We start from the raw sequence: 114,865 nt of genomic DNA, 5'->3' as shown, positions 1-114,865 counted from the left end.
TTGACCCTCAGCTGAAGTCTGTTGAAGACCCTATCCTTTGTGGATCTCCTGATAGTTGGGGAAGAAGCCAACCATCAGAGAGAAAAGTGGGTGCATTGAGGCAGGTTCCTGATACTCCCACAGCAAGTCCTTGTCCTTAACTTCTATAGGTCAGAAGCCAGTTAAAGCCCCAATCTTTCTATTGAACTTTAAACCCAAGGTTCACAGTGTTCCCCACATTTCCCTAAGGGAACAGCTCCTTTGAAGTGCCTGTGTGTTCCTATTTAGGGAGATAGGGGAAGAAGGATTGAGAAAATAATTAAGATTACCAGTAAACCAAGGTTAGTTATTTCAACTCCTTGTTTGCATCATTAAAAGAAAATTCCCTTAACACTACAAAGGTTCATGTTTGATTTCAGGTCCTGAACAATTCAAAAGCCCAAGCTACCACTTCTGCCATTTTGAGTAAATGCCTGGCTAGGTATTGTGGGGATGGAGGTAGGGTCTTGATCTATAGACATAAAGCAATTCACTTAGGGAATGTGACAAAGTTTGAAAACGTAAGTTCACGTGTTAGGTTAATTATTCAAAAATACAGAGAATTGTATTTGTCATTAACAATGATTGGGAGTTGAACTGTATTTTTCCCAAGGGGGGGGGAACACAATATAACACATCCACTTCACATCTGCTCTTTAGTTGTAAAATTCTTGAAAGTCTATTAGAAAATGTTAGCATGGAATGATAATGTATCCATAAATCAGTAATTCAGATATAAAACACGGTAAACAGATACACAGATTACTGATAAGCAAGCCAGTCCATATTTTCTGATACATTTTTCAAATTACTAACTTAAAATAGTGTTGTTTGACCAAATAAAATGAAAAACCCATGACCATACACACCTTTAGCCTAACAGTCAAGCAGTGAAAAAGAAAACTATTCAAAGGGATACTTCAGGTGTTTTTTTTTTAAGTATTATTAAACTCTAATGCCTTTTTAAATGTCAGGCTACTTTATCTGACACATGAAACTATACAATTAATTGACATGAAATATTATCTGACCAACTTGCAAAAATGTTTCCATGAAATGTTTTCTTGGAAGCTTTGGGCTCCTATGAAAAGCTAATCATAGTGTCTAACTTCAAAAATCATTTTTCACTCAATTCCTCCTTCCCTTTCGCAAAGAAGACTGAGACCACACCAGTATAAAGCCAGTTTTTAAATTTTCTGTTCCTCTACAGATCTCCTTTGCTACACACACATTTTCTGAAAGTTTTAAAGCTTGGCTAACTTCAATATATATGTATTGTTCCCAGCTTTTGGCTGGATTTTAAAAGTTAAAGCATAATTAATATATGCTACATAAGTATTAACATACACAACTCAAAAACTGCCATTACAGTGAACCAAGGCAAACACATATTAAACACCAATGTATACCAAGCACTTTTTAATTGAGATTATGCCTCACTCTCTGACAGGAAACCTACTAAGAGACGGATGTTAATTCATTCTTCTAGTTAATCGACAGCCTGTATTAATTCAGTCAATAAGTATATACAGTGTTAAGGACTGGAATTGCTTAAGGAGCTCTAAGTAGTTAGGGGAAAAACGGGGGGGGGGGACTTAGGGCAAAGTAGGTGAAGCAGCGAGATTATCTAAAACATTTAGGTAATGAAAGGTTTGTTTGTTGTAAAAATTAGCTGAGTTCCATCTAGACAATAAATGTCCTACTCTGAAAGAATTGAAATGTCAGCACTCTAAAGGCGTTCAATTAGCAACTGCATGTAGTCCTCCAAGTTTTGAAGATTTTGCTAAGACAAAAATCTAAAATTACCCTAATGAGTCTGTATTCACATACTTCTATTATAAAGATCTTACCTGTTGCCTAGACAAGTTAGTTGCCCTGAATGTTCTTGTGCTTAATAAGGACGGCGTAAACAGGACTATCTCGAATATGGCACTTTAGAATAAAGTCCCTTTATTCTGGGAAATAGCATCCCTTTGTCTGAGAACATCCCGCTGTGCCACCGAGCTAGTCAGCCGCGCAAGAGGGACTTGGACTTCCCCGTCAGGACGGAGGTGAGCACTTCAATCCGTCCTTTGGGTCTTATTTCCTGTCCTTGGCTTTTCAACCCTAATTCTGAAGTCAACTCTAGAAAGTTTTTGTTTCTTTTGAGCATTACGGTGAACAGTGACAGGGCAATGACTTAGCTGGCCCTCAAAGTGCAAAATACATAGCTTCCTTTCCAGGAATTTACTGATGCAGAAATCCAACTCATCTTTTCCACTCACAAAGAAAGCAGGGACTGGGGGTATTCCGGCAATGAATGTTTTTGCTGTCCTCTCCCCCCACAAAGGATGCCCTCATAGAACAGGCTTTGCTCCCCCCAGACGACACTACTTAGCACAAAATGACTGGTACTAAAATTTGATGCCTTTAATAAAGAAATCCAAAACACAGCATAACATTTTAAAGACAATAATATAATTTTTAAAGATATATATATATATACACACACACACATATATATATATATGACTTGCGTTGTTTTTTCTAAGTAATTAAAACCTGTGCTTCAGCCTCCCGCCCTCCCAACCCTCTCGGATATCCGCGTTTTTGCACTTGGTCAGAGCGGGCTACCACATCTTCCTCCACCTTTTTATTATCCCACGACGCAAGAGACACAGGTGGGACGTGCCTACATAGGAAACAACCCCTCGAGCTCATGCAGTCCGCGCTGGACGCCGCACACACATCCCTCTAGCGCGAGTTTCCAGGGACTGCGCCCAAAGGCGTGGGCACGGGGTCCCGGCTCGACGTCGCTGGCAAAGGCAGGCAGCTGCGTGCCGCGTGGACCGAGCGTCGGGTACCCTCTGACTTCCCCGACTTCTCCCCCTCGTCCAAAGTCTTGACAAGTCCCACGCGCTGAATGTGGGCTCGGCTGGAGTTTCTAGGCGTGGGGTGTAGGGGGGCGCGTCACGAGCCTCCTGTGGCGGCGCAAGGGCCCCGCTCAGAGTGGCCTCGCGGCCGGGCGAGAGCCGAGAGGCGGCGCGGGAGGAAGGGGCGGCGCGCGCGGCCCGAGCGCCCTGGGCGGAAGCGCGGCACCGGCTCGGCCGGGCCACCTCCCCCGCGGGGCCTCGCCGGGGCCCAGGAGGCGCCCCGCCGCGCGGCCAGAGCCAGCAGAGGCTCCGGCTTCCGCGAGCTGGCGGCCGGGGAGCTGGAAGGAAGGCGCGGCGAGGCGGCCCCAGCATAGAGGAGGCCTCTATCCTTTCGCTTTAGTTCTCGGGCCGGGCCTCGCGCTCAAATGGCACTGTGGCGCGCAGCCGCGGACTGAGGTCCCGGCCCAAGTTCCCGGCAGCGGGACCGACCCACGGGGCAGCGGAAAGCGAGGGCAACTTTCCCGTGCCAACTCGGTGCGGACGGGGTCCAAAAGGCCGTCCGCGGCCGCAGGGTCGGCCTGGTCGCCCTGAAGGTCCCTCCCTAGAGTTCAGAGTCCTTGGGCCGTGGGCCGGGTGAGGAGACGGTGCAGGCTCTTTGCCAGGTGTAGGGAGGGAGCCCTGCGCCACCTAACGTAGCCAGCTCCCTAAGACCCCGCGGCGCGGGCTGGCACCCGGGGGCGGGGAGAAGAACCCAAGGATTATTGCGGGGGAGGTCGGTGGATGGGGCAATAGGGGGGTGGGGAGGCCACTGCGGCTTATTGCGCATGTGCGAGCCTAAAAAAATTATTACTTTTTTTTTTTTTTTAGTTATTTCGCTATATTAAATCCCAAATCAAAACGTTTGTGCGCTGGTCATTCTGAAGAATAATTGAGTATGCGATGACTCCTGGAAATGACTGTCAAAGTACAGAGAAGGTTGTGAAGATTTTGGGAACCTTTAAACCAAATTCAGTGCCTCCCGTTTATCCACTGTATCTTCCCATTTCGCCCCAGATGAGCTCCGAGATGATCGGAGCTCAGAGTGAGCTCTGCTAAAACGCAGACTAACTCCGAGGACGCAGTGGCACCGCGTTTCGTTCTTTCACAGGAGACCCTTGCACTCCCACTTACAGTTTCGTGGGGTTATTTTTCTATTTTATATTTCAGAGGGAACATTAGAATATTTATACAGTTATCTCTCACTCCAGTGTTGCTCCATATTTTTTTAGAGTGAAGAATAAAGGTTTTCATATGAACAATATAAGGGTTTTTCTATATTAAGAAAATACTTTCTCATTAATAAGGAAATCAGGTAGAAAGGAAATCAGTTAATAAGGAAATCAGTTGGAAACGAATGTTTTTTAGTCTAAGAATATCTTCCCCCCCCCCCCCGGTGAGATAATATGGAAGCGTTCTTCACTTATAAGTGAAGGATAAGGATCTTGGAAGTTTTACAAATAAAGTTGGAAATGTACAAATAGTTTAACTAGGCTTGTGGTCATGTCCCAATGACAGTTTACCAATAAACTGGCTTACAGTATCTTAAATACTAAGGATATATAGCAGGTAAACTGGGTGTAAGACTTGTAGCCCAGGTGGATAGAAAAACACAGAGGGTTTTTTTTGTTTTTTTTGTTTTTTTTAACGTGAAGCTTTAGGTGTATGGCAAAAGTTTAAGAGGGATACCAAGTAACTGCTACCAGTTACCTTTCTGGGAAGGGATATCTGCAGGACCCTCTCCAGTTCATGATACTAGGATAGACTTGCCATTGCACCAGAGTTCCCCTAAAGTTTGGAGAAGCTATAGAAATTGAGTGTAGTAAAGTTTGTGAAATTCCATCTGTCTAAGTTTGTTATAAAGGTTACTTATGTTATTCAATGTAAGCTGACTTAACTCTCATAAATTTCCTAAAAAGTGACAAGCATTTTAATAAGTGAATTGTTTGAGCAGAAGCATCACTTAGTGAGTCCCATCCCACTGAGTCTGGTAACTTCTTTTTCTTCAGAAAATTATGGGTCAATTTGAAGAAAACCCAAGTGAAAATATTTTAAGAAAATGGTCATGAGGCATATTTTGGAAGAAACAGCTGGTAAGCACATTTTCCTAGCTCAATAACTGGGTGCATCAGTTACTATAGGAAACAAACTAATGAATCAGGTTCAAAGAAAAAAAAAAAAACTCCCGAACTAATTACTGATAACGCTAATTTGAGTCATGAAAAAGCTAAAAGTTTTCTCCGCATCACTGATTCTCATTATAGTTAAGAATGTATTTTGAAAGTATACTTTGGTGTTTTACTGAAAAGGCTGAAAAGGAGCCAAAAATTGAAGGGTAAGATGCTACAGAAATGTAATCGATTCTGATTAAAAGTCCTCTGCACGGAAGTACCTGATGGAAATGAAGTGGTTGTCAGACCTAATTATTTGGTTTTTGAGCCCTCACAGAAGAAATTCCATAAAAACTGTGGCATTCCAGGTTTCAGTTTAAATAAAACAATGAAATCCATCATTATTCAAGTCAACAGCGATAATTCACATGAATATGAATGCACTTTGATCTTATCCTCCAGTTCACTGAAAGACACAGCTGTAATGAAAAAGGGAGATAATCTCTTTAAGTTGGTCCAAAGCAAGTTGGAGCTTTTCTTTCTTGAAAGACCACAGAAAGGAACTTTTCACTAAAGCCTTGCTTTCCTATTTTTAAGGTGCTGTGAAGGTGGAGGGGGTGGGGATCGGGATTGGGCAAAATACAGGTTGTTGTATTGCCTCTAGGAACCAAACAATGTTAACTTTCTTCTTACAGTAAACTTTTTCATTTAATGAACCTGACGTTTTGGGAAGCTAAAAGGTGAGTCCCTTTTATAACATTTTAGGAGGCATTATTAGCTTGGATTTCTCATCATTTGTGATGAACATATAGTAACTATTTCCAATGGTCTTCAAAGTGAATTTGAATGAAATAGTTCAAGATAGATTGTCTCAGGAGTTCTGTATTATCCAATATTACCCTTTAGGCATTTCTGTAGAATGTAGACAGTTAATATATATCTGTGCTATGGGAAAGTACTAAAGGTCTTCTCACTCAGTTGTTGAACTCAATCTAACCAATTTCTTTTGGTGAGGAACTAGCAAAATTACAAGCTGTTGTGTATAATTTGTCATTCTTCTTAGAAGCCTAGCAATTTATCAACTTTTCAAAAAGGCAGTCTACCATATTTGGGATATAATTAGGTCAAATATGCACACATGGGGATATCTGATTAATATTGCTACCTTGGAAAATATTTGACTTTTCACTGAGTTAATTAGAGATATCCAAGCTTAGTGTTAGTTATTAATAAGAGGTTTGTGTATGTGTGTGTGGTTGTATCCCTGAGAAAGATTATTGAGACTGCTAGAGTCCTCTGGAAATCTGACAAGCATTTGCTGAGCTGAAGTGAAAAGGACTCTGGAGCATACAAAGATACATAAAGCAGGTGCCTGTCCTCAAGGAGCTGCCATTTAGAAACGTCAGCACATCTGTGATACATCGGAAATTTCAATCCATGGAGAACACACAGCTAACTGAATGACTAATTAAAGCTGGGACGTTTATTATAAGTGAAAGAAATGAATTATCAATGCACATACTCGTATCGCCTGCATTATTCTAGGAGCTAAAATAAGGATTAGCTGAATACTTACACAATTTTTTCTTCAATAAAGCCTTATAAAATATTAAGAAGTAGACTTTTTAAAGTTAAAATTAGTGTCCTAGAGCTACCAAAAAGGCAGAAAGATCCCTGAGGGTTAATGCCATTCATTTTCTTTCTTCATCAGACCACATTGCCAAGGGCTGATGCGGCTTATCAATTGAAACGTGGCGGGTAGGGGGGTGGGGGAATGTGTCCCACACACTCGTGAATGACAAGTGTCTGGGTAGAAGGATTGAGCCAACGCCAGTGGCCACGTTATGGATTTCACGCAAAATATTTATGGCAGACAAAGAAGAGGGAAGCTTGTAGGGTTTGCGTATGCGTTTGGCTCCAACGCTAAAGAAAGCCACCGGTACTAAGAGCAGCGCAACGTGAAGCTCTTTGTGTGGGTGTAATAGGAAAGGAGTGGGCGTCGTCTTTCTTTAGGCACCCTTCCTATTTCTGATGTCAAGAAAAGCTTCCTGGTTGACTACTTAAAACTAATTTTCCTGCAAGTCAGACAAAGGCACCTGGGGCTGGGACTGGGCAAAGCGATCCTATTTTGGAGGCTCAGGTGCCTGCTCTGCACGCGCTGGCCACACAGTGTGGGTTCCCAGCCGCCCCTATTGTCTGCCGTGGGGGCAGGGCCAAGCCAGGGCGCTGACTTCTCAGCTACGCAGAGGGTACCGAAGGATGCGGAGCATGGGTTGGGGAGCGAGATGTCACCCAAGGCAACCCCAGGGTTCCAAACGCTCGCCTCCGAGGAGTACCCGGAGGCAGCACTACCAGCGGCAGTGGCGGCGGCCGCCCTGGCTGCAAATCGCCGTCGTGTGGTTGCTACTGGCAACCGAGCCTCTGCCGAGCGCGCAGTCCCGCAGCCACTGGAACGAAGGTGGTGAGGGGAAGCGGCTACAGCGCCCGAACCGCGCTGCCTCGGCCGCCCGCAGAGCCCCGGCTCCCGCCCGCTCCTGGCTGCAGAGCCGTGGGGTTCTGACAGCCGCTTTGCTGCACCCAGGGGCCCAAGGCTCTCGGGTTCGAGGGGTTGTGGGGGTCGTCGCCGTCTCGGAAGCGTCAAATTAGTGGCGCCCTCAGTGAACGCAACATGGCAGCTCGGCTCGAAGACTGGAATCTTGCAGTCCTCCCAGGCAGCTAGAGGCTGCGGACCGTGCCGAGCCCCAAGCCGGCGGGTTTCCAGGCCGCTGCTAGGGGGTCCCCAGCTTCCTCGCCTCCGGGCCCCGCGCAGCGCGGGGAGCGGCGAGCGGGCCCTCGCCCCCCCCCCCCTTTGTTCTGCGCTTGTGAGGCGCCTCACGCTTCACCTCGGGGCTTCTAATGGAAGTCCTTGAAACCTCGGCCACCTGAAGTGGCGACCCAGAGCTCTGCAAGGGACGGCCGGCCTTTCCTTGGTCCCTAACGGAGGCGTGTGCGTGGGGGGAACACGAGGGCGGACCCGCCCCCGGCATTCCCTGAGGAAACACCGTCGTGGGGTTGTCTGTCGTCAGGCCCAAGCTCACTTCCCGGCCTCACAGCCCACTGGTGTGGGGCGGCGGGAGACGAGGGAAGGGAGGCAGCAGGGCAGAAAGCCAATGCTCCTCGGAACCCCAAAGAAATTTAGATTGTCCGCCCTGAGGAGAGGAAAGCTGTGGGCTCAGTGTCGCCCCTGGCTCGGAAAAACGGGGCGGGAAAAGCCCCGGGAGGTGCGAGCCGGGCTCTGTCACGCTTCCCTCTGGCCCCCGGCCGCGGGACCAGTGAGGAAGGCTCTCCTGGCCGGGTCGAGGGGCCAGGGTTGCGGCGGCTGCTCCAGGGGCTGCCGAGCCCCGTACCCGGGGTGTAGGTGGAGGGCTTCCGTGCCCCAGAGGAGGAGGAGGGTTAGGGGGAAATTTGCATTTGGTAAAACCGCGGGTGAAGAAAAAAATGGCTATGCCACGTAGACAAGCCAGTTGTGACGTGCAGCACAACGTGGTACTGAAATACCGAAATCCGCCACCAAATGGCGGCTGCTGCAGCCTGCCGCTCTGATAAAGAGGACGCGCCGGCGGCGCCCATTTTAGGCTGCTTTCGCTTCTCCGCCGTTCACCCACCCACCCTCTCCCCAAGCCGCCCCTTCTTCTCTCACGGGGTTTTGGACACACTCGGGCCGCGAGGCTCAGAGAAGCGGGCCGGCTCCGGGCAGCTGGCAGTGGGCTCTGCAGGAAGCCGGCCGCGTCCCGGCAACCTCCGGAGACGACGCCGCCGCCAGCCCGGCTCAGGGTGCTGGACACCCCGGGTTCGCCCTGTCCCGGGATATTTAGGAGGTGTTTTTGGATCCCAAATTGTGATCCTTTGCCCAGAACTTGAGGTGTCTGCTGCTCAGCCACCCCACCCCATCTTCCCACGGGATGGGAGCGACTTCTCCCCCATTAACCAAGTTCAGCAGGAGTATTCATTCCCCGTCGACCTTTCAAGTCACGAAGTCCCTTTCAGAAACCTTGGGAATGGCGACTTTAAGTATGTAATAATTTTGGTTTAAAATTCTCCCAATTAAAAAATAACTCTGAGGGAAATCTCATTGCCAAAAGAGAGCCAGGGAGTTTGAAGCAGCAGCAGGACCATAAGACGATGACTGGGAACCCGCGAAGTCGCCCCTCGCCCGGTGGGGTCGGTTTCCTGCCAGAGCCGAACCCAGGGCCTCGCGCGGCCCATCGCCGCTGCTCCACACGGCACCCAGCCGAGGCAAGCGTCGTGGTCCCCTCGCGGCTTAAATCCTGTAGGGCCTGACACACTGACTTTCAAAATTGGCGGGAGCCGAGGACGCCGAGCCGAGGGCGGCGCGAGGCGAGAGGCGCACGCGCAAAATGGCCTCCCGGTGCCCGGTAACCTGGGCTGGAGCTCGGCAGGGCTGGCCACGGCGCGGAGCGGAGGTCGTGGCTGGGCCCCTTTCCACTCCTCCCGGAGATGCTAGTGAAAAATGCGAGGCCGCAGGACCATTTCCTTCTCAACAGGTCCTTACGGTCAAGGCCCCCTGACCAAGGAGGCAGCGCTGAAAAGAAAGGCGAAGGTTGCCTGCGGGCGGACTCCTGGAGTCCTTCCCACCCGGCGCTAGAACCTAAGGAGCCCCCTTTTTGGGTGTGTGGAAAGTGGTAGCACTTCCCGCCGCGATCGCGCACGCCCTGGCATTCCGGTCCATGCCGGGCAGTGCGCTCCTCCCTTTGCCTTTCTTGGGACGGCCCCCACTTAATGGGCATTGTGAGCTAACACTCTGCCGCCTACCCCGGCTTCTACTCCTGCAGTGACCTCTTTGTCCACCTCTACAGCGTCTTGCTTCTATTCCCAATTTTAGACGCATTTTTCCAGTGCCCCGGCCCGCCGCCTTCCTGGTCTCTTTTTCTCACTTCGCTTCCAGCTAAATTAGGGGAGCGAGCTGGACCCTTCAGGGTCGGCCACGACTTTGGGACAAAGTTCGCTGGAAAATGTGGGTTTTATGAAGACCCATCCGCGCCAGGAGGAATATTCCCGCTGCAATGCACTTTACGCCAAGGGAACAAGACCTGCTGTTATGGGAAGCTACTCCTGTCAGATTGACTAAATTAAATCATCGGAGTTCTTACTGAACGTTTAGTATTAGAGAAAGCTTCAGATGAGTTTTCCAGGTGAACTTCAGAAAACTAACAGGGATCCCTAAGGTAGCTTTAGCAGGGACAAATGACTTCTGATGTCATCGACCTCATGAAGACAGTTGAGGAACTTCTTCATGTGAGTCCTCTAGAAATTGCACACTAAGAAAAAGAAACTGGTGCAAATAAAGGAAATCCGTTTCAAGAACCAAAAGAAGAAAAAAAAGTTTTTCAAAAAAAAAGTTAACTGCGGAAACAGGAAGCACTTGACTGTGTAAACAATTTCAGAGGCTTTCACAATCAAAACTGAACGATCTTGAGATTTGCAGCGAGATCGGCTGTCTTAAGGTCTTTGTCGGGCTATTTCCCCGAGTCTGATTTACTGGGAGGCAGGAATGTGTGAATCCTGTTTCTCCCTTTAACCCACTAGACTCTGTGACCTCAGTTTAAAGATGTGGCCGGGGGCGGGGGGGGAGGGAGCAAGGGAAGGGACTTGAGAAATCGTCCCCTGCTGTTCATTTTATACTTGAGATATCCTCGGATGAAATGACGCATCTAACTTGAGAGCTTTATGTTAGAGAGCTGGGTTCTGTGATCTTCACACCACATTAGATGTCTAAAAGGCGAACGTGGTAACTGAGCAGTGGTTAATTAGTAAACTGTTAGAAGATGCACAATCCAAAATGACACAAGTTGGCATTTTAAACATAATTTGATGAAGACCTGGTTTTGGACAAAACACAAGAAGGTTGTATGGAGAAATCACCATCTGTTTTAAGAATACGATGGAGCCTCCATTTTTCATGTAGGTATTTAAATAATAAATCAGAACTTTTATCATTCCTAGTGCAATGAAGAGGAAATGAAGCATTTATCGAGCCTGTAAGATACAGATAAAAATTAACATTTCACTTAAGGACTCTGAGAAACTGAGTTCTAGGTGCAGGTTACTTCAAAACTCAAAATCCTGTGCCCTCCTCAGATTGTCATGAATTTAAAAGATGAAACATCTTCATCTCTTTCCCTTCTCGAGGGTCTTTAGATGCCCTTTGAAGTTTCATGAGCCTTTGAAAGGCCTGTACAAGGAGTGCAATGAAAAACTTCACAAGCAACCTCAACTGTTAGAGAAAGATGGAAGTTCCTAACCAGCTTACTCTGTCAGTTGCATTTTATCTCCAGAAATACCAACTTTTGCACAGATAGTGGGATATAGAAGTGAAGCAGCATGATTTGGTAGGTCAAGTCAACTGAAGGCAAGTTTTTTTTCCAACTCAGTGCAATTAACGGCCGTTAATTTGAAAAGCAAAAAGTATTTGTAAAGTGGTATGCATATGTAAAGCAAGATAGATCATTATTTGCACAACAGCAGTCAGCTTTGGTTTTCTTTTTGCATTTAAGCTAAGAATCTGTGAAATCAAGAATGTTCTGTGGAATATTTTATTGGCACTTTTATATGACAAGATCTTAAAATGTTTTCGAGTCAAAACTAAAACTGACTTTTCATATACCCTGGTTTGAATCTTCTTACAGAATTGAAAGCTTTGACATGGGTTTTCTGTAATGCTACAATGTTTAAAGTGGTAATTAAGCAAGGTTTTAAATCTTAATCATTAGAACTCTGAGGGTCCGGTTGGTTAAGAATATGAAAATCTTTTTGCTGTTTTAATAAGACATGAAATTTTCGATGAAATACCTTTGGTAAGATGAAAAAGTATGGTTTTCCACCATTCAAATATGGTAAAATAGTGCTAAGCCATTTGATACAATATCTGATATTTAAATAAGTAATTTCAAAACTAAAACTATCAGGGAGATGCCAAGTCTTTTTAGTTGTGTTGATCTTGCAAAGTTAGTTTTTGTGACAGTGTATCAATAGTAACATTTTTTAGCTTCTGAAAAAGGCTTTTTTAACATTCTTTATGTACATAGCAAGATTTTTTAAAATTACTTGAAAATTTTGCTACCTTTTCTTTATCCTTGATGACATCATTAAAAAACAGAAGAAAAGCCTAGATAAATAAGTTAAATTCACCCAAATTGGCAAACATTGGTAACTTTTACTTCAAAGATTGTAAATAAACAGATACATCTTTCAATGAGCTTTCAAGCAATATACAACAAAGCATGTACTTTTTAGCAACATCACTTCAAGACAGCAATGTAGTCTCTTTAGCTTTTCCTGTTGTAATCCACTACAGGGTTTCCAAAACTTCTGCACATTGTGCTTTTCATATCAAATTTTTATTAAAGATCTTAGCTATTTTCTAAATGAATATCCTTTTATTGGATTTTTTCCAATTACAAATGAAATTTCATTTTACATCTATAATTAGAAACAACACTTACAATGAACTGTACAAATTTAGAACAAAATAAAAATATATGTATTTTGTGGCTTCATAAAACATCATTACTGTATCTTTAAAGAAAGCAGAAGTAACAGCAATATATGTAAAAGTAATGATTTAATGACTATAAGCAAGACAAAGCAATAGAATTGTGCTTCTTTTGCAGACTGGGGACAATGAAATGTTTAGCTACAATTTTCCCATACAAACATGAAACAATATTCATACAGAATAAACACCCTCACAAGTAACTGATGAGTGATGAACATACCCCAAGTTCGACCAAAGCAAAACACAAACAAATTTGCTGTGGTTACCCATATTTTAAATTCAACATGCTTGCTCTGTTTAAAAAGGCCTGTTTAAAGAAGCTCCTAGTACATTGCTACTATTTCCAAACATTACAGAGAGGGTATATTCCACTGTTAACTATTAAAGCAACTTTTAAATGTGAAATTACTGCTGTGTCATTTATTAAAATATCTAGATAAAATGTCTCCCTTCAGTAATTTGCTGGTTTATTTAAAAATCTGCTTCGGAAAGTAGTCATAAGTATGCATTCTAAAACAGTTAAGCCCATCATAACCAATAGAAAATTAGGACACTACTTTGTATGCCTTAAGTTTTTTTCTTTAATGCAACAATTTTTAAAATAAGCATATATTACTGGAGAAGTTGATATTATGATTTGCAGTTGCTCCCAATGCAACAGAATTTAAACTTCAATATCCACATTAAAAAACATTCCATGTTGGGAAACCAGACTCGACATAGGGTATGGGTATCTGCAAAGGTCGAACCAGTTGGGAGAATTTTAACAACCACTTCTGAATGCATGAAACACAATGTTTTCTTTATAGTATTTATAAATATATCATACAATACTGTTTCCTGTTATGTCATATACCAATATGGCATTGTACAACGAGCATAATGCCATTTGATTCTTACAAAAGTGAATCATTTAAACAAGTCAGTAAAATAAACGGTAGTACCCGCTTTTAGGCATACAGAGTGTAAAACTGAAGTTGACTTTTCTTTGATCGGTTTTGCGTAGCAACAGAGAAGTAAAAATCAAACAGGAATCAAAATGGCTAAATATGCAAGAAATCGTTATTCACAGTGACATGGCTACATAGAATGCATTATTCTATGCATATTCTTTCCATTTGTTGAATTTCAAGGTAAAAAGCACTTGTTTCCTACAGGTTCACAAAACAGCATAATAACAAGAACAATCAAGGAGAATGTGATGTAGGCGTTAGTTGAGATTAACAAACTATGGCCCAATGCTTACATCCACTGCAGAGTATCTCCAAGTCCAAACATGGTTACCATTTCACATCTTTCCTAACACATAGAAAAAAAAACCTTGCCTGCTTTCCCAGAAACCAATTCTTCATAGTTACAGTTACAATCTTTCTTTTCAATTAACGTCCATACAAATATCACATCTAGTCCATCTTTTATAGCCAAATTTAATGATACTACAAAAGAAAACAACTTGGACGATATAGTCACATGTATTAGCATCTATAAAGCTGTAATGTCATGAAGAGATCTATATAAATCGGGGTTTAAAATGGTTTTCCTCAACAGTCTCAGGTATCAACCAGATGAAGTTGCTGACGACCCATTTACTGATGATTTTCGAGGTCTGTTGGCAAAGGAAGATTGGTGGTTGCCGCTGGGGCTGTTGCTGGTTCCATTCATAGTACTAGAAATGTGAGGAAACTGTGGATGAGGAGACTGCACTGGAGTAGTGGGGCTGGGCAAACAGGAAGAGGTGGAGGGAACACCTCCTGCTGGGCTGTTGGCCTTGTCACTCCCAGAGTCACTTTCCAGTTCTCCAGCATTTGTCAGCCCATCTCTCTGGTGACTGATCTTCATTCTCTTACAAGTAGGTCGAACTCTGTACTTCAAAGGAAGTGGACCATTCTACCAAGTGAAAAGGAAACAAGAAGTCACTCTCAGCTCTTCAGTGCAGTTTACCACCAAGACCTAAGAAAAGATGTGCTACTCACCCTTCTCCAGGTGTAAATGTAAGCAATATCCATGAGTGTGTAATAATCCTTTAAAGGCTCCTCTTCATACATGACATCGATCTACAGAAAAAACATTTCAACTATTAAAGTAACAAAAGCACAAAGGTAAATCTATATTTTTGTGCCATATATATTCAGCTACTTTAATTTTTTTTTCTCCAAACACATGGACAAAGAATTCCTTTTGAAACTTCAAATGAAGACAAACTACTTCTAGAAATGATTAATGGATTTGTCTTCATAGCACAAAAGAGAAGGTATATAAATTTTTTTTTTCTGTTGTGGTTTTGGATTCAGATTCCAAAAAGAAAAAAATTAAAAATAGACATAAAATGTATGGGGACCATAAAGTAGGTACCTGGAAAGTGTTAGGTATGTCCATTTTACTTCGAAGAAATTTTCTTAAATGCATCACAGTCATTGCTGCTGGGCATCGTAAATATCTTTTATCGTTCACCTGAGAGCACATTCATAAAAGTAAAGTTTTTCTTTCAATTCTTAACTGTCAGCTAAAGTTTTAATTTACTTGCTTGAATATGATAAAGGATCAACACCAGAACTGAATGTGACTTAACTCTCAACTATACTGAGTTAACTATTACTATAGGTAAAAAATTGTAGTAAATAAACTTTACATTGAAACATTAAACATAGACTAAATTATTTTCAAAGAATAGCAATGTTACACAAAATGAACTGAAAGGGCCACATATAACCCTCATCAAGACTAGAATTCAATGTTTCTTCTCCATGTTCTTGTAACATACAACATACCTCCTCCTTTGATTTCTCTTTGTCTTTGTTTACCTTCCGATCCAATCTAAGAAACAAAATTTATTAGTGAAAGAATGTATCTAATGTATATTAGCCTAAAATACATTTCCTAGAGAGTTTACCTGTTCTGGTCAAAAAATTCAATGGATAAGCTTATTATTTCATCATCAGTTATAATTCTCTTATCTTCATCTGCAACTTCTCCTCTGTCTTCATTAGAGCCGTTGGCAGCTATAAAGACATTTTAAGATTCAATTTAAAAAACACATACATTTGGGCCCGGTGGCATGGTCTAGCAGCTAAAGTCCTCGCCTTGAACGCGCCAGGATCCCATATGGGCACTGGTTCTAATCCCGGCTGCTCCACTTCCCATCCAGCTCCCAGCTTGTGGCCTGGGAAAGCAGTCAAGGACAGCCCAATGCTTTGGGACCCTGCACCCATGTGGAAGACCTGGAAGAAGTTCCTGGTTCCTGGCTCCGGATTGGCACAGCACCAGCCGTTGCGCTCACTTGGGGAGTGAATCATTGGACGGAAGATCTTCCTCTCTGTCTCTCCTCTTCTCTGTATATCTAACTTTGTAATAAAAATGAATAAATCTTTAAAAAAATAAATAAAAAGCACAAATATTTAGTGATACTTTACATATAGCAGAATCAAAGCAGATAAATAAATAAACTCAACTTTGCTATTTTAATTACTGCTAAGTTTCACCCCCTCCCCCCCAAAAAAGTTTACCATCAGCTGAAGGATGAGCTGCATAAAAATCCCTTCTTCTTTTCATTTCATCTGAAGGGGGAAGGGAACAAATGTAAGCATTTAGTACAGCAGGTAAAAACCAATGAATACTCCTGCTAATTGCATTCTTAAATCAAGTTACTCACTTTTGAAAAGCCCTGGAACTAATTTATATACGATATCCTGAAGAGTTTTGTCTGACCTGAAAAAGAACAAATTAAGAAAGAATTATAAAATATATTACCAGTTAGTATGAGAAAAACAAAAAATGACTGAAAGTTTCTATAACTTATTTGGTTGTTTTTGGCAGTATTACTATTAGTATTTTACTTGATTGTGATGTGGTCCATACACTGACAAAATAAATATTATGAAATTTTAATGTAGTAATATTCTTTTGGTCAGTAAAAAAAAACTACTTCATAAGTTAATAATTTTTTCACATTCACTCAATCAAGAGACTTGCTACCATTCAAGTTCCTAAATTAGCTCATATAAATATAGACCTAAGACAGCAGGGAATCTTTTTAAAAATATTCATATCTGTCAAAAAGTCAGTAAAAACAATGTAAAAATAGAAAACCACTTCAGTTTTAAAACAATTGAGGGAAAACATTTTAAAATCATTGGAATAATACTAAATTTTGTCTGGACTTGATCCCTACTAAGAGCAGGAAATTAAAGGACTACCTTCTATAAAATACATACACTCAAGAGTCGATTTTTTTGTGGTAAGAAAAAACAAGGCTGCCTTCAGTTAATTATGAAACTCCAAAAGCAATTACAAAGAAGGAATTTCAAAATTTTCCTACCTTATATTCAGTAGTGGTCTGGTTTTATGAACTTGGACATCACAGATAGGACAATACTTGCTGGTCTCCAGGTAACGCACAATGCATGTTTTACAGACTAGAGTAGGAACATGTAAAATTTTTATAAGTTTAGGAGTTAGAGGCCTAAGCATTAAAATCAGTATCAGAAACCAAGCACTGGTGGAAGATGGCAAATGCCGAAAGGCATTTCCAATTAAATAAAAGAAATTAGCTGATAATCCTGAGGATGTTCACACCCTTCACACTTGTAATAATATAGGTATTAACAAAAAGTCACTACACATAAGCTTAGAAAATGACTCCACCTCTTTGTACCACCACCCCAAGGGCTGAAGCTTGGTACTTACAGGAATGTAGGCATTCTATGATGGTGGTGGCATCGATGAAGTATCCTCCACAAAGCACACACATTAGGTGGGGATTTAGCTCCGTGATCTTGATTCTGGTTGTTCGATGCATTTCTGCTTGATGAAAGCTCCTGCAAGACACGGAAAACATGGCCGTCATTCATAGAAACAACGCCCACAGGATCTCCTACTCCCAGCCACTGAACACACAGTGGCCCAGAGTCCATCCAACTCAGTTAACACCATGGATTGTCCCAAGGCGTGCTACTAGGAAGAAGGTACTCCTCAGACCTGAAACGAGCCTGCTGAACGAGTGAAAAGAGCCAACTGATCTGACCTGTGGTCATTCCTGGACACATAAGGCAAGGTCTGGGGTGGGGTCTATTTCTTGCATCCGTCCTCACGGCCGCTGCACATGCCACACAATCCTCACAGAGATTTCCAACCACTAGGGCTTGTTTCACGTCTCCGGGTTTACAGTCAACTTCCTCACAATGCTCAAAAGAAGGTCCCAGGTTCTCCCTGTCTTGAGACGGCAGGAGCAATCTGAACCTGGCATGCTTTCACACGATACAAAGGGAAGACAAGTCCTGCTCTATCTGCATCCCTGGCATTTCCGGGGCTGGGTGCCGGGGCCCCGGGAGAAGCACCTCGGGCCGGCCTCGGGCTGGGGCCTGAGCGCAGCGCACGCCGGCGCTGGGATGCGAGGGGCGGATCCGGCGGCGCCGGGGGCTCCGTCTCGTTCCGGATTCGGAACTCGCCTCGGTAGGGGTTTCCATAGCAACTTACACTTACACTTGGCATCTGGCCACGGCTGCAACTCCGCGTGGAGCCCGGCCGAGCCCCGAGCCTCTGCGGGCGTGCGGGGCGGCCGGTGGCGGCGCGGGGGAGGGGCCGGGCGGGGGCGGGGCCGGGCGCGGGCGCTGCGGGCGGGGGCGGAGCGGGGTGGCCGGGAGGGCCGCAGCGGGGGACCCGGTCCCGGCCTCGGAACCGGAGTCTGGAGCGGCAACTGCTGCAGGAAGAGGCAAACCCAACTCCCAGCCATTTCGGACGCTCCTGGGGGCCTCTTCTCACATCGACTCTCAGTCTCTCCCGTTAGTACTCACTAGGTCAAAATTTTCACGAAGGGATCTTTTGAGAATCACCAACTGTATATACCCTTAGCACGAAACTGTCAGAGCTGAAACTGCAGAGACGTTTATTGCACTGAACCTCTTCAAAGCTTCCTTCTCTAATATGAAATTCTCCTGTAGATTGAATTGAGTGACACAAAGTTTTGCAAAGTCTGAAAAATGAACTGTTTTACAGGAGGGAGAGGAGGGAACAGACCACCTATGTTTTATTTGAACAAACTGTTGCAGCTAAGAAAATGTAAGTGGTAGAACTGTGACAGTATGTATAGGACCATATGATGAGCCCATTCTCCAAAGCTAAAGCAGCAGTTTGTCAGCCCGGGAAGGACAGCAGAGCAAAAACAAGCGTGACTTGCCGAGCCTCCCTTCCTTCCAAAGCCGCACAGGACGAATGCTACCCCCAAAGACCCCATCTATCACAGAAATGTCCTGGTGGGAACTGGCAGCCGTCAGGCACCAGAGGACAGCCAGGGAAGGCGATCACTTTGCACAGCGTTCTTGAAAAATGCATTTCTTAGCCCTCTCCTATCCCTGCTCCACTCACTCCAGAACATGAGAAGGCAGAGCTCTAGAAGCTAGAGTGAAACACAAAGTTGCCTTGAATAGAAACCCCCAAGTAGTGGGAAACTTGCAATAAGATGCATCCAAGGTTCTAATTCTTAGGAAATGTTAATACTGAAGAGAAAATGCCAAACAACACACCTCAATGGCTAAAATTTAAGAGTTGAGTGCTTCAAAAGTTGGCTTCACCAAGACAAGCAAGCCTCTGTATCAAAGTGAGTCCAGTGGCGACCACTTAACTCAACCAGACAACGTCACGTGTGCCATCTCAGGTGCCTTGGGAAGAACACTGTCGCCACGCCTTTCACAGCAGTCTAAGCAGGGTGGGAGGTAGAGCAATGTCCCTACAGAGCAGCAATCTTTAAATCCAATAGCAGTGGTGATTCAAGACCAGCCTTCTTGACACTTAAAGAAAAGTCTCCTTGTGAAACCACAGAATCTTTCCTAGAAAGACAACCAGGTGATACTTCTGTCTGCTTGTGAAAGCACACTACGACTAACATCACTGATTATCAAGTTTGTGAAGCGATGTCAGCCATAACAGCTGCCTTTATTTCTTCTCTGCCGTACAGACAACCACCACCACCACACCACCACCAGTGTTAACATGGAGAACAATCACATCTTGGTGGGAGATTATCTACCGGCTGGTTTTACACATATAAGTCATGAGTACTTGATCAAAACACTTTCAAATTCATCTTACATCTTATCACATAATTCGTCTACCTCAGCTCAGAAGGACTGGCCAAAATCCTACTATCATTTTCTATAGTGGTACTAAACATCACTGTTCACTTTTATCAAAATCAGGTTTTTTTTTTTTTTTTTAATTACTATTTGAATGTACTGGCAACCTAATGACTTCCAAAACTCTGACATGCTTGGGAAAGCATGAGAAACAATCTCTGGTGTTTTATATCTGAAAATCTCAAGTTTCTAACACAGAGATTGCTCTTCAGCAAGTAAAAATGCCTTAGATATGCAATGATAAAAGCTTGCCGTTGTAACATACTCACTGGAGACTATCAGTTTTTAGTGGGAGGCCTAACACAAGTAATGTCAAAATGAAGGAAAACAGAAGTAAGTTCTTATGTTAGCAATCATCTTGACTACCTGCAATCTAAGAAATGCAAATGAACTCCATAACCCCGGCAAGGCTCACAGCCCAGCAGGAGTCTGGATTAAGTTGGGGTCACCCTGGCTCGGGTGGAGAATCTGGCCTACTGGGACACTTAACATAGATCCAAGAACTTAGTGACAGAGTAGCACTGGGTTTATCAGATATAATAAACACAATAAAACCCTCAATTTTCTTACAAAGCGGATAAATGTGAATGTGTGTGCACACAAGCACACACTGCGACTTTTATATGGCTTTAAAGATATTGCTAATAGGCATATAATTTGCACTGGCAGGTTATCTCAAACATCTCTGGCTACACTTGGGGGGCAGATGTATGAAAATGAACTCAAGCATTAAAAAACACAATGTTGTTCATAAAGTCAACTTCTGAGACACTTCTCAGTCTTGTTAAAACTCAAATGTTAACATAGCCTCATAACTTGCTACCCACTATCAACAATTGTATATCCTTGAATCTTTAGCATGGTTTCTAATGTTTCCAGAACTTGGGGTTAAGACTCTTGCAAAATATAGGCTAAACTACTCATGATAATCCTGCATAACACCCAACTACACCTGCATACGGATAAATGTGCCTGGAATTTTACCTCCTCTTTAAGGGACGGGGCTAATACATGCTTCACTTTCAAATATTGAACCGTGACCACTAAGCCCACTAAATCCTTTTATTGCAATTGGAAATGATTAAAGTCTCTCCACTTGTTTACTTCCAATTATTAACTGTAAATCTCTGGGGGGAGAAGATCATGCTTTCCCCGCTGTCAAGCCCAAATGACTGCGTACCCAGAAGCAATCAACTTCTCAGCCCTTTCCCAAAGCAGTATCCCTTTCCCAAAGCATCCTTTTACCACATGACCTATGTTGACATTTAGCAAAGCCTGGAAAACGCAGGAGACTGGAGTCAGGATTCCGACAGCACCCCACCCAAGAGGGAAAGAGGAAAGCTGTGATCTTCGAGAGGGGAGAAGAGGAGAGGGGGTGCGAAAGAGAGAAAGGGAATGGAAGGGAGGGGGGAAACAACCAACAACAGCAGCGACCCTCCTGCAAGACTCAAGCTCAGCCACCGTCGTCACTCCAAAAACAGCTCCAAATGTGAAATGCCCACTTGCCAAGAAGCACGTCCCGAGCGATGCTTACAGCACTCGTCCAAGACTCCCAGCAAATACCACCTTGAAAACTTTACCCCTTTAAACACAAACGCAGGAGACCTTGGAAACTGGGAACCGCCATCTTACCAGCCATCCAGTTTCACACAAGTGTCCTTCCAAGTTAAGTTAATAACATTTCTGCCGGGGCTCCCTCTTGCCTAACACCCACCGCGGCGGGATCGCGGCCCCCCACGTAACCCGTCCCTATAAAATGGGGGCGTTCCCTGGCTGCTGAAACCCCTGAAAAGCCCTTTCTTCGGGAGAGGAGGGGAGCCACTTGACCCAGGCAGCTCCCGATTTCAGGAACCCGTCCCCGTTTCATCCAAATCTACCTCTCAACAAAGGGCGCCGTGGCCAGCCGAGCCGTAGGGACCGCAACTACAAGTGCTCTCCTCGGGGGCCATGTGCGTCTCGAGGGTGCCGGGGGGCGCTCGGCGGAGAAAGGAACTAAACCGTGGGGGCGCGCGGCGCGCGGCGCGGCCGGCCGAGCGGGCGGCGGCGGCGGCGGCTGGAGCGGCGCCGAGCCCGGCTGGCGGCGGCGGCGCGGGCTGCGGGTCGCTGGCGGCGCCGCAGGAGGCGCGGGAGGCGCGGGCGCGCGGGCGCGGGCGCGGGCCGGCGGGCGGCGCGGGGTCGGCGCCCACGCTGTCAGCGCCCTCGGCCCGGCGGCCGGGCGGGCGGGCGGCCGAGGACGGGGTGGGGTGGGGTGTGGGGGGGTGCTCCCCTGCCCCCCGCCGGCCCGGCCGAACCCCGCCGCGCGGGCCCCGCGCCCCCCGATCCCCGTCCCCGAGGCGCCTCGCCTCCTACGTACCCGGAAAAAGCAGCCGGCGAGAGGCGGTCGAAGCGGGCGGAAAAGACAATGAAAGTTAAAAGTCGTTCAGCAGAAAATGAATGCGAGCCAAGCGGCCATCTTGAAGCGAGCTGCAGACGCCGCTGTCAATGGGCAACGAGCGCGGCCCAGAGCAGCCGCGGCCGCCGTGCTCGGCTCATGCCGCCTCCCGGGCCCGGCCTCCTCCTCCTCCTCCTCCTGCTCGGCCTCCTCCTCCTCCTCGGCCTCCAACGCCTCCTCCTCCAGCGGGGCCTCCTCCTCCTCCTCCTCCTCCTCCTCCTCGGCCGCCGCCGCCTCCCGCTCGGCACTCGGGGGAGGGAGCGCGCGGAGGGGCGCGATGGGTTTTATTCTGCGGGGCCGGGAGGTGTTTCTAATCCGGATCGGGGCGCCCTCGCCAACATCCCCATTGTCTCACCCCGATCTCTGCCTTTAATACTACGATTATTATTTCATCATAGTTGCTGTGGGGTGAGGGGGGGAAGAGGAGGGCGGGCGGGGGGCGCCGTGTGTGTGCGTGCGGAGACGCGGGGGGGAGGGGAGGAAGGATGAGGAGGGGGAGGGGAGGGTGGAAAAAAAAATGCACCGCTGAAGGCAGAGTGGAAACTGACACCGGCTCCAAAATGGCTCTGCGGCCGCCCGCCCCCTCCCCCGGCCGCCCCCCCACCGGGTCACGTGCTCCCCTCATTCCTTAAGGGCGGCCTGGGAATTAGTGTCGGTGTAGTCGGGCCCGCGGCCGCCCCCTCCTCCCCGCGCCGCGCGCCCGCCCCCTCCCCCCGCGCTGCGCCGCGGCGGTGGCGGCCCGGCCGAGTCTGCACAGCGCCACTCGCGCCACCCTGCTCCGGGCGCGGGCATCGCGCCGGCCCCGCGCGCAGCCCCCGCCCCCCGTTCTCTTTCTTTCTGCCGCCCGCTGGCTCACACGTCAGCCGGGGGGCCCCTCGCCATCCCCCCGCTCGGGCCGTGCCGACCCGACGGGGCTGCGGCCCAGACGCCCGCGGCGCCGAGCGGGACCTGCGCCCGAGTTGGAGAAACAACGGCGGCCGCCCGGCCCCTTCCTCGCCCGCCCGCCGGCGGCCAAGGCGGGGCGCGCGCGGGCAGCGGTTCGCCCGGGGCCCGGTGGCCTCGGGGTCGGGCCGTGGGCGAGCCCTTTGGGCGCAGGTAACGGGCCCGGCTGGCTCCCGCACGGGCGACCGCGTACGCGCCGACTTCCCGGAATAAGCCGGGGTCTCCAATGAACCCCGCAGATAGCAACCCTCTCCCGCTATGCTTAACTTTAATCGGGGGAAAGGCGATCGTAAAAAAGTTAACGCTCATTGTTATCAAGCTCATCACCCAAACTAATAATTAACAAAGTCAAATCCCAACAAAATATCAGCACTCTTTGTAGAAACAACTTATTTATTCGGAGGGTCATGCTGTCTGCTTTCACAAGACTTGAAAAAGATCAAAAGAGGAGAAATGTACAGTTCCTACTGAAGATAACTGCAATGCGTAGGCAGATATTCCCTCTTAAGCCCCTTCCACACATGTGGAAAACGTGTCAGGACTGATGAGTGACAGGGGAAATGTCTCCGACTGAGCTCCAGGGAGGACGTCCAGCTCCCAGAGCCCGGGCTGGTTTTCCTCTAGATTGGGGCGGATCGTTAACTTCCCAAGTTATAACTGAGTCGCTCTTTCCAGACTTTTCGCAGCATCTTTAAGTTTCCCCACCAAATCCTACAAGAAGTATACAGTGTCAGGTTTTAGGGTGAAACACAGAGCCATAGTATCCAAGTTCGAGAAAAGCAATGAAAAAAGACATCGGGAGGCACTTCATAAACTTGTTTAAAACTTGGTAGGATTTTAACCTTTTGGGAAACCAGCAGCCATCAAAGGAAACGTTTCCTTTTAAGTAATCTCACCTCCAAATTGGCTATTTTGTCCCCAGCTGGAGACATACTCCCTGACTGAAACCTCAACAGGCAAAGGGTATCTAAACTAAATTTCTCAAGATATCAAAGAAAGGTTAGGCTAGAGATACATGTCCTGAAAATTTAAAGTCTAAAAGTTATGTCAACTTGCAGAGTATGCTTTTGAAAAATCCAGTTTCATCTAAATTGTCACAAACGATCTTCATTTTTCTAAGTGTAAGAAGTAAATCGTTGTTCCAGCTGATAATCGGTGGTTTTGAATTTTCCCACTCTTACATGGATAACAGAAGGAGTTTTAGAACTTGTGTTGTTCCTTCTTCATGAAAAGCCATTTCAGGTCAGTGTAAAAATCCAATTTTGAAAGTTTAACTCACTTTCTGAGAGCAAAGCCAGGCTCTTGATTCTGCTCCATCATATCCAACTCAAGCAGGGAAGCAACTGACACCACACTCTACCTCAGCATCTCAGAGGGATGAGCCAGTGTGCAGCAATTCTAAACAACTTCAACTCAAAAGTGAACCTAGGTTAAAATACTGCTTTTGAAAACCCCTTTCCTTTAAAGCTCCCAATCAATCTTCATTATCTGCTGATGCTCAACTTTTCTTTTGGAACGTTCCATAAGCACAATTCCCGAGTGAAGGTTTACAAAAAGAGAGCAGTATTCACAGATCCTAATACCGTACCTGCAGCTGCTCCATGCTGCAACTAAAGCTAAGCCCTGGGGAGGAACGGGGATCGGTGTTCTAGGGAAGAAAAAGGAGGCTGATTTAAATCAAGAAATGTCACATTTCACCACCCACTTCATTTTTAGATAGATTTTATCTAGAAATACCTCTATATTTAAGGTCACCAGATATGCAGGTCTGTACATCTTATGAAGCTGATTGGTCTAAAAAAAGAAAAAGAAAAAAAACCACCACACAACATGTACATACCAGCCTTTATTGAAATCTCTCTAAATCCTCTTAGAGAATATTCTGTTAAACTTACCTTTATCTGATATTCCAAGCGCCAAGAAACATCAGTTATGTGAGGGAGAGATCTACCTATACTGAAAGATATGATGGTAATTATGGACACAGTATCTACAGAACAACATTCAGTATTCATCTTGATTACAAAGATGTCCACCTTCCATTCCCTCCTCACTTTAATCCATTTTGAATTTACAATTCTTAATTATCAAGTTCTGAAGAGTAAAAGAGCACCTTAAAATTATCTCAATAAACTTCATCTTTAAAAGCATTACTTTAACTTCAATTGTGTCCCTTGCCCTTTGGCCTCTTTTCTTTGAGTCAGGATCTCAGGTTTTTGTCCTTGTTTTGTTTGACACTAGCTCTTTCCATTCCTACCTACAAGTGAAAAGTGCCTCAGCTTGATCCCTTACACAGTACCTACCTTCCCAGTAGGATCTCCAGGGAATTCTTATTATTCTGGGGAGGGAGAAAAAAAGAGAGAGAGAGAACATGTCTTTGAAAACAGAGAAGAAATACAGTAATTGTTCTTTTTAAAATATAAAATAGGTAACCTGATACTCCGTGCAAAACAGTTCTATTCGCTCCTGGTCAAATTTACAGTCTTCCAGAAAAGAGCTGTGTGGCAGAAGGGAAGCCAAAGTTTAGTCTCCAAGCAAAACTGAAATCAGAATCATAAAGGTAACTAATCTGAAAGTAAATGGCTATTTAAATAAGCTCTGTACCTCAGAGTTGACCTGTCAGCTTGGTGCTTTCCTGCCTCCAATAGGTAACTCGCAGCTGCTGCATGACAATGTTTTAGAACCACTGGGTCAATGTGTTTCAAGTCTGGGTGATCTGAAACAAATTGCCAGGGATGCCAGTGAAAAATTCAGTGCAGCCAGGGTCCTTAAAGGGGTATTTTTAATCTGGATTTTTAAAAAAGAAAAACTCATTCAGCAGGATAACAAGAAGAAATCAAACCAAGGGAGTGTCAATTAATGAGATGAGCCACAAGATCAAATGCAAAACAGTAAAGACATACCAATATCTCTGCTGTTACTAGGCTTCTGTTATTTTTGCCATAATACATTTACTATTTCTCCAAGACACTGAGACTGCCAAAGGGAAAAAATATAACACTGGACAGAATAAATGAAAAGGAAAAACAAAGAAACAGGTAGCTTACATAGTATAAGTTTTAGAAATGATACTGGAGTTCAGAATGCGAAATGCAAATTTTAAAATCCTATCAGTATTTTCAGGTCTCCACAGTCCTGTCCCCGCCCCCGCCCTTTGAGATGAACCCAGGTGGTGGTTACTATTTTAGTTAAAGAACTTCCACTTTCAAACTTTTTGTACAAATGTCTCGTTCACGAAGTTACAGAAAAAGACCCAAAAAATCGACTTGGGTTATGGATATTGCACAAGTCATCTGAAAGCTACGTGTCTTAAAAATGTTCTCATTCGATACTGGCGCTGCACTCGCGCAAGGGAGCAGATCGTTTCAGAGATCCGCACCCCCAGCAGGTAAGCAGCGCGCAACAAAGCATTCTGCGCCCTATTTCCAGGTTGCAGGCGCAAGAACCTGGGCAAAACCTATGAAGCTCCAGGGCTGGGGCGATCCGAGCAGCCTGGGGTATTCTGTAGGCTGGAGGCTGTCAACACTGTTGGACCCAGCCGTTACTTCCCAAACAGTTCCCTTTGAAACCTTTGCCGGCCTGGCCCAGGAAGCCGGAATTGCGGGGAGCTCCCCAGATGAAGTCCAAGTTTCACAACAGCCTCCAGTTCACACCAGGCTGGAAACCCTTTACGTTCAGGCCGCAGACAAGATCTGAATACGGGCTTTACAAAGGAACAAAGAGACTGGGTGGGGAAGCAGGCCCGGAACGGGTGGCTGGCTCTGTGCAGGTGCCAAGGGTGGCCAGAACAATGCTCCGAGTTCGCTCCGGGTCCCGGCAGAGCCTCGTCCCCACACTCCGTCCGGAGCGAAGGGCACAGCCCGGAGACTTCCTCTTCCCGGGGCTTTCCCCCTCTTGGAGCTCGGTCTAGCGCCTCTTCTTGGAGCGCCCCTCCACCCAGGCCGATCCAGCTCACAGCCGAGCGGCTTACCTAACACGGCCTCGTCCGCCTGGGCGTCCAGCAGGCTCTGGAACGCCGCCCGGAGGAGAAGCGTGAAGGCGTTAGAGTCGAAGGAGCCGGGATCCGCCAGCGTCTGGAACCCTTTCTGCACATACTCCGAGAGCTCCATTGTGAGCGCGCCGTGACCTTCGACACGCGCACCACGTGACGCGCGCCGCGCGCTCAGCTGATGCGGCCGCGCGCGCGCCGATCCGGGCGGCGGCGGGGGCTGCGGGGCCTCCCGGGTAACGTGCCCGGCGGCGAGGTGCCCGCCCGCGGCTCCGGCCCGGGGCCGCCCGCGCCCCGCGCCCGCCCGCCGCCGCTTCCCGGCAGTCCTCCTCGCGGCCGCCGCTCGGCGAGAGGGGCGGCCATGGGCGCTTTGTGAAGGCGCAGGGCACTTTCTCTTCCCCTCGGCGCTCGCCTAGGACGGTCGTCGGCTGCTTTTCCTGCAGAACCCCTCGGGGAAGTGGTGGGAGGTGTCGGGTCTGGCACCGGGTCCCCACCGACCCACAAACCCAGCCTCCCCGCTCCTCCCGCAGCTCGATATCCTGCGGGGAAACTCCAGTTCAAGCCAACTGGTGTGTGTGCTTTAATGAACTGGCTTAACCCCGCAGCACTGCCCTTAAAAGTGAGACTAGCAAGCTAGTCCTATAATTGCTCTTTATTTTTGACTTTGCCTCTTCTGGAATAAGGCACTAAAGTGCTCACTTCGTGGTGATGTGTGTGTGTGTGTGTGTGCACGCGCGCACAGACAGGCACAAGGTGTGTGCGAGAGTATTTTACTCCAGCCCTACAACTAGGAGATTAGTTATTCCTGCACGTGTCTGACAGGATGCTTAAAAACCGTCACTGCCGCTGCAGATAAGCACCTTGCCAAAGTAATCCCATCTAGATATACATACTGTACACCCCTTTTGTGGGTCCGGTGTTATAATTACTTCATACAGTCTTGGTAAAGCTGAGATGATTATCTCAGTGCACTTAGTGGCAGGATCTTCCTGTTTGCAATAGCCGTAACTTTAGAGATTCAAGAATGTAAAAACTCTAACGACCCTTCTTGGTTCTAGAACTTGGCTTGGGGAACAAGAAAGACTCTTAAAAGCGAAAAAGAAAGAACCCGCGAAGCAGAGCAGATGAGGCGTTTTCCATCAAAAGAACTTGAGAAGTTACAAGTCTGAATTGATGAGGGATGGAGTGGAGGATTACGAAGGAGAAAGTTGTTTTTACAGTCCAGCAGCGATTGTTGGCAACGTCAGCTCAAGGTGAAACTTCCCCGGCATACTTCACTCAGGCGTCTGGGGGTTGGGGAAGGGGGTTTTATGCAATCAGATTCTGTTTGGCACCAGGTCCCTGGGAACAGTGACTGGATCTGGAGCCTCGGGAGCAGGTGGAGTGACTTTCCTCCGTCTTTTGCAAGCTTTCAAAAGCTCGTGCCCAGCCGTCCCCGCGTGACAACCGAGCAGCACTGAAGGCTGAAAAGTCTCCCTGGGGTCTGTTTGAAACAAACCCCTAGTAATCACATTCATATTCTTTTTCTCATCTCTTCATTTTCATTCTGATTTCTTTGCTTCTTTTCAACGACCCGTTTGCTGAAAAATACTAAGATAATCTGATTTACCCAGGTACTATCTTTTTTTTTTTACAGGAAAAAGTTGTGCAAATGTTGAACAATATTAACACCCAAGCACCTTATGTTGATCACATGTATATCCTATGAGCTAGTCTAACACTGCTGACACTCTAATAACATCTGAGGTGACCGTTCTAATCCTACTGAGTTTTAGTGTCAAAACCAGAACGTATTAGTGCACGAACACAGATTTTTAAAGGGTTATTTTAAAACAGGAGAATTAACACAAGATTGTAGGCATAAAAGTTAGGAAATTCACAAGGATTGTTTCCATAAAAGTTGTCACGTTACTCTCTGGCCCATATGTAAGTACTTCTCTCGAAGGATGTTTGTCCTCTACTGCCTAAATATATTCATGTGTTAGGCCCAAGTTGAGGATACATTTCCAGCTCTCAGAAAAATTTTAACCACAATGTTTTCTGTTGCTAAAAAAAAAAAAAAAAACCCTAAAATTTCCTACTACAGGTACATTTATTTCAACTCCCTTTGAAGGAAGCACAGGATTAAATATTTGTTTAAATGTAGAACATGTGTGTTTTTGACAAGCTATTGAAATACATGGAAGTATAATCATTAAAAGGCATGACTACCCAGATGTAGGTTTCCTTGGTTTCATAAACAAAACTAATGCATTTTATATTGTTAGAAAAACTATGAACATATTCTGAAAAATGCTATTTAAAATTTTTTCTTTGATCAATGAAATAAGCATTGGAACTTTCATTAAACTTGTAATAATTCCACTGAAAGCCAATAGACTAGATTTGGCCTCAAAGAGATTTTAAAAGAATAATTGTGTGCAGCTGAAAATAATGAAATAAAGACCAAACATCTTCATGTTAATTATGTATTGTACTTCTAAACTATAAAATTTAGGCAGACCATTGATAAATTTGTTTTTCTCTTCAGGAATCTAGAATTTATTTGAAGAACTGGAAAGTATAATTTTTAGCAATGTTTTAGTTTTGAAACACATTGTATCCTTTCATCTGGTTGGTTAATTCCTTCTAGAAACCAATTTAATACTGGCCCCTGAAAATGTGATTTCCATTCAAATGGGTTGGGGCTTTTACAGGATCTATGTGGTCAACTTTTCCCAAAGGCCTCATTGCTACTTTTGTTAGTTTTATGAATTAAAATGTTTTCTTCTTTATGGTATATAAATACTTCTACTTTTGTGCAAAGAAAACCTAAGGAAAGTTTACCTTTAGATTGAAAAGTTCCTTGAATATGCATATGGAGGGAAAAAAATGAGGTAGCCACAAGTTTTGAATGGCATCAATACTATGCCAGCCTAAAATAAGGGATGTGTCCTATTCCAGCCCATGAAATTCCTGCTTAATTTTTAGAGAAAAGAAAGTTAAAAGAAATTTTAAAACCACCTATACCTTTCAAACCCATTCTGTCTACTCTCCTACCCCATACTGGTTAGTCATGAGTATTTTTGAGTAAAAATAGAACTTAATGCTTTTAAGTTTTTTAAACCATAGTTGGGCAGTGGAGAGAAATATGTAACTGGCTTAAACATGACCTTTGAGAATAAGGATTATTCCAGTGAGTTTATAAAACCTATATGCTCAAGCATTTATTCTATTGGCTAGCTTAACTTGGTAGGCATAAATTAGGACTCGTGATTTCAGCGGTCAAGTTCTTGCACATCCAAACCATACAGTTCATGGTCTCAAACTGTGCTTTGTATCAGACTCCAGATTCAAGGGGACAGCAAATTTTATTTTAATTTATTGAGTATCAAATCAAATACCAATCATTTTTAAATGGTCATTGTTTTGTTATGTCAGACAAATAACACCTCAACCTCTCGCCTCCCTCCCCACCAATAATGTAGACTAATTTGTGATGATTTAAAATAAACTTGAAATTCATTTCAAAGGAGTTGGTACCTTAGCATGTGAGAGAAAGTGAAATGCCACCTACGTTCAAGAAACTGAAACCACAGGATTGACAATCAGTGATACAGAGGCCAGCACTATAGCTCAATAAGCTAATCCACCTTCAAGTGCCAGCATCCCCTATCTTGCTAGCTCTGCTTCCAGTCCAGCTCCCTGTTTATGGCCTGGGAAGGCAGTAGAGGATGGATCAAGTCCTTGGGACCCTGCATCTGTGTGGGAGACCCAGAGAAGGCTCTTGACTCCTGGCTTCAGATCAGCTCAGCTCTGCCGTTGTGGCCATTTGTGCTGTGAAACAGCAGATGGAAGATCTTTCTGTCTCTCTAAATTTGCCTTTCTAATAAAAATAAAGTGAAATCTAAAAAAAAAATCAATAATACAGTGTTGCCTAAAACATTTAGAAAATTAGTGCATTTTTGTAACATTTTGGATTTTTTCCCCCTAAAAACTTTATCAAAACATTTAGGTTAAATAGTAAATAATACAGCTTCTATGTAAGTAACATTTTCATCATTTAGTACCATTCTTAAAAATCACATTTTTAATATTGTATCAAGGGGAAAACATCAAAATATATCAAAATATCAAAAATATGATAATTCGATGCTTTAAAGGGTCTAATTATGCTAAGAAATTGAGTTTCTCAGAAAGATAAATCTCAAAACATTGCCTTCAGTGAAGGTTATATCGTTAAACTTTTCAAATTAAGAAAGTCTCATTAACATAGTGACGAAGAATACTCTTGAATGAATGGGGTAAAATTCTGGAGCCATCATCAGTAATGCATGCTATAATTTTCTTATCTATTTGAGGCACAACATGATACCTATAAAACTAAAGGAATATGCCTAAGAATAAATTTATGATCTGTACTATCAAATGATCTGTAATACCAAATATCAGACTCTAGTTCTAGAAAGGTCTTTGTATATTTCAGAAAAGCCATGTCTTCCCTCTGGGCTTCACTGTAACGTACTGGAATCTTGTTTAGTCAGTTTGAACCTCTATTTTTAAGCAAAGCAATTAATGTTGATCGTACCTGAGTCATGCAGACTAAAACTGAGATGACTTCATTTAGAAATAAATGAAGAATTGTGAATAAATACAATTTTAAAAAGTGGAAGCAAATGTTCATTTAAAGCTGCAGGAATTAAGAAATAAGGAAAGCAGTCCACTGACTCATGTGATAATATTTAGATGTTATGTACTTAATATGGGAATTGTTAATATGGCACATATTAAAATCACTTTGAAACATGAAAAAAAAAAGAAAGCAGTCATATTCTATCTAACAGGTAATGAGAAAAGAACAGATTGAATTATGTGAATTAAAATTTCCCTACATGAACAAATAAATAACAATGTGTCTTTGAATTTGGTAAATGATTTAAAGGATTTCAATTTACATTTTTTTGTATAGATAGATTATGAAATTTATATTCACTTCACCAGAAAACGGGTGTGAAAATTAGGAGCTGACCAATCACTTCATAAATTCTGTCAAACAGTTTAGATAGTGAACACAATTAACTCCTTAACAGCAGGTTGATTTATTTGTTTTTTTTTTTTTCTATACTGAAATTAAAATTACAAAGCTCACCTTTTCAGTTTTCTACTTTACTAATGTGGCAACAGCCAGAATAACCCATGGCTTCAGCTATAAGAACTGAAAGTGAAGCATAGATTTGTTGAAACTATTTTCGTAAGTATCATGTATGTAATTCTTCCATATGCATACAGACTGTCCCGGTGTATGTTTCAGTTGAGAGATGGGCAAAGGAAGAGAAAGATAAGAGGCAAGAAAGAGAGGGAGAGGATGAGGGAAGAAGAAAGGTTGGCTGCTGCTATTCCTCATGAGAAGCCTGCCGCTTCTGTATAGCACACCTTCTGCGACACAATCCGTAAGAGCAAGGTTCTCTCAGCCACACTAAACAGCCGAGCCTCACAGTCATGCTGCAAACAGATGAGCTGTCCAGAACCGCATCAGCTTCAAGATGCCTTCCATTGAAAATCTAGCAGATTGTTTTTCTTTTTTGGTTCTGGATTTGAAATCTATTCTAAAAGATTTTCTCAAACCGTAGAAACTGCTGTTTTGGCTAGATCCATGGATACCAACAAAAAATATCCTAACAGTTGGACCTGTGCTGTAGAATAATATTTTCTACTTTCAGTAATTTTTACACTTTGAGGCTGGTGTGGTGGCACATCAAGTTAACTGCTGCCTGCAGCACCAGCAACCCATTAGGGTGCCAGTTCCTGTCCTGGTCGCTGCATTTCCAATCAAGCTCCTTGTTATTAATGCTCCTGGGAAAGCGCTAGAAGATGGCCTAAAAACTTAGGCCGCTGTACCCACTTGGGAGCCTGGATGAAGCTCCTGGCTCCTGGCTCCAGTGTGGGTCAGCTCCATCCACTGAAGCCATTTGAGGGATGATTCTGAAATGGAAGATCTCTTTCTCTGTCTTCCCCAAGTCACTCTATAACTCTGCTTTTCAAATAGAATAAAACTTAAAAAATACTTTGTTTTAAGAGCATTATTTTTCGCATATTAAAGTTTGAAATTTAAGAAATGTACAAATGTTTGTTTAAGGAATGTAATTTTAGAAAGTGGACACAAAGAAATGAATATTTTAAAGATTAAAATTCAGATAACAGAAATCTACTTGCTTATAAATCTATTTACTTATTAAGTAAAACATAAGAAAGATTATCTTAATTAGATACGTTATAAACACTTAAGAAGATTATACTGTGTATACTTTTAACTCCCTTAAAGTAAACACTTGGGAGTGGGCATTTAACCTAGTGGGTAAGATACGTTGCCTGTGTCTTACAATGGAGTTATCAGGACTGGATACCCAGCTCTGGCTCCTATCTACAGCTTAACAGCTGTTGTCGACCCTGAGAGGCAGTTGTGATGGATCAAGGAATTGGGTTCCTACCACCCGTACAGAAGACTGGCATTGTATTCCAAGTTTCTGGCTTGCGGGCATCTGGAATGAGAAAGGCAGATGGAAGCTGTCTCTGCCTCACATAAATATATAAAAGTGTTTCAAATTATGCATTGAACTAAAGTTAATATTTTAGGGGCTGCTGTTGTGGAGTAACAAGTTAATCTGCCATCTACAATGCAAGCATACCATAAGGGCGCTGGTTTATATTCTGGTTGCTCCATTTCTGATCAATTTCTCTGCTAATAACATGAGAAAGCCACAGAAGATGGCTCAAGTGCTTGGGTGCCTGCACCCATATAGGAGACCTGGAAGAAACTCCTGGCTCCTGGCTTCAGCCCAGAGTCAACCCCAACCCCATCCAGTGTGGCCATTTGCAGAACCAATAGCAGATGAAAGATATCTCTCTTTCTCAAGCTCTGTGGAAATCCTAAAAAATGTTTATTTGAAAATAATTTACCTACAAAAAAAAGGCCTAGACAAACATGTTTTAATATTTTGAAATATGTGTAATATTTAAGATAATTTTAAAGAATTTAATTATGGTTGTTATGAATGTGCTGCTTTAAATATTTTTTATGCTCTCCTATAGCGGGCATTCTAAGTGGCGTCCTAACCATTGAGCCAAACACCCATTCCTGAGTGTTATGTTCAATAGGATGTATATTTAGCTCACCTGTCAAAATAATATGTAGGCCTGAAACAACCGTATGGATAATTCAGTTTCACAGCATATTTTTAAAAAACCTTAGTAGAATTATTGTTTTCCACATTCTCACATTTCTTACATAGCTAGAACCATTCAGAAAATATTTCGAATAATTTATACAAGATTTTGATGCCATAGTAAATCTTCAAAAAGTAATTTAACAGTCTTTTAAGGAAGACAAGCATCTGAGACATAGATAAAACCTTTCCACTATTGTGGTTCCCAGGGATGCAGCTTTTCCTCTTCTAGATTTTGTCAGTTACAGTTAAAACATGATGATTGTTGTTTCTGACTTGTTCAAGTGCTGTTTTCAAACTGGATTCCATTGCGTAAGCCTTTAAATCTATTTTATGGAAAGAGATCAGGAGGTAAGTTTTACAAAATCTTTTTAATGTAATAAAACACCAAGAAAATAATGACTACCAGGATGAAAAGGAGAATTGTACTTATACAGTCAATGTGATACAAGTACTGTAATTAGAAAACTGGACCTGAGTTACTAGTATCTGGTTAATTATTCCACTTTCTTTTTTTAGTTTTTCAATACTAAAAGAAATAAATCTAGATCATTTAAAGCAGCAGAATTGTAAATCAAAATTAATCAGATAATTCGCAACTTGTGTATGCTCATATTGCACCATAAATTACAGATCAAGAAATGAGATATTTGACAAAAAATAATATAAATGAAAATGTGACTGCAAATGAAGCCTAGGAAAATTCTGAATTTCCAGAACATTTTCTTAAAATTAGAAAGACAAAAAATTGTTTTTTTTTTTTAATTTTATTTTTACCTGGGATTCCCCCCAAACTTCCACCTCCCGACAGGTTTTCCCGACGTTGCTACGATAGTATAGTACTTTATAGGGAGTCATACTTCCGTCAGTCTGTTATTTAAGTGTGCCCCGACATGCTGGTACAGACAGTGTCAGGCAGACCAGCATCTCATTGGAAAGACAAAATTTTAAATGAGGCCCAACTATGATCTGTAGCTGAGTCGTTGATAGTTGTAAAAAACTTCTTTTTTGTTAAAAGAGTAATGTAATGTTTGTGAAATGAAGAATAGTTTTATGAGACCAAGAATGTCTATAAAGACATATATTTTGTTTTATAAATGTCCATAAATACTATACATTCCTTTTTGCATTTTTGCACATTTTTCATTTGGAAAAAAAAGGCTCTCAAGTGCCGGTTCTCTTCTCCAATGCCAGCAGCGCCGAGGGCCGGGCCAGCCAGAGCTAGTAGCCAGGAATGCAGTCCTGGCCTCCCGTGTGGGTGACGAGGACTGAACTACTGAAGTCCTCACTTGCTACCTCCCAGGGACAGCACCAGCAGGAAGCCGGACTCAGGGGCAGAGGGAGCACCAAGCCTAGGTGCTCCTGTACAGAAGGTAACTTCCCCAAGCCAGGTCTTAACTACTAAACACTCACTCCACATGTTATAATCATAACAGAACAAAAAATGACTATATAGATGCTTTATGTGAATTTGAAGACTGCATTGACTTTTTAAAAGAAGGTAGATGTAAATAAAAGCAAAATACAGATTTTGTGAGCTATGCTAATCAATGATTAAGGTGGTTTTGGAAGCCTGAAAGAGCATTTTTAAATTACTTCTTTTAAATTTCCTTCTGCTTTTGTTTGGTTTATAAAAAAATTGCTCTGATCAATATTTGTAGAGACTATGACATTTCATTATGGCTAATGTTCAAGTGAGTCATAATGTTAGTCTGTTACATTAAAGTCAAGAGTGACTACAGGAAACTGTTGATGTTGCAGACATACTGCCTGCCATATAACATGCGAGCAGAATGTGTCACAAAGTGACATAGTTCAGTCTTTAGCTATTCCTTAGGTATTCACATAAGCTTTTTCTCCTAACCTCCCTCTCTCTCTCTGTTTGTTTTTAACCTGAAATAAACAACAGCAAGCTTAACACCTGCAGCAATGAGTATCTTTTTCATTTTTTAAAGCTTTATTTATTTTTATCGGAAAGACAGATTTACAGAGAGGAGGAGAGACAGAGGGAAAGACTTTCCATCTGTTGGTTCATTCCCCAGATGGCCACACGGCCAGAGCTGAGCTGATCTGAAGCCAGGAGCCAGGAGCTTCTTCTGAGTCTCTCCCACATGGGTGCAGGGTCTCAAGGCTTTTGGCCATCCTCTGCTGCCATCAGCAGGGAGCTGAATTGAAAGCAGAGCAGCCAGGACATGAACTGGTGTCCATATGTGTTCTAGGCTCTTGAAGGTGGAAGATTAGCCAATTAAGCCATCACATCAAGTCCTCTTCTTGCTTTCAAGTGGAATAGAATCTTTTCTAAAATTCTGTTTAATAATAATCATACTGAAATGATCATAATGAAATTTATTAAAACGAAATATGAAAAACAATCATTTTGTGTCAGGGGGTGGGGGCAAGGGAAGTAGCACTTAACCAGAGATCCATCCTATTTTTAAAGGGATATTTTCATAAATTTACTTGAAAGTTTATTTTTATCGTAATGACTAAGGACCATTACAGAGTCATATAAATAAGTCACTAAGCTTCTTAAACTATACTGGAATTTCTGGGATTTAAAACACAGCTTATTTAAAATGTAACATAATTTGTTACATTTTTTTTTACATCGCTGTTCTTATGAAGGGTTATTTAATAAAACAAGTGCCTGATATGTAAGAAATAATGGGGAGTACTCATTGAGTAAGTGAAGTTAGTTAGAGCAGGGAGTAGTGGCTCAAGCCTCCATCCCTCCTGCTCTCAATTCTGTGACCCTAAAGTGAAGGTTTACTTTTCTCTAAGCTTCATTTTTCTCACGTGTAGAGTAGAAATAAATATGGCTTTCAAAAATTTTTCAGAGCTAAAGCATGTTTTTCATGTATGCAGATAAAACCAAATACTGTAATTCTTCAGTAGTGATTTTTGCTTTTACTGGCAAGGTGGTTTTTTTCTCTTTTACGTTTATAGCTGCTGTGCCTGTGCTGTAAGCGTTTGAGGACCAGCCCCCCAAGCATGAAAGCACCTATTTTAAATATTACATAGAAATCTTCTGGGCTGACTGACACTTGTTTATTTTTAGAGAACATAGTGAATCTTAGCAAGCTCTCATAATCATAATCACATGGTCCTTTCAAAGACCTTGGTGACAATATTTTTGTTACTTCCCTTCACATCCCAGGAGTCCATTATGCTCAGCTCACCTGTAAATGCCTCCCTCTTAAGATAGCCTAGTGGGCTGTCCAGTCCCTCTTCCCACTGGCTCATACTCCAGATTTTCTTAAATTATTTGCTTTAGTTAGCAACTGTTTAGAAGGTCTTTAGAAACCTTCACATCAAGATGCCTTCATATTCTCTGGAACATTTTTTGCTTGGTTTTAATCCTTTTGACTGCTGAAAATGCCTTTTACAATAAGTCTGTGACTCCATAAAGCATTGAAATTGAGAATAACAATCACGTTTTATAAAATTTTGTTTTATTTTATTTGAAAGGAAGAAGTACTGAGAGAGAAGAGAGAAAGGGAGAGAGCTCTTCCATCTGCTGGTTGCATGAAACACAACAGCAGGAGCTGGACTGCTCCAAGGCTAAGAGGCGATTCTTCGGAATCGCTCACATGGGTGCTGGGCCCAAGTGTTTGGACTCACTTTCACTACCTTCCCAGGCCATTAGCAAGGAGCAGGATCAGAAGTGGAATAGCTGAGACACGAACAAGTGCCCAAATGGGAGAGGCAGGCAGAAGCTAACAAATTCAAAAAAAAAAATTAAAGATCTATTTTTGTTGGAAAGGCAGATCAGATTTTATGAAGAGAAGAATAGACAGAGAGAAAGATCTTCTACCCACCAGTTGACTTTCCAAAAGGCTGCAAAGGCCGGAGCTGAGCCAATCTGTAGCCAGGAGCCAGGAGCTTCTTCCAAGTTTCCCAGGCAGGCACAGGGTTCCAAGGCTTTGAGCCATCCTTCACTACTTTCCCAGGCAATAAGCAAGGTGCTGGAAGGGAAGTGAAGCATGTGGGACATGAAATGGCACCCTTATGGGATCCTGGCACTTGCAAGGTGAGGATTTAGCTATTGAGTCATAGCACCCGGACCCCAAATTTAAAATTAAAAATTTAAAAACCAGAGGACACCATACTTGTTGGAATGCAGAGAGTTAAACTCTATGACTCTATAAGACTGAACTTTTAATGAATTTTGGCAAATGTGTGTAGTTATGTGGTTATACTACACTCAAAATACTAGGCACTGCCATCCTCCTAACAAATCTCCCATTTATGCTTCCACTTATGGTGAGTATAATAATTCCACTGCTGATCCCAGGAAACCACTAATCTACTTTGTCTCACCATAGTTTTGTCCAACAGTGTTCTGGAACATCATGCAGATGCAGTCATGCAGCGTGTGGGCTTTTGTGTCTGGTTCCTTTTGTGTAGCACGACGCTGTTGAGACTGGCCCTGTTGGCCTATCAGCAGTTGGTTCCTAATTACTATGGACTAGTATTCCATTGCACTGAATTACCACCATTGGTTTTCCCTCTCATCAGTTGATGGACATATGCACAGTTTTCAGGGTGTTTTTAAACATTAATTATGAACAAAACATTTGTAGAGTTTTGTGTGCTGATTTTGTGTACACGTATTTTTTCCTTCTCTTGAATAACTCACCAGGTGTGCAGTTGCTAAGTTATGGGATTACGTATGCATTTAACTTTGCAACTAGCTACAAACTGTTTTCTGTGTTAGCTATTTCATATTGCATTTCCACCAGTATTGTATGAGTTTCTGTTGCTTCATATTCTCTTTGGCATGTTGTGTTATGCGTTATTATTTTAGACATTTTAGGTAGGGTCCCGTGGTTTTACTTGTATTTCTCTCGTGACTAATGATGTTGAGAATGTCATATGTACCTATTTGCTTTTTTTTAAAAGTTGTTTTTTGTCTACTTAAAGGCAATGACAGAGAGACACAGAGAATCTTCCGTCTGCAAAATCAGGCTGGGCCAGGCTGGTGCCACAAGCCTGGAACTCCATCCAGGACTCCAATGTGGGTCGCAGAGGCTCAGGCACTTCAGCGTCATCTACTGCCTGCCAGGATGCATTAGTAGTACAAAGCTTGAACAGAAGCAGTGTAACTTGGACTCAAAATCGTATTCTGATACAGGGTGTGGGCATGCCAAACAGCAGCTTAACCCACTGTCCCACAAGGCTTACCACATCCACACACATCTCATTAGTGAAGTTCCATTCAAATCTTATACTTCTTTGTGATAGGGTTGCTTGTTTTCTTATTACTGCCTGTTGGACATTCTTTATGGATTCTGAATACATACATTTTGCAACAACAAGTTTTTGCAAATGCTTTTGTGGATATTTCATGGAAAGTATGTTAGTATTTTTGTGTTTTGATCATATTTCAAAGAAGAGAAATTTCAGTTGTGGGTAAGCCAATATTCTTGTGAATCATGCTTTTGATATTGTGTCTAAAGAATCATTTTCTGATCAGGGTCACAAAGACTGTCTCTCATGTTTTATAAAAGTTTTAGTTTAGGTTATACATTTAAGTTTGTGAGCCATATTGAGTCAATTTTGGTATGTAAAATATGAAGATTTTTGTTTTTGTTTGAGTGCACATGCATATTCAATTATTTTACTCTATTTTTTAAAAACATTTTCTGATGTCCATTTCTTAGCTTTGTACGTTTACCCTTATCTGTATGGGTCTGTCTGGGTCTTCTGTCCTATTGATCCATGAGTCCTGCCTTTCACCAAGATCATGTGATTTTGAGTATTGGAGATTTGCAATAGTCTTAAAACCTGGTAGTGTGAGTCTCCCAATTTTGTTCTTTTTAAAAGTGTTTTGGTGAGCCCGGCACAGTAGCCTAGCAGCTAAAGCCCTTGCCTTGCATGTCCCAGGATCCCATGTAAGCACCAGTTTGTGTCCTGGAGGTCCCACTTTCCATCCAGCTTCCTGCTTGTGGCCTGGGAGAGCAGTGGAGTTTGGCCCAAAGCCTTGGGACCCTGCTCACACGTGGGAGACCTGGAGGAAGAGCTCCTGGCTCCTGGCTTTGGATCGGTTTAGCTTCGGTCAATGCAGCCACTAGGGGAGTGAATCATCGGATGGAAAATCTTCCTCTGTCTCTCCTCCTCTCTGTATATCTGATTTTCCAGTAAAAGTAAATAAATCTTTTTAAAAAAATGTTTTGGCAATTCCATTTTGCCTGAATTTTCCACATAAATTCTGGATTTCTAAAATTTTTGATTTTTAAGGACAATTACTAGGATTTTGATTAGAATCACAGATAATCTATTGATCAATTTAGAGAATAAGTATTAACAGTATTAAGTCTTCTAGTCACGAACATGATCTATCTCTGTTTTATTTATGTCTCCTTGGATTTCTTTCCATCACTTTTCTGTAGCTGAGTAGGCAAATCTTACACACATTTTGCTGGATTTACTCACCTACCTAAAGAGCTACTTGAAATGATATTTTAAAAGTTTTTAATTTTAAAATTCGTTGTAAGTATATAAAATACAACTGTTTTGTGTATTGGCCTTGTTTGTTTGATCTTACTAAAACTTATTAGTTCTAGTAGCTTTGTAAACAGGCTCTGGGATTTTATGGGCAATCATGTTTTTCATGAAGAGTCTGTTCTTTCTTCCCCCATTTCTTGAATTTCTTTTTCATGCCTCCTTGCACTGGCTAGGACCTCCAGTATGATGCTGGGCAAGAACTTTCTCTGCATTATTCCTTACCTGCATGGGAAGCATTTGATTACCATTAAGTATGATGTCATTGAGAGGTTTTACATGGATGGCTTTTCTTAGATTAAGCAATAAAGGAAATTTTCTGATATTCTTTTATTTACATTCCTAGTTTACTGAAAAAATGGTTTCTAAAAATCATGAATAGATGCTGAATTTTGTCAAAAGTCTTTGTTGCACTTATTGAGAAAATCCTGAGTTTTCCTTTTTAGTCTGTTGAACTGGTTGGTTTTTAAGTTTTGAAACAAACTTGCACATGCATGTTAAAACCAGTTTGGTCTTGATGATTTCATTTGCTGTGATTTTGGTGAGGCTTTGAGACATATTGGTCTGCAGTTGTCTCCTCATGTCTTTTTTGTTTTTCTGCTTTTGGAATCGAATAATCCTGACTTCTTTTATTTTCTTGAAGGTCGTGTAAAATTGGTATTTTAAAATTTCATTTATCTACTGAGAGAAACAGAGAGCACTCCGCTCACTGGTTCACTTTCCAAATGCGTGCAACAGCAGCAGAGAGGGAGGGAGGAGCCAGGAGCTAAGCTTGGTCCAGGTCCCGCTCTGAGAGGCAAGGACTCAGCCAGCTGAGCCCTCCCCGCTGCCTCCCAGGAGACTGCAGGCAAGAGCCAGGAGTGGCTGTTGACGGGTTCTGCCACAAAGAGATACAGGCTTCTTTTCTTCATTTTTTAACAGTCTTATTTTATTTATTTGGAAGGCAGTGTTGCGGGGAGGATGAGGGAGCAGAGAAGAGAGAGAGAGAGAATCTTCTATCTCCTTGTTCACTCACCAAATGCTAGTTAATAGCCAGGGCTGAGCAAGGCTGAAACCAGGAGCCAGGAGTTTCTTTGTGGGTGCAGGAATCTAAGTGCTGCTTTCCCAGGTGCATTGGCAGGGAACTGGATCACAAGTGCGGGCCCACATAGGATGCTGGCACTGCAGGGAGTAGCTTTACCCATGAGGTCACAGTATCACATTGTGAAATGCAGGCATCCTAACCAGTGTCTTAACTGTTAGGGCTAAACACCCTCCCCCCCCACCCCCCGCCGAAGAGAGTTTAACAGAGTACACCAGAAAAAGTCTGAGTTTGCATTTTATTTGTTATCAAGTTTTTATCTGTGAATCCATTTTTTTAAAGATTTATTATTTATTTTTATTACAAAGTCAGATATACAGAGAGGAGGAGAGACAGAGAGGAAGATCTTCCATCCGATGATTCACTCCCCAAGTGAGTGCAACGGCTGGTGCTGCGCCGATCTGAAGCCGGGACCAGGAACCTCTTCCGGGTTTCCCACACGGGTGCAGGGTCCCAGTATTTAGGGCCGTCCTCAACTGCTTTCCCAGGCCACAAGCAGGGAGCTGGATGAGAAGTGGAGCTGCCAGGATTAGAACCGGCGCCCATATGGGATCCCGGGGCTTTCAAGACGAGGACTTTAGCTGCTAGGCCACGCCGCCGGGCCCAGTGAATCCATTTTTAAAGTGGATATAGTCCAGTTCAGATTATCTATTGTTTCTTGAGCAAAAGCTTCTTTTCATCTCTTTAATGTCTTTCTAAAAACATGATATTTTAGAATCATACTAGTTATAAAGTTTGCTACAACAGAACTTGGCAAACAATTACATTTTTTCCTAAGATTTACTTATTTTTATTTGAAAGATTTACAGAGGAGAGACAGAAAGACCTTCTATCTGCTGGTTCACTCTCAAGATGGCTGCAACGGCTGGGACTGAACTGATCTGGAGCCAGGAGCCAGAAATCTCTTCTGGATCTCTCACATGGGTACAGGGTCCCAAGGCTTTGGGCCATCTTCCACTGCCTTCCCAAGCCATAAGCAGGGAGCTGGGTGGAAAGCAGAACAGTTGAGACATGAGCAGGTGCCCAAATGGGATGTGGGCACTGCCACAGGCAGAGGCTTTTCCTGCTACCCCTCAGTAGCATTTGTAGGCTCTTAAGCAGTACAGTACAGCAAAAATGGCTGGGGTAAAACCAGTACTATTACAATAAAAAAAGAACCTGGAGGTAAAGAGACATCTAGAAGATCGGAGCCGGGGCTTAGGAACATTGAGTATCAGGAAGTCCCTTTAATTACAGAATTTAGGGGGTTCTGCACAGTGGCTCAGTTGGCTATTCTTCTACTTGCAAGCACTGGTATGCAATATGGACAGTGGTTCATGTCCCAGCTGCTTCATTTCCTATCCAGCTCCCTGCTTGTGGCCTGGGAAAGCAGTCAAGGGGTGATCTAAATCCTTGGGACCCTGCACCCATGTGGGAAACCCAGAAGAAGCTCCTAGTTCCTGGCTTCAGATCAGCTCAGCTCTGGCTGTTGAGGCCATTTGGGGAGTGAACCAGTAGATGGAAGATCTTTCTATCTCTCATTCTTTGTAAATCTACCTTTCTAATAAAAAGAAATAAACCTTAAAAAAGGAGAAAAAAAAAATAATAAGAAACCCTTGGGAAGTAGATAAACATGGAGAAGGGCACCCAGAATGAGCCTAAGGAGGGAGGCACCTTGGCAGCACTGTAGACAGCCTCAGCGGCTTGCTGGAAGAGGTACCATCTGGGGGACTAAGGTCGTACTGGGTCTTCAGAAGTACTGAATGTAACGTGAGTTGCTATAGGAACTGTTAGCCAACAGTCTGCTCCTGACTTCAGATTGGCCCAGCTCCAGCCATTGTGGCCATTTGGGGAGTGAACCACTGGATAGAAGATTCCACTCTCTGTCTCTCCTTCTCTCCGAAAATCTGCCTTTCAAATAAAAATAAGTAAATATTTTTAAAAATTAATATTATAAAAGAATTGCAAAATTTATTTTGAAATTTGCAATACTAATTTGCTTCAAGACATGTATCAGTGTTTTTGTAACAACAATAGCAACATCAAAAACTGCTTTAGAGTTACACTGTTTCGAGGTGAGCATTTGACTATCTAGTGGCTAAACTGCTTCTTAGGGGACCTGTGTCCTGTATCGGAGTGCCTGGGTTTGTGTCTTGCTTTCAACTCAAACTCTGGTTCTTAAATAAAATAGAAATAAATTTACTTCTTCTATTATTTAATTTGGGGGACTTTCAGGATCCAGCTTGACTTGTTAGTATAAATGATAAAATATGACGGTTATCTTGCAGAAATCAGTAGGTTTCAATTATAAATAATATGATTTCTTTGCTGTTCTTTTGCTGGATTGGAAGGTTTTATGGTAGTTTAAACCTCTTTTATTGTTTCCTAAGATGGGCTAATTTGGATGTCAGTTTTTGGATCGATATTGTCCTCCATATTGAATGGTAACGTTCTTCAAGTCTGTGCCTCCTGCAAACACTGTGTTTATTCATTCCCCAACAGTTTCTGCCATAGTGTGCTGCAAACAGTAGGTGCTCAATAAATGTTGCTGCTTTAAATATGAGAAGCCCAATTCCTCAAAACTCTTAATTTTACGCAGTTGTATTTGGGGACAGTAGGCATATGTCATAAGATGCAGAAGAGAGGCTGCCATCAAGAGACACAGGATTAAAAAAGAGAGAAAAATTCTGAAAGGCAGTTTCAGCAAGAGAGAGGCAGACAGTGAAAAATCTTCCATTCCCTGGTTCATTCCCTAAGTGGCTGCAAAGCCAGCACTGGGCCATGCCAAAGCCAGGAGTTTCTTTCAGGTCCCCCACGCGGGTGGCAAGGGCCAAAGCATTAAGGTCATCTGCTTTTCCCAGGCCATTAGTTGACAGCTGGATTGAAGGATGCCTGTGTCACAGGTGGTAGCCCAACCGGCTACGACACAATGCTAGCCTCCGAAAGGGCAACAGTTTCAAGCAGGAGTTGGACTACTGTTCAAAGGGTTGGCATGTTCTTGTTACAAATTGAGGCTAAGCTTTAGAATGAAAGACAGAATCTTGTGTGACTTTGACCTAAGCCTTATTATAGAGATTTTTCTCACATTTACTGAAAAGATCCATGTCCCATTAGAGACAGAGTGGTGTATCCACCAGTTTTCTTAGACATTAAAAACATACTCTGGTTGATCTATTCAAAAAAAGATTTTTAAAAGGATAGCAGGTTGCTCTTAAAAACCCTGGGAAGATTAGAGGATGAGGCTTTCATACAGTGACATGAGTTTTCCAGGAAAATAAAAGTGTTTTTTAAATTTTTGTGCTACTTGCAAGTAATGGCTGTGGGCATAACATGCTTTAAAGTTTAATCTGCGTTGTTAACACATATCCCTCATATACATTGTAGACAACTGACAAAAGAATAAATAAAGCCCTATCTTTTTTGTTTGCCAGTTTCCATGTGTGAATATCCCCACCATGGCCTGCCTCAAGCTCCTAGTGTAATGCCATAGAACATAGAATTGGCAAGCAATATAAAGATAGAGATATAAGCAGTGCTATGTCCACAGTTAATGGTAAAATAATAAGGAATGGTAAGCTTTGGGTACCTAATGCATTTTAAAATAATTATAAACTTAGACAATTATAGTCTTATATTTAGCAAAAGCTCATCTACTTCCTGAAAGTTCAGCAATTAGCTTTTGCAAGCTAATACAGCCAGCTCCAACACACCATTGTGTTGGGGTTACCTAGACAGGAAACAGCATTCCAAATCAGCCATTGTTCTCCTGTAGGTAAAGCACCACACTAGAGCTTGGCATAGATTCCATCACTAGTAGCCACCCTGGGCACAGGAGGGCAGTATGAGAGCCAGCGCCCTTGCTGGTTCTGGAAATGTTCGCAGTTGGCAGCTGTCACCAGAGCACTAGGACCTGTGTGACTTGTTGCTGACCCCTGGGACTTTCAATGGGTACATGCAGCCGACTGTCAGTACTCTCCTTGGTACATGGAATCTGAAAAACACACACAATTTAACTTTTTAGTTTAGCGAGGAGCTTCTTCAAGTATTAAAAAAGAGATCAGATGCTGGATGGCAAAAAGAGTAAGTCTTAACCCAGATCTGTATTTCACACTCTGATCACCTCATGTCAGCATACAACCTACTTTCCATACATTTGCAGAAATGCAAGAAATGATAAAAAGAACAAAAAAGGGAAGGAGGAAGATTCGAAAAGGCACATAGAAAACTCCTGGAAGGAAAGACATTATCCTGATGGTGAAACTGCTGTGTACTGGAAAACTCACCTCCTTCCTCAGAGTTATGGCCCGCAAGGCCCACTATTGACTGCGGCCAGCTCCAGGCATGGGCTGAGCATCAGATGCAGGCCTCTTCCCATTTCACTCCCATCCCACCTCATAGTCTATCATCTAAGGACTAAGGTATAAAAGTAAACACTATGTGAAGTTAGCATCTATAGAAAATAATACAGAGAATGAAAATTAGTTAAACTTGGAAAGAAAGAAAATTTCCTCATTTATGTGCTGAATCACAAGACCAGGGTAGATGTTAGGATTTTCCTCCTCTAATACACACATCAGTTTCTTTGCCGTCATTGAAAATTTCAGCTGGTTGAGTGTGTTAGCCCAAAGGAATGATTCAAACCATCATTCCTGAAAGATGGTTGAGTTCAAGGTCCCGTATAAACAGATTTTCTACAGTTCTTACCATTGTCGAATTTCTAGTAGCAGTTGATGAACACATCGTTAAAAATTGCTACTTATTCTTTCTCTATACTTATATTGTTTGTTTTTATTTTGATTTATTTGAAAGGTGGAGAGTAACAGAGACAAAGATAACTCCTATCTGCTGGTTCCCCAAATGTCTGAAACAGCCAGGTCTGGTCCAGGCTAAATCCAGAAGCCATAACTCAATCCAGAGCCCCTACATGGACAACAGGTACCCAAAGATTGGAAGTATCACTTGCTCCTCTCTGGGTATGAATTAGCAAGAAGCTGGAATCAGGAGCTAAACACTACTCAAAATCAGACAGCAGCATTACTGCTGTGGCAAATGCCCATCGCCTACCATCTATTAAGTAGTAATCTCATTTTACCTTAGTAATCAGTGGAATTCATCACAGACAACAATATGGTAGCATGCTTTCTTTTTTCTTTCTTTCTTTCTTTCTTTCTTTCTTTCTTTCTTTCTTTCTTTCTTTCTTTCTTTCTTTCTTTCTTTCTTTCTTTCCTCCTTCCTTCCTTCCGTCCTTTCTCCCTCCCTCCCTCCCTCTCTTCCTTCCTTCTCTCTCTTCTTTCTTTCTTTTTAAGATCTATTTATCTTCATTGGAAAGGTAGATTTACAGAGGAAAGAGACAGAGAAAGATCTTCCCTCTGATGGTTAACTCCCCAAATTGGCACAACAGCCAGAGCTGAGCCGATCCTAAACCAGGAGCTAAGAAGCTTCTTTCAGGCCTCCACATGGATGCAGGGTTCTAAGACTTGGACCATCCTCCACTTCTTTCCCAGCCCACTAGATAGGAAATGGAGTAGCTGGAACATGAACCAGTGCCCATATTGGATGCTATTGCTTGGAAATGGAGAATTAGCCAGTTGAACCATTGTGTCATCTCTGGTAACTTTCTTGAACTGTTACCCATGGCAGGCATTGCCCATGTAACACTGTCAGCACAGAATTCAGTGAAATCAGTGGTATACCTCTAGTGACAACATTTCTCCCCGACTTCTAACCCCTGTGCCAGAGCCCAGCGTCTTGAATAGCAAGATAACTACTGCCCTGACATTTTGTTATTCCCACATTGAGTTCATCGGTGAATGCAGGTAGGAGCCCATTTCACTCAACATGTCCGTGGGGCTACAAAGAAGATCCAAGACAATTTTCTTTTATGTACGTTTCAGTGCTGGCATTCCCCTATCCAAGCAGTATCTCCTGGTGTTTCTAATGAACCTGTGAATGTTTAGTACACTCCAACATTCTTATCTCCCCACTATTTGAATATCTTCCCTTGAGATTGTATCAAGGAATTTCTGGGATCCTTACTTTATTCAGTTAGGTCTCTGTCAAATTATTGTGCAATCCCAGGTGTTAAATCAGTGTACCCATTAGAGTCAACCTAATCTAAAATTATGTACCAATTTCCTCAGTCTTTCTCAGAATCCATTTTCCAAAATTATCAATATAAATTAGCATAATTCTATAATTATCTTGATGTATGATTGATATCTCTTAACTGTTACTATAGCTTATCTCTCAATATGCTAGCATATTCATATATATTATATGTGTTTATATATTGTATAATATACATGGATAATATGTTTATTATATATAAAACCATGTATATAACTATATAGTATATATAAACTATGTACATACAAACAGCAGGTAGAGAGACACAATAAAGAGTGGAGGAGATAAATCAGAAACAAAATGATTTTCATCAAGCCAAATCTACATGGAGTCTTCAAGCAAGGCAAGGAGAGTTTTATAAGCTTCAGTTGGCCAAACAGACTCAGCAGGGGTGGGACTAGAGTTTCAGAATACTCTGGGTTACTGTAATCCTCCCTAATATCCATACTGTAATCCTCAGGGTCCTAAGCATGCTTTTCCACTCAGTGTCTTAACCCGAAGACAAAGAATCGGTAGGCTAGCATTCCCACTGATATTTCATTCAGAAACAGCACTACCTGTCACCCCTACTCTGCAATCAATAAGGTATTATTTAAGAATAATCATGAAATCCTTGGATTTTAGTCTTCAACATAAACTAATAATTTGGAATTTGACCCATCCATTTTCCTTAAGCCAACTAATGCCAACAGCAGCAAAGAGTCTATGCCTTACTCTTTGAATTCCTCATGCCTCTCATACTTTTTTTTGAGACTAGGCCATAGGTCTCTGAATTTGTGCCTACAGATGATAGCATAGTTAACAGTGCCGTAAAATACCAAAGTCCCATCTAGACTCCAGATACCTTCTCTGCACTACCTTCCATGGAGTGCAATAGTAACTAGTAACACCAACTAATTCACCTATGTTTCTTTTTTTATAAGACTCCATTCCTATCATATTACTTCTGTTATGACAATGGATGTGTGTACACATTGCAAGGAATTAAATCACAGAGATGAGTCATCTTATGTCATTTCTATTTTTGAAGTATAGTGATTAAGAGCATCAGTGTTGGAATTAGGAAGATTTGGGTTCAAATTTTAGATCCATACTTACCTTATGGTCTTGGGAAAATTACTCAACCTCTTTAAGATTCAATTTCCTCATCTATAAAAATGAGAATAATGTTTATTTCATTGTTGGGCGAAGTTATCACGAGAACTGTGTAACATTTGTGTGACCTATGGAGTGGCACACATCAGGAACTCAGGAAACGCTGAGTTTGTATTTCCTAAGTGAACCCTTATGAGGATTTGAAAAAACAATCTTAATTAAAAAAATTTATTTGTTTCAAAGGTGGAGAGAAAGAGAGACAAATCTCCCATCAGCTGGTTCACTCTCCAAATATCCACAGTAAATGTTGTTGGACCAGGTTAGTCTCCCATGGAGATGGGTGGCAGGGACCCAAGTATTTGTACTATCAGCTGCTCCCTCTGAAAGTGCTCATCAGCAGGAAGTAGACATCAGAAGGGCAGCCAGGACTGAAACCCAGATATTATGTCATGGAATGACGGTGTCTCAAGCAGTGCCTTAACCACCCCTAGCACCAAGTCTTACCAGGAAGACATCTACATATGATCATAAAGTGCCTCAGTAGGTGTCTGAGCCACTGTAAAGCCATAATAATTAAAATGCAGCACGTAGGCTGTGCAAGTTTGTGTTAAGTTCCTATTGTCTAATTCAGAGATTAGCTTGACTGCTCTTTGGGTCTTAGAGACAAATGCTTTGTCATTTACAGTTGTTATCTACACATGCTATTGTATGTCACTTAAATGGTGCTTTGAATTTTTACTTTTAAAAAAAAATTTATTTATATATTTGAAGGGCAGAGTTAGAGAGAGACAGGGAGAAATACAGAGAGGAACATGTTTTTTCCATGGTTCAGTCCCCACAGGGTCTTGGGCTGCCTTTGAGGGGGCACTAGGAAAACACAGTGCCCTCTGAGAGGTGGGTAGTGAATTGTTTCTTCATATGTTGCTCTTTTTGTGGGTGTATTCAGTTTATGAAAGTTTGTAATTATTGGCTTGTGTATTTTTCTGTTTATAATCCTCAGTGAAAATGTTTTCTAAAAAATCTATGGAGGAGCTGGCATTGTGGAACAGGGTTAAGCTGGTGCTTTCTATCCCAGCATCCCAAATTGGAGGAGTGCTATTTCAAGTTCTGGCTGTCCTTCTTTGGATCCAGCTCCCTGCTAATCAGAGAGACAGCAGGAGATGGCCCAAATGCTTGGTCCCTGCTGCCCATGTTGGTTGGAGTTCCAGACGCCTGGTTTTACCTTGGCCCAGCCCTAGCTTTTGCAGCTGTTTGGGGAGTGAATCAGTGTATGGAATATCTTTCTCTCCCCAAAACTCCCGCAGTCACTCTGCTTTTCAAATAAGTAAATAGATCCAGCTGGCATTGCAGATTCCTGGTTTTAGCCTGGCACAGCCCCCAACCATTGTAGCCATTTGGGAGTGAATCAGTGGATGGAAGAACTTTGCCTCTTTGAGTTTGTCTCTCCACCTCTCTCTGTTATTTTTTTTCTTAAGATTTTTTTATTTTTTTATTGCAAAGTCAGATATATAGAGAAAGGAGGAGAGACAGAGAAGAAGATCTTCCATCCAATGATTCACTCCCCCAGTGATCGCAATGGCCAAAGCTGAGTTGATCCAAAACCAGGAGAAAGGAGCTCTTCCAGGTCTCCCAAGCGGATGCAGTGTCCCAAGGCTTGGGGCTGTCCTCGACTGCTGGTGTGTTCAAGGCGAGGACTTTAGCTGCTAGGCCAATGCGCCAGGCCCTCTGCTACTCTTTTGAACAAGCAAAATAAATCTTTTTCAAAAAGGAAAAATTTAGTTGCCTCCTTAGCGCAGTAGGCAGCGCTTCAGTCTCATAATCTGAAGGTCCTGAATTCAAAAAGGAAAAATTCAAAGCACTAGTTAAGGTATTCTTACTGGATTATCTTTCCTAACTCAGGTATTTCAGAGATCTAACAATTTGTTTAATTAGGAAATGTATTTGATCTGTCAGGACAGATTTCCTTAAGGAGTATACATGACATTAAAATATTAGAGGTGACTGCATTTAAGGAGTCCCATAACAAATGAGAAATGAATAAGCTCATTCTGTGAGGGTCTGGTTCCATATTTCTTCAAAAGAGAGCTAATAATTATGAAAAATTTTAAATATGTATTAATTTTTATTGGAAAGGCAAACCAGATTCATGGAGAAAAGGAAAGACAGAGAGAAAGATTTTCCATCCACTGGTTCACTCTCCAAATGGCCACAACAGCCGGAGGTGAGCCAATCTTAAGCCAGAAGCCAGGAGCTTCTTTCAGGTCTCCCACATGGGTTCAGGGTCCCAAGACTTTGGGCTGTTCTCTACTGCTTTTTCCTAGGCCACAAACAGGAAGCTGGATGGGAAGTAGAAAAGGCAGGACATGAACCACTGCCTGTATGGGATCCCAGCACTTTCAAGGTAAGGAATTAGCTATTGAGTCATTACGCCAGTCCCAATGACTATGAAATTTTATGGAAAAGTTGAAATACATTTGGCTGAGAAAAACACTGCCAAACTATCTATTCCAAGTGTCGAAGTTATCTTTATGGTTTTATAAAAAATAAATTTAAAAACTGTCAAAATCTTTTCTCTTAAACTCCAGTCCATTTATACTAAACAAGACATGAATTGACAGACTTTTAACCATAAGCTTGAGACAGACAGTCGTTTTGATCTTCTCAGTTGGAATTGCTGTACTGAACACCTATACTTGATGACATACATAGTCGTTTGGCTGTCATCCCTATGCCCATCTGTTGGCATGGCTTATTGCCCATTCACCAACTTGGACTCCCGCCCTAGTATATGAATGCCAGGGAACAGCAGTTGACACTAACAGCCTGTACAACCATATCAATGTATTCTCTGCCCGGTATCAAGATTCAGGGGCCTCCAAAGTTGGGCTCTGTGTTCCTCGCTTTACCAGAAACAACAGTAGAGGCTGGGGAGAAGGCCAGGGAAGTGAGTTCCCTGGTTCTTCACATTCCAAACCTTCCAGGTTAATGTCACTGGCATAGTTAGCTTGGAAAGGCGAAGATCATGATAAAAAGCATCCAACGGAGGGGAGCATGCCCACTCTGTTTTGTGAGCTCAACCACAATGGATAATGAGCCTGAAGACTATACTTACTTCTTTAAATTATCCAAAGGGCCAAAGCAAGAGACTTCATTTCTTTTTCCTAGAAAGTTTTGTTTGTGATGCCACTTCTACCAACCTTTGCAAAACTGGAAAGTGTCTGGGTGTTTCTAGGTTACAAAGAAACTGCTACTTATTTGAGTGTGGTTGAAATAAAGAAGGTAAAAAAAATATGTTAGAAAGTACCTGCTATGTTCCCCTAAAGATGCTGTTTATGCTCAGATACAAGTAGAATGATTTCTATCTTTTAATTTTTTTAAGATTTGTTTATTTTTATTACAAAGCCAGGTATACAGAGAGGAGGAGAGACAGAGAGGAAGATCTTCCGTCTGATGATTCACTCCCCAAGTGAGCGCAACGGCTGGTGCTGTGCCAATCTGGAGCCAGGAGCCAGGAACTTCCTCCAGGTCTCCCACACGGGTGCAGGATCCCAAAGCATTGGGCTGTCCTTGACTGCTTTCCCAGACCACAAGCAGGGAGCTGGATGGGAAGCGGAGCTGCCGAGATTAGAACTGATGCCCATATGGGATCCCGGCGCATTCAAGGCAATCACTTGAGCTGCTAGACCACGCCGCCAGGCCCGATTTCTATCTTTTCAAAGATTCATTTTTATTTCTATGAAAGGCAGATTTGAGAGAGAGAGAGAGAGAGAGAGAGAGAGAGAGAGAGAGAGATATCATTGGCTAGTTCATCTCCCAAATGGGAGCATTGGCCAGGAATGGGCTAGGGGTTAGAAACTCTATCCAGGTCTCCTATGTGGCTGACAGAGACCCAAGTACTTGGGCCATCTTCTGCTGCTTTCCCAGAGAACTGGATCAAAAACAAGGCAGCCTGAACTCAACCCAGTGCTCTGATGGGGATGCCAGCATTGCAGGTGGTGGCTTTACCCATTGCACCACAATGTTTGTCTTCAAACAGGATTATTTTTAAATAAAGTCCTTGATTATGGATGGGCATCTGGGATAACTGTTAAGACATTATTTTGTGTGCATGCTTCCTTTATTAGTTTGCCTGGGTGTGAGTTCTAACCCCACTCCTGGTTCCAGCTTCTGACTAAAGCACACACTTTGAGGCAGCAGATGATAGCTCTGATGGTTGGATCCATGCCACTGATGTAGGAGACTAGATGAATTCTTATCTCCTGGCTTTGGTCTGGCTACCCTGGCTCTCTGGGAAGTGAATCAGCATTAGGGGCTCTCTCTGAGTCTCAAGAAATGTTCTTAGATATAAATATCATCCTATTTCACACCTAGAAAATAGTAAGCATATATAATTAAATATTTAAGTTAAGCCCCTATGTAAGAAAATTTAGTCATATCTCTCTTATCCTTCAAATACGGGAGGAGAGGGGTACAATCCTACATACAGAAGGAAACACAGATCTTTATAAGGTCTGCTGTTTGTCTTAGAAAAATCATTCAAGTCATGGAGCTCAGGTGCTGACCCTGCAGCACTCCTGGAGGATAGATGAGAAGGACAAACGATAAATAAGAGTCTTGATAGGAATTACAGGACCATCAGAGTAAACTTTGCACCTTAAAAATAGTATTGAAACAATTAGTGTTCTCGTTAGCAAGATTTCAGAGTTAGGTTATTCTACCAAGTCTGCTACACCACACACACACACACACACACACACACACACACACAAAGCTAAATGCATATTTTTTTTTACCTGAAACAATTAGCAAATACATATTAAATATACCTAGCAGGCATTAAGCGCTACAAGACATTTAGCAGATTTATTTCAGTATTTATCAATAGCGATTGTGGTACAAACATCCTGGGATTCTGTATCAGAAGAATCAGTGGGCATTCACCCCAGAGGATATCCACATTCCTTATCAGAGTTCTTGAGTTCACGTCTCTGCTCTGCTTCCAGTCCAGGTTCCTGCCGCAGGACATCCTGGGAGGCAACAGCTCAAGGACTGGGTCCCCTGCCACCTACGTGGGAGACCTGGACTGAGTGCGCACTCCTGGCTTCAGTCTGGGTCAGCTCTGGGGATTGTGGGCATTTAGAGTGAACCAGTGGATGGAAGATGGATTCTGTGTGTCTGTCCATCTGTTGACCTACCTATCTCTGCCTTTCAAATAAATGAAAATAAATAAATAAAAGATGCTTCTAAGGAACTAACTCCAGTTAAAACTCTATTATTTAAAAAAAGAAGAGTCAGATCTGCCCTTTGATATACCTATTGTTGAATCTCAAGTAATTTATTCTATTTTAATTTCCTTAACTATAAAATTAAGATAATGCTTCTCCTGGTTTAAAATGTAGTCACTGTTTTAAATATATCTGCTGTGCAAAAGCTCTTTGAAAAGCATGTAGTGCTACAGTAGTATTAAATACATATACATATATATGTAATATAAATACCATTATATATAGATAATATAAATAGCATATATATAATTATGTGATTATATAACAATAGGCATATATCTATAATAAATGGGCACATATAATAATATAATAATATTTGTATAGAAAAATTATTATTTGTATAGAAAAATCAATATTATTCATTTCTGGAGGAATTTCTCACTTTGTTATTTGTAACAGAATTTTGTTAACATTCCTGCTAAATGTTGAGTATACTCTCAAAGACGTTGGATACTAGATTGAAATTTTGGCTTTGTATCACTGAGGCAATAGTAGTTACTCAGATTTTCATCTGGGGAATGACATGTTGTAAATTCCATTTCTTTTTTTTTAATTTTTATTTTTTAATCTATGTTATACATGCATTTAATTCTTGAATTTTATCATACAATTCTGTGTAGTCTGGGATTCCTCTCTGCCCTATTTTCTGCCCCCCAACTGATTTTTCCCATAATGCCACATTCTTCATAAGAAGTTACAATTCCATCAGTCTGCTATTTAAGTGTGCCCTGACAACACCGGTACAGACAGTGTCAGACAGTCCATCATCCCATTGTCTAGATGTATCCAACACTTTTGTTGGGAGTCCATCTTTAGTTTGGAAGCAGAGATGCATGTTGCATTGTGTCTTCACTTCTGGATATAGTAGTCTTCATTACTCCACCACTATATATTCTAATTTGCATAATAGATTACTTAGAGACAACATATGGTATTTCTCTTTTTGTGATTGACTTCTTTCACTGAGCATGATGGTCTCTAGTTGGGACCATTTAGTTGCAAATTGTATAATTTCATTCTTTTTAATGGCTGAATAATATTCCATGGAATAGATGTACCACAGTTTCTTTAGCCACTACTCTTTGAATGGGCATCTGGGTTGTTTCCATGTCTGTGCTATTGTAGATTGTGCTGCTATAAATATAGGATTACAGATCCCCTTCTCATATGCAAGTTTCATTTCCTTTGGGTATATTCCTAGGAGCAGGATAGCTGTATCATATGGCAGGTTTATTTGCAATTCTCTAAGCACTCTCCATACTGATTTCCATATTGGTTGTACTAGCCTGCACTCCTACCAACAGTGAAGGAGGGTACCTTTTTCCCCACATCCACACCAGCAGGTGTTGTTAGTTGAGTTCTGAATATAGGTCAGTCTCACTGGAGTTAGGTGGTACCTCAATGTGGTTTCATTTGTATCTCCCTGACATCTAGGGAGCTTGAGCATCTTTTCATATGTCTGTTAGGCATTTGGATCTGTTCTTTTGAAAAACGTATGTTCATGTCCATTGCCTATTTTTTCACAGGGTTACTTTTTTTTTTTTTTTTTTTTTAACTTTCCTGGTTTTCTGAAGCTCTTTGTAAATTCTGGATATTAGTCCCCTGTCACTCCCATTCTGTTGGTTGCTTCTTCACTTTATTGTTTCCTTTGCTGTACAGAAGCTTTTTAGTTTGATGTAGTTCCAATTGTTCATTTTGGTTTTGACTGCATGTGCTTTGGGCATCTTTTCTAAGAAGTCTTTTCCCGTTCCTATTTCTTGGCGAGTGCTTCCTATGTTTTTCTTTAATAGTTTGATGGGTTTTGGGTGTAGATTTAGGTCCTTGATCCATTCAGAGCTGATTTTCTTATACAGTGACAGGTGTGGGTCTTGCTTCTTTATTCTGCAAGCTGCTATCCAGTTGTTCCAACAGCATTTGTTGAATAGACCAGGCTTTTTCCCTGGATTATTTTCAGTTTTCTTGTCAAAGATTAGTTGTCTATACATGTGTGGGCTCCCTTCTGGTGTTTCTATTCTGTTCCATTGATTTTTCTGTTTCTGTACCAGTACCAGACTGTTTTGATGACCACTGCTCTGTAGTATGTCTTGAGATATGGAACTGTGATTCCTCCAACTTGATTTTTATTTTTCAGGATAGCTTTTGCTATTCATGGTCTCTTGTGTTTCCAGACAAACTTTTGTATCATCTTTTCTATTTCTGAGAAGAATGTTGTTGGGATTTTGATTGGGATTGCATTGAACCTGTATATTACTTTTGGTAATATGGAAGTTTTCATGATGTTGATCCTGCCAATCCAGGAACATGGTAAGCTTCTCCATTTTCCAATATCTTCTTCTATTTTCTTTTAAAAATATTTTATAGTTTTCATCATAGAGGTCTTTTACATATTTAATTAGCTTAATTCCTAGGTATTTAAGATTCCTCTCCACTATTTTAGAAGAGATTACAATTTCATTCTCAGCCATGGAATTTTTTTTAAAATTATTTTTTAATAATCTTATTTAGTTGATTAGGGAACAAAGGGTCAAGGGCTACAGGGTGAAACTGGGTAATACCATTGTTTCCACACCAATATCATTTTTCCCTGTATCTGGGGTGAGGGAAAAAAACAAAGGGAAAAGCCTCACCCAACCTCCCACCCATCCCAGATCCCCAATGGGAGGCGCGCTCTGAGGGTCCTGCTCATACAGTTTTGATAGTTCATCAGTTCTGGATTGCTGCCAATCTCTCAGTTCCAATTGCAACAAACCCTATTCAGAATCCACTGGCTGACAGTCTCTTCATGGTTGGGGTTCTAAGATCAGCAGTTCAGTTGGAGGGATCGCCAAAGAAACTTCCTCCGAGATGATCCCAGGCTGATTCTTGCGTCCGTCACACCAATCAGCTTATGCACATGCTGGTTGTTGGGATTGCTGGGTTTGTTCTGTTTCCAGCCCTGTCTTCCTCATGAACCAGCGGGTGTTGTAGTCCAGTTCGATCCTGCCCGCTTCATACTCGGTCCTCATGCAAACCGTTGGAGCTGCAACCTAGTTGGAGTGACTCCCCATAACCCCCACCAGTTCTGCCCCCTACCCTGGTTCCCATGCTTGCCAGTATGCACTGCAGGCTTGTCAAGTCTGTCCCACATCCCGTTTAGCTCTCGCACATGTCGATGGGCATTGAAGCCCAGCTCAACCCAACCAACCTACTATCCAGCCCATACACCTACTGGCGGGTACCCTTCTGTACAGCCACCCCTGCCCCTGTCCTGGTGTTCGTGCTGTCCAATGAGAGGTCAGCTGTGAGTTTGATTGGGGTTCCTCTACAGGTCACTTGATTTTTCTCACGTGCACATTTAAGGATTTTTTTCCTTATATTCAACTGGGGAGAGCTTGATTATCATGTGTCTTGGTGAAGGTTGCCTTTTGTCAACTCTGTTGGGAGTCCCGTGCCACTCCTGAATATTGTTTCCCAATTCTTTCTCTAGATTAGGGAAGTTTTCATGTATCATTTCATTGAATACACCTTTAATCCCAGTTGTTCTTTTTGTGTCTTCTAGAACTCCATAATTCTTATGTTGGCCCTTTAATTGTATCTTTTAATTCCTAGATACTTTTTTAAGCTTGGCCTAGCTCTGCTTCTAGCTTTTTGTTTGTTTCCCCCTGGTGACAGGAAATATCTTCCAATTCTGATATTATTTCTTCTGCTTCATTCATCCTATTTTTTAGACTCTCCACTGTACTTTTATTTGCCCCATTGTATTCTGAACTTCTGAAATGTTAGCTTTCATTTGATTCATTTCTTGTGTAACAAATTCTTTAAATTCTTTGAACTTTTATATTATGTGCTTTTCATTGTTGGTCAGATGCTGTATGATAAGTTTTCTGAATTCTGTGTCCCCATTTTTTCAATGTCTTCCTCAGTTAACTCTGAGGGTGTTAGAGGCTTTTTTTTTCCTTTACTGGGGAGTCTTCAGTAACGTTCATTGTGTCTCTGTCTCTTCTTTTAATTTTTGACATTGCAATCCTGGCTGCTGCAAGGTGGCTGCTGCTTTTTCTGTTTGCTGTAACACTGCTATCACCTCTTCCCTATGTCCAGGGGGTCTTCAGGTATCTCCCTGTTGACTTCCTGACCCATATCTTTTTCTGTAATCTTCTCTCTGTTCTTTTCCCTGTCTAATGATTCTCTATCATCTCAAACATGTCTGCACCCTTTGCCACCATCTTGATTCTCCTCGAGATGTCTTAATACATCCACTTTCATTTCTGATTTCACTGGTGTAACTTTGGCATTTAAAGAGTTTAGATGAGGGCCCAGTGGGATAGTGTAGTGGTTAAAGTCCTCGCCTTGCATGCACCCGGGACCCCATATGGTCACCGGTTCTAATCATGGCGGCCCCGCTTCCCATCCAGCTCCCTGCTTGTGGCCTGGGAAAGCAGTTGAGGGCAGCCCAAAGCTTTGGGACCCTGTACCCACGTAGGAGACCTGGAAGAAGCTCCTGGCTCCTGGCTCCTGGCTTCGGATTGGCTCAGCCCCAGCTGCTGCAGCAGCTTGGGGAATAAACCATCAGACAGAAGATTTTTCTGTCTGTCTCTCCTTCTCTCTGTATATCTGCCTTTCCAGTACAAATAAATAAATTTTTTTTAAAGTTTAGATTTTTAAAAAGTGAATCAGAAAATTCTCAATGGGTAGCACCATGGAGTAGTGGGATAAGCCTCCAGCATCCATTATGGGCACCATTTCTTTTATTGACTGCTTTACTACTTATCTAGCTCTCTGCTTAAGGTCTGGAAAACAATCAGAGAATGGCTCAAGTCCTTGGACTCCTGCACCCATGTGTGGGAAGCCTGGAAGAATCCTGGTTTTAGATTGGTCCAGCTCCAGACTTTGCATCAGAGGATGGAGGAGCTCTCTTTGTGTCTCTCCTCTCTTGGTAACTCTTTTCAAATAAAAATTGTATGTATGTATGTATTTATTACTGGAAAGTCAGATATACAGAGAGAAGAAGAGACAGAGAAGAAAGGAAGATCTATCTTCCATCTGCTGATTCACTCCCCAAGCAGCTGCAACAGCTGGAGCTTATTCTGGGTCTTTGGACCATCTTCGACTGCTTTCCCAGGCCATAAGCAGGGAGCTGGATGGGAAGTGGGGCTACTGGGATTTTAAGGAAGTTTATTAAGAATTTGATAGAGCCTGTTTCATACCACCACCACCATTGTCTTAGGTGCTAGCTTCTGAGTAGCATTCTAGGTTTTAAATACATTTACTCATTTTATCCTCACAGCGATCCCATATATAATTACTATTATAATTATCATTTCTAATTAACAAAGACAGTAGACACAGAAAAGTTAAATATTTTTTTCTAAGATGCATATCTGATAAGCAGAGAAATTTATATTTGAATACAAGTTTCAGCTTATGCTTTCTAATACAAAATCAGTTAAATTCAATGAGAATTTATGACAGATATTGTGTTACTTGCAAGGTGTAAGAGAGGTATAAGCTGGTGTGGGCATTTAGCTTTAAGGAAGCAGAACCAGCATGGGAGCTTGGCTTAGTGGTTAGGATGCTGGTTGGGACACCTACACCTCATAACAGAATGTCTGGATGCAAGCACTGGTTCTCCCCCCACTGTCGAACGAACTGTGATGGCTCAAGTGAGTCCCTGCCTATGTACCTGAGAGACCTGGGTTGAATTCCTTGCTCCTGATGTGGGCTGCCTGCCCAGGACCCAAGCAGCATGCTCTCTCTGATCATTACTATTTCTAAAGATGCAGTTTGTTGTTTTTATATTTGAAAAGCAGAGTTACACAGAGTCTTCAATCTGTCAGTTCACCTCCCAAATGGCCACAATGATTGGAGACAGGCCAATCCAAAGCCAGGAACCAGGAGCTGCTTCCATGTTTCCCAAGTGGCTGCAGGGGCTCAAGGACCAGAGCCATTCTCTGCTGCCACCTAGGCCACATGAAGGTAGCTGGATCAGAAGTGGAGCACCTGGGGCATGAAATGACATTCAAAGTCCAGAGTGCTAACCATTACACTATGGGGCCATCCTATGAAATGACATTCATATGGCATGCTGGCACAACAGGTGGAGGCTATCATGCCATGGTGCCAGCCCTATAAATACTATTGTTAAAAGAGATAGAGAAAGGCCATGGTTGGTGTTCTTTGGAAGTCTACACTTCATGAAAACATCCTTGCTAATTATACTTCTTCCCTAGATGCCATAAATAATCTCTACTTACTTAGGCATCTGCCTCAAATCTATTGAATATTTATTCTATGCTATGTATAGTTCTAGATGAACAAAAGCAACAAATCCTATATCTACATGGAACTACTGAGGGATAATAAACAACTGAGTAAAATATACATCAGAAAGTGAGAAGTACTACAGAAAGTTTATAAGAGAACAGAGATTACAGCATGCTGGAATAAAGGTGGGAATGACAATTTTAAATAAATTGGCCAGGTAAGTACTTGCTGAGATGTTGACTTGTACTTCAAGACCTGAAGATATCCGTGAGGCTATCTGAAGGAAGAGGATTCTTGGGAGAGGACCAACAATGGCAAAGATCTTGAGGACAGCACATGCCTGGAGTGTTGCAGGAACAGTGAGGAAGCCAGTGTGGCTGGATTAGAGACAAGTTACAGTATAGAGTTGGTCAGGAAGGGCATTTGAGACAACTGTTCAAGATAATACATTGGCAGGCCTTGGGCAAAGGAAGTGATTTTAGAGGGATCATCCAGGCTGCTATACTCAAAGTAGATTTTAGATGTGGGGGTTGGAGAAGACTGAAGCAGGGAAACCAGTTGGGAGACTATTGCAAGAATCTGGAGGAAAGATAACGGCAGGAGACGCTGTGATGGAGGTGGTGAGAGGCGGCAAAGTCTGCATAGGTTATGAAGACAGAATTGATCATGCCCTGTGCAATTGCCCAGTGGCTAAATCCTTGTCTTGCATGTGCTGGGATCCCATTTGGATGCAAGTTTGTGTCCCAGCTGCTTCACTTCCCATCCAGCATCCAGCTTAAGGCCTGGGAAAACAGTATAGCATGGCCCAAACCTGGGACCCTGTACCTGCGTAGGAGACCTAGAAGAAGCTCCTGGCTTCCAGCTTTGGATTGGCTCAGGCTTGGCTGTTATAGCCACCTGGGGAGTGAATCAGTGGGCAGAAAATCTTTCTGTAAACCTCAAAATAAATCTTTAAAAAAAACCTAGAACCAATAAATATCCTCCTAAACTTAATGTGGGGTAGTGAGGAAAGAGCAGAGCCAAGGGCACCATCAACACTTTGATCTGGGCAATTTAGAAGAATGGAATTGCCACTTACTGACAGGAAAACAGAGGGAGTGGCAGTTTTCAGTAGTTCTCTTTGGCACACTGTATGGCTGAGATGTCTGTCAGCTACACAAACCATGCTGTGTTGACAGGTGGCTTATGACTGGAGTACAAGGGAGAGCCATGGACTGGAGGTACAATACAGTTGGGCGTTGTTAACACAGAGGGAGTTCAGACCACCTAGAGATTTCTTGAGAGCAACCAAGGATAGAGACAGATGCAGACTTAGCCATCAGCATTTGCAATTGAAGGAGGAAAGCAAGGAGCAACGGAGACAAAACACTGGGAAGAACAGTGGTTAAAAAAATTGCTGTCACATTTGGAAAAAGCACGGGAGAAGCTTGTCTCATTTGTAAGCTAAGTTGATCTGTCTCCCAAGACCAAATTATATATGTTTAGCAAAAACTTGACTGTGGCTAAGGAAGCAGCATTGATTCTTTTTCACAAACATATTAGAGTTTGCTTGTGTTTATTTGAAAGACAGACAACAGATGGAGATCTGCTGTTTGCTGCTTCACAACCCCAAATGTCCACAGCAGTGGGCTGACTCATGATGTCAGTCTCTGATCTCTCCCCCAGGTACCAGGTTCTCAGCTGCCTGTGCCATAAGCTTTAGGGGTATACATTAGCAGGAAGGTGGTGTAAGGAGTAGAGTCAGGACGTGAACCCTGGCACTCCAATGTGGGAGGCAGGTGTCCCAACAAGCATCTTAACCGAACACCTGTCCTCACAGCCGAAGTACTATTAAGGAGGCAATCAGTTGCACAATGAACTGACCTTTGAAGAATGCTTTGTAGCCTTTTTGGGAACATCAAGAGTTGTGCTTTTCAATAATAAAAACCTGTTGTCTGAGAATATATAAATTAACTCCTAATTCAATTAATTAGATGTTCATGTTTTGTTAGGTAAAAATACATAAGGGGAGATTGCTCAGTTATTGTGGTTATGTAAGCTCTTGAAACTATAAATAATGCGAGTCGGGGTAAATGACTGAATTATATAGTAAAGGTTGGCTGTTTGCACAGATTTTCGTGTCATCTGGGTTTAAAATATTTCTGCAATAAAAATAAAAGCATACTTTCTTAGCGATTCAGTTAACATATAAAATTAGCTTGGAATTATAAATTGAACACAACTGAATAACGCTTCATTTTATAATGTTTAGAAAAACCCAATGATCCATTTAAATCTTAAATATAGGCTCCAAATGGTAGGTTTTGCTCATATTGTATAATAATGCACCTTCAGATTTTCCGAAAAAAAAAATGCAGCCAGATAAACAGAGCCGCTAATGAGAAAGGCAGTAATGAGACTATAATGTAAGGAAGGGCAGGGCACTTTTGCTAAGCTAATGTCTGTCAGTGGAAAGTTGACATGCGTGGATAAGGGCAGCCATAATGCTGACTGACAAACACTCCTGGGTGAAATACTCTAAAGTTCTAGAAAGTTTACTAACTTGGTCTGAAAATATTCTTGTGTGGCATCTAATTTGTATTTCAGATACAATAAAAAATCCTTTTCATAGCATAGACAACTGTGAAAATATATTTGTATCACAATAAAAATAACAACCCATTCAGAATTCACAAGATATAAATTAACAGTGCTTAGGTAAATGACTGGGCCTAGATTTAGTTCCCAACTCCAGCCTCCGGCTAATACAGACCTGGGAGGCAATGATGATGACTCAAGTGATTCAAAGTTGACCTAAGAGCTCAAATCTGGGCCCCCCAAAGTAGCCTAGTGGCTAAAGTCCTCGCCTTGTCTGCCAGGATCCCATATGGGTGCCACTTCATTTCCCCCGGTAGCTCTGCTTCCCATCCAGCACCCTGCTTGTGATCTGGGAAAGCAGTCGAGGACAGCCTAGTGCCTTAGGTTCCTGCACCCAAGTGGGAGACCAAGAAGAGGCTCCTGGCTGCTGGCTTCGGATCGACTCAGTTCAGGCCATTGTGGCCACTTGGGGAGTGAACCAGTGCCATTGTGGCCACTTGGGGAGTGAATCGGTGGATGGAAGATTTTTCTGTCTGTCTCTCCTCCTCTCTGTAGATCTGACTTTCCAATAAAATACAATAACTCTTTAAGAAAAAAAAAAAGAGCTCAGATCTGGAAAGCCATCAACATGGCTTACTGTGTTCTAGGTAATGTACTAGGTTCTGCTGCTGCGAAAATCTATGTAATGCTTGTAAGTGTTATTAAGAATTCACAGATAGGGAGCTGGCATAGTGGGTTAAACTGCTACCTATGAAACCACTATTTCATATGGTGCTAGTTCAAGTACCCCAGGAACTCCACTTCCAATCTGTCTGCCTATTCCTGTGCCTGGGAGAGTGGCAGAGGATGGCCCACGTGGTTGTGCCTCTGTACCCATGTGAAAGACCTGAAAAGCCTCCTGACTCCTGGTTTTGGCTCAGTTCAGCACCAGGCTTTGCAATCACTTATGGAATAAACCAACAGACAGGAGCTCTCTCTGTATCTCCCTTTCTCTTGTAACTGAGCCTCTCAAATAAACTATCTTGAAAAAAAAATTCACAGAAAAAATTATGCTATTGTGTGATAAGTTTTCAGCACTAGGAAGAGAAAAGGAATTATTCTTTGCTTTTAGAGTTTATAAGTCAAACTTACATGTCACCAGCAATAAATTACTGATTAATTGGAAAGAATTTATGAGCATGTTTTATTTTTGCCTCATAGTCCCTCATAAGTCCAAATTTATAAGTAATGATAATCTCTCATAAACTGCACTTATGAGTAATAACCATGCTATTTCAAAACAGAATGTTAAGCTTTTGGTCATGGTCATTAACAAACATGCAGGACAAATATTGTTTATTAGGATAATGTCTTTGAAAAGCTATCAGCTTATTGCAGACATAGTTGTGGTGCCAAGCATGGAAATAGGTAACATCTCACATTAACTTAAAATTGGGAAAAATCACCATCTCATTTTTAAGGATTTATTTACTTATTTGAAAGGCAGAGTTACAGAGAGAGGGAGAGACAGAAAAAAGGTGATATTCCATCAGCTAGTTCATCCCCAAACGACTGCAACATTCAGAACTGAGCTGATCTGAAACCAGAAACCATGAGGTTTTCCAGGGTCTGCTATGTGAGCACAGGGATTCAAGCACTTAAAAGTATCCTTCCAAAGCATCCTTCCCCAGACATATCTGCAGGGAGCTGGACCAGAAGTGGAGCAGCAGGGACTCCAATCAGCACTGTGGGTAGCAGCCCTCTATATCAGGTAGCTGGTCCCTCATCAGCTCATTTTAACCACCAGATCTGAAGTATTTTCCTTGTATATTTAGAACATGTCACTTAAAAAAGATTAAATACTCCGTCATTGTCCATGCCAGCAATGATGGACTTACGACTGTTTATGAAGAACTATACTATAGTAATAATAGAGGGGAACTCAGTTGGCAGGGGTGGGATTTAAGGAGAACGTAATGGAAATCTCAGGGCCTATGGAACTGTATCATTAAAAATTTTTTTTAAAAAAGAAATAAAAGAAAAAAAAGTAAAAAAAAAAAAAAAAAGAAAGATTAATTTGAACTGGTGTGGTAGAGTGGCCACTGCTTGGGATCCGAGTATAGTGAGTGAAAGTCCGAACTTCTCCACTTCTGGTCCAGCTTCCTGCTAATGTGTATACTATGCTAATGTGCACTTACATGGGAGCCCCAGGTGGAGTTCCTGGCTGCTGGCTTCAACTTGGTCCAAGACTAGCTACTGCAGGCTTTTAGGGAGGGGAAGAGCTTTCTTTCCCTCCCCCCCCCACTCTCCTTTCCCTCTTTTTCTACGTCTCTAATACTGTGCCTTTCAAGTAATTGAAAAATAAACACTTCAAGATGCCTGGGTTAATACAAAAGGATCAATAGCTCTGCCTGAGACAGTAACATCTACTCTAATTGATCTTACATAGGTCTTGCTACGATTTTCCCATGGGAGGTTCAGCTGTGACTTCTGTTGCATTGATTTCAGAAATGAGCCAGTCACAGGCACTGGATACACACAATTATTTTCTTTCTTTCTTTTGGCATCTTTTTTTTTATTGTATTTTTGTTGACAATCTTTACATAGTTAACTACGGTAAAAAAAAAAAAAAAGGTTAAGGGGGTATAGGGAAGTGGGTAATAGTATTATGTCCATATTGTTTCCATCATGTATCTGAGGTAAAGGGGGATATTGACAGAGAAGTCCCACCCAGTTTCCCACCCACCCCAAGTCCCGGATGTGGGGCATGCTCTGAGATCCTTGCTCAAATGGTTTTAATAGTTCTCCAGTTATGAATCGCTGCCAGTTTCGCTCGATGAGGTCGTCCACTGATTGACACAGTCTTCATTTGCCCAGTATTTCGCTGCCAACATATAGCTGAGGTGGTTGATTGACTTGTTCTGTCCTGTCTTTTCTTGGCTAGGGTTCTGAGTCCAGCAGTTTGATTGGGGAGATCTCCAAAGAAACTTCGAGGTATTCCCAGACCAGATTCTTGTATGCTCTAGCAAGCACAGGACCCGGCACAATCCGTCACCCCGATCAGCTGGTGGTTTCAATTGCTGGGTTGGTTCTGTTTTCAGTCCTGATTTCCACTGGAACCAATGGGTGTTGCAGTCCAGCCTGGCTCTGCTCAGCACATACTCAGCCCTTGCATCAACCAGTGAGAGCTGCAGCCTAGTCGGGGCGACCCACAATAACCCCCACCAGGCCCGCCCCCTACCCTGATTTGCCAGTATGTATAGCAGACTAGTCCAGTCTGTCCCACATCCTATTTGGCTCTTGTACTTGTCAACGCACAATTATTTTCAAGAGTCAATACTCTATAATTTTTTTAAAGATTGATTTATTTTTATTACAAAGTCAGATATACAGAGAGGAGGAGACACAGAGAGGAAGATCTTCCATCCACTGATTCACTCCCCAAGTGACCGCAACGGCAGGTGCTGAGCCAATCCGATGCCAGGAATCAGGAACTTCCTCCAGGGCTCCCACGCGGGTACAGGGTCCCAAGGTTTTGGGCCATTCTCAACTGCCTTCCCAGGCCACAAGCAGTGAGCTGGATGGGAAGGGGAGCTGCCGGGATTAGAACTGGTGCCCATATGGGATCCTGGCGTGTTCAAGGTGAGGACTTTAGCTGCTAGGCCACAGTGCTGGGCCCTTATACTCTATAATTTTTTAAAATGTTATTTTTTTTTTTTTGCTTATTCCTGAAATCTTTTATTGAAACTTGATGTAGCTTAGATGTACCTTTAATTTATATTATGAGATAAAGTATTTACTAACATTTTGATGTAATTGGAATGAAAGAAACAATATTTTATGTTTTACTTCATCTTTCCAATCTTGTCCTTCTTAGTGGATTTTTTGATATGCTAAGATTTATCATCTTAGGTTCATTGTGTAATTATTTACTATTTGAATGAAGAAAGGAAACGGAAACTGAGACCTCAGGAATGAAATGAAGATGCTGTGTCTTCTTCAGGGATGCAGGGGATAAACCCCACTCCTGTGGTGTTTGCATTCCTACATAACCTCCTGACTGTGGACAGGCGTTTTGACTCAGTTCTAACAAAAAGAATCCAGCAGGAATGTGGTCTCTCTGAGACCAGCCCGGACCTTCTGGTTCACCTGACTATTGTCTTTGTGTTGGATTTCTCACTGAGAACAAAATCAGCTTCTGTGCTGTGGGCTATCGCGAGTCCTGCACAGCTGAGAACTGTGGGGAGCATCATCTGCAAGGAATGGATTGTGCCAGCACCCACTGCAGTGGGTTGGAAGGGGCCTGTTGAGCTCCATTCAACTCTCAAAATAACTGTGGCCTTGGCCAACAGTTTGACATCATTCTCACAAAACCCATTGATCCTCCACCACTTGGCTAAGCAAACCTCTGGGTTTCAGAGTGTCAGACCGAGATAATAAATGTTGTCTTAAGCTACTAAGTTTTGGAGTTAATTTGCTTTGTAGCCATACATAAACAGTATAGAACATAATTCTAGCACTCTTATAATTAAAACTCATTAGACAGATGTCCAGGAGGACTAGTGTTAGACCATATTCCACTCAACAACTAGTGATGTTTTTTTTTTTTAATGTATAGAGTGAGAGTTCACAAAAACTCAAATGCAGAATCTTGTATTTCTGATGGTACATCCCATTTTTCAGCAGCTGGGAAAGCCCTAAAGCTCTGGTGTTAGCCTAGGCTTTAAAATCCTATCAATTAAGTGTGTATACCTGGGGAAGTCTTGTCTAAATCTTGTCTTTTGATCCTTTATTTCCTAAATTTTTTTGGTAAAGATTTATTTATTTTTATTGGAAACTCAGACTTACAGAGAGAAGGAAAGACAGACATAAATAATCTTCTGTCCACTGGTTCACTTTCCAAGTGACCGCAATGGCCAGAGGTGAGCCGATCCAAAGCTAGGATCCAGGAGCTTCTTCTGGGTCTCCCACACAGGTGCAGGGTCCCAAGGTTTGGAGCCATTCTCTTCTGCTTTCCCAGGCCAAAGCTGGGAGCTGGATGGAAAGTGGAGCATCCAGCACAGGAACCAGCACCCATGTGGGATCCTAGTGCATACAAGGTGAGGACTTTAGCTACTAGGCTACCATGTCAGGCCCTCTAAATATTTTTCTTTAAGTTATTTGAATGGTAGAGTTATAGAGAGAGGAGGAGAGCAGAAAGAGAATTTTCTACCATCTGGTTCACTCCCCAAATGGCCTGCCCTGGCTAAAGCCAGGAGCCTGGAGCTTCTTCTGGGTCACTCACATGGTTGCTGTGCTCAAGCAGTTGGGCCATCCTCTTCTGCTTTCTCAAGTACATTAACATGGAGCTTGATTAGAAGTGGAACAGCCAGGGTTCAAACCAGTGCTCATATGGGGTGCCAGTATGGCAAGCACAGGCTTAGCCTGTTGTGTTACCAAATTGGCCTGCATCTTGGGATCCTTAGAAGGAGATAAAAATAATATTGTTGTGATAGTCCTGCAAGATAATTAATTTAAAGTGTCTGGAGCCTAGCATCCATTGACCAAATGTAAGTAAATGTTAATATCATCATCATCATTATCTTAATCAGGTCAGAGGAAAAATATTGTCAACTTTGATTTATTCTTGATATATGTTGTCATAGATTAAGAACCTTTTACTCTTGTTTATCATTAAATTTTTATTTATATAAGGTTAACAAATTTCATGCATTTCATATCAGATTTAAGAATATAATTATAGATCCCATCTTATCTGACCTTTTGCTCATGCTCCCTCTCCCTTTCTTCCTTTTTCTTTTCTTTCTTTCTTTTTTGCATTCACAAGCTTCACCCTCCACAAGAGCCCTTTACTCTTGTTACAATAAAAATATGACCAGGTTCCTCTTCTACAGGGAACTATGGCTCATGTTTATTTCACATCGTTATTTATTAGGCAGCCAAATGTAGGGAGTATTTTCTTTGTTTCCTTTTTCTTTCTTTTTTCTTTCTTCCTCCCCCCCTCTTTCTTTCTTTTTTTCTTTCTTTCGATTCATTTATTTCCACTGGAAAGTCAGATTTACAGAGAGAAGGAGAAGCAGAAAGATTTTCCGTCCACTGGTTCACGCCCCAAGTGGCTGTGAAGGCCAGAGCCAAGCTGATCCGAACTCAGGAGCCAGGAGCTTCCTCCAAGTCTCCCATTTGGGTGCAAGATCCCAAGGCTTTGGGCTGTCCCCGACTGCTCTCCCAGGCCACAAGCAGGGAGCTGGAAGGGAAGTAGAGCAGCCATGACACGAACTGGCGCCCATAAGGGATTCTGGCACATGCAAGGTGAGGACCCTAGGCACTAGGCTGCTGCACTGGGGCTGAATATATTTTTTTTTTAATGGATATTTAGACTCACATATTTCTTATTTAAATGTCAGTAAATTTTTCCCAAGTTAACATGCAGAAAACACAAGTGGTAGAATGACAACACTTTTGTACTCGTTAGGAAAGGAATGTCAAACAGACATAAATAGTGTCCATAAAATGAATAATTTTTTTCCAAAACAAATCAAACTATTCACATACTAGGGTACTTTATGAAGTCCACTAAAGGGGCTGGTGTTGTGGTACAATGAGCTAGGTTGCCTCCTACAGTGTAAGTATCTCATTCAGAACCCAAGTTCACGTCCCAGCTGTTCTGCTTCCAAGCCATCTCCCTGCTAATGTGTCTGGAAGGCAGCAGAGTATGGGTTAAGCGCTTGGGCCCCTGCCACCCATGTGGCAAATTAAGATGGAGTTCTTGGTTTCTAGCTTTGTCCTGGATGGGCAATAGTTATATGGCCATTTGAGGAGTGAACTACTAGATAGAAGATTCTCTCTCTCCCTATCTTTTCTACTGTTCAAATAAGTAAACAAATCTTATTTGAAAGCCTTTACAAAATGGATAAAATATTTTTAGTGTAAAATAAAAAATAGTATTTTGGTATAAAATCCTGTGCAACTTTATTGTAACACATTATATGACTCCTTAAAAGGGATTGTTTCTGTAGGACGATTATTTTCATTCAGCAAGTAAACACTGAGCATTTCCTGTATCCCAGGCTTCTCTCTAAATGCTGGGATGCAGAACAGACATGGCCCAGTGTGTGCCTTATAGGGACTCACTGTACGTGATAGACCAGGCCAGCAGCAACTTTGGGACAGTGTCAGAGTCTCAGTGGGGTAAGGGAGATGAAGATGACAGCGAGTCCCGAGAGCTGTGTCTGAGACACAGAAAAGCAGACAGGAAGGTGGGCTGCTGTGCCAGGCTTTGCAGACTCCTGTAGGCAAGAGCATGCCAGCGGTTTCCAAGGCAGCACAACCTTCAGTATGACCTGACCTTGCTGGGCAGTGCTGCAGAGGGTAGCAGTGCTGAAGCCATCAGGAACTGTTTAGGCCATTCAAGGGCTGGGGTACAGTACGAGGGCACTACCGAGCCAGGGAGGGGTGTTAAGGTAGGGAATGCTTTCCCAGAGTTGCTAAATTGCCCAGTGTGTTTCTTTACTTACAGCTGGGGAGAATGCCTCTTGGGTTGCCTGCTACTCACTCTTCGGAATAGGCCCTATGCTAATAAACCTGTTAGAGAATGGACTTGAATGGGAGGTGGGATGGGAAACAGCAGTTACCCACTCAGAGGAATTGTATTTAGTATGCCAAGTGGATGAAGCAGGTTGACTTCCATCTGAAGTTGAGATGTCATTGTTTAGGTCATGAGGCTGACATTTAGCATTCCACAAAACAGACATGTGTGTGTTTTTAAGTTTGGTAATTGGATGACCACTCCTAGTTTTCAAAGATTTATTTATTTTTATTACAAAGTCAGATATACAGAGAGAAGGAGAGACAGAGAGGAAAATCTTCTGTCCGATGATTCACTCCCTAAGTGAGCGCAATGGCCGGTGCTGTGCCAATCCGAAGCCGGAAACCAGGAACCTCTCCCGGGTCTCCCACGCAGGTGCAGGGTCCCAAGGCTTTGGGCCAGCCTCCACTGCTTTCCCAGGCCACAAGCAGGGAGCTGGATGGGAAGTGGAACTGCGGAATTAGAACCAGCACCCATATGGGATTCCAGTGCGTTCAAGGAGAGGACTTTAGCTGCTAGGCCACGCCGCCGGGCCCCACTCCTAGTTTTTAAAATGACTATATATTTATTTATTTGATGGGTAGAGTGACAAAAAAAAGAGAGTACTACAGAGACAGAGATAGAGCAAGGGAAATAGATAGTCTCTCTCTGGTTCACTCCACTCCCCAAAGCTGCTGCCACAGTCAAGACTGGGCCAGGTGAAAGCCAGGAACCAGGAACTCCATCTAGATCTCCTATGTGGGTGACAGGGACCGTGGTTTGGGCCATCTTCTGCTGCCTTCTGAGGCACATCAGCAGAGAGCTGGGTAGGAAGCAGAACAGATAAGACTAGAACAAACACTCTAATATGGGATGCAGGCATTGTAAAGAGCAGCTTAATACTCTGCACCACAACACGGGCCCCTCAGCTGCAGAATCACCCCTGTGCTCCCAAGGAAATCTCTTCTCCCAGCTTCCAGAACGCGGTGGCCCGTGAGGCATCCAGTTTGCGTGAGCACTCGGCCTTTCGTTCCCCACTGTGCTCAGATCCCTGCACAGCCCAGGTATGGCCCAAGTCTGGATGACACCCCATCATACCTGGGTGTGGGTTTGTCACCTGACAGTGCTGCCCGTTGGGATTTAAGACATCTTTCTACCTTTATCTTCTCTAAAGTGTTGGTGACAAATACATTCAGTTAAACTCTGACATGCACAGGGCGTGTTGCTGTTCTGAGATAATTTCAGGTCAATACTAAGCTCTGTCTTTATGTGCATCCTAGCCAAAGTGCATGGAGAGCAAATGAAGGAAAATCTGTATTCCTCAGGAATAAAATAGAGATTCATGCTGGAGACCAACTTGAAATACTCTGCTACAGCCATTTTTCAGCTTTAAAACATTTATCTTTGGTTTTCACTTTCTATCTAGCATATGGATAGTTTTTCTAATTTGAGAGAGCCAATATCCTAACAGTTGCTCTTCATTAGCCAACACAATCTTATCCTATTTCCAAAAAAGGGTCTTTACATGTAGAAAAAGAGAGGCAACAAATGAAACAACAACAGTAAACAAGAAAAATCAACTGAAAGAAAATATAGGATCAGACTGAGGTTACACATAAAATACGAGAGTACTTCAAAAATTTCATGGAAACTGAATTAAAAGATAAGTTTAGAGACCAGTGTTGAGTACAATGAATTAAGTAACTGCTTCTGATACCAGCATCTCATATCAGAGTGCCAATCCAAGTCCTGGCTGCCCCCTTCTGATACAGCTTGCTGCTAATGTGCCTGGGAAAGCAACTGCACATTGTCCAAGTACTTAGGCCCATACCATCCACATGGGAGACCCAGATGGATATCAGCTCTGACTATTGCAGTTGTTTGGGTAGTGAACTAGCAGATGCAAAAATCTTTCTGTCTCTCCCTGTCTCTGTCATTCTTTCCATTTTTTTCTTGAAAAAAAAAATATTTATTTATTTATTTATTTATTTAAAAAGCAGAATGAGAGCCAGGAAGAGTCAGAAAGAAAGAGAGGAGAGAGAATTCCATCTGCCGGCTCACTCCACAAATGCTAGGTGTGAACTAGGCCAAAGCCAGAAATCAGTGACTCCATTTGAGTCTCCCACATTAAGTGGCAGGAACCCAAGCACTTAGGCCATTTTCTACTGCTTTCCCAGGAACACTGGCAGGGAGCTGGGTTGAAAGCTAAGCAACAGGACTTGAATTGGCATTCTGATATGGGATGCTGGGATTACAGGTGTTGACTTAGCTCATAATGCCAACCTAAGGCATCTTTCTTTCTTTCTTTCTTTCTTTCTTTCTTTCTTTCTTTCTTTCTTTCTTTCTTTCTTTCTTTCTTTCTTTCTTTCTTTCTCTCCTTCCTTCCTTCCTTTTAAAATCCATTCATTTCTATTGGAAAGTCAGATCTACAGAGAGAAGAGACAAAGATCTTCCATCGGCTGGTTCACTCCCTAAGTGGCCACAAAGGTCAGAGCCAAGAGTTTTTGGGGTTCCCACGTGAATACAGGGCTCCAAGGTTTTTGACCATCCTCTACTATTTCTCTAGGCAACAAGCAAGGGGCTGGAAGGCAAGTGAAACAGCCAGGACACAAACCAGCACCCACATTGGATCCTGGTGCATGAAAGGTGTGGATTTAGCCACTAAGCTATCATGCTGGGCCCCTAATAAATGCTTTTTTAAAAAAAAAGTTTATTTTGACGAAAAACAGTTTTGGAATCTTGTGTGTAAGGTTTTTTTTTTTTTCATAAAATGCCCTTTGCATGAAATTTTCAAAAAACTCTCTTCTGTATAGATTACAAAATTTTTGCACCAAAATAAATATATCTTTTGACTGCATTTCCCATGAATTTTTTGAAGTATCTTCCTATATACAATGAAAACTATGGTTTCTGAAAGAAAGCCACCCTTTTCCCTTGAAGTTTTTTAATTGGTCACAATTCCTAGCATCTAGATGATTGCGTGAGTCACCCTCACAGTAGTAGCAGCAGCCTTGAAGAAGCTCAGCAATTTGTGGTTCTGCAACCAAAGACATTTATCTTGCTCTAAGCACATTCACCAACCAAATGTGCTGCAAAGTGCTTTACTGTGGATTACTTAATTTTGCAACAGTCTTTTTTGAAACAGCTGGAGACAAAAACAAAAAGTGACAAATTCAACACTGTGTTAATATCAGATTACCTCATTTTATTAAGGGCACTCAAGGAAGCCTCTTTTAATGACTCAAAAAGCCCCCTACCTCTGCTAATTAATACAAACAGAATGAACGGGGGTGGGGGGTGAGGGTGGGTTGCCTCTCTACTCCACTTCCTAGCTGCAAGGGAGTCTGGTAAATGCAGCATTTAGCTTTTCTGTCTTAGTTAAACAGGAAGACATAGAAAAAGATCAGGAGAGGTACTATGCAGACAGATCTACCAGATCCACATCTGTAATTTCAGTCCCTTAAATATTACTTTAAGGTATGTACTCTGCTCTGGTTGACAAGATGGGAGATTTTGTCTTTCGGCAGGTACTTCCCTTTCTAAATAAACAAGCAACACTTTTAAGGAAATCATTTCCTGCCTTTGCTTTTCCTGCTGTCCTGGACACAGACGCAAGGCCTGGCATGCAGCAGACATCTACAGACTGTGAAGTGACAAGCATGAGAAAGTGACAAGCATGAGAATAAAAGCTAGCACATTAAAGATGATAGAAAAGAAAGATAGGGCCCGAGTTCCTAGTGGCTTTGTTTAGCTAATGCACTAGATTTGTTTGGACTGCCTATCTTTGCAGTAGTTTTTTTTTTTTTAAGATTTATTTATTTTTATTACAATGTCAGATGTACAGAGAGGAGGAGAGACAGAGAGGAAGATCATCCATCCACTGATTCACTCCCCAAGTGGCCACAATGGCCAGAGCTGAGTCGAGCAAAGCCAGGAGCCAGGAACCTCTTCGAGGTCTCCCACATGGGTGCAGGAACCTAAGGCATTGGGCTGTCCTCGTCTGCTTTCCCAGGTCACAAGCAGGGAGCTGGATGGGAAGTGGAGCTGCTGGGATTAGAACCGGCACCCATATGGGATCCCGGGGCATGTTCAAGGCTAGGACTTTAACCACTAGGCCACTGCACCGGGTCCTGGAGTAGCTTTATGAGAACAGGATAAGGCTCAGTTTGCTAAAGCCACAATATTTCACTTTTGTTGGTAGATGCATGCCTAATATAGTATAACCATAGGGATGATGTGCAAGAAGATGCAGAAAAATGATTATTATAAACTTTGGAAGTATTTGAAGATGGGTTGACTATAAACGCAGAATATAAGAATGGAAGAAATCAAGGATGGCTTCTATGTTTTGGCTACATAAAACTGATGGAAATATAAAACTCTGTTTTCATTCAATATGTGGGGAAATTCTTACTGCCGCAGAAATTCCCCCCAAAGATAGAAGACATCTTTACTATTGCTCTCTTTATACCTGTTTTCCATTGAGCCTAAAGAAAAATTGGATTAAATTCATGTGAATTGATGCTGAAGAAGATGGGAATTACCTCACATTGATCGTGAATACTGAGGCTGCAGCATACAGAGCCTCTGGAAACCTTTCCAATTTCTAAAATTTTCTTTTTCATCAAAGTCCAGGTGTACAAAGCTAAACACTTACATCAGCCAATGTGTTCTGTTTTTTATTGCTTTCAGAAATAGACCATTTTAATACTATTTACTTCTAAAGAATACATTGACTTCTTGAATCAGTAAATAATGCCCCACAGCTGGATCAAATAAAATTCCAAACTGGAGTTTTAAAAAATTATGTATTTTTAAGAAATATCTGCCATAGTTACACACACGTGCACATACACACACGTAGGTACTATTTTTCATGAACAGAACAAGTTTTAAATAACTTTTATTTACAGGAGAGGCAGACACACACAAGAGAAAAAGAGAGAATCAGAGTGCATTCTCATTGCTGATTTACTTCCAGTACCCATACTGGCAGGGGTGGGATCAGTTGTCACCAGGAGCTGGGCGCTCAATTCAAAGCACCCTCATGGGAAGCAGGAACCCAATCACCTGAGTCATCACTGTTGCCTGCCAGGATCAGCTTTGACAGGAAGCCAGGCCAGCAATCAGAGCCAGGAATTGGGCCTCGGCAGGAGTCAACCACTAGACTAGACGCCCACTCCCTCCAGGAATTTCTTTGAAGTATATATACACAACCGTCACGTGAAAGAGAAAGACTTGCATGTCCTGGACTCATTACTTTCATTGCTGAGGTTTTCATTCTGTTGATGAGATTATACTAGGAATGTCAAATACAACACTTGCTACAACCATGACACGTGTTACGTCAGCCTTTTAATCACATGTTCCAGTACAGGAACTCATGGGCTGGCATGAGCAGGCTTGGAAGGGTGGAGATGAGCCATTCAGATTCTCCTTCTTTCAAGAATTTGCAGTGAAAGACTAAGTAAATGAGGCAGCTTTGGGCAGAAGGTGAAGCTTCTAAGTTAGGAAGTAAAAAGGTAGCATGAGAGTGACCAGAGAAGGCCTGAGAAGAAAGTGAAAAGACCGGCCTGTATGGTCTCTGCTGGTGGAGCAGACCTGCCATCACCCTTCCTTTGCGTCCAGTTTGGAGTTGCAGTCTGGGTTGCAGCAATGGCATAAGAAGGCTCAATAGCCAATGTTAGACAGAGCCAGAAAGTATCTGAGGTCTTCAGGATTACGGGGACCCACAGCCTCAGACATGCTCCGATCCATACTACAATTAGCTGAGCTCATGTGAGTCAGCCTATGTCTTTTGTAACAAAAGTCCACCCCAAACCCAGAATAGCAACAACCACTTATACAGTAAATCAATTATTTCACTTCTGTGTTCTTTCCAAGCGCTCATGGGAGCAGCATTTGGGGAGCATGGAATTTGTTGGTTGGAAATCCTGGACAGCATATTGTCCAAGGGGAAATCCAAACTCCACATGGGGCATTTCATAGGAAAATCTTAGTCAAATTGCAGCATTGTGTAAAACTAAGCAACCTTTTGCATAGCCTCCCTCCATAAGGGAGAGCAAAGGGGAGCTTGAACAATAGGTTTAAGACCATACGGGATGTTGTCATCCCCCTGCGATGGTGTCCTGGGTCTCCTACCTTTCCTCTCTTTCTCTCCAGGTCCCTTTATCCCAGATGTCTGCTTCAGTCGCATCAGGCAGACACCTGCAAATACAGTACAAACCTACTTCATCACAGCAGGAACAAATCGAGGGAATACGGTAACGTGAAATTCCAAATAATCCAAGTTCAAGTCACTCAAATTGAGACATCCACACTTAACATGGGTGACGAGTGTTTCATGTCACAGAGAACATATCTTATGCCAGGAATCTGCCACTTGGGTCCTGGGGGAAATGGCCAAACACACAGAAGTTTACCCTCGTACACTTTTCCACAGGCCAGGTACCCCTCTCCACTACAATATATGTAACTCTAGGTATTTAGAAACTGTTTTGCGAAATATTTGTATGTTACAAGACTGTAGCCTCTCCTTTCTCCAGCAGTGAATCTAAAACAGGTGGTATGTGAGGTGCCCAGACAAATCAGACCTTGCCTATTCTGCCATTTCTGACACTTTTTCCCTAATTCTTCCTGTTTCCTTGTTAACCAAATTCCACCAGTTCAAATAACCCCGTAAATTAAATGTGTACACAGCTGCTTAAGCAAACAAAGCCAAGAAAAAGAAAAGAAAACCCTTCTTATGCCTCTTTTGTTTGCCAAGTGCAAGAAATCCTGAACCATCCCTGGACACACAAGAGCCTTGTCCTGTGGCAGGGGAGGGCAGGCATGAATGAGAAACAGAAGTCATGGAAGGCTTCTCTGGGGAGATGTGTAAAGGGAGGAATCTGGGGAGAGAAGAAACCAGACATGCTGCTAGGAGCAGCTAACAGAGGAAACTGCAGAAGGAAAGGCCCCTCAGCGCATTCAAGGAATACAACCCAAACCAAGCAGCCTGGAGCAGCACATTACGCAAAGAGGAAATGCAGATCATGGGTTTAGGGAATGACACAGAGGCCAAACAGTGTTGGGACTTACAGCTCATGGTCGCAGGTTTTTAGTCTAAGTGTAAAAGAAAGCCTTTGAGTGCTTTAGGTAGTTGCAATTATCATTTGTTTTATGTTTCACAACTGTTGACAGAGGTTAAATAATGTTCTGAGATGGGCAAAACTAATTAAGGCCATGGAGGTCAGGATGGCTGTTACCCTGGGAGTTCCTGATGAGGAGGAAGATGGGGCCTGGCTGAGGCATTGACAGCCTTCCTGGCCTGCTCCTCCATCTCGGCACTGGTTTTGTGTTCAGGCTGTGACACACTATCAAGCTACACTTTGAAGCTGTGTGTGCCTCTCTGTGAAATATTTGCTAACCAGCCAAATCTTATAATGGCTGGACGGAGAGTCAGCTACAGGAACGAGGCAGAGAGGAGTCCCCTGAGGAAAAGCTGGTGGGGACCTGAACTCACACAGTAGCTGATGGGACAGAAGAAAGATGGGAAGTATTTTGGAGTAAAATGGCTAGAAATGGTAAAAGACTGAATATATGAGTTTTAAGGAAAAGATTGCCTTCCAGTGTTCTGACTGGAGTAACTAGGTGAAGGGGGATGCCACTTGCTGATTTGTAGGCAGAGGGTCAAAGACTCAGCTCTGGAAATACTCTGTGATTTTGAAAACAGGGTGTTGCCTCCCTCAGTGTAGTCTCCTCTTGACACCCCCAAAGCTTAAAAGCCTCTTTCCTCCCCCACCAAACTTGCTCACCCTGCCCTCTAATAATAGGTTCTAGCCATAAAAGATCACAAAATCACTGTTTTTAAGTTGTTTTTGCAGGTTGCACTATTGCACTACCAAGCTGGCCTAAATCAGTTGTGGCTAGTTTAAGACTAACTAGCAGGGCTGCACTTGCACACAAGAAGGAAAACTGTGGCCTAAAGGTGACATCCAGAACCAAAGTTGAGCAGCACCCGGGGCACTGAGAAAAGGGATAGCTTTCAGGTGACAGTGGTCTGGAGGTGACGACATCTGCCAGTCCTCCTCCCGTAGATGCCTTGAGAATCTGCAGAGGGCTCCACCCAGCAGAGATTGCCCTGTTGATGGGCCCATGTCCTGACTGCCCTTCCCTGATCCTGTGAAACTTTTCCCTGGCTGGGCAGTCATTTCTGAGCTTTGTTCCTGGATCCTTGCTTGGTCATCTCGAAACAATCTTTCTCTCTGCAAACGACTATAGGTTTGCTATTTGGCTTCTGATGCAAGCAATCAGAGTCATCTTGGTTTGTTAACTTTTTTTTTTTTTTTTTTTTAAAGAAGCAGAGAGCAAACAGTGGACAGCAAAAGAAGTCCCATCTACTGATTCACATTCCATGCCTGAAGAAACCAGGACTGGGCTAGAAAAAATTCAACCCTGGTCTCCCACATGAATGATAAGGACCCAATTACTTGAGCTGCCAAGAGCTGCCTCCCAGGGTCTGCATTAGTAGGAAGCCCGGGTCAGGAGCTGGAATTGGGTGGTGAATCCAGGTATTGGGATGTGGGAAGTAGGGGTCTTAATTTCTAGGCCCAGTGCCCCCATCTTTACTAACAATTTTAGGTAACCACAAACCATGCACATGGCAGCATCAAGTAGATTCCTGGTTAAATAAGTAGGTACTCAGAAAAGAGATCCATGATAGAAATCTAAGTATTGTCATTATAGGACTACCGATGATAAAAAAAGAAAAGAAAAAGACATGAGAATGTTAGAGCTCATCCAGGAAAAGAGGGAAGAGTGGAAAGAACCTATCAGCTGTGGTAGGACCTTCATCACTGTGAAGCAAGGAAAAGATAGAAAAGGCAGAAAAACATGACCAGAAAGGCTGAAAGAGCTATAATTGTGCCATCAGTCATAGAGGGTTGACTGGTGATGTGAAGTTAACAAAGGATGCATTGGATTTGCAATGTGGAGGCCACTAATGATATCCATAAAAATCTCAGTCATTGTGGTTACTATCTTACACCTCTCTTTCTAAGATGTCACAGTAACTCTACCTACCTTTCAGAGGTTTTGTTTGTAGTCAGTTAGCATCTTTTGTGAAACCTTGGCTAAATTTGAACTGTCCCATTAGCTGAAAACAAATGTTTCACTTCCATAAAGTAGGTTTCATAATAGTCTCCTCATAAATGTGTTATGGGGAATAAATGAAAGAAAATTACAATTTAGAAAAGTAAATTTAAAAACGACTTATAGCAGCTGGCATTGTGGCATGGTAGGTTAAGCTTCACTTTCAACACTAGCAACAGAAGATGGTTCAAGTGCTTGGGCCCCTGCACGTATGTGGGAGACCCAGAAGAAGCTCTGGGCTCCTGACTTTGTTACAGTCCAGTCCTGGCCACTGTGGCCATGTGGGGACAAAAACCCAATATATGGAATATCTCTTTCTCTGTTTCTCTCTCTCTCTGTTTCTCTCTCTGTCTCTCTATATCTGTAACTCTGCTTTTCAAGTAATTAAAAATTAAACCTTCAAAAATCAGACCAAAGCAATAACAACAATAAAAGCCACTCTAGGCAGGTCTTCACCGTGCCTCTACTGGAATTCATTATGAGTGAGTAGTTTTGGGAAGGGAAGGACCAAACCAGTCTTGAGGTGGTAGAATGCTCAGTATAGTTAGGTCTTGCTACCTGTTGATTTATGTGAAGATCCTTTGGAGAATCTGAGTATCAGTAAAAACTGAGAGATCTGTGTTGCACAAAAAGTGATAGATAAAATCAACACTGATTTCCTTTTCCATGTAAAACACAAGCTGCTGTTGCCTCCCACAGGTGTATTGTTAGTAGGGGTGCTTTCAGCATATGTTTGGGGTGGGGGAAGGCAAAGGGCTTTTGGTTTTGGTCCTGCAGTTAGTCACCAGTAGGGATCCCCATATCCCATATCAGGGGCCTGACCTTGAGGCTGAGCTCCACTCCCAATTCCAGCCTCTTGCTAACGTGACCCTGGGAGGCTTCCATTGACAGATCTAGTAGTTGGGTCCATTATCCACCTGGGAGACATGGAGTGAATGCCTGGCTCTTCGTTTCAGCCTTCCAGGCTCAGTTGTTGTGGGATTTGGAAAGTAAACCAGCAAAAAGGAACTCACTGGTGGTCTGTCTCTCAAGATAATAAAGAGGTGCAGGGATTCAGCAAACATTGCCACATGGCCAAACAAAAGCCCAGGGTTAAGGGGTGGGATACCAGTGGATAGGTTACAGTGCTCCTCAAGGCTCATAAGCATGAAGGCCAAGGAAAAGCTGAAATGCTAACGCCTTGCCCAAGGCCTTTCTGCTATAAATTATACTATCTGGAAGCCTGAGAGTCTACAACACAACCAGGGTGGACCCAGAAGCTAAACAACAGGGATCTGTGGGAGACAGTCCCTCTATTTCCCCTCAACTAACTGGCCAGGTGCTCAGCCAAACCTGGTGGGAAGTAGTCTTTGGTAGATGACAAACTGAAAAACTATTACTAATCTAGTTAATGCAGCTCTAGCACAACAGTGGGAAGTCACAAAGGGGGTATTTTTCTCTGCCTGTTCTGATGGAAACCCAGCTACTATTTCTAGACAGACACTATGGCATCCAGTCTGGCTGGGAGGGAATCCCAGTAAAACAGATGACAGGTACCTGCTCTTACTCAAGGCAGGAGGTCAAGCTGTGAAACAATAGATTGAAGGCTTGCCAAGTCACTGGGTTAGCCTTCCCTGGGATCAGCAGGCTGTGAGTAGAGACACAGATGATCTTTTCATAACCAGACAAATGCTACAAGGCAGAAGATCTGTTTGCTTAGCAAGGTTATAAAATACAGGAGGGGAAGCTCAGCCTGCAATCACCAGATAACAAACCAGAATCCAGGAGGGCTGGCGAGGAGAAGCTTGCAGGCTTCCTGATCATCAGCTAGCAGAGTCTGGAACTCTACAAGCCTCGGTGTATCTGAGAGCAAAACTCCCTTCACCAGAGCCCTGGGTATGGCTGAACAACTCCTTCATAAATCAGCACAGATTGCCTTCCCAAATCAGCAACACAGCTCCACACCTCTCCAATTAAGAAATGTTGCACTTTTGAGAAATGATTTCCAGTTGTTTGCACATAAAGAATTAATCTGTTGAAACACATCTTTGATCAACTGATGAGTTATTGAATTGCAAACAGGGATAATCAATTATGAGTGATAAACAAGTAGAATCATTTTAATTTTTAAATTTTGGCTGATTCAATTGATATTCAATTTTGGCTAATTAGTTGATACCTGCTTAATATCCAACAATAAAAGACACACATAAATTTCACATTTATGTAATTAGCATTTTGAGCAACAATTCCTTTTTCACTTTAATTTGTAACGCTAACCTTAAATACTGACGATCCATTCATCTTTGTCTGAAATTAGTTTGCTGTTAGGATAGACATTGCTTTTAAAATACCACTTTTAGTTAAAGCTTGAAAAAGTTGGAACCAACTCATTCAAGAATTCAGGAGAAAAAGCCCTGAGGCTTGTTTATGGATGAAATGACCAAATGATAGTTTGACTGTCTTAACAGTTGATTGTTGAGTTGACACACATTCAAATTTCCACAATGTTAAAAAAAATCTGTTATTAATATAATCAATAGGAAAAAACTTGAAATCTGCAAAATTATGTAAGAGATCACACTTAGCTGTGATCCTTAACATAGCTTACAGTGAAGTTAAAATTCAGCAATGATCTGGTTAGTTTGACTTGTGTGGGTAGACAGATTATCAAATTGTGAAACACATAAAAAATTAATATTTCTCCATTTTATAGACACTAAGATTCAAATGAAGTTTGCACCTTGCGTTTACAATTTACATGCTTAGTTCTAAGAAATGTTGAAAAATAATGTGGTTCCTAGAGCATCAGTTAGTGTTACATGGATTGCTACCTATTTGGTTAATTTTAATCAGGCAAAACATAGACAAAAATGTTTCTTTCTCAACCACTGCACCTTTTCTCTGACCTCTCTTTTCACTTATATTAATTATCCATGTCCTGAAATTTTCCTACTGCCAACATTCACTGTGACATTCATTCAGAGGAACTGATCATAGCTACAATATGAATTTTCTCAGTAGTCATTGCTTCAAACATGTAAACTGTAAAGATATTGAGAACATTAATAAATGGGTGACAGAAATATTGGCAGACAATACATTCCTAGAATTTGTCCTTGATATTATACCAAAAAGCCACCTGCTTTATCCACCTATGAGAAGGAGCCTAGATCAGATTCTATACTCCCTCTTCCATCTCTAAAACTTTCTTTTGCTTTACATAGCTAGATGTTTTACATATATTTGTTTCTATTTTCATGTCTTTTTATAAAGAATGGAATAGTAGAAGAAAAGTACAGTAGTGACTATTCAATATTCTACATTAAAATTTGAGATGTCATTTCAGATTATTTATTTTATTTTCTATCATTGATTAGGATAATCTGTTACATTGAGAGTTTTTTTCCCCCCACCAAGTTTCTTGGTGAAAAATAATTAGGTCATTACTAGTCCCTTAGAGTAAAATAAATTCTATAAGTAGATAAAATATCTTTAGGAAAACAATTGGATGGCTCCCCTCTAGTTTGTGCTTGGTGTAATCTACAATATGCAAATGTGTCATTCATTTGTTAATTTTAGAGGACAGCATTTCAGTGCAATAATTGAAAACATCTCTGAGCCTGTTTTGTGAAGAAACAAAACATTGTGTCGAGTAAGTTAAATTATGCTTTATAAACCTTCAAATGGAGCATATAGTAATCTATAAAATTATGTTATCATTGTGTTTAGATTCTTGCTAATAACCAAAATTTCTTTTTATTCCGAATGTACAAAACTAACTGGGTATTCCATATGTTTAAAAACAACTCAATTCAAAACATTTGTACTATAATAAAGAACTTAAAACAGCACTTTAAAAGGTTGAATAGAAAAGCATTATAAAAGATGATTGACTTTTGTCTGTAAGCTAGGTCTGCAGATTTTTTTGTTCATTTAAACATTTACGTGTTTTTTATCTGAAAGGCAGATTTACATAAAGAAGAGAGGACTGGCTTTTGTAGATTTATTGTAAATTAAAGGCAGATTTATTATAGCAGTACTTTCTCATTTGGTAATACGACTATGTAATTTTTGTAACACTTTGTTTTACAATTTTCCTTAACACCACTTAAGATCAATGGTTTATATATAAGCTTTTTGTGTGACACGTGAAATACGATGTTTTCGCTTTATGTTTTACTTTAAAGACTTCACAATTAACTAAGAAACTATCAAAGGCATTGGGCATATTTCCAAATGCTCAGTTGAAAATAAAAATTATTTTTCAAACCAAACTATAAATACAAAAGCGGTAAGGTCCCCTTCATGCCTCAAGCCTGGTACACAACTGCCTCCAGCAGCGTTTCCTGGGATACTGGGCATCACATACAGCTTCCCTGAGGCAAGAGATACAATCAGAACTCAACAATAGACACAGCACTAGCTCTACATTGTGAGTTAACACAGAGAGTGGTAGCTCTTGAATCTCTTAGACCTCTTCAACACACTCATTGTTCAGGAGAACTTGGACCTCAATGAATTCTACACATTTGATAAATGATGCCAGTGTTCATATTAAATTTAAAATTGTGAACATCTTCAAACTATATTGGTGCTTTAAATGGCTAAGAAATAGCATTAAACATTGCAAAGAGAAACAAGACATCTCAGTTCGTTAAGTGTTCAGTAAAGAATTGGTTTCAGGAAGATAGACGCAGGAATATTTAATAAAGTAATAGACTAGGAAGGTGTTGATAGAGAATGTAAATTGGGTTAATTTTTACATATTGGTATAAAAATAAGATCTTAATTGGAAATTAATGTTTTTCATTGAATGTTAATACATCAATAGAATTCTGATAAACTTAAGTTATTTTCTCTTCTGATTCTTATGACTACACACATCTTAAGCATTTACAATGGGGTTCTGTTAGAATGAAATACAGGAATATATTCCATATGCTAACAGGACAATAGCTGATGTTTAAGAAAATATACTTTAAAATGTCAAAACTGCAGATAGTTCTAATTTGAGATGTCATAATAGAAATAAAAATTATACTCTTAATATATTTCAGAGAATTAAGACAATTGTGACTTGTAATCTAGCAAAGCAGACAGTTCTAAATGTAGAAAAATGCCTTACAGATTACTAATACATTATCAAGTTAAGCTTTTGGATATCATATAGACCAATAAGTAATGTTGAAAACAAGAATAAAAGAGTTTGGTACAGACTGGACATTTTCTAAATTGACTGTCATTTACTAAACATTTGTGAAGTAATTTTTGCTCTCCTAAATCTTAGCCAAAAATTCACTCTAGGGGGTGATTTATATTACCTGTCTTCCTAAATGGATTTTGAATAAAACAGAAGAGCTCTTCTTAAAATTCTGCTTCTGCTAATCCAAAGAGAGTAATGACATGCCTTTTTCTGCCTGGTAAAATGATTTTCTTCTGCATTGCTTACAACCTAACCATATTCAACAAGTAAACTGCTGCAAGTGACAGCTATCAATGAATTAGTTCATCTGTGTTCTGTATTGGAAATTAATCAGTGCAAAGGAAATCCAGGCTTCCTTATTAAATGCTTTGAGATCATTAAAAATAAAAAGTAGGCCTTCATTTCTAGTTAAGTGCATTCGATGGCCAGATCCAAGGATGACTAGGATACTCACCCCAGTACCACTTCCAGCATTTACCTCAGAATAGAAGAATCCTTGAGAGATGACACAGCAACTTAAGCCTTGCTGCCAGAAAACCTTTTCTGAAGGACTTTCAGGTTTGTAACTTAAAATTTTTTTTATCATTAAACTAAAAGAAACCTACTAAGTGAACGCAAATTTTCCTCCAAAGGAAAGGAGCATAAAAGCCTATTGAGGGTATCAAAGAAACATAAACATGCTCCATTTGAAACTTCCTACATTGTCCATTGGTGAGTGTCTGTTCCAGCTATGAATACCTGAATTCAGAAATCCCTCACAGCCCCTCTTCTCTGTTTCAGAAACAGAAGCTGGAATGTTCCCTGTGTGTGCTCTAGGCCCTGCAGTTTGTCACTGTTTCTAGTTCTTAATTTTGTGGAATATGTTCAGGCTTTCACATGCCTCTCTCACTTTAAAATTTAGATTCTTAACATTTCTCTCTCTCTCTCTCTCTCTCTCTCTCTCTCTCTCTCTCTCACTCACTCTCTCTCTCTCACACACACACACCACAAACAGGAACAAAATATCACCTTAAACTAAAAATGTCCACACTAGCGTCTGAACATTGTCCTTGATTATTCTCTTCAGGAACAGTTTAATTCCCCAGGCTATCTGGAACCTGCTTTTCCACATACAACTTTCTTACTAGAATAGTAAAGGAAATTTGTTTTGGGTATGTTTTCCTGTTCGACAAAAGTATGTTTTCTTTGTGGAAAGCTGTAGTCTGAGAAAAGCAAATCTATAAAAAAGGAACTACTTAAAACAATCTAAAGGTTATTTCAAAAACCATGGGCCAGTAGTCATAAAACTGCTGGATGCTCTGGCATGCAGCGCCGGACCGCCGGTGGGCATGCGCCGTCCGGGCCACGCAGGTGGGGCACCTGGTCGCCGCGGCCCGCGGCGGGGCCAGCTTCAAGGCTGCCAGGTTTGGGTGGCGTTTTTGATGGATTCAAAGGACGGTAACGCTCCGAACACTGCGGGGGCCCGGCCACACAACCAGAGTTGTGTTGTTCGAGCAGATGACCGCAGAGAGGGGTCAGGGTGTGCAGGTGGAACGTACAAGGGTGAACCAGGCGCCTTTATTTAGAAGCCGAAGCCCGGAGCGCCGGCTGAGACGCTGTGGGACGCTGTGGGGTTCGGCCACCTCGGCGGTGCCCAGAGTTGCCATTTCGGCACGCTCCAGTGCCCTGACTGGAACGCAATCCCGCCGCCTGTGTGGAGCCAAGAAACGAAGGCCAAGGAGCAGAAGGAGCCGGCAGTGCCGGGGCCGCGTCCGCGAGTGAAACCCGACGGCACCAGCGCTTCCACTTCCGCGCCTCACTCGCCCCGGCCGGGGTCGCCTCGCCTCACCGCTCAGCTGGGCCCCGCGATGAAAGCCCGGAGCCCAGGGCTCCCCACTTTCCCGCCCCCCCCAAGGGTCACAGGTGAGCGAAGGATGATGTCAAGTGCATAGAGAAAAGGCGCCCGAGGAGGTTTGGGGTATGCTTGAGGCTCTCCAAGGCCAGAGAGGTCTGTACAGAAGGCAGCGATGGGGGAGAGATGTCGGGGTGAGAGACCATGCCCTTCTGGGTGGTTAAGCGCTTCCCCACAGGAGCTTCGAGACCCCCGGCCGCGCCTAAATCACCGGGGCCAGACTGGCTCTCGGCCGCCTCCGGGGTACCCTGCACTCGAGGGACTCGCGGCCGAACCCCGACCCGGGACGTTCTCCGCCTGGGCCGGGCGCTGCGTCGGGCGTTCCCACACGGCAGGCAGGGCGCGCGGGGAGCAGGTGGTGGCTGCCGGGTGGGCCCGGCTGCCCCCAGGAAGGCTCTGTCCTCGGGCGTCCCTGTCAGGCTTTCCCTCCCACTCCTCAGCGCGCGCCCTTTTCTCGTCCCCACGAACTGAGTTCGCTTTTCCCCCCACCCCGTCTCTTCGATGCTTCTCGGGTACCCACCAGCGTGGAACGCGCGCCCACCAACACCTTGAGCGCGATTCGAGGGGCTGTGCCGAGAAGGCTGCCGCGCGGGCCCGGGCAAGGCGCTCCCTCCAGGCGGCCCCGAGGGGCAGGCTGGCTGGCAGCCGGGGGGTAGCGCGCCGAGGGGCGGCGCGCACAAGGGGCCAGGCCGGGGAGGGGGGCCGCGAAGATCGTGCACAGGCGCCCACCCCCCACCCCGGCTGGAGCTCCTCTGGCCCTTCCCAGCTGTCGGACCCGCGCTGCTGAAGCTGCAGAAATGCGCTGGCGCTCGTCCACCGGCTGCAAACAAAACCGAACAAAAAAAAAGCGGCGAAAGGAAAGGCGAATATGGCGCTGTTGAAATGCAGGGCGTCTGGTTTTCCTCGTCTGTTTCGGACCCTATCCCCTTTCTCGGGCCGACCTCCTCCTTGGCTGGAGCCCCAGCCGCGCTCTACGCCGTGTCCCTGGACTGCTCCGACACCCTCGTTTTCCCCACGCTTCTTGCGTCCCCGTCCCCCCACCCCCCGGTTCCTCTTTCTCCATTTTGTGTCTCGGTTCCCTTTCTGGGCTTGGACTCGCGCTCCCGCGCCCGCTCCGCCTTGGTTTATTTCGAGCGTTGGAGTCGACGCGGAGGGCGAGGCTAGGGGAGAGGGTTGCTTAGGTAGGGAAAGGTGTTCGCGTGGCGCCGAGAAGCTCCTAGAAGCAACCAGCCGCGAGCTTGGCGGCCTGCCTCACCCGCCGCCGGGGCAGCTCCCGGGACAAGGGAGGCGCGGTCCGGCAGGCCCAAGAGGGGCTCGGATTTTGTGCCAAAGTCAAATGCCCGCCCCCCCGCTTTTTCCTTTTTTTTTTTTTTTTTTTTTTAAATTAAGCTCGGGGCCTTGCTTTCGCTGTGGTTCGTGAGCAAGGCATGATTTTGGACATTTTCCCCAGCACCTTTCGAATGATGACGTTAAGACCACAGCGGTCATCGTTTTTTCTTGCTTTCTTTTGAACCCGCAGACATTCAGAGTTGCGCTTCTTTAAAGCTAAACTTTCACAAAATGAACGTTTCTTCTACGGCTGAGGCTGACTGTGGCACATCCCCGCCCCCTTTCTTTTTCTTTCCTCCTCCTCCTTTTTTAAAGATAAACTCTTTCCAAAAAAGACTGATAGTTTCCGAATGCATAACACCCTTCCATTTGCGGTCCTGGGACAGTTAATCCCTCCAGATGCACTCGGAGCTGGAAGGGCTGTAAGCATCAGACCGTGAAACAGAGAGAAATAGGTTGCTGTATTTGATACACGGCAGAATTTCTTGATTGAGTTGAATCTGTGGTGGAAGCTCTCATCTTTGGCGGGCCAGGGTTTGCTTCGGTTCTTTTGTAGATATTCAGCTAACAGGTCTTTTAAGGAAAGGGTCATAACAACATCATCCTGTTACCTCTTCCAGTGTTAGTGAAAACTTGGTCTAAGTGAAGTGTTGGCCAAGAAAATAAGTTTTCTTCCCAAGGTGTTTTTCTCTTTAAACCAACTGTATGTCACTTTGTTGACCCCTGGCTATTGTCACAGCTTCTGGCTTGCTTTATTCCCCCCAACCATGGCCTGGGCAGGGGTGGGAAGATAAGTATTCATCCTTTATGTGACTCTCATGTCTCTGGAATGATCTGAAAAGACTAAAATTGTGTAAAGTGACTCTTTGTCTTTTCATAATGTATGCTGGAAGTATTCATGGGTAAAGAATTTTAGGAAGTTTCCTTTACAGATTAGTTTCCTTGGCTTTCCTTAATTGCTTTTGTTAAAATTAGGTTGTAAAGAAATCTTATCTTCAGACTATTTCTTTATGAAAGAAAGGACAAAGAACTAAACCAATGCAACTAGGCCTTACTCAATACCTAAATTGTCCCATCCAAAATAGGCTTGCCAAACTGAGTTCATACTTGACTCAATAGTTGATTTGTAAAAGTCCCCCCCAAAATTAATATGTATTTCTTATCCAAGTTACTGCTTCTTTGTTAAGTATTTCTTCTGTTAGATGAACAAATAAGATTTATCTGATTTAATGAATTGATACTTTTTTTTAGATGAGTTTTCTAAAAATGGGCAAAGTATGGAAGTTGTTAATATTTTTTATTTTAATTGGAGTGATTCAGTATTTACCCTGTTGAGGTATTAGTTCCTACTCAGAGGGAATAAATTACACAGAAGGTAGATTATTTCATATGGACAACTTTATACATATGCTAAACAATAGAGTAAGGGAAGGGGTAGGAAAAAAAAAGGATCATTTACCCAAAATATATACATTGAATTCCAGCACTATTCACAACGCATGGAGGCATTGTGTTCATAAAGTGGCTATACATCTTAATTAACTAATCAAAGAGCTAAAGGATTTAAAAAATGATTAATCCTTTTATATTTTCTCTTCCTGAAACGAACTACAATTAGATACCTGCTGTCCCCTCACAGGTTAAATTTAAGGTAGACTAAAAAGCTGAAGAAACACAGAATGTTTTAAATACTGGAGTAGGGAAGAATTTCCAAAGCAAAATGTTAAAATGCATAATCCGTAGAGAAAATGATGCATTGGATGATATTAAACATTTTAAAATACTTTTTATATGAGCCAGGACGTCATACAAAGTCAAGATACACTGAGAAGATATTTTGAAGGCGTGCACTCAACAAAGGATTGATAGTCAGAAGGTATAAATTACTTATGTGAGAGAATTTAATAATTTATGTATCAAGAATTTTATAAGTAAAAGATGTGCATAAGGACATATCCATATGAATTAAAAGTGTAGAACTGTTAACGGGAAAGATACATATGGGCTTCAAAAAAAGTGATTTCCTTTTGGAGAAGAGGGAAGAAGGAAGGAGGGAAATAGGAAGGGGTCCCCAGAGGGGGTCAATTCTTTATAAAAAGATCAGAGGCAACCATGGCAAGATGTTGACACTTTTGTTCTTTGTACTTTTTTTTTTTTACAAGCTTGTTGGAATTTATTTAAAAATCTCTAACATCAACTTCCAGTCCAAAAAACAAACAGATGACTCAGTTCTTTTTCTCAGTCAATAATAATCTTGTAAAATAGTGTTCGCATCTATGATGGTAAAGCAAACACCAGTCCCTCGTGTTTTTCCTGGGCGATGTTTGATGTCTTATGGTATTCACAGCAGAGGTTTCCCAAGTTTGATGTCTGTCTAGTGTAAACTTGTTTGTTTTTCCAGTCGATTTAATGAGAAAAACAGGAACTATGTGTATGTATGAGGGTGTGTAACAAAATGCATGGAAAGTAGAATTAAAACGTAATTTTGTTTTGCTGCATAACATTTTAAAGTGGATTCATACTGCATTTTCACAATATGCATTTTATGAACCTTTTGAAAGCCCCTGTGTATGTAAATTTCAAACTATCATAATAAATATTTTAAAAATGTTCTCTACTAACTTTGTGAAATACTTAAAAAAAGGATTTATTTATTTTTATTGGAAAAGCAGATTTACTGAGAGGCAAAGACCTTGCATCTGCTGGTTCACTCCCTGAATGGCTGTAATGGCTAGAGCTGAACTAATCCAAAGCCAGGAACTTTTTTCGGGTCTCCCACGTGGGTGTGGGGTTCCAGGGCTTTGTGCCAAAGCTCCTAGGTCAAAATGGGGAGCTAAATTGGAAGTGGTGCACCTGAAACACGAATTGGTGCCTACATGGGATACAGGTCCTTACTGATGGAGGTTTAGCCAATTGACCCACCATTCTTTCGTCTAAAATACTCTTATATAAGAAAATTTATTATGTAAGAAAATTTATTCTTATGTAGTGACACTATGATAAAATGTTCTTTTTTGAAGTGAGCAAGTAAGAACCCTCCACACCATTACAGACACACTGTTTAAAAAAGAAAAATCTCTTAACAATCTCTGGCCTGGCTTGCAAGATTTATTATTTAGGTATGTCTGCTTTTTGAACAATCTGTATATTAGGAAGAATATATTAGGACTCAGAACATTCAAAGAAAATGCGTACTATGAAAGAGATACAACTGGATTTCAAAATGTTTTTACAGGCCTATTATAATGGCCTAGTGACTAAATCCTTCCTTGCAACCACAGGGATACCATATGAACACCAGTTCATGTCCTGGTTGCTCCGTTTCCCATCTAGCTCCCTGCTTGTGACCTGGGAAAGCGATAGAGAATGGCTGAAAACTTTGGGACCCCGTACCTGCATGGCAGACTTGGAAGGAGCTCTTGGCTTTAGATAAGCTCAGTTTCGGCCGTTGCGGTCACTAGGGAAGTGAGCCAGCGTATGGAAGATCTTTCTCTCTGTATCTCCTCTCTTAAATCTGCCTTACCAATACAAATTAAGTAAATCTCTAAAAATACATATTTTTTACATCAAAATAGGTTTTTATTTCCATTATCCTTGAGCATTTTGAAATATCCTCTTATGAGACCCTTTTCAAAAAATTTATTTACTTTTTATTTATTTGAAAATTGAGCAAAAGAGAGAGATCTTGCAGCCCCTGGTTCACTCCTCAAATGTCTGCAACAGCCAGAGCTGGGCCTGGAGGTGGGTCAGGTGAGGAGCCTAGAACTCCATCAGGGGTCACCAGAGACCCATTGGGGAGCCTTCTTGGTTCACTTCTGCAGATTCCCAGGGAGTTGGAGGGAAGCAATAGCACCCATCCCAGAGACTCTGGAATGGGGAGCCAGCTTCATGAACTGGTAGCTTAAACAGCTGTGTCACTTTCTCCTTATATGGTGGGAATTCATACAATGTTGATTTCTTGAAGTTTTGTTTGCTTGTAACTTCTTTGGGATTATTCATTACATTGTATCACTGAAAAGATGTAACCTTTTATTTGCTTTGAGATCCTGTGGTTGTTTAGATCAGCAAGCATCTTTTTTTTTTTTTTTAAAGATTTTATTATTATTATTGGAAAGCCGGATATACAGAGAGGAGGAGAGACAGAGAGGAAGATCTTCCATCCGATGATTCACTCCCCAAGTGAGCCGCAACAGGCCGGTGCGCGCCGATCCGATGCCGGGAACCAGGAACCTCTTCCAGGTCTCCCACGTGGGTGCAGAGTCCCAAAGCTTTGGGCCGTCCTCAACTGCTTTCCCAGGCCACAAGCAGGGAGCTGGATGGGAAGTGGAGCTGCCGGGATTAGAACCGGCGCCCATATGGGATTCCGGGGCGTTCAAGGCGAGGACTTCAGCCGCTAGGCCACGCCGCCGGGCCCTAGATCAGCAAGCATCTTGAAGCAGAATGCTGGTTGTTTTGCCTACCCAACTGTGAGCAGTGAGGGATTTTTACAGCGTAAGAGTCATGTGGTAGCAGTGTCAATACCATTACGTGAAATAGACGTCATCAGTTTTTGGGAACATATAGATCAGGCTCATTTGTGCCAAAATAACCTTCTAAAAGTTCTAAAACATTGCTGCAAAACCTATGGCTCCCACTTACCAATAAAATTAAAGGCCAAGTCTTTCCATGGTATTAGAGGCTCTTGGAACCTTGTTGCATTTGCCAGTCTCACTTCCAGTACTACCAGACACTGTATTCTTAAGCCATCAAGCTGCTTGATTAGTCACATGTTCATTAAGGAGAGTGGTTTAGAGGCTGGTGCTGTGGTGTAGCAAGTAAAATCACCACTTGTGGTGCCAGCATACCACAAAGGTCCTGGTCTGAGTTGTGGCTGCTCCACTTCCAGTCCAGCTCCCTGCTGATGTGCCTGGGAAAGCAGCTGAGATTGGCCTAAGTGCTTTGGCCCCTGCACCCATGTGGGAGAGCCAGCTCCTGGATCCTGGCTTTGGACCAGCTCAGCTCTGGCCATTATGGCCATTTGGAGAGTGAACCAGGGGATAGAAGACCTCTCTCTCTCTCTCTCTTTGTCCCCCTACCCAACTCTGCCTTTCAAATAAATAAATCTTTAAAAAAAAATAGGGTGATTTATATTTGACTTTTTTTCTTTCTTCTTCTGTTAGTTAGAATGTAACTGGAAAGCAACCAAAAGACACTTGCTTTTCTTATGTGAAGCTGTGGATGAAGAGTTGCCATTATTTTTCTCAGGGATTTTTGGTATCAGAACTCTGCAACCCATTGCACTTCATTTCATGGATGCAAAACAGCTGCCCCATCAAGTCTTATGGACTCACCCTGGGCCCAAGGACGGGAAGGCCGGCATAGAGTTCATGCTTCAGGAGTCTTAACACTTGTAAGGGGGACAGAGTGTTTTCCAGAAGTGTCACACCTGAGGGTTTCTCCTTACAGCTCCCGGCTCAGAAGTGGGCATGTTTTCATATTTGATCGAGGGATTAAGCCTGCCTTTCCACTCCAGAGGCAGTCTGCTTAATGTTTAGATAAAACTGGAGTCCACAGTAACAAGGAACAAATGAAAGTGGGTGAGGGCATGGGACAGGCATTGAGCAGTCAGCTGCTTCTGCAGGTTTACTCCTTGGTACCTACGAGCCAGATTATGGAAGCATCTTTGACTTGTCATCAGTGACTTCGAGATTTTTCATTAAATAGAAAGTGTACATTTTCCAGTTTACTTGATCCTATGGTACTCAACCACATCCTCCTTGAAATGTATTCATTCATCAAATACCTACTTGACTTAATTTGTACTGGGCATGCTGCTGGGCAGAAAAAAAACACAAAAATGAATCATTTATAGTTCTGACTTGCCACAAATGTATAGTCTAGTGGGGAAGGCAAGCCAAGAAAAAACAAATGAATGCTACAAATGTGCTGAGGATTATGACTGAGGTAAAATGGGACACAAAAAAAAGGATTAGTCATCTCTAGAAGTCACATGCTGTGTCTGTTTTCAGAAAAGGAAAGGGATAGTCCAGTCATTCACAAAAGCAACCTCATGCTTACCTGGTTGATTGACTCTTGGCCTCCACCCTGGAAAATAGAGATCTCTGTAGAAAGTGAGAAGTAGAGGACCTGTGTTGAGGTGTACCAGATTAGGCTGCTGCCTGTTGATGCTGATATCTTGTATAAGTACCTGTCTGAGTTCTTGCTGCTCTGCTTCTGCTTCAGCTCCCTGATCATGTGTCTGGGAAAGTGGCAGAAGCTGCCCCAAGAGCCTGGGTGTCTGCCACTCGTGTGGGAGATCTGGGTGGAGAGCTTGGCTCCTGGTCTGTTCAGTCCCAGCCATTGCAGCCATTTGAGAAGTGAATCAGCAGATAGAAGATTCTCTCTCTTTCTCTGTCCCCTGTCATGCCATGTCTCTCTAACCCTGCCTTTCAAATAAATAAATATATCTCAAAAAAGAAGAAAGACTGAAATATAGGAAGACAGAATGAGGGAAAGAAAGAAGCAGGCTAGAGACCATGGAGCAGCCTCTTCCCTCCCTTGACCTCACAAATACACATGGAATTTCAAGGATTATTCACCAACTTCTTTTTATCTTCATCTAGTTCAACTCACACGATAGTCACTAGATGCACGTAATCTAGAAGAACATCTCTATTTTATTTACTTCATTCCTTATTCTTGGGTGACATCAGATCCTGCCCCTAACTCTGACTCCCTATGTCTGTTTTTCGTTGTCTGAGCCTAACCACTGAAAATGGCTGGATATACTTGGGGAGATGTAAAAAGATCATATGCCTGGCTGACTGTGGAGTAGGATTTGAGAATAGGGAAAGGCACAAAGAGAATCCAAATATGATCAGAGATGGATAAGGACTAGTTTTTGGCCTGATAAAGATCGTCCTTGACAAAGCATAGGTGCCCAGGCGTTCTTGGTTCACCATACCCATAGTGTCTCTTCAATCCTCTCAAGGTGAACTCAAGCAAAAGAAGTGACTTGAAGACCTGTTGGTTAAGTAATTGTGCTCAAATGATACACTCATGGCAGTTGGTGTGGTGTCTAATGTGGTTCCATTGCTTTAAAAAGCTACAGACATCTCAGATCAACTCTTGAGTTTGATCCCACTGGTGCCCCAGGATGACTCGGTAAACACGTGGGAAACCATGGTATAGATAGGAGTATTTCACTTGAAGAAATAAATTCTATATTTCAGAAAGAATGCTTTTTCAGTAGATTGGAGGGTTGGTCACAGTAAAAGCATGTTGGAAGGTAGAATGACCCTCAATAGATGGTAGTCATTTGGGAGAGAAGGGATATCTATAAAATGAGGCAGTCTAATGAGAATGCTATTGGATCTAAAATATGTAATGGATGTAGAATGGATAGAATTTCCTAACTGATTGGTATTTGAAGAGAGAAAAAGATTGGGCTATTTCCAGATTGTACATTTCGTTTAAAGGATACTTAATAATGGGGTTGGCATTGTGGCATAGGATGTTGAGCTGTTGCCTACAGTGCCAGCATCCTATATGGGTATTGTTTCAAGTTTGAGCTATTCTACTTCCTATCCAGCTCCTTGCTAATGTACCTGGGAAGAATGTGGAGCATGACCAAATTCCTTGGGTCGCTACACCCCTGTGGGAGACCCTGATGAAGCTCTTGGCTCCTGGTTTAGCTGACACATTGTGGCCATTTGGGGGAGTGAACCAGCAGATACAAGATTTCTTTTTGTATCTCTATCATTCTTTCTGTATCTCAGTTTTTCTAATAAATAAAATAAATCTTTTTTTAAAAATGGTCACTACAGTAAAATGTCACGTGCAATATAGTGATAAGGTAAGGAGTCAACAAAGTGTAGAGAATTTTTATAAATCGGATGGCCACCATGGCTTATCTAAAATACTTTTTTTTTCTTTTTGCAGTAGTAGGCAAAAATTTGAAGGAGTCAGGAAATAACAAAGGATACAGACTTAGTAGCAAATAATAGCTTGTAAGAACAAGATAGCAGGCTTAAGAGAAGGGGCAGTAACTCTCCTGCCTCTCTCACTCACCAGCCACTTAGTGTCTGTGCCTGTCACTGCAGGGAGGTTCCAGTCATTCTGACATGTTCGAGTTCCCAAGGTTCCATCCTAGCGCCTCTCCTCCTGCTTGTTCTGAGCAGTTCCATCCACTCAGGACAATTGTGCTGAGAGGCCAATGATTTTTCAATCTCTACTTCGAGTTCCCTAACTTGCTGGGCAGGAGTTCTACCTTTCCAATAATGCACGCAACACTGGTCACATTGGGGAGGGCAGTCATGTGAATTAATTTAAAGGTTGATCCTAATTAAACTAATGACTTGAGAATGCATGTATCCAGTAAACTGCAGCTTACATAGTGAGTAGGAAAGAAAACATTTTCCCCAAGATTTATCATAAAACTTCAATAAGTATCTAGATGACAGCTTCAGAATGAGATTTGAGTACCATACAGCTAATCACAGTGAAAAATAATGGATTAAAATTATTGAAAGTCAAGATGCAGGCTCTGCTGCTGATATTGGACAATTCAGCTAAATTAATATAATTTTGCTTCCCCGACAGTAAATAATTCAAAGGTATAGCTACACTTTTTAATTTTATTTGTTGTTGCTAAGATATAATTCACACCCCATAAATCTTTTAAAAGTTTTATTTTATTTTTGTTGAAAAGTCAAATATACAGAACGGAGGAGAGACAGAGAGAAAGATCTTCCGTCCATTGATTCACTCCCTAAGTCGCCTCAACAGCCGGAGCTGCACCAGTCTGAAGCCAGGAGCCCAGAGCCTATTCTGGGTCTCCCATAAGAGTGCAAGGTCCCAAGGCTTTGAGTCGTTCTCAACTGCTTTCCTAGGGCACAAACAGGGAGCTGGATGCAAAGCAGGGCCGCCAAGATCAGAACTGGCGCCCATATGGAATCTCGGTGCATGCAAGGTGAGGACTTAAGCCACTAGGTTACTATGCTGGGCCCTATATCCCATACATTTTACCCTTTAAGGTATACAATTAAGTGTATTTATATTGTTGTGCCGTCAACTCTAATTCCAGGACATTTTCTTCAACCCCTTAAAGGAAACCTCAGCCAATAGCAGTCCCAATTCATTCCCTCTGCTTATGGTATGGATAGAATATGTGTCTGAACACAGATGGTAAATTTCAACATGAAGAATTGACAAATCCAGTTATGACCCAATTATGCCATCTAGGAAGAGGGCTCAGTGGGAGGGCACAAGGTCATAGGGGGCAGATGTGTGTCCTGCGCAGGTAGTCCTCTCCAGAGGGTTGCTTATGTAAGCCTAAGTTAGGCCTTTATCTCTGTCTGCTTACCGACTCACCTTGCTATCATTCCTCCACATGCACTCCTCCATTACCAGAGTCCAGCCTCCTAAGGCTGGTCTTGCCTGACTTCACATATCAACCTTCAAAACCAAGAGCCAAAAAAAATCCTATTTCCTCTATAAGTAGGAAAAGTATTTGTCATAGGGACCAAAACTAACACCAGTTCCTGATTTCTGCTGTCTATATAGATTTGTCTGTTCTGGACATTTCACTTAAGTGGATTCGTACAATATGTGGTCTTTAGTTTCTGGCTACTGTCTCTCAGCACAAAGAAATAACGTTTTCAAGCGTTACCCATCCTGTAGCATATCTCAGTACTTCATTTCCTTTTTAAAAATTTTCATTAATTAGAATGGGTGGTAGGACAGGGAACACTCTGTCTGCTGATTCAATCCCCAAACGCCATAGTTAGGTGGGGCCAGGCTGGGGCTGGGGCCAGGAGCTGAGAACCTAAGCCAGGTAAGCAGGATCCCCATTACTGGAGACATCAGCACTGCCTTCCAGATCTGTAAATGCAGGAAGCTGGAATCAGTAGCTGAAGTTGGGAATCAGACCCAGGCAAACCAGCTGAAGCTCCACAACTGTAATTCCAGTATGATATAATGAATAACATAAAAGAAATTCTTATTCTGGCATTACTTGATTGATGCATGATCACATGATTCCAGAGACTTGTGGTTCTGGATGTTCTTTCATGCCCATCTAAAATAAATTCTGTGCACAAATCCAAACATAAATGCTCAACTACAGGACCCTGTTACGTAATTTTGCTTATGTCTGTTGAACTTTGGCCATCTCTTTCTCTGTGTGTCTATAAAAGTCTTACAAATTTCGAATCAATTATTGGAATGCTTAATGTGAACCTAATTTGGAAGGTAGTCTTCAAGCAAAAATCCTCCAAAAAATTAATTTTGCAGAAATATCTATTTTTCTGTGTAAATATTATAAAGGCTATGGCTACAAATGCCCCTATTTTAATTGCAAGGATTCTCAGAAGTCAAAAACCTTTGACTCTACAGCTATAGAGTCTAATGATTTAGTTTATACCCTATTGTTGTTATGGACACTCTTTAATAGAAAAAATCTTAAAAATAGTTCCTAGATAGACAGTGGGAAGGTGAAACTCTCATGAAGTGGGAGAATGATTCTCTTGAAACTGCCGCAAGCAAACAGTTTCCACCTTTTCTTTGATTCGGCAAAGTGATTCTGTTGTGATCACTTGCTGGTTTCTGAATCTTTTTTTTTTTTTTTAAAGATTTATTTTTATTACAAAGTCAGATATACTGAGAGGAGGAAAGATAGAGAGGAAGTGGAGCTGCCGGGATTAGAACCAGCAGCCATATGGGATCAAGGCAAGGACCTTAGCCACTAGGCCACACTGCCAAGCCCTGGTTCCTGAATCTTCATAGGCACTTTTTTTTCTTTGCAATGATTTAGACACTGCTAAATCTGTGAAAAAATGTCTGCTGCCTGTGTTTTCATAGTCATGCTTAGAAACTCTTTTGCAGGAGGCAAACCCAGACAAACACACTTGGCTACACCATGATATATCCCAGCAGCTCCACGTGTCTTGAGCAATTTCAAAAGTTCAAACTAATCTGCTCACTAAGAGGCCAACAGGTGTGCAGGACGTGAATCCTCATAAACAAGTGTCAACGGATTTGTCTTTTAAACCACAAAACTCAATGACCATTCATTGAGGGCTCCATCTAACCAAAGAATCAAAATCGGTTTAATGCTATAATTGTTCCTCTCTCTGATGAGTATTTCTCAGGAGATTAAATGTCAGATCAGAATGATTCAGAAGATGTCTAACTGGACAAAAAATAAGAGGGAAAAGGGAGAGGGTTTTAAATAAAGACTTTAATTTATGTTCAGATAGTTGGCATTATTCACACTGCATGATGTTGAAGACCCCTGGGAAGTTCTGCTTCTGCCAAGCTCATCATCATGGCATCACACATCTCTTAGTGCGTGTTCTGGCCTCCTGCCTCATTCTTCCATTTGTGTCAGGTGGATGTTGCAATACCTGGCCTAGTAAATGTACTAGATGGAGAGAGGAAAGCTTCTGGCCTAAATGTAGTCATAAGAAAACACCTGATGTTTAGGGGCATTCTGTAGAATCACTGCGCTGTCCTCCTGGGGAGAGAAGAGACATAAGCCAAACAGGCAGAGAATTGTTACAGATCAAAGATGTGACAATGATATGTAAATCATGATTGTTGATTTTCTTTTGCAATAAAGGCCCTCAATGGAACAATTGGTGAAATCTGAATAAAGTCTATAGATGAGGAGAAACTAATGTAGCAGTGTGGCATCACATCCTGTGATACTTATGCAGCTGTTATGTAAAACAATTCCTCAAGTTAGGAAATGAACTGAAGTATATATTGGATATCATGTAGTGGTTTACTCAAAAACACAGTCAGAGGAGTTGGAATGCAGTGCTGACATTCCATACAGGCATTGGTTGAAGGCCTGGCTACTCTGCTTCCAATTCAGCTCCTGCTTTTGGCCTGGAAATGCAATAGAGGATGGCTCAAGGCTTGGGCTCCTGCACCCACATGGAAACTCGAAAGAAGCTGCTAGATTTCAGCTTCAGAACATTGTCGCCGTTTGGGGAGTGAACCAGCAGATGGAAGACCTCTCTGTCCTTCCTTCCCTCTGTGATTCTTTCAAGTAAAATAAATAAATTTCAAAAAACCCCACACATATCAAAAAACAAATAAACTACTTATTGAGAGGAGGATAAGAGAGAAAAGATTAAAGGTAAGATTGTAAGGTGGTAAGATATGGTGAATTTGATGGAATTCTTTTTATTATTCTACATATTTAAAGCTTGTGACTATATAAAAATAAAAATAATTAATTTAGTAGAAGATTTTTTAAGTTTCCAAATTGTTAGAAAGAGATTTAGCCATACCGTACACAAGAATTATTGCTTAATAAAAAAATAGACACAGCAAAGTCCCACAGGTAAAGAGAGTAGTCTACAGAAATATGCCTGGGTCTGGTCCTGGGGAAGTTACTTAACTTCTTCCCTTACCTGTATAGCAGGATAGTAATGGAACTTATCCAATATACTAATTATGAAATTTAAATGAGTGGGTATTTGCAAAATCCTTGGAGCACCGCCTGACATAAAGTGTTGTAGAAAGTGCTTGTTTAGTGCTAAGTCTGGACAAGCAGATTAGTTTTAATGATGTCAGGAATAGCACTATGTTAACCCATAAAAACCTTTTCTAGAAACAACTGATTTGGGTTCTTATTGATCTCAGGCCAATTTGGGATTCCCTTGATAATCTCTTGTCCTAATATTTGGTCTGCATTGTCTTAGAAACCTGTAAACCTTACTTGTTTTATACAATAAATATTTAAGATTTTTAAAAAACTTCCATTATAATTTAAAATTATCCATACACTTATTTGATATGACTAAGTCATGTGCTATAGAAAGTGTAAAGATAGATAACATGTTTGAGTAATATACATGCAAATTAGAAGGAAGAAATAAGTATAAATGTGAGTCTTGGAGAAGTACAATGTTTTAGAGGGTGAGGGAGCAAAAAAAGTTTCATGGAGTGCAAGGCCAACGTAAAATTGAAGGGCAAGTAAGACTTCACGATGGAAGAGAGAACCCTCTATTCTACTCAGAAAGAAGGGTAAAAGCAAAGCACAGGAACAGAAGGTGGGACTATCATAGATTTAAAGTGTAGCCATTGAAAGCTTTAGTTTTCTTATTCATATAAGATGAGAGTAGCTAGATGAGAGATAAATGTACTGCAGGTGTTTTCTTCATTTTTATTTTATGTGAAAGACAAAAAGAGAGCATTTGCTTGTTCTCTCCCAAAAGCAACAGCCAGGGTTGGGCCAGACCAAAGCCAGAAGACTCAATCTATCTCTCTCACAAGGTTGGCAGGGATCCAATTTCTTGAGTCATCAATTGCTGTCTCCCAGAATAAATAGGGAAGCTAAGCCCTCTGAGATGGGATGTATGTGTCTCAAGTGGTAGTTTTTTTTTTTTTTTTTTAAGGCAGTCTGCAGAGAGAATCAAAGATCTTCTGCCCAATGGTTCACTCCCCAAGTGGCTGCAACGGCCAAAGCTGAGCTGATCCAAAGCCAGGAGCCAAGAGGTGCCTCTGATTCTACCACGCAGGAACACGGCCTCAAGGCTTTTGGCCCATTCTCTTCTGCTTTCTCAGGCCGCAAACAGGGAGCTGGATGGGAAGTGGAGCAGCCGGGACATGAACCAGTGCCCATATGGGGTCCCAGTGCGTTTAAGGCTAAGATTTAGCCACTAAGTCATCGCACTGAACCAAGAGGTGGCTTAACTGCTATGGGAATATGTGATCTAGCCACGTGTGTTTTTTAGCGCAGGATCTGCGAGTCAATGCTTGTTATGCGAGTATATACTGTATACTATGTACATAAAGTGTATGTAATACTATTCTGTAGTCATTGGAGTTAAGCCTGGCCTGTAGTGAGGGAAAAATTACATGGAATATATTGGATTAGTACTGTGTGGTGGGAGTAGGGGTAGAAAGGAGGGGTGAAGTGAAAGCTCAGAGCCATTCATTGCAAAGGCAGGATCTTTGTGACTGACTCAAGGCAAGACACACAAGAGGAACCTGAGAGGATGCCAGGGGTTTAGCTTGGGCTGTTGACACAGTGGCAGTGTCTTTCATTGCATATGGGAATAAGACATAAAGTTCTGTGGTGCCTCAAACTCGAGGCTTTAGGCAAATGGCTAATGCTTGTTATCTCATATTTTAAAATCATCCTTTTGATGGGATCATACTTTGAATGTCAAAGTGTACTTACTACTTAAGGTGTTTTATAATGAATCACCAAAAATTCTTCAAAGATGACTTTTTAAAAAAATGTGGATTATGTATCAAGCTTGCTGTCATCTGGGTGAGGTCATTTGGGTACCTGGTTAGGAGTCTGCTTGGGACACCTGCATCTCATTTCAGAAAACTTACATTAACGCCTTTGCTCCCCTCCTGAACCTGCGAATGCACATCCTGGGAGGTAACACGTGAAAGAATGAAAGGCAATTTTTTCCTCTCCCTCTCTTTCAAATAAAATAAGCTAGTATAAAAACAACCCTGTATCACACCTATAGTTCTGAATACCTAAAAGCATGTTAATATGCCGCCAAAAGCTCTAATGATGCCCTGGTCAACTGTTCATTGAATGAATGGTTCACTGAGTGCCAACGTTTTACTAGGCACAATTGTTATCATGATTTCATTGACTGTCATTCAAGGTATCTTATTTATTTTATGGGAAATGCCTGCCGAGAAGGAGCCACTCTTGGCGTATTGGTCTGGACTCCACACCTGAAATTTTTCTGACCTGTGCCAATGCAGTAAGTGCATTCATCCTTGTAATATGCCTTCTGAGCCCTCCCCTGGGCACTGCAAGTGGACGACAATGTCTAGGGTTTCCCTGGCTTCACCAACCGGCGGCTTAGCTTCTCTAAACCAGTCCAAATTGTGTTCTCTGAGAGACTCAAGTTCCTTTCCTTTCTTTTTAACAGAACCATCATACTTTAATAGTGTCACTGGCATGTTGTCTAAGGTCTTGGAAGTGAAAAGATTATTCGTGTGTGATTTTCCTATGGGTCTGTGAAGTGCGTGAGGTGAGTGTTACTGTACTCATGGAGAAGAAGAAGGAGCTCCTACATTCCAGGGAGCCAGCGGCTGAGCTGTTGAGTTTCCCTTTGGCATTTGCTTCCTTTATTCTTTTGAAGTAAATGACAAGTTGACATCTGCTCTGGTTTGCTAACGGTAATTTTTAGCAGGTGAATTCAGAAAGGGAGCAGGGCCATCAGTTCACCAGCACTCTGTGTAGAGTAGGCAGGGACTGTGGAAAGTACAAGGAGAGGCACCTCCCCTGATAGTGGTGTGGCTGAGAGATGGACCAACTGGTGGAATGCAGCAGGTCCTCTGAGATCACCTCAGGGCCTTCCAGGACAACTGGCACAGCCCACTGAGGGAGGTCTAGCTCCACTCTCACCACCAACACACATTTCTAGTTGGATCCAAGGTTCTATTCAACTGGACACAGACCCAATCTTTGTTGCTATTTGTACATAATACTTTTCTGGAGATGGATAGGCAGTGATTAAAATGTTGATTCTGTATAATTGGGTAAAACCATAGTATGATTTGAAAATATTTTCTTGCACAGAAGAGGCATTTTTGAAGAGAACTATTGATACCTTAAGTTTCTGTTGGAATTCACCATGCAGAATAGTAGTGTAATATATATATATATATATATATATATATATATATATATACACACACATATATTATGTATCTTCCTCTTTTAGAGTACATCTGTTCCATTAAAAACAGAATGGATATAATTATCTGAAACACTGAGCACATTTTCCAACTAAGTGACACTAAGTTTTAAAATGATGAAAAAAGATCTGCTGACCCTTTCCATGATGTCTTGATTTTCTGTATATTTTAAGAGTAGATGAAATGACACAGTGCACCACGGAGGCAGTGTTCTGTGGGAGCACTGTCTTTTGTGCTGTGACTCCTGCCTGCTCAATGCCACTAGCAGCTGAATATGGGAAACTTGGTATTCAGTGCAAGACTGAGACATGATTTAAGCTTGCAGTAAATCCAGTGATGACCTGGTTAAGAAATGTGACTAAGGTTGCTTTGCTAGTTGTGTTCTTCTCTGGCTCTGTGACATCTGCTTTAGTATTCTCTCTTGCTTGCTGGTACCACAACCTTCCAAGTATCAGGAGGATTTCTCTGATTCTCTTGAGTTTTGAACATTGTAGCTAATTGGGTTGATCAGTTTTAACAACCCAGTTCCCAGTTTTCTGAAATACAGAAAGTGGAAAGAATCAATGTCATGAACAACCCTGTTTGTGGAACTCCTGTGAGCTGCCCGTTTTGTTGATAGGAACTGTAATAGACTATGCTAATTGGAAACCAGAGATCAGTGTGATTCCTTGTGCCTTATTTGTTAAACAGGTGGTTCCCATTTGCACAGTTCTTCCCGTTCTGTTTTTGATAAGAAGGAAATTATATAAATAGGCGTGTTAACCTGTACATTTTCTTGGGAAAGGCAGATATGAAATTTCATTGTGTATGCTATCCACACACAAAAGGGGCAAAATACCTCATCTTTTCATCTTCAGTAATTATGAAGATCCAACTATAAGTGAGGCTCCAGGAACCATTTGTTTTGGGTTACCTTGATTTCTTGGGAAAGAAAGTGTGTTTCTTAAATTAATTCAGTAGACTTAATTTTGTTTTTTTAGACTGAATGTAAATATTAAGGCATGATATGAGATAATGACAAAGATTTAAATGACAACACGTAATCTTATTCCTGCATGTGAGCAGTCTGCAAAATAAAGTGATGATGAAGTTGAAAGTTCAAATTCCAGTCAATATTTTTAATATTGGGATCACACTGAAAGATGATGAGGGCACAGCTAATGAAGTGTGGATATAGCCATTTATTTTATTTAAAAATTTTTTCAAAGCCAAAGTTTAGAACAGATGGTAGTTGTCACTTAGACGAACTTTTAGCATAGAGTCACTGTTACTTTCTAAATGTTTTTCTTGCTGTTTCTCATTCTCTTAGAAGTTAAAATAATGACAAGTGAGGAAAAGAGATGAGAGCTAAAGATACTGACCAGAGTAGAAGCGTTCCTAACATTAGTTTAGGCTGGAGAGTAAACCTGGAGTGCCTCTGGGGCATCAGGTACCCCCCACCCCCCAGGCTGTTCTACACTTGATCTTAGCCAAAAGGCCGAGAAGCGATCCACAAGGCTGTTCTAACTAAATAGTCAGGAGCATCATAGTAACAGAGGGAAGGACTCGCATTTTGGTGTTGGGAGAAGAAAACTCAGTGCTGACAGTTTTAGTTTAGGGCAACAGGTGCACAATCTGCGAATATGAAGATGGCATAAAAACCGAGACCAAGCTCATTATAGGCTCTGCAATAGCGTTTATGAGGTTGGTTTTTTCAAATCCAGAATTTTCAAGTGCACTTCTCAAAGTTAGTTGAAAGTGGAATGGGACAGCTCGGTGCGAATTCACAGCTGTTGAACATCTCAGCGCTTTCAAGCAACTCAGCTGTTAATTGGTTCCAAAGCCTATTTAAGTTGTCACCACGCAGCGGGAGCTCAGAACCTTGATTGGATCGCGGCGTGGCGAGCACGACTTCCTCACTCAGGATCCGGATTCTTTCCAGAGGGATGCCGCACAGAGCGAGTCAGTGACTGTTAAAAATTTAATTCTCAGTTCCTCAAGTGGAAGCTGGCAATTGTTTGAGGACGGCAGAGGGGGAAAAAACCTTATTCGGAATACTGAAGTGTGAAAGGCAAAACGCAACACTGGCACCAAAGGGGGTAGGTTTTCTTGTACTTCTTGGGATGTAACAAGTTTGGTAGCACTGCCGAAATGTTTCAGGAGCTGGTCATAAATCATCCTTTTCCCTTCTGCAACGTCTATTTCATAAAACTGGGTTATAAATATTCTGCAAGACGTGTGTGTTTTAAGAGTCATGGCTTACTTAAATGTGGGTGAATAAACTCACTCCAGGGAGACTCGGGAGCAGTTTTAGCAATAAACCACGTTTGCAAAGTGCACAGGGACTAAGGAATGTTACCGTAGGGACCTTGGGTATTTTCAGCAACAGAACGTTAGTGTGAGGTCAGTACCGAACAAATAGGGATGTATTGTGTATAGGGATTTAATTACAGCCCAGTAAATAAAGTTAGAGAAGGCAGCCACCGTGGTTGCCGACTTTTAAATGCAGCACTGGGAAGATGAGCGAGCGAAGAAAGCATGGACAGAGCTTGAAACAAAAGGAGGGCTTTTGAAAGAATGCTTATTTCCTTATAAAAGGAAACGGGTCAAAAATATCCTCTCCAGATGGAGCGTTGAGAACGAAAATTGAGGGGGCGGAGCATCATTTAAACATACCTCGCAGTCTGCCCTTTTGCTCGGTCTTTCTGTGTAATATTCCAGTATACATAAAAGAAAAAGTAGCTTTTAGAAGGTTGAACTTAATAATGCTGGTTTTAATCATATGACTAATGAGATAGAATGTGCACACACAGCGTTTTTATTCTTCATAAAGGTTGTGGCTAAGGAGGCTACCAGCGTCAGAGTCTCTGTGGCGCAATCGGTTAGCGCGTTCGGCTGTTAACCGAAAGGTTGGTGGTTCGAGCCCACCCAGGGACGCGTTTATATTTTGCGAGCTTCTCGCGGATAGTCTGCTTCCATCTCAGAGTTCAGACCTCCCTGCTACGCTGGGGAGCTCTCCCGAGGAACCAGAGCAAACCCCGGACTCGTCCCGACCTGGTGGCCGACGGCTCCTCGGCTTCCGGGTGCACCGGGTGCCCTTCTCTTCTCCCCAGGAGCTTGGCCCTGGATCGCGGCGGGCAGCAGAGCCGGCTGAGTCTCGCGCCGAGGTCGGGCCGTTAGCGCGCCCCCCGCAAGTCCCCCCAGCCCGCCCCCGGTCTCGTTCTAAATCTGGGGGCTTGCAGAGTCCCAGGCCCCCTGAATGGCTGTATTTCGGCCAAGTTCAAGTGGCAAACAGACTCACAACTCTTCCCTTTTGCTGACGTGTGGCCCTCTTTGTTCCTCGTTGGCGTGTACATCCTAGTACGCTGCCACCAGGATGAATTGTTTGAACCAATTGGATTGTGGCCGGTGTTAGCACATTCAGAAGTGCCTTTTGTCACACTAAATCCCGTGTTGTGGACGCTCTGGGAAGAGTGTTTTCCTATTAAAATGCTAGCATTTTGTGGTGGATGGAATAAATCTAAAAATGCATGACTGTTGTAACTCTTCTTAAAAAAAAATGATACTCTCTAGATATGAACTGCCTTGACAAAGTAATCCGTTTCATCAAAACAGCTGTGCTGGGCATATCCTACAGAAACGCAGATGGCGGTTGGGAGGGGAAAGAGGAAGAACTATCCCATTTTATTCGTGGTAATGGGGGATTCTGTACTCAGCTCCAAGGGCTCCCGATTCACCAGTGGATCCTCGCCGTCCCCTCTCCGGTACTCATGCTGAGTACCGAAGGCTGGCTGATGTCCGCCGGGCTTGCAGCTGTGAAGCCTGGAAAGGTCAGTACTCAACAGCTGCATCTGCTGAGGCTCTGGCTGGTGGTCTCTGTCGAGTCGCAAGGCGGCCCCCACCATCCTCGGAGACCCTGCGCGAGCCCACTAGCTCTGGCTTGGCCTCCTCTCACTGAGCCAGGAATGGCGTGGTGGGGGGGCCTTGCCCTCATGGCCTCACATAACCCTAATACCTCCCCTAGGCCTCTCTTTTAAAATACCATTAACAAGCAACTTTGGAGATTCCACCCCCGCCTGCACTCCTGGTGACATACTACAACTGTAGCGTTAGTGAAAGTGGTGAGGCGAATCCTTGGATGTCTTGCAGATGAATATGTGGAGCCTCGTGACCCTTCCCCGGGAGGCAGCTGAAGTGCTGGGCAGCCAGGCAGTATATGGCTGAAGTAGGCCTAGATTAGAACGTGAAGTCATGCCCAGAGCCAAAGTCCTCACTCTTCCCTGCTTTGTTGCTACCAGCAAGTGGCTCAAGATGGAGCTACCTGATGAATTAGCTTTTGAAAACCCAATGTGATTTTTATTTTTTTAAAACATTTATTTTTATTACAAAGTCAGATATACAAAGAGGAGAGACAGAAAGATCTTCCATCCAATGATTCACTCCCCAAGTGAGCGCAATAGCCAGTGCTGCATGGATCCAAAGCCGGGAACCTGGAACCTCTTCTGGGTCTCCCACACGGGTACAGGGTTCCAAGGCTTTGGGCTGTCCTTGACTGCTTTCCCAGGCCACAAGCAGGGAGCTGGATGGGAAGTGGAGCTGCCGGGATTAGAACTGGCACCCATATGGGATCCAGCATGTTCAAGGAGAGGATTTTAGCTGCTAGGCCACGCCACGGGGCCCCCAATGTGATTTTTAAAATGAAATTTCGTTAGTATTTTGCTCCAAGTCTCATGATGCAGGTGAAAGGTAAAGCACTGAGCATTCATGAGATGTTGAGCCGTGAGGGACTCTGTGAAATGGGTGTTCATTGTGCTGCTCACCTTCCTTCCGATGGAAACCGTGGGAACATGGAGAGTATTGGGGGCAGCATTTGATCCAAGCAAGGGGAGAAGGCAAGATCAGAAAGCCCAGTGGGAACAGTCCAGGAATATATGGAAGGAACAGTCAGGTGGTCTACACCAGCGGGATTCTTGGGCTTGACGGTCATGTTTGGGAATTGGGGGACACCCATGGAAACCCCTGTTTTAGCACACCTTTGTGAGACAGAACAGGGATCTGCTCTTAACACAGAGGCCTGGGTGGCCGTTTTAAATCTGATCTTAAATTTCTAAGTATATTCTACCTTGTCCTACTGGGGGTGGGGTGGATTAGTAGGCCTTAGAAGGCAGATTATAAAGAGGAAGGATTAAATGAAAACAGAACAGAATATAAAACTGTCTTCTGGTGTGAGTGATTGATCTTACAGCAAAAGGTTAGCACACTTCTTGTCCATGGCCATTGCACATAAAGGTAGCTATGGGGAATATTTTGGAAAAGCTACTTATATATTTGAGGATGCCTCAGCTTTGTAAAAGTTTCATTTACATTGGGTCATAGATGCTGCATTAAATGCTGCTTCAAGGGAGTTTAATTTTGATTTAGTCTCTGAGTCTAAACTAACAACCAAATCCACATCTAGGCTGAAATCATTTGGAGCGTTAATAAAAGGCTAAACAGCATTTAAAAGGCTGCTGAGAGCCTGGCATGGTTGCCTAGCGGCTAAAGTCCTTGCCTTGCATGCACCAGCATCCCATGTGGATGCTGGTTCTAATCCCAAGGGCCCTGCTTCCCATCCAGCTCCCTGCTTGTGACCTGGGAAAGCAGTCCAGGATGGCCCAAAGCCTTGGGACCCTGCACCCGCTTGGCAGACCTGGAAGAGGCTCCTGGCTCCTGGCTTTGCTTGACTCGGCTCAGCTCTGGCCTTTTGCAGCCGTGTGGGGAGTGGATCAATGGATGGAAGATCTTTTTCTCTGTCTCTCCTCCTCTCTGTAGATCTGATTTTTTCAATAAAAATAAATAAATTTTAAGAAAAAAAAAGCTGCTGAGCCATTAGTGATGTAAATACGTGCCTAATATCACCAGCAAACTGTTGTGTACTTTAAATGCTTGGATAAAATTAGAGGATGAATTAATTGATACATGTTACAAATTCACTAGAGAACATAGTATTCAGAGTTGGCATTACGGCTTACTGGATAAAGTTGCTGCCTGCCAGGCCAGCACCCCATATGGTTGGAGTCTTGGCTGCTGTACTTCTGGTGCAACTCCCTGGGACTGGAATGTACCTGGGGAAGCAGCAGAGACTGGCCCAAGTCCTGGAATCCCACCACACACATGGGGGATCCTGAAGAAGTTCCTGCCTTTGATGTAGTCCAAAGCTGGCCATTGTGGCCATTTGGGGAATGAAGTAGTGGATGGTGGGTCGCTCTCCTCCATCTCTGTAACTCTGGGTTTCAAGTAAGTCTTTAAAAAAACAAAGAGTGTAGTATTCATGGATCTGGAAAAAAGTAGGTAATCAATCAGTAAATATTTCAGAACCATCAGAAGAGTTACAGAAACCTTCCATTCCGGGTCTGTTTATATTGCAGGTTTTTCTTTAGCCCACAGGGAAAGCTGACGGAAAGCCGCATGGTTAATGCACTTCTGTTTTTTCTGGATGCTCTTCTGAAGTTCTGGATGCTCCGGATTCAGCATTGTTCGATACAAAAGTCCTCACAGCCTCGCAAGACTGTGTGCATTCTGAGGGCCCCCGGGATGGATCTGCTCCCTACCCTCCAGGACGATGCTATTTATAGGCTCTTCAAACTGAAGTATGACTTGAATGGCAGGTTGGGGGCTATTGGTCAAGGCTGCCAAGCTCGTCTGGGCTCTGCTTCCTAAGGTGGTGCTCTGTGTAACTGATGCTGTGGCTTAGGAGGAAGACACTGACTAAGCTGATACTCAGGCTCGCATTGACGTCCTGTGGGGAAGGCAGTGCCCATCGCTGTGGACAGAATCAGCAGGGCAAGCTGACAGAAGGGAGGCCCTGCTCCCTTGAGCACCTCTTTGCACACCAGTTTTCATTTCTAACACCCATCCCTGAGGTCTTATGATGCAAGGTTTAGGGGGGAAATCCCAGAGAAACACAACTATTTTATTCCTACATGCATAATACAGAATAATTAAACATAAAAATAAATTTTATTCCTCTGGACTTGGTAGCCATGAGTCCTAAAGATCAAACCAGAGTCCAGTGTGGTAGCCTAGTGGCTAAAGTCCTCACCTTGCACACACCAGATCCCATATGGACGCTGGTTCATGTCCTGGTGGCCCTGCTTCCCATCCAGCTCCCTGCTTGTGTCCTGGGAAAGCAGTCCAGGATAACCCAAAGCCTTGGGACCCTGCACCTGTGTGGGAGACCCAGAAATAGCTCCTGGCTCCTGGCTTCAGATCAGCTCAGCTTCAGCCATTGTGAATACTTGGGCAGTGAGTGAATCAATGGACAGGATATTTTCCTCTCTGTGTCTCCTCCTCGCTGCATATCTGACTTTCCAATGAAAAAATAAACAAAAAAAATTTTTTTAATGATCAACCAGGGGAGCAAGCTGCCAGCTGTCACTGCCAACTAGCCACAGCAGAATCCACGACCTCAGCCCTGCAGGTGACCTGGGCTTGCCCCATCTACTCAGCACATTCCCTTCCCACAGTGAAGCCTGTCCCATGTGGAAATACCTCCACAGCTCAGGTCACTTTTGCTGGAGAAGTTCATGAGAGGAAGTTCAGTGAGATGAACTGTGGCCCTGGCCATTGCAGCTGCACTTAAGGCTACAGCTGACACTCACTGTCCCTGTCCAATGCTCCCCACTTTAATTTTACCCCTGTGCTTCTGGCAGGGGGCTTCTCTGATGGTGTGGTCCTGGCTTGTGGTCTTGAGGACTCTGCTCATAAAGCCTTCATGGGCTGTTGGTTTTGCTTTTCTCCACCATCACAATTGGATAGGGATGTCCCAAAAGACACCAAGGTGAGTCACCTGGCTGTTATTGTACTCCTTCCCCAGCCATACCAGGTAGTAGCTGCTCTTCTTTATGATGATCATGGTCAAGTAATCCCGTCAAAATGTTTATTCCTTTTCTTGCCTGCTGGTCTCTGGGTATAAGGAGCTAGAAGTGACCTGCAGTTAATCCTATTTTATATTTAGTGAGTCTTGCCATGGCCCTTGGTGGAAGCATTCTGCCTCGAGTTGCAGTTCCAGGAAGTACATATTTCCCACTGGAAATTATTACAAGCTGTTCGCATCTATTTCTAAACCTTGGTTCCAAAGCCTCTCTGTGTCTGGCTAAGAGACACAGAACCACAGAAAGGTTACTGATTTTAAGTGGACACATATCCTGAGGCATGGATGACTGGAGTATTCTCTAAGCTGGCTTTAATTTCAGCTCAGCTATGTCTTTTTTTTTAAAGATTTGTTTTGATTGAAAAGATTTACAGAGATAAGGAGACTGCTGGTTCACTCCCCAAGTGGCTGCAACAGCTAGAGCTGAGCCAATCCAAAGCCAGGAGGCAGTAGCTTCTTCCAGGTCTTCCACATGGGTGCAGGGTCCAAAGGCTTTGGGCCATTCTCGACTGCTTTCCCAGGCTACAAAGCAAGGAGCTGCATGGGAAATGGAGCAGCTGGGACACAAATCTGCGGCCATATGGGGTCCTGGTGCCTACAAGGTGAGAACTTAGCCATTGAGTCATCATGCTGGGCCCTCAGTTATGGATTTAAGAGGATTTTCTTGTGATGTCAGGCCGGTAGCTTTTGAGTGAAGCAGTGAGTGAAAGGTTACGCTGATCCTCTGGCTGTGTGCCCAGTGCTCTACTTTTCCAGGGAGAAACGGACTCAGTGTTGCATGAGGTTTTGTGTCAGGGATTGAATACTGGTCCTTAGGCAGTGGAGCTAGCCAAGGTTCCACGGGGACCCAGGGGACACTGAACCTGGAGCATGGATCAGAGTCAGGATTCAGTGCCTATTTCAAGTTAGAAGACAGCCCAGATCACCCACAGTCACACTTGACCAGCTGGTGTTCTTGGTAGAGTGTCATAGTGGGAGTTTGGGCTCACTCTCTGCTGCTGACAGACTCAACATTCTGTAGTGGCAGTAACGTTTTCAGCCTTGATGAATGTGATACTAGGCTGCGGGGTCCATGCACAGCCTCACCCCTGGCTCCATGGCTGCTCAATTAATGGTGCTGCAAGTGCTTGTGTTATCTCATGATGCTATGGATTGACTGGGGCTCATTTTCCGGTATTACATGGGATCTTTCCTGTAGTTGCAGCCAGAGGTGTCTAGAGGCTGCAGCTGGGGTTACACTGCATGCCTGGGGCCTTGGCCGTCTTCCTTGTAGTCAATTCATCCAGCAAGGTTCCTCAAACTTCTTAAGGGTTGGCTTAACAGTCAAAAAATGAGGAAGTAGCAGTTTCCCAGCTTTCTTGATCAGTGTGTTCAAAAGTCAGCTTGTCCCATGTGCTGTTGCCCAGCACCATCTCAGGCCCAGCCCAGACGCAGCACGGCACGCCTCTGTCTTGGCTGGGAGCGGCTGGCTGTGCCCATGGGTAGACACAGAGTTGTTCAGGGTGTTTTTGTGAAGAACACCTGCCACAGTCCACTTCTGCCACAAATTGCATTCCTCTCACATACAAAATACCACTAATCCCTTCCTCGAAGACCACAAGCCTTGTGCCATTATGGCATCAGATTAAATCCAGGATCTCCTTTTAGAAAGCAGGTGTGGCTGCTGCTGAGGCTGTGCAGGTGCGTTTCCTCGAGGGTAGCTCCACACGTCTGGGGAGTGGTTCGTCTTGCTCTAAAGCAATCATGGGTGAGAGGCCTGAGCTGTCTGTCCTCCCACACTCCCCAGCATTCTGCAGCATGGGTGTGGGGGACCTGAGACCCTTCCTTCTTTTTTGTGTATTGTACATGTCTTTTGTGTCCTGCCACTGCATGTGGCAGAAGCCATACTTGGTTTGTTCGCTGAAGCAGGCGTGAGAGGCTGTTCTTGGGAGACATTCTGGTTCTTCCAGACCCTGCTGAGTGAGGAGGGTGGATGAGGTATGCCCTTGAGATTCTTAGAAATCACTATGTCTACTTCAAAGGCTCGATGACACAACTCTAAACATCATCCTGAGGTTTCTGCAAAGCACCTGACAGTCCCGCCCTTGATCTGAACTTTGTGTGAAGGCATGTTTCTGCTCAGTGTTCTGGATTTGATTTCTGCCTCCCATGTCCGTTCCTTGCCAGTTGGCATCTGGGGAGACTGGAGGTGGGAAACCCCCTCACGTACAACCCAGTAACTCCTGGCTGCTTTATATGTCCGCCATGATCTGTTTGAAAATTCCCCCTATCTATCTTTTCCCTTCTCTCACTCCTCACTGACTTTTTGCAGAAGTAGCTAAGAAAATCAAGCCAAACTGAACTAGGGTGTTCGCAGCAGTCTGCCTGTAAATACCCTCAGCCGACCCCCGAGGTCCCCAGGTGCCTCTGTTGTTTCCTTCACTTTTCCTGCAAATGACAGCTTCACCCATCTAATCGGTGTGTTTGCACTGTGCTGCTGTTACCTGGTAATCCTCAGAGCCTGTCGCCTGCAGGCCCTGGCAGCAATTTTGTCCCTGTCTTCCAGGCCCTCTCAAATGGTTTCTTTAATGACCTCACTCTTCTTGCCTACCACCTGGTCCATAAGCTAACACCAGAGGTTTTTATTAAGTCAAACACTATTTCCAGATGCCCAAGATATGTTTTAATTATTTATGGTTGCATACAATTCCCTGTGAAACTCAGTGGCTTCAAACAATCATTAATTCTAACTGCTGGTTCTATGAATCGGCTGGGGCTAAGCACTGCCTTAACTGCTGTTAATGTGGAGTCCTCTCCTTTGGGTGCGGGTGAGGTGGGGGCTTGACCTAGATGGCTGGCCCCTCAGTGTCCTCCCATGTGGCCTCTTTCTCCAGATGACATCTGCTGCAGTCTGTTTCCTGTGGCTAGTAACACAATTTGGCAGCGTGGGCACTTACAGAGAAAACAGGCAGTGGAGTTGCCTGTGCTGGTGGCCACCTCACTGGCAGAGGCCTGAAGCAGTGCCGAGCATCAGGCACATGTGGTGACAGACACAGCTGAACTGGCTTTATAGCAGACCCTCTCTCAAGGTGATCCA

The 114,865-nt window shown here is 42.8% G+C and overlaps 2 protein-coding genes, 1 long non-coding RNA gene and 1 other non-coding gene across 7 annotated transcripts; 1 reads left to right on the top strand and 3 right to left on the bottom strand.

Annotated features, from left to right (window-relative positions):
• Window positions 1-12,433: 12,433 nt before the first annotated feature.
• BMI1 (BMI1 proto-oncogene, polycomb ring finger) lies at window positions 12,434-22,615 on the bottom strand. Of its 4 annotated transcripts, XM_058669320.1 has the most exons (11): window positions 22,049-22,614; window positions 17,256-17,383; window positions 16,888-16,984; window positions 16,222-16,277; window positions 16,076-16,126; window positions 15,463-15,571; window positions 15,341-15,386; window positions 14,925-15,023; window positions 14,546-14,626; window positions 14,321-14,459; window positions 12,434-14,238 (listed from the first exon to the last, which is right to left on the bottom strand). In XM_058669320.1, the coding sequence occupies exons 2-11, from the start codon at window positions 17,365-17,367 to the stop codon at window positions 14,231-14,233; spliced, it is 798 nt and encodes a 265-aa protein (XP_058525303.1). In that variant the 5' UTR covers window positions 17,368-17,383; window positions 22,049-22,614; the 3' UTR covers window positions 12,434-14,230. The 4 variants fall into 4 exon arrangements, with proteins under 4 accessions (XP_058525303.1, XP_058525300.1, XP_058525302.1 ...); XM_058669317.1 differs by having other exon boundaries at window positions 12,434-14,459; window positions 22,049-22,615; XM_058669319.1 differs by lacking the exon at window positions 22,049-22,614 and adding an exon at window positions 18,362-19,022 and having other exon boundaries at window positions 12,434-14,459; window positions 17,256-17,386.
• An 830-nt stretch (window positions 22,616-23,445) lies between these two features.
• On the bottom strand, window positions 23,446-27,226 carry COMMD3 (COMM domain containing 3). The gene is made up of 8 exons (XM_004578556.3): window positions 27,043-27,226; window positions 25,677-25,788; window positions 25,506-25,569; window positions 25,376-25,410; window positions 24,968-25,028; window positions 24,810-24,866; window positions 24,661-24,720; window positions 23,446-23,783 (listed from the first exon to the last, which is right to left on the bottom strand). The coding sequence occupies exons 1-8, from the start codon at window positions 27,179-27,181 to the stop codon at window positions 23,724-23,726; spliced, it is 588 nt and encodes a 195-aa protein (XP_004578613.2). The 5' UTR covers window positions 27,182-27,226; the 3' UTR covers window positions 23,446-23,723.
• Window positions 27,227-34,450: 7,224 nt separating this feature from the next.
• On the bottom strand, window positions 34,451-87,660 carry LOC131481323 (uncharacterized). The gene is made up of 4 exons (XR_009246230.1): window positions 87,421-87,660; window positions 76,834-76,899; window positions 49,051-49,101; window positions 34,451-34,588 (listed from the first exon to the last, which is right to left on the bottom strand). It is a non-coding gene; the product is annotated as an uncharacterized LOC131481323 (long non-coding RNA).
• Window positions 87,661-106,740: 19,080 nt separating this feature from the next.
• On the top strand, window positions 106,741-106,814 carry TRNAN-GUU (transfer RNA asparagine (anticodon GUU)). The gene has a single exon. It is a non-coding gene; the product is annotated as a tRNA-Asn (tRNA).
• The last annotated feature ends 8,051 nt before the right edge of the window (window positions 106,815-114,865 follow it).

This window comes from Ochotona princeps, chromosome 10, assembly GCF_030435755.1.
Source record: "Ochotona princeps isolate mOchPri1 chromosome 10, mOchPri1.hap1, whole genome shotgun sequence".
Classification (NCBI taxonomy): Eukaryota; Metazoa; Chordata; class Mammalia; order Lagomorpha; family Ochotonidae; genus Ochotona; species Ochotona princeps.
This window is presented reverse-complemented; position numbering and strand designations above follow the sequence as displayed.

Bases quoted from the DNA above. Each gene is read 5' to 3' on its own strand.
- COMMD3 (XM_004578556.3), bottom strand. From the start codon at position 27,181: ATGGAGCTCTCGGAGTATGTGCAGAAAGGGTTCCAGACGCTGGCGGAT. The intron at 24,867-24,967 runs GTAAGTTTAACA...TTCTTTTTTTAG, and splicing joins GCTTGGAATATCAGATAAAG to ACCAATCAGCTTCATAAGAT. The intron at 23,784-24,660 runs GTACGGTATTAG...TACTTCTTGTAG, and splicing joins GCAGCATGGAGCAGCTGCAG to GATTTGGTGGGGAAACTTAA.
- BMI1 (XM_058669317.1), bottom strand. From the start codon at position 17,367: ATGCATCGAACAACCAGAATCAAGATCACGGAGCTAAATCCCCACCTA. The intron at 16,127-16,221 runs GTGAGTAACTTG...TTCCCCCTTCAG, and splicing joins AGTTCCAGGGCTTTTCAAAA to ATGAAATGAAAAGAAGAAGG. The intron at 15,387-15,462 runs GTAAACTCTCTA...TTTGTTTCTTAG, and splicing joins GAATTTTTTGACCAGAACAG to ATTGGATCGGAAGGTAAACA.